The sequence below is a fragment of the Haemaphysalis longicornis genome, unplaced genomic scaffold, assembly GCF_048455015.1.
Source record: "Haemaphysalis longicornis isolate Haplotype H1 unplaced genomic scaffold, Haemaphysalis longicornis Haplotype H1 scaffold_1, whole genome shotgun sequence".
Lineage (NCBI taxonomy): Eukaryota > Metazoa > Arthropoda > Arachnida > Ixodida > Ixodidae > Haemaphysalis > Haemaphysalis longicornis.
This window is the reverse complement of record NW_027526203.1, coordinates 167,824,858-167,969,036: the sequence shown is the minus strand read 5'-3', so window position 1 is coordinate 167,969,036 and position 144,179 is coordinate 167,824,858. Positions and strand designations below refer to the sequence as shown.

At 49.1% G+C, this 144,179-nt stretch overlaps 3 protein-coding genes across 5 annotated transcripts; all 3 read left to right on the top strand.

Annotated features, from left to right (window-relative positions):
- Positions 1 to 35,719: 35,719 nt before the first annotated feature.
- Positions 35,720 to 57,971, top strand: LOC144139195 (E3 ubiquitin-protein ligase Siah1-like). 2 transcript variants are annotated; one of them, XM_077671627.1, is made up of 5 exons: positions 35,720 to 36,346; positions 42,786 to 43,042; positions 45,696 to 45,819; positions 47,195 to 47,259; positions 57,781 to 57,971. In XM_077671627.1, exons 2-5 carry the CDS (start codon positions 42,835 to 42,837, stop codon positions 57,831 to 57,833), a joined length of 450 nt encoding a protein of 149 aa, XP_077527753.1. In that variant the 5' UTR covers positions 35,720 to 36,346; positions 42,786 to 42,834; the 3' UTR covers positions 57,834 to 57,971. The 2 variants fall into 2 exon arrangements, with proteins under 2 accessions (XP_077527753.1, XP_077527755.1); XM_077671629.1 differs by lacking the exon at positions 35,720 to 36,346 and having other exon boundaries at positions 42,761 to 43,042.
- On the top strand, positions 48,575 to 53,818 carry LOC144139166 (uncharacterized). The gene has a single exon (XM_077671604.1). The coding sequence runs from the start codon at positions 48,993 to 48,995 to the stop codon at positions 50,262 to 50,264; it is 1,272 nt and encodes a 423-aa protein (XP_077527730.1). The 5' UTR covers positions 48,575 to 48,992; the 3' UTR covers positions 50,265 to 53,818.
- A 23,563-nt stretch (positions 57,972 to 81,534) lies between the features above and the next one.
- Positions 81,535 to 102,907, top strand: LOC144139176 (E3 ubiquitin-protein ligase Siah1-like). 2 transcript variants are annotated; one of them, XM_077671617.1, is made up of 5 exons: positions 81,535 to 81,799; positions 92,580 to 92,836; positions 94,832 to 94,967; positions 96,358 to 96,422; positions 99,768 to 99,963. In XM_077671617.1, the coding sequence occupies exons 2-5, from the start codon at positions 92,629 to 92,631 to the stop codon at positions 99,818 to 99,820; spliced, it is 462 nt and encodes a 153-aa protein (XP_077527743.1). In that variant the 5' UTR covers positions 81,535 to 81,799; positions 92,580 to 92,628; the 3' UTR covers positions 99,821 to 99,963. The 2 variants fall into 2 exon arrangements, with proteins under 2 accessions (XP_077527743.1, XP_077527738.1); XM_077671612.1 differs by lacking the exon at positions 81,535 to 81,799 and adding an exon at positions 102,758 to 102,907 and having other exon boundaries at positions 92,650 to 92,836; positions 99,768 to 100,024.
- Positions 102,908 to 144,179: the final 41,272 nt, after the last annotated feature.

Here is a 144,179-nt window from a genome sequence, read left to right as displayed (position 1 = left end):
CTTGAACTATTTAGCCCGTTCACACACATTTCGAAAACGTTGTTTTCTTGCTTAAAAAGGCCCCATCAAACGTTAAAGCGGCCCTGAAAGGCATTTTGAGCAAACTAAATGAACTAGCGCAACCGTTAGATTGGGTCGTCAACGTCCTCTGTGCCAAGTATTACTCTTTTACGCGCAGCGGAAAGCTCACACTTTTGTTGCAAAGTTTGTCGTTTTTTTCTCACCCTTCTCTTCGTGTTTTTGGACGCCGCCATCTTCACATGTCTACATCATCGATTCCCAGATGTTCGTCATGAGCTAGACATCCTGCTATTGGGCGGCTTTTTCACGCACTTCCGGAAAAGAGATGAGTCGTCTGCTCAGCGTCGGCTCGCCGGCTGATCTGCCAGCGGAGTGCCGGAGTGCTTGGGCATTTTACGGCAAACGAAACAAGTGTAAAACAAACGCTTAACCGTTTGTATTGAATGCAACACGGCCATAACACGACATGGATATTCTGTTACCTGAGTACGTTCCATAAAGAAAGCGTTGAAGCCCCGTGGCACTTCTTTCGTGCAATCGCAGAGAACGCCCTGAGCCGAATGCCCAGGTTTGACGCATACATTTTATTCACCTTCAAAACAATCCAGAGATGCGTTTCTAACGAACACAACGTCACAACATGCGTTGAAAGTCTGAACCACGATTGATAGAGGATGGGTTGCCTCCTGCCCGTCGTAAAATCGGTACTCAAGTCGCGCGCGCTTTGCGGGGACAAACAGCAAGTCACTTAACTCTGGCGCACAAGCCGATGGCTTTTAGCCACGCACACTGCACATACCCCATGCGAGGTTGAGTCGTACGTCGCTCGAGAAAGATAATCCAGACCATGGGAAGCACTATCCACCCGCCGAAGCACAACGTCGCATTTCATCGCGAAACAAAGGCGTCCACAACACACACACCATCGCCTCCTGTAATGCCAAACGCATCTCGCACTTCCCAATGGGAGTGAGTGGTACGCCTGCAGTGCCCACATGTCACGAAGTGGGGCCCCAAGCTGAACCGGGATCACGCAACCGTAACTGACTTCTGGAGCGGTTTGTGCCTTGTTGCCAAGGCAACCGATGTTTGAGATTGTCAAAGAAATGGCGCTCGCTCCAGCGCTAGAAAGCTCAGAGCCGCGGCGGAGCATGTTTTGCCAACGTTGCCGCTCTCCACCACGCGTCGCCCCAAGCTGAACTGGTCATATGATTGAAGCGTTTTGTGCACGGGTTCTGTATCGGTTTAATATGACTTTTTCACATGCCGCCGGCAGGAATTACCACCGCCGCAAAATAAGACCCGGCACCAGCGGGGCCACATCTGATACGGCGCTTTTTGGATAAACAGTGCGCGGTGCATCAAGGGAACGAGCGCACGACCCTCCCCGTGCGGCTGCGAGTTCGCCGCCGATAAAAAGTCATGTGCCGCCACCAACGTACACCGCGAAAGGGCAAAGCCAGGCCGCCGCATACATGCGGCCAGATTTTTCGTTCGCTTTTCCAGCCTTGAGCGGAGTGCGGGATTCATGGTGTCAACAAAGCTTGCGCGTAGCAGACGACAGTCTGATCAGCGCAATTGCGGAAGTACGTCACCGCTGCGGAGCGCAGCATCATGGGAGGCAAGGCTCGCGCGCCGTCAACAGCGGAGAGTAAGTCGAAAGGAGGAGGAAACGCGGAGCGACGGTAATGCGCGGTTTTTGATTTACGATTTCTCAGCTAATACTCATCACTTTAACAAAATTATTGCGGGAGGAGATTGCAAATACATTGCTTTATTTGGGTACATGTGCATCCATGCATCGGTGGAAGGTATTTCAGGACCCCTTTAAGCTACTCGCTTACACCTAAGTTATTAAATCGAGACAGGAATCCGCCTGCACTGTCTGGGATCCTCACACAAAAATTCATATCGACGCTATAGAAATCATCCACCCCAAATCCGTCCAAGTCATTTTTTTTCGAAATATCGTGCGGATCACTCGCCGACAAAAATTATGGAGGTGCATCGCATTCAGACACTTCAAGCCCACCATGAAATTCAAAAGTTGAAGTTTCTATCCCTGCGCAAAAGGCAACTTTTTCTTCGCCGTGGTGAATTCCTTTAAGCCACAAACTGCCCTACTAACACGACATAGACATCCGGAATCTCTAACTCTTACAGTTAATGCTCGAACCGTAACATTTTAAAATATTCATTCTTTCGGCGCACAATTACTAAATGAAACAAACTAACTGAATTGCCTGTAACTAATATTCACTCCCTTGAACATTTGGCTATTTGAATGGTATTTTAGTGTAACTTTGGTGCATACATCTGTAATGTTGGCTATTTTAATCATCGTGGCTGCTTGTATTTGTTTAAAGAAAACCACGTTCCTGATGCCCCTCCTGTTTGGCCTCTTCACAACTGACGTGCAGATGCAATAAATAAATAAAAATAAAATAAAGCAAATGAAACGTGAATTGGGCAGAGAGTTTGTGACCCGGTTAATAGGCGATGAGTTGTCATTTTTACGAGGTAGGTGATTGTTTACACTATGATCGATAGTTTTGCTTTCGAAGAGAACGACTCTCTCTGAATGCAGCATATTTGACTGGCATAACGTCATCTAAACGTCATAAGCATTCTGAAGTTATATTGCACAAGGCGGAATGGTATGACAATAATTCTGCCATTAACCGGTTGAAGGTTTTAATAGCCAGGGCTGAGTCCTAGCTACTGCGCATTTTGCAATAGGGGGTACGCAGGATGTGTCGGGTGTCAATTCTCGTTATACGCGAACCGCGTTTTCACGCTGCGGCCTTCAGAAATGATCGCGCCAAGCGCCAATCGCGACTTTATCAAAGGGGCCGTGAAGAGAAATTGCATCGTTGTGCACTTTGAAAGTACTAACCTTTGGTAACGCACTTGAACTCCATTTCAGCCACAAAAGACTTCTTAAAGCGAAAAAAAAAAAAAAAATCTCGGGCCATCTTCACTAACGTGAAACCAGGGGAGGCGCGAAGCATGCAGTGTATAAGTGTATTCTTGGCGCCTCGGCGTTTTTGCCAACGGAGATGAATGAAACCGTTGGGGAGTAGAGGTATACAGCTTTGCTGTAAAAATATCTTGTCTTTGAAGCAGTTAGCTCTGTATCGCGAGGCGTAAACGAGTGTCCCGGTGTTTTTTTAGTACGCGTTACGTTCTAGCGTGAGGCGTAAACGAAGTTCCTGGTGTTTTAGTACCGTGGCCACATGCGACGACGATTAGGACGACGACAGGAGACGCCAACAGCCCCAGCCCCTAAGGGGCTTCGCCCCTAAAAATGCAAGAAACACTGAAAAACCTTCGAATTTCGCCCTTCAGTGACGCAATAATGGCAGGAGTGACTCATTAGGTGCTAGCACTTAAACATAGTTATCGGTGTGTCAACTGCGCGTTAGCATTACATTGACGCAACGAAACTGAACTAGAAACTCTGCTACAATCGCCCATTCACGTTTCTTGGCGGTGCTTAGGTCGGCGGCAGGCAATCGCAGAAATTCCTGCGGCGTCATAGAGAAATCGCCGGGAAGTGGCTGCAGAGTCGTCACTGCTTCACCTGCGTTCCTTGATATCTGGATTATTTGTCTGAAGTTTGCGATAACATTGGCGTCATTATTGTCGGGGAAAAGCAGTCTTTCTATAATAAACCTAACTTGTATTGTTTTCATCGGCCCTATAAGAGTGAGATCGCTTGAGACTCCCTGCGGCTGAGCGCTTATTTTTTCCAGCTGCGCGGAACAAATATATGCCATTTTAATGAGGCGGCCCATGGACGTGCAAAATCCAAAACATTCTTACCTCTAGCGAAAAAAAAAAAATTACCATGAGAGAAGCGCGAGAGCTTTCTCGTATCGAAACTGCGTCAAAAGTGCGTCAAAGCCTGCTCTAAAAGTACGTCCAACCTTCGGTGAAAGTGCATCGTCAAAGCTTGAAAGACCCAAACTGCGAGCGAAGAAAGAGCGCATCCGACGATTTTTCGTGCACCAAGTAAACGCATCTACGAACGATCTACATGTATGCCGATACGTGGTTTATGAGATGAAAGTGTGCTATTGTACTCCTTTATTATGATCGATGCGTGTATTGTCTGATCTGGAACCATTTTTTTTCGTGATTTTCAAGTAACCGTTTTGATGCAATGGAAGCGCGGTTGCACGCACGCGCCGTGTTTCTTAAGAACTTTCCGTGTGTCCTAAGAGCATCAGAGCTTTTCGATCGACCAACCGGTCGATGGGGAAATGCAATAGTTCTTTTGATTGGACGCCACGGGTCCCAGTAAAAAAGCTATCGTTTTAAAAAATGAAATATTAGAATTCCTCGCTTCTTTGACGAAATATTGGGGCGAAGTCAATGATTACACGGTAGGGTGCATGGTGCGCAGCTGAGATTTGTATGCACTGTAAAAAATTTCTGTAAATTTACAGAGTTTTCACATACAATGTCTGTTGCCGTACAGAAGTTTTCTGTGATGGTTAGTAAACAGAAATCTGTTAACAGAAAAAACACAAATTTTCTGTTATTTCCTCATCGTGACCAATAACAGGCGTGAAATCGTGAAAATATTGTACCAATTATTTGCATAAAATAGAATAAAATATGAATAATTTTTTAATGTTTAACAAGAATTTTCTTAACCGTCAACGGCGCCCGGCCGACGTAATTTTGTTGCGCTCCTGCAATTTTGAAATGCGGCCCTTTGCAAATGGCCGCCCTGTAGGTACCAGAATAACGATACAGCGGCGGGCTTCTTTCTTCAATTTTTCATCTTCCCAGGGTGAGTACTACATTTTAACTATGTCGTGTGGAGGCGGCGCCTAGTTCCTATTTATGCCTCTCTTTTTCGTGCCTGCACTGTTATTTTTTTGGCTTGTTGGATGGAAATAGATTGTTATGAAGTGCTCACCCCATTCAGTAACGATAAGTCGCCTCGTGGGACAAGAGCGTTGTGCCGTGCCTATGTAGTGACGCTCGCCTTATTTCTTCTTGTTTTTTTTTTATTAATGTTGTACGCAGACGCGGCCGCCGTACTCTCCTTTTCCTCTCTATTTACCCGCTGATGACCGCGAATCAACACCACCTCGCGCGTTGTCTGTGGTTATACATAGGCATTGTCTAGCGTGGGTTGCTAAAAGTTCTGTACAGACGAAATGAGATTCGGCGGATCAGATGCCGTTTTCCGTCGTGCAGTTTAGTGTGAAGGTTACGTCTCTGCTTACGGATGTTATAATTACGGGTTCGAGTCCCCCCAAGCTTTCCTCTTTCTTTTTTTTTTTTTCTTTATGTGGCGGTGGCTTACAGCTGTAGATATACTTCACGCCCCGTATGAACAGATCGCTACTGGAAAAAGTTCCATTGGACCTTTTTTCCAGTGGCAATCTGCACATGCGCGGGCTACCGGTCCACCATTCTTGGCAGTTGCCGGCGCCCCTCAGCTTGCTGCTTGGAGAGCGGCTATGCTTCTTAGGGCTGCACGTTTTTATTTTCCCTTTCCGGGAAGTTCGCAGTGAGTTCGTACATGCACACAAAAAAGGCTTTCAAAGAAAGGGAAAAAATGTTTGAGGCTGACCACTCTGCGAACACTCGGCTACCTGTGAGGGAGCAAGGAAAATGAAAAAAATTAAAGGAAAGGGGGTGCTTCGGCCACTGCAGATTAGTCACGCGAGCGTGCGCCTGCTACCGTGGCATTAATGTGAGAGGCACGGGTGACAGCTGGGTGCAGGAGGGAGTGCAGGACCAGGATATTTCGCGCAGCGGTTCCCCGAAAGCCAAACATTTTTGGGGACGTGCCTTACAGCCAGTTTGATTCGCCGTGGCGGCCGCCTGGAGGGCCGGTACTGGACAAAGGTCCATTCACTCCGCGAGGGCAGTCGGTCTTAATTTTTATTCAGCCGGCCAAACCGCTGCCGCTTAGGCTGAAGCCAAGGCTGATGTAGCCATGGATTTGATAGAGCTACGTAGGATAATCTGCAAATATTAATAGTGTATAATAATTAACACTAACTAGCTACTCAGTGAGCTGGAGCAGTTTGGCCGTTTGAAAAAAAATCGAGGTTGACTGCTCCCGCTGTGTACTGTGAAGCGGGTAGTGAAGAAATACAGTGAACTATTTATTCACCCCCTTGCAATGCTGGTAGTCTGCTATATATATTTCTTGCCTTTGCTCAGGTGGTACGTTTGGATCGCCTTAGTAGCACAAGAAAACGGAATGCAGTTATCAAACACCTGAGTCTAGCTTAACACTTGATTTAAAAAAAAAAGCTGGCAGCTATTATTACAGCATGATACCATACATAAAACCCTGCAAACGATGTTGTTTTGTTGGTGCACATGTATTTTATATGCGGAACGTATGCTATTCTTGTTGCAGGGTTATTGCAGCCATCAACCCTGACATGGGAGCAAAGAAGAAGTCAAAGCAAAAGCAGCATTTCCTGTTTTCAAATGTCGCATCCCTGATCACTGTGGTGGAAGACCACGAAATCTACTAGGCTCTCCAATTTCCCTGGGCAGCAATGAAGATGTCTCTGATGGAAGCGCCTTGCACCAAACGTGTCGCATCCTTGGTTACTTTGCTATTGTATGAAATGACATTTATATGTTCTCTGCTTTTTTGTGATTTCATTAATGTGGAAAAGATGTTATGTTCCTAGTCTCACAACACTTCCTCCCTCATTTTACATTACCGTGGTATTTGCGTTATGTTGCATCTTTCTGCTTCCAGAAAGCGGGTAAAATGTCGAATTTTATTTTATTGATGTTCTTTTTTTTTGGAAGTAGAAGAAAATGTGTTCCTAGTCCTATCGGAGCTCTCACCGTAGTAGTATTGTACTGTAGTAATACGAGATGTGAGCATTTTGTAGCTTAATGTCACCGTAGAAAAAGTGTTGTCAGTTTAACGTCACTGATTAAGTTCTCTAAATAGTTCCTTTTGCCTCAGTGGCGTGTTTGTGGGCATTTCTGAAAGTTGAACAAAAGATGATCTTCCTAGTCTAACAACACCTCAGTCATGGAAAGTCTCCTTTTGTTCACTGTGCCACAATATCATGAATTGTGATTTTGTTTTCATACTCATAGATCCTTATATTTGAAATTGTTGATACGTTGTTCGTAACTGAGTTAATTCTTGGTAGCAACAGCTTTAAGTTTGGCAGAAAAATAAATAATGTCAATGATACTTTCACCCTGCTTTCTTGTGTGCCTGAGTGGTTACTTTATGCTGTGTACTGTACGCCAGTAATTGTGTTGGCAGTTTCAAACAATATGATACAGGGTGATATTTTATCTTCAAGGTATGATTATTTTCACTCATGAAGCATAAAGCCGCGAAATCAATTGCAGTACTTCCAAGATGTGAAAAAGTAACAGGAAATGTATTTTATGAAGGACCATGACCGAAATTGTGTCAAGGTGCTGAATACTTTTGCTTTGACTTATTTTGCCAGAGATTGATGTCAAAATAAGTCAGAACAAAACAATTTAACCTTACTTGTTAAATGAGCAAAACAATTTAACCAGAAACGTGAAACAGTACATTATTATAATTTTCGTAAGAAAAAACGATGTATGCACAACACAAATAGTCTATAAAAAAGGTTCCAGTGAAAAACAAAAGGTTCACAGATTTTCTGTGGAGGAAAACACAACCTTAAAAAACTGAAAAAGTTAATAAAAAATCAGAAAACTAAAAACGGAAAACAGGGAATTGACATAAATTTTATGTAGTGAAAAACAGAAAATGCTTGTAAAATAACAGAAACATGAAAAACCGAAAACAGGGAATTGACATAAATTCTCTGTAGTGAGAAACAGAAAATGCTTGTAAAATAACAGAAACATTAAAAACAGAAAACATAACTTTACAGAAAATTTCTGGCAGGACAGCTGCCAGAAAATTTCTGTTTTTTCGAGCAAAAATTTTTTACAGTGTGCTTAATATAGCGGACATCATCCAAGATTTGAAAAAAACCCTTTCAATGCCCAAATCTTACCCTCCTTCTCCCCAAACCCCTACCAGCGGGATTGCGCCCAATACCCGCCCGACACGTTAGCCAACTGAGGTATGGCTGAGTGACGGCAGCCAAGGTGAAGTGGCTGGTATAGGTGCTATGTATAGACGCTGTTATCTAGTTTTGGGTCAAGTAGCGCCCGATATAGTTTGTTTTCAGCATTCCTGGCAACGGAGACGGATAAACAGCAGGCATGCGCAGCAACCGGACGGGTCGCGCATTTTATTCCGTCCTTATACACTATCTGCCATAATTGATGTGGAAGCCTACCGGGAGGACATTTATTGAGGAATTCAGCAGTTTTACGTCCGGAGCATGTGCTGGAGAGAAATGCTAGCTGTTCAAGTTCTTTTCTGTCTAAGAAGGGTGGAACGCTGTGCAACACACCGCTTCTCAAATGTCAAAAAATGTTTGAAATCTCAGTCTTCATCGCCCAAAGTATTGATTGATTGATGATTATGGGTTTTAACGCGCGGGCGCTACACAGGTGATGAGGTACGGCGTAGTGGAGGGCTCCGGATTAATTTTGACCACCTGGGGATCTTTAACGAGCGCCGAAATCTCGCACACGCGGGAGTTTTCGCTTTTTGCCTCCATCAAAAAAGCGGCCGCCGCGGCCGGGAATCGAACCCACGTCCTTCATCACCGAAACTACCATTTCTACAGCTGGGGCCACTCAGCCGAACCATATTTAATGAGATACACAGCCTCTGTTGAATAGCTAATAAATATCATCCCAGCCAGAAAAAAACAAGCAAAAATGAGCGACTTTGGAACGACATGCAGATATGTTGCATTTACGCACCGGTCAGTAACATGTTCACTCAGCCGCTAGTGTGCACTTCGCGGCGCAACACCGTCAGGTGTGTTCCCCAAGTTTTTCCGGTGCCATTCGCCCATTGTTCCGGGGAAGGCGGAAGTTGCACAGAGGAAAGCGCGCATTCCCTACAGCCGCGCCAGTTGTGCAAAGACAACTTTCCCCCCGGTTGTGACGTCTTCGATGGCGGCGGCTGGCGGCGCCTTCGGCGGCGCCACGGTTGGCGCCAGGGTCCCGCCTGGCGGGGCCGCTTCCACGGTAGCCAGGCGGCGGCGCACGGCGCGGCCGAGAGATTCGCGGCGGACCCCTTTTTGATTACAGGGAGCACCACTTGACGCTTTTTGCCGCGATCCGCCCCCCTCCGTCGTCCGTCCGCCGTCAAGAAGAGCCGTGCTTCTTCGACGGGCTTCTTTCGCTGCACTGCTGCTGCGATAGCGATGGGCAGGTCCGCGTGATGAGAGGCCCCGAGCGCCGTTTGGCCCGACTCCGTACTCCCCACCCCCCGCTTTTTTTTTTCTTTCTTCTGCTTTTATTTCTTCTTCGGCGTTAGTTTTTTTTCAATACTTATTTTCCCTCTTTGCCGTTATTTAAGAGTTCGTCCGTGTCTTGTCCAGTGTGGCCTTCTAAGTCGTCGCCTGCAGTTCATGCGTGATTCTCTTGTTGCTGTTGCATGCCGAGTTGCTGGGCGCTGTAGCTCTGGGCCGGCTGTTTCTTTTTCTTTTTACAGCCCTCTCCTTCCATTGGTGCGCCATTATTATTATTAAAGGGTCCCCGCATGCGAATCGCACCGTTCCGTTGTGCGCCAGTCGCCTTCCCCATCTGTACTCCTTCGTGCCCTTATTTGAAGATCAAGGGGCGCGCGCGAGGAAGCAAGCGCCACGGCGAAGGCCTGTGCTGCAAGTGAGGCATTGTCGACGGCCGCGTACAACTGCGGTGATAGCTCCCGAACTGTTGTCAACCGCACCTCGTGGACGACGTGGTTTTGATGTTCCTCAATGCACCGCCAGCTTTGACCTTCTCCTAGCTCGCGGTCATCTTTCTCCCCCCCCCCCCCCCCTCCCCCCGGAGTAGGTGTCATCTTTCGCGGCACCCAGAGCGCGGCGATCATTTCCAAAAACGACTCTTCGTTTCATCTTCCTTCCGCGCATGAGAGGCGCGCAGTCTCCAGGCGAATGGCACTTAACGCCGCTCTGGGCCACGCTCGCACGTTCATGCAGTAAAGTGTCCACGGTGGCCCTACGCGACATTTATACTCGCCGACCGGTGGCGCACAATTTGTGACCGAGGAATGCGTACTCCTGGAAGTGTTTTCCTCGCTGCCTCGAACCATCGCTGATGCCTTTTGCGTGCTCCCGCGCGACGCTTCAGCCTTAAGAGAGCTTCGGCCTGCCGCTCCGTTTACGTTTTACTTGCTTCATTTTCTCGCCGTTTTTTTCCTGCCGAGTCGTTGATACGTCGCCCAGCGTGCGTACGCATCTCGCCTTGGCTGCTACCGTGATACTCTTCATGAATCGCCGGGGAGAATGAGTTCATCCGTACGCGGCTGCCGCGCGTATATTGTCGGCTCCCTTTGACGTTCCTCTCCGGCGATCAAGGGAAGCGTTTTTGGCGTAATGACTACTCAGGGTCAAGAGTGAACACGGTGCGTTTCAGGCTCGGAGGCGGGCTCGAAGCACCAGCAGTAGACGAACAGTATACGCCTGCCACCCTGGCGCCCATGCTCTGGTGGCTGGGGTCGTGGTGACGCGGGCGCCTTGGCCCTGGTTCCCCGACACTTCACATTTATTCTGCTGCCGAAACCAGGCGCTCTTAAAGGCGCCTCAGCGGATCTCAAATACGTACAATTAAAACGCAAATGACCTTGCGCGGATGGTGGTAGACCCACGGCGTTCTTTGCCGGCGTTACTTCCTGCAACTGAAGCGAATAGCTGAAAGTGCTGGTGGTCTAAAAGAAGCCGCATTCGGTCAGCCACTTGATTGATTGTGGGGTTTAACGCGCCGACGCAACGCAGGCGATGAGGCGCGCCGTAGTGGAGGGCTCCGGATTAATTTTGACCACCTGGGGATCTTTATCGTGCACCGAAATCTCGTACACACGGGCGTTTTTGCTTTTCGCCTCCATCAGAAAAGCGGCCGCCGCGGCCGGGAATCGAACCCGCGGCCTTGTGCTCAGCCGGTCAGCCACTTCTGATTCATGATGGCGGTTCTCAGATGGCGTCTTTTGGTCGCGTTTGTCCCCTTTTTTTCCAATAACACCAAAACGTTTCGATACGATGTAGTCGTCGACGAAGGCTGATTTCCTCTTTCTATGGGGAAAAATCTTGCTTCAACGTTATTCATGTGAAACGTTATTCATACTAAAAAAGTGCCCGCGAGTTTGCTCCTCACAATGCACAGAGGAGGCCAGTCACTGCGATTAAAGCGGCGATAGGCCCGCCGCCCCTCATCGCCCTGCCGCTTGGGATACAAATAAGTATTTTTCCCTATTCCCTTATATTGCTTCAGCCGAAAGCACAGAGCCTTGGCATTATAAGTTACTTTACATTGGGTCGCACCACGCTATTAAAAAAAAATCATGCACCCCTCCGTCTAACCACGACGATGGTTGAACTCGAAGCTTTCTCGTGAAGGATTCTTTGTTTGGCCAATCCCACACTGCGAGTATGTTCTACTCTGGAGGTACGCCCCGATTTTCCAGAATACCCACAGCAACTCTCGGGTATGCACTCCGTAGGCCTAACGTCCGGGTTTGGGGTGTACAGCGCGAATTGGTAGCTGCTGCTTTGCGTTCGCTTCGACCGTGTCGAAATTCAGCAACAGGGTAGACGGCGGCTTCATAACGCGAGGGACCCAGGTTCGAATCCGGCCACGGGAAGCGTTTTTTTTTTCTTTCCCTTCTGTTGAATTTTATTGTGTCGCACTTAGAAAAGTAGCCAAATTGAAAAAGAGCACATGACCCGAGGACGCCAGGCAAGAAAAAAGACGAGAAACAAGAGGATCAGTAGACGTCATCAGTAGACGTCAGCAGTTCTAATTCAGCCTAATGTAAAATACGCTAATCATTCCTTTTTTATGGTGTTAGACTCATTTATCGGACAACTTCACCAAGGATCCTTCATCATCATCGTCAGAGACAGTTGGTTTTCCTGCAGGGCGTATTGGTGTACAACGGCATCAATGAGGACAGTAAAGCTTTGCTTTAAACAGAAAGGGACGATGCGACCGGATTAATGCCCGCTAATAGTCGGCGGTTGCTGGGAGAATCGAGAGAGCTTGGTGGTCTCCTGTATAATAATTTGCTTGTATGTTTGAGAACGAAATAAATTTGAACTTGAATTTGAATTTGAATTCGACTGTGGTCGCCGCCGAGCACGTGCCCGAGAATGATCAATGAAGGCTGCGGATTCACGCCTTTGCGGCGACAAAAGTAAGGCGGCACTTCGCAAATTGCAGTGACTTTAAGTACCAGTGGTGCCACAATAGCAGCACAGAAGGCCCATATTGATCTAGCCACCATAATGTTGCAAATATAATGCGAACAAGAACTGTTAATGACGCTTGCACACCAACTGTGCGCTATTTCTTTTCCCTGTAAAAAAATTTCACGCTACTAATAACCTTCCATCAATAATTATGTGGCGGAGAACCAGGCTAAAGACACGAACACGCCCTCCGGTTTCTGTTGGCATCCTGCCTTGATGACGTAGGTAGTTTGGGAGTACCCCAAACCAAATTATTAATTTTCTTTCTGGCAAGCCCGGAAGGTGCTTGTTACCACCTGCAGATCATTTTCATAGCCACAGCAAATAGAAGCGGAAACCTTTATTAACCGTCAGCGACAAATGCTTCGTCCACATGTTCCTGCTTCTATTCCCCACTGACCTCAATGAAGATCATGTCATGACACGCCGTGAAAAGCACTGCTTAGTGTAGAGTGAGTGGCTTGCACCTACGCATTATCGCCAGTAGGTAATCGCACGAACGCGATTATTTCCGTCGTCTTCTGCAGCATGCTCTTCAGTCCTCAGGTTCCTTCCGCAAGAACAGATTAACCTAGTGGAGCGGTAAATAAAAACGAACTTTGCTTACACAAAATCAGCAGCTTTGTTTTTTTTTTTTTTCGTGCTGTCTGTAAAACTTCTTGCGAGGAGTACCGAAATGTGCACATATCGCCGCACTTCATAGTTTGGTTGCGATCCCTTTTCGTGACCCTACTCCCGAAGTGGATGGCATGAGCGACAACAAACCCACGCGGCCCGTTCTCAGACAGTGAATTCTTTATGATTATAAAGGGAAGGGCTACACAAGCCTTTCCTTCTTCATGGTCATCATGGCGAAGGGCACTTTTTTTTTCAAGCGGGCTAAGATCGCTGTCACTAAACTCGAAGCTGAGTTGCTGCTTCGCCGGAAGGAAAAAAAAAAAAAAAAAAAACCTCGATATTTTACCTAGATGTTTAAAATAACAGGAAGAACAAAACTGTTTGCGTGAAAACGGAATATTAATAAACTAGTAATGATTATTTTCATAATTATTTCTAGTGGTACTGCGATGGCATTTTAACGAATCTTCTTCATGCCTTATTCTGTGTTGAGTGCTTTTTCTTTGCCAGTTCCCTAGCCTCTAAGGTACCTCAGACTATAACGACCCCTCCCCCCCCCCCCCCCTTTTCATTGAGCCTAAATTTCCCCTAGATTGCCCCCCCCCCCTCCCCCAATTTATGCCAGCCGCTTTTGGCGTGTTCTGCATCTCTTTAAAAACTCCAATTGAATACTTTTGCCCCCAAAACGAAGAAGGCGCAGATAGGACATCCTTGTGCGCCTGCGTCGTTTCGGATGAAAAAGTATTTAATGGAAGTTCTTCCAATAAGATTTTGTGGCAAGTACAGTGGCTGTCCGTGTGCCTTTGTTGCCCCTCTTCGTGTAGCGTTTTGTTCATTGGTGTGTTTATTTATTATTCAAAACCAGGGGTTGATGCCTTATGCTACGTGGATGATAACGATAACGACCTCACATTCCTTCACTTCTTTCTAATGCCTTCTCTTCTATAGTATACAGACAACAGGAGCTGTGGTGTCAGACAGCGCATTTTTTTCTATAAAAGAAAGAGGGGACAGAAACTAGCTAAAAATTGAAAGGATCGTTCCACTACGGTGAATCCGAATAATTGCGCTCCAACGGGGAAAGCGCCGATTGGTTCTTCTTGCTTATCCTGTTTTTGTTTCACTTAAATAGTTTAGACGCCACAACTTGGTCAAAAAACTCCCGTTGAGCTCTGCGTCGTTTACTGTTCTTCGGCTCGACGAGAGCGACGCTGAACATCGGCCATGTTGGTCGAAGTACCTGGCCCATCCGTCCTCTTAAACTACTGCGAAATGATAAAGGCGGTAGAGGGGATACGAGGATATCATGCCCCGCAAGCCATTAACCCGGCTATATATATACGCTAACCTCGCCTCCATACTGTCGCTCTCCATTGGTGCATACTACGGCTGCTGTCCCTATAGCATGGTCGCCGATACAGTTCCATCAGGTAGTTCGTAATAATCGCAATGCCGGGTGGAGGGGCAGCGGCGCAGTGAAGCAGGCAGCAGACGATGCGCTTGGAACGCTCCCGCCCGCAGCGCGGCACACCGGCGCTCCTGAGAGTTGCCTACCGACGTTTCTTCATGCTCGCGCGGCATCCTCTTCATCTGTGACCTTGAAAGGCTTCACACTCTGACTGAACGACATTGCTTAGTAACGCTGTTTCTTGGCATCCCTCCGCTCTGTGACCTTGATTGATAAGCTTCACTCACAGCAGACGCGATTTCCCGGAATTGAAGTTCTCTTTCTCGTCGCTTTTAAAACATGCACCTACAGCCTTCTTGTACCCTCTACGTACGTACATCGATGCCTTCAATCATAAAGATCGCTATTTGCTGCTCAGTTGTCTTGTCATAGTTCTTAGCACGGTGCGGTCACAAGGTATCTTTCACTTCTGCCATAACCTTTGGGGTACATGCTAAAGTGCGGTGACTGTTCGGGGATACTTTCATTATCCATATGTTTCTGTTATTGGGGCGGTTAAATCAATTCCGTGAGACACCGCTGCACCTCTCTTAGCCAAATCCACACTACATTTATTCCGTTTCTTGCATCCCTCTGGTACATTCTTGTGGGGTATACAACAAGACGCAGGCGTTCACAAGGTTGACGTGCACAATTCTTTGGGCTTGATTTCTATCGCACATCCTATATTACACGCAAGTCCCCTTAGTCTTATTTTCTTTCAGATTCACGGCTTGTGTTCCTCGCTCACTTGTGGTTATACCTTGCTGGCGGGCGAGTCGATTATGGGAATACGGAGCTCGCTTCCTTAAAGGGACACTGAAGTGATTTGTAAACAATGCGGGATTACGAGCGCAAATTGTAGTCCGGAGTCCCTAGGCCCTGTTTCGACCACTCTGAGCGCGTTTACGCGAATTTATTTAGTAGAAAAATCAATTCGAAAATGCTGTCCTCCTCTCTTTACGCTCGCCCATTTTCTGTGGAGTTTTCGTGTGACGTCAGCAGGAGAGGAGCTGGCAATTGGCTGCGCTACTGCACGGCTCGCCGACCTTCCGCGACCGAGTCAGTCGGCCCAGCGTTTAGTCCGCCGGACGCCGACGGGTCGTCGCAATTCGCTCGATCAGTTGAAACTAAGCCACAACACGTTTGGGAATGGACGAATGTGCCTTTCTTTACTTCGTTAGTTTGTACACTGTATCTAGCTCCAAGTCAAGGTCGCTTCAAAGTTCACACAAGCGCTGCACAAGCGCACATGCGACGCTTCGCTGACTGGTACGCCAGTAGGAAAATATAAGGCCTCTTGAAGGGGGAGAAGAGTCAGCGAAGTCAATATAGGTACTAAGGAAATAAAATCAACAGATTTTTTATCGTACAGCGTAAAACTAGGGTGCGGGAAGCACTTTTTTGCGCTGGGCGAACAAGCACAGCGGTCAGCAGCACGACTACGCATCTGCGAACGCTTTTCCGTCTACGAAATGCAATTGCTAGACGTGAGCTATTGTGGAAACTCGGGGGACGCTTACTGCACGAGCGCAATACAACAAATAGTCACCTAAGCTGCTTGAAATACTAAAAATAAATAGAAGTGTAAACTGGTTATACATTATATTGCTTATATTTCCATCATCGACATCGCCCCTTCCGTAGTCCAGTGGTCTGGAGCGCTAGGTATGCCACTCCAGTTGTTTTGCCAGTCACAAGTTCAAATCCCCGCGGGTACATGCTTTTTTTTTTATAAGTTCACTTTTTCGTTTTTCGCCGATGTTTTCTATACTGGGTTCACCTTTTTTGGGGCCTCAACGTTCATTGCTCCACGAACTAGTCCACAGAACTCGCGCAGGCTGGCACTGGCGCGCTAGCGAGTTCTCGTTGGCGTGCTGCTGCCATATGCACCGACTGCATGCAGGCAGTGGGCCCAGGCCAGAATCAACAGACCCTTGGACTGGTGCGAACACGCTTTTTACGATACAGGCATGAGTGAGGCAAGCTCCAAATATGGGGGAAAAGCGCATGCATTTGAGCGTCTGCGGGGACGCGGAGGGCGTTCATGCACTGCGTAGGGCTCAGCCAATGAATGCGACGATTCCAAGCCGTCCTGGGAGGCTTATCTTATGCATTTTACAGTCGACAACATGGCAGAAGCGCGGTACTACGATTACTGTGATATTGAGAATGCCCATCCAACGATGCCATCGGATGTCAAACATGTTGTTTTACAGAACCGAAACCGAAACCGAAACTTGTTTGATTGCTAACCTTGGGCATCGTCCAATCACGGTTCCCCCTCCTCTCAACGTCACAGCTTAGTTGGTGCGGCCGCCGCAAACCGCGCATGGTAGTTTTTCTTCTTTCGCGCTTTGTAAAATAATTATCGATTAGTCAACCGGATAAACGATGAAAAGTAAGCAAATTTGAGCCAGTCTACGCAGTGCAAGCAAAAACGGGAGCTTGAAAAATTCACTTCAGTGTCCCTTTAAGCCACAGCCGCTTTCGGCGGAGTAATGCTTGCACACTCCTGTCAGCTTAGGGTCGGTGATGAGGGCTTGATGCGTCTCTGAAAGCGGGGCTATATGTATACGGCCCAGCACAGCCGAAATTAGCGTTGATGAGGAGACGCCAAAATATATGTTGAAGATGCCACTAGACATTTGGTGTGGCTCTGAAAGGCGCGTATTAGCCGATCCACTTTCCCTGCCACTTTCAGCTTTTTTGGATCCAACATTCGCTGCTCTATTACAGCCGCTTGTTCCCGTGTACTTATTCGTAGTGCGTCGTCTGGTAGCTCCACCAAAATCCATGTGGTGACACCTGAAAATATTTTTCCGTATTTTTTAGATGCGACTGCATCTCATTCACTCGCCTTGTCCCTCCATACGGCGTTGTTGTTGTCCGTCCACACCCCTCCCCCATTCTCCTCGCCGCGCGAGCTGCGCTCTCCGCCGCTCACCCCCTCTCCTCTCCGATAGCGAACACTCTCTCGCGAGGGGCATTGGATTGGATTGGATTCGATTGGCTTGGCTTGGCTTGGCTTGGCTTGGCTTGGCTTGGCTTGGATTGGATTGGATTGGATTGGATTTGGATTGGATTTGATTAAAGTGGATTGTGTTGGATTGTGTTGCGTCATAGCCGCGCCACGTTGCGTCATAGCCGCGGTCGTTCCAGCACCGGCGTTCCGATTTCCATCGATGCGTTGAATGGAGCCTAACAATTCTGCTATCGCCCGCGCAACCGCAACAAGCACCGATCACTGTAATAACAGGAATGCTAGCACCACTGAAGACAAGGCTGCGAAGCGGCGTGAACGTGATGCTGAACGCAAACGATTGAAGCGAGCAGCCGATTCCGAACTTCGTAAACGTGATACCGAACGCAAACGGTTGAAGCGAGCAGCCGATGCTGAACTTCGTCAACGTGTACACTTCAGCGACCACAAGGCCGTCATCGTTAACGTTACGCCACGTGTTAAATAAATAATACATCATACGCGTTCCTCACACGTTTCACGCAATTAGAGAATCAACCCAACGGAAACACCAAGTGAACCCCCAAGATGCGTCGCATCTCCACAGGGTTCCCCTCGCGGGAAGGTGGGGTAATTTTTTGCATTTTATAGCACCGGTTCCATGCATAGCACGCTCACAAAAGAAATTCTGGATTTATACTTCACGAACATGGTTTTTTTTGTTCGCCCCAAACGCTGGCTCTTTCGCTTTTCGTTATTTCGTGGTGCTTATAATAATGACTCTAGAAAGCGCACGTGCATTATTGAATGCTCGCTTGTCATCTAGATGCGCATGCAAATCGAACGCGCGTTCCTCAAGTGCCTTCCAGCAGTCGTGACGGGCTCAGAAGCGGAGGCGCGCGTCACATTTGAATATTTCCCAGAATGCCGTTCGAGATAGGAAACAAGTTGACAAGGAGGCACTTCTTAATCTTGCATTGTATGCTATGCGGGCGGTGCGACTCCGTTCCCCGCTGGAGAATGAAGCGTGCATACTTGATGGATGCGCGGAGCTTTGATTCGCTGAACACAGACCTGCTGCGCAAAGCACTCGCAATGGAACTGCAAGAGAGTGGCTGTCATTATTCTTCCTCGAACGCATTACGATCCTCTGCACAGTATCACTCAGCTTCACTGTTTCTGGGATGCTGGGCATCGCACCGGCTAGCCCATTAAGGTGAATTATTATGCTTTAGAGTTTGCGCAAGCACTGCTCCCACGGGGCCCCTCGCCTTTCGCGCTTACAGGGGAAGTATGCGTTTACAGGCTTCGCTACAAGATTTCCGCTCTAACTTTGGTACAGCGCTGCCTAACCCCGTAAAACTACTACGGGTGCACGGTTAATGAAATTTTCATATCGACAGGAATGACAGTATTGGGGAAAGAGAGGCCGCAACATCTCACCGCAAAGTAACGTGTGTGCGCAAGTCGTTTATCGTTTTTGTTTTCCTTGTGTGCCATCCGCCATAAAAAAAAAGAAAAGGCGGGGACCTGGCTGCTGAATTGGCAGACGCGTCTTGCGGAAGCTACGCGTATTATCCCTTGTGCGGGTTCAAAGGAGGCTGCCGGATGAAACGTTTTCTTATTTACTGCTCTGACACGAGTTTCGCTTGTAGCTCTTAAATCATGGATATAAGGAAGAGGTGCATATAGAGCGTCTAAAATGTTGTAGAGCTATGTTACTGCATTACGGTTGCCTTTGCCAGAAGGAAAAAAAAGGGCCAGATGTTTTAACGTGTAAGGTAAGCTGTAAAAGTAAAAATTGCTTTCATTTGAAAGGTATGCGCTCACTGGTAGTAATAAGCATTCAATGCTCAACAAATAATAACAATCGACACAAAGTTGGTATAGCAGAATAATGGCTTTCTGCAGTGCTTAAGGCGCAATGCGAGCATACAGTGCCATAACAAGCAAAAAATATTTAGGCGAGAAACGTAAGATTAAAATAGCGAATCAGAGTTTGCTATACCTCTAAAATCATCTAAAATTACCGGGTACAGGCCGAAAGCTGATGGCGCACCTTGCTAATGACTTGTTCTTGAACGCTGCTGATGAACTAATTAGATCTGTATAGTACATATGGTGGGCGTCTCTTTGCACCGTGGAACGGGGACAACTTTTTATAGACACGTGAGGGTTCACCATCGAATCTTCCTTCTCATCAACGGAAAAGGGTACCTCACGAAGCGTCATCTGCATGTAGTGATTTATTGATTGATTGTAGGGTTTTAACGCGCCGTCGCAACGCAGGCGATGAGGGGCGCCGTAGTGGAGGGCTACGGATAAATTTTTACCATCTGGGGATCTTAACGTGCGCTGAAACCTCGAACACACAGGCGTTTTTTGTGTATAATGATTTAGACTCAAACTATCTTCCTTTTTTTTTGCGAGCCTGGGTATCAAAGCGTGAAAAGGAAGCTTGAGACGTCCATCCGGCCCCCCGTATGAGCTGGGACGTAACCAATATCTCACTGAATAACTGAACGCCAGCGGTGACCAAGTGAAAACAGGCTTAACTAAAAAGAAATCAAGTGATGACTCAAACGTTTTGGCAAACATCGCCGTGAGACATTCACAGTCAGCAGCAATCAGCACAAGATAGTTTCAAATCCCTCCCCCCATCGGTGAGTGAGGCTATTGTAAATAATCATGCACCCCTCCGTGTAACGACGACGATGGTTGAGCGCCATTATTCTCGAGACGGATTCTTTGGTTGTCTGAGTTTTCCAAACCGCTTCGACCATGTCGTAATAGCGTGTATAGTTCGCTTGACCAACCACCTGACTGGTTCCCTCTTTTGAACGCTTGTGTGTGTTTGCCTGAATTTTGATGTGTATGTGCTTCTCATAACTTCAGTGTATTTTTTTGTTTGCTTGTATTCCTCCTACTGCAACGTCTGAGCGGAGCCCGGAGAGGAGCAGAAGAGTCTGAGGCCCTGGAAGGAGGGCACCACCCCTAAGACAACCGCGCCACCTCCTTTTTTCCTAATAATAAACGTTTCATCTCTCTCTCCCATGTAATAACGAAAAAAAAAAAAAGTAAGGGAGCAATGGGATTGACACCGGCTTCATAACGGGAGCGACCCAGGTTCGATCCCGGCCGCGGGAAGCGTTTATTTCTTTCACTTCACCCACAATCATCCATCATCATCATCGTTACAGAAAGTTAGCTTTCCTGCAGTGCGTTTTCAGGTTACAGACGCCAGCAGTGAGAACACTAAGGCTTCGCTCCTTAAACCGCTTTAAGCAGGATTAACTATTCCTTTTTTTTTAGAGCCGTTCAGTGATCTTGTAGGCTGCGCGGCAATATCTGCGAGTGGCAAAGCCGCAATCATGGCCCATCTCAGCCCGCTGAGTTGCCGCAACAAGGATTATTTTTCCGGCCCCAGACCCACGGCTTAATTGTGGCGCCTTTTAAAACTACCGTAAATTTCGTTTCGCGTAAATTTGTCTGGGCCGAAAATGAGTCGATGAAGCTCCAGGAAAACAGTGATGAAGGCAAAGCTCACCATTGCGATTTCTCGGCATCTGGGTTAAGACTGCAGAAATGTTTGCCCTTCTCCAAGGGGTGGCTGTTAAGCTTCTTTTATACTTTTCTACAGCGAGCGCATGTCAGCATGCTTTCCCCAGGTGTGCATAACTTGATTGAAACGCAAGTACCAAAACAGGTTGAATTTGGCCAAAGATATGGAGCGCTGTTTAGGGCGAACGTGCGACATTTGATGAGCTATATAAAAACCAGGTGATGTCGCGCTTTGCTCACCTAAACCAGTTTCACGCTACAGTTGTGTTAATTGACTTTCGCCTCCCCCCCCCCCCCCCCCCCCCCCCGACCCCCATCGCGAGGGGTCCCCGATTGCTCCACCGGTCTACAAAGGGTACCTGGCAGCCCCATAACTGAGTATCACTGTATGTTTAGTTGTTGAGAGACATTGGTAATACAATCATTCTGATTGAATGGATGAATCTATTGACAAGAAAAAAGGAAAGTCCACCAGCAGGCGCAATTTGTCACACCCAGGGGTGGACACCAGAACGAATGCTGGTGTGGGGAGGGGGGAAGGGGGTGTCAGAAAGATGAATAGGAGAGGTAAAGGAGAGATAGACTACAAGATTATAATAATGATAACTCACACACACACGCACACGCACGCACCCACACATGAAGAGAGTTAAAAAATAGGAAAGTCACTGGATGCCTGCACACCCACAGTCATTGGTGTGTAGCCACTGGGCCAGGAAGCGGCGTGCAGGGATGAGTTTTCCGAGGGGCATATAGAATTCAGTTGACACTGTAGCCGGAATGCTTCTCCCGAATACTTTTGGAGAAATCGCTTGCCAAAACGGCGGACAAACCTGCCCTTATGCGACTTGCGGCGCATCACGTGCTTCGCCACATCACGTGCTTCGCCACATCATGTGCTCCGCCGCATCAATTTCAGCCGCATGAAGTGTTTTGCGCAAACAGTAGGATGCTTTGACCAGAGTTTTTTCAGAAGAAAAGGACGACGTTTAGCGCTTTGTGCTAGAGTTATGATGATGTACAATTCTCCCTTTAAGGAAGTACTTCAGCACCATCAAGTCCATAGCAGTCTGCCTATGACTGCAGGACCCATGAAAGCTACATTTTTTTTCTTTACAACTCTTGTTTCAAAACCTTAAAAATAGTCGGTGTTCACTTAGAATAATCGATTTCCAGGGTTTTCAATGAGTAAATAAGCACCAAATGAATAAATAGATAGTAAGTAAATAAATCAACAATTGTTTCCCTCAACACACTTATACATTCCTGAATGTAAGCAAGTGCAACGAGTTCTAAATTAAGTCGTGGAGTTCGTGAGTTACATTGAAAGAACTGCATGTAAAAAATCCCACCCGTCCCAACAGAGCGTACATTGTAAGGTCACTGAAACATCCGACCTATACGAAAAACGAAGTTGAAAAGAACAGACGGGATACACATACATGGAATGGGAGGAAACGTGGTAACGGATACGTGAAGGTTTCGTTTTAAACCCAGGACGCGTGCTCGGTCAATGTGGTTCAAGCCTACACGCGCCTTTTTCGCATGATTTCATTCTTTTTTTCTAAGGTGCGCTTGGCGATAAGTACACGCACGGTTAAAACACACGATGTGAGAGCGGCTGCACGAAGAAGCGAGTCCGCCAATAACGTAGCCCAATTTCGGGGCCGGCTCGGTGAAAGGTTCTGAAGTTCGCAGACGACGCCCGCAGAACCGGAAGGCGACTGGCGTCGTCTCATCGCGTCCGTAACGGCTTCTTTGTAACCGATGAAGGACGGCGGGCCAGTGAGGCGAGAGGCATGTTTCAACACTTTCCGCTACTCTCGGCTGCTCTGGCCGAGAGCTCTTGTAGCTGCAGATGGCACTTGAAAGCAGCAACTACAAAAAAAAAAAAAGACGGGGGGGGGGCTTAAAAGAAGTTGCCGTTTCCCGACCAAACTTGCATGTTTCAGTAACAGCCCCCCTCCCACCCCCTCGCACTCCACACCACCCGCTCTTCTTTTCATAGTTAGCCACTATTGTATTTTGCGTTGTTTCATTGCCGAGGCTTTTATGACGACTGAAAAAAAGCAGTGAAAGCAAGCCTGCTCCTGGACTGCTTTTCACGCATAGACCGTCGTCGGACTAGGGCTCACTTTCGCATTTAACTTTTTGCTCTCTCTCTCTCTCTCTCTCTCGTTTACACATTTCGACTGTCGCAATTGTTTCTCCCGAAGGCCTCCGCTTCCTTTCTCTCGAACGCCTTTTCCCCCTTCGGCCTACTCCGCGCCTCGTCATTTGCGAACGACGTCGCTTCAAGCTCACCACAGTGCCCGCTCCCCTCTGGCGCTCGGGAAGAGCAGCCCAGGCGCAGGCACACACGCTAACGGACAGACGACGCCTCCCGCCTGCTCTTTCCGTCGAAGCGCTGCCTCCTCTAAATTGGCGTCCGTGGAGCCGCTGATTCACGTGAGGTGGAAACAGAGACGGACAGTTAGGGACCACCCGAAAGAAGACGCCGCGACTGAGGCCCAACGAGCGGTTGGTCCCTAGCATGCGCTCGCGTAACGAGCTGGCTCGTGGATACGCACGCTACTCTGTTAACCTAAAAGAACCACCACAAACGCGCCGACTGAATGGGCGCCGGAACAAGCCGTCGTACACCGCGTACTGGAAAACCCGAAGCCACCGCAGCGCCGCCGGTTCTCAAAGAAATAGGAGGGGCCCGCTGCAGCCTGGCCCGTAATGCGAGGTCTCGTCTTCACGGCGTTGTTTCTGCGCTCGGCAACAGGCTTGGTCGGTTAACTACACACACACACACACGCGGCTTGGTTCTGGTGAGAAGCTCGTGAGAAGCTTTGTGTGGCACAGTGGCAAGGGTTCTACACGTGCACTTTGGCGTCGCGCGCAAGCGTACCAGTGAAGCCGCTGGTGGGAGGAGTTTCTCGCGTCTTTTGGAGTTTCCGGTGTGTTTACGGTACTCTCGTCTCTTCGTTTCGGCGCTGCCGCCGCCGCCACCGGTGCCGACACATTCACCGCCGTCGCCACCGCCCTTCCGGTTTTGACAAGGAGGTCGACGAGCGAACGTTGCCGCGTGCGTGAGCCTTCGACTCCTTCCTCCGCGTTACGAAAATCCGCGCAACACCCGTTTCTTACAGCGCATTAGAGAGCGGAAAACCAGTCCCAGTAACGCACCCAGCACGCTGTCGGCACACCTGCGCATGCGCACAACCGGTTCAGCCGCCTCTGGGCACGCGCAGGGGTGCCGGCCGTTTAGCAAACCATATACCGGGGACAGTTCTTCACTCTGCTGTATGACTCTATTGACTGAAATAGTTTTCTGTAGATGGCCAAGTTAGTCGCCAAACGGAGCGTTGGTGTGTCTGAATCTCCCTGATTGATGCAGCGCCTAATGTCTTCTGTCTGTCTATTGACTTCAGAGGACGTACAAAATTTGTGGCCCGCGTGTAATAACTAATGAGGTTCGTGTATCATCATCATCATCATCATCATCATCATCATCATCATCATCATCATCATCATCAGCCTATCTACGCCCACTGCAGGGCAAAGGCCTCTCCCATTATTCTCCAGTTACATCGGTCCTGTGCCAACTGTGACCAATTTGTCCCCGCAAACTTCTTAATCTCATCTGCCCATCTAACTTTCTGCCGCCCCCTGCAACGCTTGCCTTCTCTAGGGATCCACCCTGTTACCCTTAATGACCAGCGGTTATCTTGCCTTCGCATTACATGCCCTGCCCACGACCATTTCTTTTTCTTAATCTCTACTAATATGTCCTTAACACGTGTTTGTTCCCTGACCCACTCCGCTCTCTTCTTGACCCTTAATGTTACACCTATCATTTTCCGCTCCATTGCCCGCTGAGTCGTTCTCAATTTAAGTTGAACCCTCTTAGTGAGCCTCCAGGTTTCTGCCCCGTAGGTGAGTACCGGTAAGATGCAGCTGTCATACACTTTCTTCTTCAGCGACAATGGTAGGCTGCTATTCATTATCTGAGAATGTCTGCCATACGCACTCCACCCCGTTCTTATCCTTCGAATTAAAAGTTCTTATCCTTCGAATTATCTCTGCCTCATGGTTGGGATCTGGGGTCACAACTTGGCCTAAGTAGATATATTCGCTTACCACTTCCACTGCCTCGCCACCTATCTCAAACCGCTGTGCTGTCCCGAGGTTATTGATCATTACTTTAGTTTTCTGCATATTAATTTTCAGGCCCACGGTTCTACTCTGTTCGTCCAGTGCGGAAAGCATGCTTTGCAATTCGTCCCCCGAGTTACTTAGCAAGGCAACGTCATCAGCAAATCTGAGGTTACTGAGGTATTCTCCATTAACCCTTACTCCCACCTGTTCCCAATCCAACGTTCTGAATACTTCTTGTAAACATGCTGTGGATAACATTGGAGAGATTGTGTCTCCTTGTCTGACGCCCTTCCTTATAGGTATTTTACTGCTCTCCTTATGGAGGATGATGGTAGCTGTGGACCCATTGTAGATATCCTCTAGTATTCTTACATAATGCTCATCTACCCCCTGGTTCCGTAATGCCTGAATAACTGCTACGGTATATCATAGCCTGATATCTCCACTGCCTACTCAAAAAAGTGACACAATGACCCTCTGTAGGCTACATCAGCCATGTTGCAAGCTTTCTCACTTACGATGTTTCATGGGGACAATACAATAAAAATACGGGCCAGCTTGTCGATGACCAGCACGCCGAACACAGACGCACCTGATTTTGCTATGAATATGGTAGGTTGTAAATATTGCACAGATGCAACCTAGCATCACAGCGAAACTTTTGCGGTAATGGAAAAAAAAAGGGGGGGGGGGATGTAGTTACATATCAAACTACTCTGGTTATCACCGAACTGTTGTGACCTTTTTAAAGGAACCATGAATTGTCAAAATAGTTCTATGGTTCATTGCAAAGACTGCCGCGTCAAAATAGCAATCATGCAAATAAATGTTAGCGCAAACAAAACAGACACAAGAGTAGGGACTCACTAGGGAGTATATCGCGCTCTCCCATCTTTCTATTTTACGGGTGTTTAAAGGAGACACTGAAGTGATTTGTAAACATTGCGGGATTACGAGCGCAAATTGTAGTCGGAGTCCCTAGGCCTTGTTTCGACCACTCTGAGCGCGTTTACACGAATTTATTTAGTAAAAAATCAATTCGAAAATGCTGTCCTCCTCTCTGCATCCTCGCCCATTCTCTGTGCCGTTTCGTGTGACGTCAGCAGGAGATGATCTGGCAATTGGCTGCGCTACTGCACGGCTCGCCGGCCTTCCGACAGAGTGAGTCGGCCCAGCGTTTCGTCCGCCGGCCGCCGAGGGGTCGTCGCAATTCGTTCACTCAGTTGAAACGAAGCCAGGACACGTTTGTGAATGGAAGAATGCGCCTTTCTTTACTTCGTTAGTTCGTACACTGTATCTAGCTCCAAGTCAAGGTCGCTTCACACAAGCGCACATGCGACGCTTCGCTGACTGGTAAGCCAGTAGGAAAATATAAGGCCACTTGAAGGCGGAAGAAAAGTCAGCGAAGTCAATATAGGTACGAAGGAAATAATATCAACTGAAAATTTTACCGTACAGCGTAAAACTAGGGTGCAGGAAGCACTTTTTTGCGCTCGGCGAACAAGCAGAGCGGTCAGCAGCACGACTACGCATCTGCGAACGCTTTTCCGTCTAAGAAATGCAATTGCTAGACGTGAGATATTGTGGAAACTTGGGGGACGCTTACTGCACGAGCGCAATACAACAAATAGTCACCTAAGCTGCTTGATATGCTAAAACTAAATAAAAGTGTAAAATGGTTATACATTATATGCCTTATATATCTAAGGCTAGCAGCGCTCGCCCGTGGCCGAGTGGTCTGGAGCGCTTGGTATGTTATTGCAACTGTTTTGCAAGTCACCAGTTCGAATCCCCGGGGGTACATTCCTTTTTTTCTTATAAGTTGACTCTTTCGTTTTCGGCCAATGTTTTCTATACTGAGTTCACCTTTTTTTGGGCCGTAACGTTCACTGCTCCACGAACCAGTTCACAGAACGCGCGCAGGCTGACACTGGCACGCTAGCGAGTTCTCGTTGGCGTGCTGTTGCCATAAGCACCGACTAATTGCGGGCAGTGGGCACAGGACAGAATCCACAGACCCTTGGCCTGGTGCGAACACGCTTTTTACGATTCAGGCATGAGTGAGGCAAGCTCCAAATATGGGGGGAAAGCGCGTGGCATTTGAGCGTCTGCGGGGACGCGGAGGCGTTCATCCACTGCGAGGCCTCGGCTAGTGATTGGTATACGATTCCAAACCGTCCTGGGAGGCTTATCTTATGCATTTTACAGCCGACAACATGGCAGAAGCGCGGTCCGACGATTGCTGAGATATCGAGAATGCCCATCCAACGATGCCGCCGGATGTCAAGCATGTTGTTTTTTGTTTTACAGAACCGAAACCGAAACTTGTTTGAATGCTAACCAATCACGGTGCGTCTCCTCCCGTCGTCACAGCTTTTAGTTGGTGCGGCCACCGCAAACCGCACATGGTAGTTTTTCTTCTTTCGCGCTTTGTAAAATAATTACCGACCTGTCAACCGGATAAACGATGAAAAGTGCGGTAATTTGAGACAGTCTACGCAGCGTAAGCAAAAACGGGAGCTTGAAAAATTCACTTCAGTGTCCCTTTAACGCCAATATAACTGCCTTGAGGTCACGTACCAAACGTAACTGTTTTGGTTTTAATGTAACGGTCAGTTACACTCCAATAAAAATCATTGCAAGGGTAATTTATTATTTTTGGAGAAAGTAATTGTAACAGTATGCTCTGTTCATTTATTCGGTAACGCGTACTCGTTTGTATTGACGACGTACTTGTCACCGCTACAAAGTTCAGACTGAGAGGAGAGCAGGACTAACGCTGTGGTGTTCTGTTAGTTCGACTTGACTGACTCACTAAAAACGAAGTTACCAAATCACAGTAGGGAGGAAGAATGGCTAGGCTGCGAAGGTAAACGTCACAACAGATGCTGAACACAAGCAGAGCAGGAGGCGGAGGAGTAAAGTATATTCCGGCGATCCTTGGGTGCTGGTGTCTGTGGAACCCCCTTGGTGTGGGTATAATCTAATCCGGGATACCGAGGCCTTTACTTGCCACCCCGGCCCTCTTAGGCTACGCTTGGGGCAGCTTAAAAAAATCACGCAGTAACTGTTCCGAGAGTGATCGAAATGATGCGTAGTCGCCTTCTGTTGTCGTCATATGCTGTTGTGCGCGTAATGGCGAGAAATACCGCGAAAGGATCACGAAAGCAGGAGCGTGGTTGCAACGTCGAAAGGGTCGACCAGCACTAGAAGAGACAAAGAATTGCTGAAAACTCCCTACCAAGTGGTAATTCTCAGGTAACTGCGTAAGCCGCGATGCTGTACAAAGCCCCTTTAAAGTCGGCCCACTGCTGTACAGATGTGCATTGCTGGTGACAGCGGTAGAGGCCTACCTACTTTCCCACCTTAAGAGGGGAAACAACAAGGCTTCAGTGAGGGAGAAAACTTGATTACATAATGCTACAGGACCGGAGAGAGACTCTCAGAGCACTGAGAACGTCCGCGTACTGTTGCGCGGGAGTGGGGCGCTTCTCCTGGCACACAGTTCGCGTACCACGCGAGAGAGTCGGAAATTTGAACGACCCACACTGTTACGAATAATTGTACATGGTACCTCGGGGCTTCGGGATGGCTCGGGGGCCGGAGGAGAGCAGTTGGCAGCTCTTTATGCCCCATAATCGTTTTTCGCGCTTGCTCCGGGAGCAGGTTCCTCGAGGTTGTCTTCTTCGCTGGCTAGCGATGTTTACTTTTTCCTTTTCGGTACAGTTGATGGGAAAGAGATTCCGAAATGCCTGAGAGTAGGGAGAATTTTTTTGAGGGCCAATATTAGCAGCCCCTGGGACATTCTATTAAATTCTTCCTTAAGACCATTTGTATCTCTCGAAACACTATACACGAAGTCTTCTTCAGGTCGGCTTCACAATTCTACTTTTATGCCTTGTTGAGAAGGCACTATTTCAGGGGCAATATAACCGGTCATACGAAAACATGAAGGCCGTACGCTATTTATTAATAGCATCTTCGCATGCGGCGAAAGTATGACACATGAAGTGCTACAGACGCACACTAAACACTTAAGAATTTAGAGTTCATGGCTGGAGGGGTTCTCCTTATGTTTCAAGCCGCAGATGGTATCTGTTGTGGTCAACATGTCATCTTCTTTGATGATCTCGTTTCGTTTTTGTTAAACAAATATAGTACTTCCTTTAACCCGCCGCGAAAGCGCCTATGCTTGACGAATTCGCCGCCCGTATTGGTACAGTAGCGGCCCCTGGATGTGCATGCACATATGGAAAGAATTTGGAGGCCCTAACACATGATCATCGTGGGTTAAATACCTCACCGACAATAAGGCACTCTGGATAGACATTGCATGCCACAATCTTTGACGACCCATCGTACCGTCCTAGCCCCGCTGGAAAATGCTCTCAGTACACGTGGGACCAGCGTTGTCTCATTTGGCAGTGATATATGAAACTAGCTTTTAATTGGCCATTCTTTTAAGCAACTCGTTACTTCGCTCATAGTTAAGAGACTCATAAATCGCAATATCGTGCAGATGTGACTAGTTCCCGCTTCTTCTAGCAAACACGCGTACAAAGAGTGTTTTCAAAGCTGGTAAAATTAGCGCCGCTTCGGCCTCTAGCAGTTCTCAGCTGCCCATGCGGTCCCTTGCGAGGCCCTCTATCGACTTCATTTGTTGTCCCCCAGAGGGAAGAAGCGGCGACGACGTGGTGGCCGTCCCGGAAGGCTCATCCGTGCGCCGTTCATCTCCGTCGACAGCGGTGCTGTACCCGAGCACAAACGTTTTCATTGTCCTCGATAAGTGGCAGCAACCACACACATTTGAGGGCCGCGGTTATTAATATAGGGGCCGCGGCAGAGACGGCTCCCTGGAAGCGCGAACAAAACAAGGGAGCGAGGAGCATGGAAAGCGGGCTGCAAACGACCAGCGCCATCGACAGAGTGGAATCGGACGCGCGCACCGTGCAATTTGCGGCCCTCCCGGCGGGCGGATAATGGCTTCCAATGCGCGGCGGCCTCATCCGCGAATTGCGGCGGCGGCGTCGGCTCTCTGTTTGCTTGCCCCTCTCCACACCTCACGGCTCGCTTCACTCTTCCCCGTCGCTTTCTTCCATCGTTTCACCGCCAGATAGAGCAAACAACGTTTAGCGATGGTGCCACGTTTACCGCCTGTTGCTGCCGCCTGCCGGAGGCTCCCTCATATGACCGGTGCGATGCGTACGCAGGTATCCACGCGAACTATTCGGAGCCCCTCTCTCTGAGCTCAGCGGCAGAAAACTGCGTAAACGCCCGGGTACTTCGTCACTCGCGCGCACACGCATCAGCTTCGCTCCGGGCGCGATGCCGTGGAGGGAAAGGGGTGCGCCCTTGATGTGCGCCAAAAGATTGCTTATATGAATATGTTTGAATTTCGCCTCCACCAGAAATGATACCCGTGGTCCTGAATTGAACCCGCCACCATAGAGCCAACACTGCATACACCACGGCGCCACTTGCAGTGTGTGACATACTTCAGTTATTTCGACGGACATGGGCAGCGACCATGTGTAACCACACACATTGACGGCTTTGGGCTTAATTTGGGCTTAAGCGCAAATGATACCCCTGTAGCGAGGTTAGGAAACTGGTCACGCTACAGCGCCCGGTACACGGTTCAATCACCTGTGCGCGCGTAGAAGGGTCGAACCCGGTAATGCGCACGCGCAGGTGGTTCGGCCTTTGATGGGGCGCGATAGCGTGCCAGGTTTTCTCCGTGCTAGAACTCTCTGTAGAAACGTTATACAACCGTAAGTTTTAGCTTCATTTTCATCCACTAAGCCCACAAAACCGGATAATCCGAAATGGATTGTCTTTAGGCGTCGTTAGGCAACCCCTGCTAACATCCGAGAAGAACAACGAACAGCTGCCGTGAGTTGAAGATAACTGATCCACTGAACCCGACTCATCCCTTCACGACTGAAAAAAAAAAAAAAAAAGAGGCCTATGGCTAAACAAGCGAATAAAAGAATTTATGGTTTTTTTTTCTTCTGCGCAGCAACCTTGCAGTTCGAATGCGCCAAACACAGGGTAATAACGAATTAATGAGCGAGTTTCATCGTGAAAACAGCTCAAGGAAAGACGACGACAGAAATAAAGTAAACACAAACACGGCGCGGTTTTCAGCGCCGTGTTTGTGTTTACCCTATCTCTGTCTTCGTCTTTCTTTGCGCTGTTTTCACCATGAACGTGCACCACCTTGTCCACTTCTCCGCACTCGTACATGAGCGAGTCGTTTGACTGGTGCATCATTCTGTTAATTTAGTTTCACGGCCGCTTGATTGAGTGGTGGGTTAGTTGGTTGCCGATCGGCTGACTCACTTGAAAAAAAAAAAAAAAAAAAACTGGTCTATAGGTTGTAAAACTGTTGGATGGGTTTAATAGACCAAAGTCATTAAATGACCTATCGGTGGCGTACAAGTAACTTGGAGGGCTGACAAGACGGAGATTATTATTTGATGCATTTATTATCTGTTAAGTACGCTTGTTTGGCTGAGTCTGCATATTGGTAAGCTGATCGACCGCACAAAATCTACACTTCTTAAATTGATTCATGTGTTCTCTGAACGACATAGCGATCAAATATTTGAGTAGTTAGATGTATATCTTTCGATGTCACAATACTGCCCCTGGATAGACAGACCGTCGCTCACCGTCGTTTTTCCCCGCGTAAAACAGTCAGCGCTCGAACGTTGCTGGGGGCTCCCCGTTTCTGCCGCGTGCCACGAACTGACACGCCCGTACGCGGAAAACCGAAGCCCGCCGGAAGAAGCGGACGGCGGAGGTGGTAATGGTTCGCTTTGCTCGTTCGCGCTGGCGCCGCTGCCTGCGGCGGTGGGAGCCGTGCGGCTTGGTTAGCATCGCCCCCAACCCCTGCCCCTTCTCCATCGTGGCTGCTCCAACTGTGGCCGGAAAATGACCGCACGCGGTGCCTGCAGGGCTGCCACTCCGGCGGCTGCGGTAACGAGCCTCGCGCTTATAAACGGGCCTACGCGGGGGCTGCGCCAATGTTCGCTGAACCGAACCTTCATTTGTCACGGGCCCAGATGAGGCGCTGAAAAACACAGCCGCGGGAGTGAAGGGGCGAGGGCGCGTTAGGTGCACAGTGGCTTGGCTGTACGGGTGCTGCGCATCAACACCTGGACGCTGCTCGTCTTCATGACGCTGCTGCGGGAACGAAATTATTCCCTTCTGTTTCTGCTGCGGCTGGTGGTCGCCGTTCAGGTTTGTACGGGCAAAGCAGCGCCTGATGCCCTACTGTGGCGCGAGATGTCACAGATGGTGCTAAACCTCTGTGTCCTCCGGCTGCGGCGAGGTGCTCAGAGAGACGCGTCTTCATATGGATTGGGCTTTCATGGAATGTGCCAGAAACGGAGTGAGCCGCCGCAGGCCCGACAGCATGCGACAGCTCCCGACGAGCAGAATGAAATTATGGTAAGCGTCGTCTGCTACAAGGGATGAGGAAAAGGAAGTCACAAGAGATGGGATGCCCGATCATATCTGGCTGGGTTCCTGGTTAGTGGCGAGCAGCGTTCGGTTGTAACTGCGTCGGATTTGCGTGTTCGCGCGTTCATTCTGTGTGTGAAGTGTAATTCCGTCACCGGGGGCATTTCTGACCTCACGCATGATGAATCGTACAGCGCAACAGTCGCACAAACTCCCAAAGTGTAGAAACCACGACTCTTTAAAGTCGGCTTCACAACTACACAAATGAATTGCTGGAAATAGATTTTTCAGGCACAATATAAATAGACTGTTAGCAAAGTCGATAAGGCCCTGGGATCTTTTATTAAATACCTCAATAGGACCCCGTGTATCTTTATAAAGCGATACCGATACCGTTTAAAGCCGGCTTCACTAATACAAACAAGTGCTTTGCTGGGAAGACATCCTTTATGGGCGATGTAAGAAGGTATGGTGGCCCAAAGGCTTTTTAATAAACACCCAAATGAGACTCCATGCATCCCTACGGAACACTATTATGCTGAGTCCCTTTAAAATCGGCTTCCCTCACGTACGCTAATGCATTGCTGGGAAAACATTCTTCGAGAGGCAATAGAAGGAGTTTGATACCAACGTATGGAGGCCTCTTCGGATGTGAAGCAGCCTGAGCTTGGACGAATACAAAAGACAAAACATACATGACACGCTGCTATTTCCTCTCTCGCGAGCGGCGTATTTTGCATCGTCTTTCGTGTCCGTCGAAGTTCAAGCTGCTTCTCATTCGACTATGTGTACCAACTCGCGACTATGTATACCAACTGTACCGGGCTCCATTTGGTTTAGTAGAGGGAACATCGTGAACGCCCCTTCGAAGTCCGCCTGGTTACAGCTGCGTTTCTCAAGCATTGCTGGACCCGGCCAACCATTCTGCATTCGCATAACTGGTCAGGGACCCTTCGCCGAATGCTTACATGCGGTATGCTGTCTAAAAAATTGGTTCTTGTGGCTTATGTAGCTTGCGCACGAGTTGTGTGCACCGAATTTGTGTGTCAGGCTTTCTTGCAGAGCTTTGGTGTGGCACAAAAGAGCCAGCTTAAAGGGACACTGAAGTGAATTTGTCAAGCTCCCGTTTTTGCTTGCACTGCGTAGACTGGCTCAAATTAGCACACTTTTCATCGTTTATCCGGTTGACAAATCGGTAATTATTTTACAAAGCGCGAAAGAAGAAAAACTACCATGCGCGGTTTGCGGCGGCCGCACCAACTAAGGCTGTGACGTTGAGAGGAGGGGCGCCATGATTGGATGATGCCCAAGGTTAGCAATCACACAAGTTTCGGTTTCGGTTTCGGTTCTGTAAAACATAACCAATGGCTTTGTTGGATGGGCATTCCCAATATCTCAGTAATCATCGTACCGCGCTTCTGGGGACTCCGTACTACAATTTGCGCTAGTAATCCCGCAATGTTTACATATCACTTCAGTGTCCCTTTAAAGCAGGCCCTATGTAAGCGTGCGCTATGGTTGAAAGCCAACTCTTCGCATCTCCCCGAAGATTCAGCCTAGTGGAAAGGAGCGGCTTCAAGGCTGGAGAAATAGCAGAGCTGGGGGTTGACCTAGCTTCTCCCCACACTAGCAGTGTATCTCAGGAGAGAGGGAGCAGAAAGGGCAAGCCTATGCACGTTCCTCGTACGGCGAGCGGCAACCCAACACTGTCACCCTCGACCTTAACGGCCGCCAAGACGTCGTCGCCGCCGACCCATCCAAGCTCGCTTACGTCGCCTCCGTCCGACCCACCCAGGGCTTCACTGTCTGAACAACCGCGTCCTGGAATTCACAAGCTCAACCGACCAAAAACGTCACGTGGGCAACACAACGACCTCCGGCTCTACTGGGGAGAGCCCTGTAGCCCTGGGGAGAGCCCTGAGGGGGTTTGAAGGGCCGTGGTGTACAGTGTTGCGCTGTAGACATGACTTCCTACCTTCAAATTGTCTTCTTTGCTTCCAAGCTGCCGTCCAACCCATTACCAGTGGCATCTGCAACCGCCTACCTGATGTCGATCCCTGTTGCACTGGCGAGTTTCATGATTCTTCTCTGCTATTGACATAAGTTTCGGATCGTGCCCCGCTTCTACTTATCGGGGACATTAAATCCCCCTCAATAACTTGGTCGAACTTACCAATAACTATTTCAGAACAGAATGTTGAGAATTATATTGTAGATACTTGCCTAGCTTTCAGCTCATCTCAAATAATTACGCTCCCTACACAAACTACTGACAAATAATCAAGCCACCTAGATTTATTCTTAACGTGCCAACCCAATAAAATATTTGTCAGCCTGTTACGTTTATCCCGCCTAAGTGATCACTCAGTCATTTATGCCACATCCAAATGACTTCCCCAGTAAAAAAATATTACCCCTTTCCTCCGGAAACACAGGAGCACGAGAATCTTGACCACAGTGAAAACGAAAACCACCAAAATCGAAACGCAATGACCGAAAAGCAAAAGCGAAAACATTTCTGGCAAAATTAAAAGGCAATGATTGCAATAAAAAAGCAAAACCATCGGTCAACCAAAACGAAACCCTTCCTATCGCTGAGCTTTACCCGAGCGCTGAGGTTTGACATACGTTATTGTAAATCATTCTTCTGCGATTATCGGGAACGTTTGCGTTCTTTAATGGCTGCCCGCTCTGGCGCGGAGCGACCCGCGCGCGGCCCACTCACGCCGCACTAGAAGGAGAACTGCCCGACGAGAGCGAGCGACCGCACCTGCGATGTGGCGCAATGCGAGCAACGACTCTGATTGGCTCCCAATGTGGCGTGATATAGCTCGAAACTTGTGCGCGCGCCCGGGCCGAATGCGATAGGCGAGCGCGAGCTGTGCCCAAGCTCCAACGGGGACACAGTCGACACCTTTTCCCTGGCCAATCCGCCCCAGTGGACACGTGTCAAGCACTTCAAGGGCATCGTCATGATCCTCATCGTCGTCATTAGAGCACGTGGATGAAGTTGACTTTGCCGTTTGGCGTTTCGGCACATACGCCACCACCTACTGACTGCGAGTCCGAGCGTCGCCTCCGGTCCGAGACTGCGTCGAAAAGCCTCGTAGCAAGCGCGTAGCAGCAGACAACAAAATAATCCCATTTACAGCGCGGTGACAACGATAAACTGTAACCCTTTCACACTCGTGTACAAGGATACATGGAAGCCACCACTGTCACAAATACCTGACCGTTTCCCGTAACTTCATCCGCGCATGGGTTGGCAGTCGGCGTCATTACTTTTGGTGGCTCGATCTTATCGCAATTGCCGCTTCTGACGGATGCCGTGTGCACGCTGGGATAAACTTCGAACAGATTCTGGTTAGCATTCGGTGGCTTCTGCCAAAGCGCTGAGTCATTGGGCGACCAATCAGTGGCAATGAGAAACGTGCTAAACTTTGTCAGCAGCGCACCCAAACAGCGAACTTTGCGCATGCAGTTAACAAAGAGGACCGCGGTGTGAATGCAAAGCAAGCCTCTCAGCTATCACCACGTGCGCGCCCCGCGATTAGCAGTATTAGACAGGAGCGTCAGCGGCAGTCATGGCCTAAAAAGTCACCAACTTTGATTTTCGTTTTCTCCGACAGCGCTGTTTTTCGATTGGAACACCTAGCGCGTTGCTTCCATAATCGCGTGGCCAGTGCCATTGACGGACGCATCCTGTGCAGCCCGTGGGCGTGACCGTGAAACAACTGACGACCAAGTGCAACGCGGTAGGCCCCTTCGCAGAACGCACGACCCCGGAAATTGGTAAATACTCGCGGTGCTGTTTGTAATGCTCGCATTTTTTCTGGTGTCGAAATATGTCGTTGTGTTACTAAGCCAACCTGTAAACAATACGAACCATGCACCAGCAGTTTCGCTTCGAAACACGTTTCCGGGCCGTTTCGACATTTTTTGTGCTGATGTTTCGTCTAGCGTAGCCCGCTTCGCGCCAATCGCCGTTGTTGCGGTAGTGTTTGTTCTGGTATCGTTTTGGCTGGGTTCAGTCTGGTACCAGACGGCGGTCGCTGTGTCTTTTTATAACCATCTTATATGGCAACGTCTGAAGAGTGAAACTGGAGAAGACGATGGGCAGACAATACTTCCAGCCGCGCGAGTGCCGCGGCACCCATCTCCATTGCGAGGTCTCGTGATGTGTTGCACATCCCGTCGACGGCCCGAAGAAAGTTGCACAAAGACTAGGAATATTTTCTTTTTTCAGCTTTGAGACGCGTGGTTGCTTCCGTTTTGAGAGGAATACACGTATCCAAGGGCGTATAAACTGCGTGAAATGCATCTGCGGGTACAGGGGGGATTAGAAGAAATACCAACAACTGAGTGCACAGCCTCCGACGCATGCTGCACTATACGGCTGTAAAGTCAGTAAACTGCGAGCATGCGCAGTTCTTCGAGAGTGCCTGAGAGTGTGGCCTTCATTTATGGAAAATGCTTGATCAAGAAGCGATGCCGGTAGTTTTTTAGGCGCCTTTTCACGCTGCGTCGCCACTGAGCAGATTGATCGTTGAAGGGCATCATGCTAGCTGGAATCAGCCTGCTGCGCGCTTGGCTCCCGAAAGTAGTAGACAATAGGGCGCTCAGTGGCGACAGAGCATAAGGATACGCCTCAATATAAATTAACGCCCCGCTTCTTTACCAAGCCATTCCCCTAACAGTAGGTCACACTCTCAAACCCTCCTAAAGAACTACGCATGCGCGCAGTTTCCTGACAGTGCAGCCAAACCGTGCGGCATGCGTCGGAGGCTGTGTAGTGCGTTGTTCGCATTTTTTTCTAGTCCCCCCTGTACGCATTCGTGTTAACAATTGGCAGCAGATTGGTACTTGGCAGACGATTGCGGGTGCTGGAGATTATGCCTTTTGCGTTCTTCGCTTCCTGCGGCTGCAGTGCTTCGATAAAGGGACGTATATGAAAGGGCCAGGAACACGGCTTTTTTTTTTTTTTTTTTTTCCTGTGGTCCTGCTTGAGCCTCGGCTTATGGGAAACTGTCTGGTACCCCGCGCTCGACACCGCAGATGAATCCCTGCCGTCCACCCTCTCCGACTCTGGGCCTTACTTCCTTTATAGCTTTAGTGTTTAGTGGGTGTTCTCGATGCCGCTTTCGCTTTCTCTTAGAGCGCAGGTCGTTTTTTTTTTTTTTCATCCGCTGTTTTACTTCTGGCGAGACTCAGCTATGCAAGTCGTGCAACTCACATGCTCGATCTACATGTAATCAGCTAATTACATTGACCTCAAATCGCGTTCGCCATGTGACTGCATACCGCATACTTTACCCCATGCATCGTTTTCTTTTCGCGCTATGGTTCAGCTGGGGCTCCGTATAAGCAGTAGGCCACGACTTGTGCTGTATCCGAAAGGGAAGACATCACGAATGTAGGAGGGTCTCATGCTTAAAGTGTCGTTGAAGCAGAAGGGTATTAGTTTATTACGGAAGACTGGGCGAGAATAAGAAGCTGCGTAAGTTCTGCACTCCCGGGTTTGCGAAAAAAAGCCCAAATATTTAGCTGGCGAGCGCGATCAGCCACTTTTCTGTGCGCTAGCCCCATATGACGGAGATAAGTTGCAAACAGGTTGAGGTTATGATATATAAGCGCACGCTCAGAAAGAGCGCTCAGGTTCCCTTTGTTCACAGGCGCTTTATCATCCATGATGCGGCTGCGATGCTTGTTTTGTGTGTTTTTTAAAACGAATACTGAGCTCTTTGCTGTATGCCTGATTGCAAAGAAAGATTTGCCGCTTGCGTTCAGTTGTTAGCCTGGATTTTTCGCTTACAACAACGACGCAAAATTTTCCGACCAACAAAAGGTTAACGGCTTCGCTGTAGAACCCGTGTTCATTAAATGTTCGAGCAATTTCGGGGTGCCCAGCTAGCGGTCCGCTGTATAAACACCCCAGAGAACTAAAAAGCTGTGTTGCAATAGCGCTCACTACTGCAGCAACATGCAACGCCACAGTAAATAGCTTTGTAACCCCAACTGGAGGTACATTATCAAATAATTTCGGCACGTCCAGTGACTTCAGGCTTTTTTTAACCACCGAACGGAATAATAAAAATTGGCCGCTACAGAGTGGGAAAATAAGCGTAAACTGATAATTCAATGAATATGACGTAACTAATCAGCTTCGGGCAGTCTGTAGATTAGGTGATGTGTCACAGCTCTGGCAGCGTTGCACTAAACTGCTGAACGTAGAAAATGTAGAAAGAACTCGTGCACCAGGAACCACTAACCAGTTCAAACTTGGGCGAATGTCTTCCAAAATCATTGCTCCTTTTCGTGGCCACTTTACTGCGTGCGCGGGAGGCACTATGAGGTATAGAACGTTTTTTTTTTTTTTTTTGCAGTTGAAATTTTTAACTGGGATGAAAAAGGTCTAGTGGGGTTCAAGCAAAACATTTGAAAACACCGTTGAACAGTCAGAGTATGAAATAGCTTCTAGGGTGCAACCGGAAGGTTCCGAAGAATTCTTTAGTGACCAGTGATGGCGACGCCGGCTAAGATACCGACGAGAGCGGGACCACTGGCCGCGAGGGGACGTCGGAACCGTACAAGCCTTTCCTACCTTCTTTTTCTTCATCCGCAAGCGCCAGTTTACTGGGCTGCTTGCAAGGTCTGTTAAGTAAAGGGTGTCCACCTGCAGGCACTGCCGCGGCCCTCAGTCTTTGCGTCTATACACAGTATATATACAGGTCTATATACATGTCTATGTTGTCAGCTTTCGCCGTCTAGCATGGGCACAATTAATCAAAGTAACAAATAGAAAACCCCGTTCAAACAGCGCAGAAGAGACCACGCACACACACACACATAAAAAAAAAATACTCGTCCCCTCACCCCTCTCCTCCCGCTCTCCACGTGGCCACCCGTTCACCATGTGAGCATGTGTCTTACTGTGCATAAAGACTTACTGGGCGTCTATATATGTGCTCCTACTTAAATGAAAATGCTGTAAATTAAAACCGAGTACATAAAATAGGTGGTATTCGGGGATTGAGCGAATGGAATAAAAACGCGGTGTCAACGCCGGGCAGTAACGTGACTGCGCTGCAATTCGACGGTGTAACGATGATATATAATCGCTCCAACCATTTTAAATGTTCTCTTTGCTTTCGGTGCATTACCTTAGGCTGACAGCGGGTCTTTTAGAAAACACTCATCTAGGCTCCTTACCAAATGATATCCACGGCAGCATAGGGGGGAATCACCGCGGCGAGAAAGAGCGAACGCGCTTGCTGCAGTGGGCTCAGGCGAATGCGGGGCCGCGGATACGGAAGTAGTCATGTGCAACCACCGCTTTGGCGCGCCGTAGGTGCCAGGAGCACCTTACCCGTCTAGAGCTTCTCTTTTGACGGATTCGCAAGAAGTCACTCACCATTTGCATCCCCAAGGTCCCATTAGCCGGAAAGAAACTTAATTAAGCGATGGGCTGCTTTCCTTGCACTGACGCTGTTTGAAAGGAGCTCTGACACGAAATTTTCGTGTTGCGTTTTATCCACTGCTATGGGTCCCTACAATTCCAGTAATCACAGAATGGCACATTAGATTGTCGACCACAGCGTAAATAATTATTACCGCCTCATTTAGTCGTGTCAGTGTCCGTTTCGACGAAACGAACACCTAGGCGGCCGCAAGACGGGACGGCACTCTTGACATCACTGTTCTCGTTCATCCATGGCCGGTCTGGACGCGCGCTCGCGCTAGAGCGAGCGAGCGTGTCCAGACAGGCGGTGGTCGCACGCGCCCAGACAGCATGAAGTCAGCCCCAAATCTGTGACGCGATACATAAGGCGGAGCAGCACGCGCCAACATTAGCCAACGCCTTGGCTGAGTCAAGGGAGCCCTGAGGTCTGCAGTTTGAAGCGAGGAGCATGGCGAGGCACTCAACGTGTCATGCTGATGCCGATGTCGACAGGGTATCCGTTCTGAGCTTTTTCCTGCTCGCAGTGATTAAAATTAATTTATACTGTTTTTTCTGAACGGTTACTGTCGAAACTTTGTGGGGGATATTGCCACAAGTGTTCTGCACGAACTCTTTCGCAGAGTAATTATCCCTGCCAGAGTATGCCCCGCCCCGAACAATTGGGGCACAGAAGACGAGGACGCTGAAGTGCTAGCTCGGCAGGTTTTTTTTATGCTTGGCTCTCACTGCCAGTCCAGGTGTCATCTGAACTCGCGCCTGGTTCAGTAAACACCCTTTTTTCTTTACTGTTCATTCGTGACATCATATCCATATACAAAGAAAGCTTTTTACGCAGTTATTCCACCTTTGAAATTTTCTCAGTACTCCTTTAAGGAGCCAGCTTGGGTAGAGGTCCCCGCGGAAGATCGTACAGCGCGTTAAAAATCAATACCATTCCATTCCTATTTCATTCCTGGAAAAATGCCCTATAATTCCATTGCCATTCCATTCCACCGAGTGTAGCCCCCTTTCCACTCCGTGATCTCGGAAAGGTGGAATGAATCCGGAGATACTCCAGTTATCGAGTGGCCAATCCGCACCACTGGATCCCACAGAACTCGCACGGGCACGGATATGAGTTCAGAATGCGATGCACATCACAGGTCAGGTAGACAGACTTGGCGACGCGTCGGAGTTCCCCAACTGCCTGAGTGGAGTCCGGGTATAGGTGAAGGCACCGCGGCGGGTTTATGCGGAGGCTAGGCTCTAACGCGGATTGCCCATCCCATGTCGCACGTTGCTTGTTTACTACGCTTTATTTGCTCCTTCCGCGCTTGATTTTAGGTGGCAAATGGTGGATGTGGTAATGCTTGAAGTTCCTCATGCCCAGGAAGTGCGCCTTTCAGCAGTCATGGTTTGGCAAGGACCCCGTACAAAGACAGGGTTTCGCCTGACCCAGCAAGCGCGAAGTGCCGACCGTGCAGAAAAACGTTTGACATATTGTCAATAGAAGAGTCTGCGCTAAGAAGTCATCAGCAGAGGGCGAAGCACGATGGCTACATGAAGAAAGCAGGTTGTAGCTCCTTACAGACACGTGCTGCCGTGCGCAATTGCCCGGCCCGTACATTCGGTCTCAGCCGAGTCATTGGACTTGAACTCCGCAATGCAATTGTGACGAGTTGGTGACGGGTGCAGATTTTGCGGCCGTAAAGGTGTTGCGCCTTCTTACCTTAGCCATGGCCAGACTACCGTCTAGAGAGAGTTCAATGTGAACTGTCAAGTCTCTGTGGATAACTTGAAAAACACGTCCTATATATCGCAGCGGATTCTATGCCACGCCGTTGACAAGTTGGGCGGTATCCTGAATGCTCCCTTAACAAAGGCGTTGAGGACCTCAGTGTCAGCTGCAAGGCACCGCTATCAAGCATATCTTGAATCTCAAAAGGAGCAGCAGCTTGAAAGGGCAAGGCAGTTGAACAGGTGCATTGTCGAGGAGGAGGTTAAGAAAACGAGAGAAAAAGAAGGGAAAGTTTGGATCGGTGGTTGCTTGCCTTGTCTACAGCTATACATTTGCTGACAAAGCGGATAATATAAGTGATATGGCCTACATTGCCAAGCCAAACGCCTCAGAAGAACAGCAAAAACGATGAAGTAAGAACTCCTAAACACCGGCCAAAAATAGGGAAAAGCACTCTAGAACCAGGTATTGGGTACCAAACAAGATTTACAGTATGTTGAAACGTTGTTCCATTAGACATATTTACAGCTAAAACATTATATTGGGTTTTTGGCAACGTATTTTGCGGTTCTTCGAAATTAAAGCCCTTGATTTTTGTCTTTGCTCCCTGTAAAGTGTGGAAAATTAAGGCGGGGCCCTCCTGTTTTATTGCCTCAGCAATTCCGTTGCGCTACCCCACTGTGTGTGTCCGTGGGGGCCGAAAAATCTGCTGGATGGTTTAAAACCATTAAATGATTCCTTTGAAGATGCCACATAACGCATGCGTGTTCCAGCCACTGTTTTTGGGAGTGTATAGAGATTGTTTTATTGCACACTGGTGTGGGAAAGGTGTACCGCTTAAGATTACTGCTGCGCAGTTTGAAAATGTGGAACCTTAGGTGTCGTGGTTTTCGTCATTCTTACACGGTGGAGTGTGCGATTACGGGGGTCCCGAGAAGGGTCACGACGAGAAAGGTGCAGGGCGCTTCCTTGCGGCGTGCATGTGCAGTCCCTCGGTGACTGGCCCCTTTGATCCTGGCTATGGTGTTCTGACTGCTCCCACCTCGTCTGTGCAGCGGCAGCAGTAGTGCTGCGGTTCCTGTGGTGTCTCATCCCCTGTGGGAAATGAGTCGCCAGGCGGCCGGAGGTTGCAGCGGGGGCAAGTCGGAGGCCCGTGCCTTCGTGTCGGCCTCTGCCCTGGCCAGCCTGTTTGTGTGCCCCGTGTGCCGGGACTACATGCAGCCCCCAATCGTGCAGTGCTTCAAGGGCCACATCGTGTGCTCCGCATGCTGCCGGAAACTCTTCCAATGCCCTAGCTGCTGGGGAACCTTAAGTGAGGGCTCTCTCAACGCCCTCGGGCATCCCCAGATGGGCATTTTAAAGCCCTCTTTTCTAATCTGTCAAAAGCACCGTGCTATGTAGTGATTTGGTTGATAGAGCATTGTGGCCCTCTTTGCTGCAGATAAGCCCTGTAACAACCGAGTAGTTAAACGGGCCATGAAGGGAAAACACAAGTCTGGTTCATTTTAAAGATTGCCTCATTAGAAAAACCCTCACCACACCTTTAACGCGAACTTTACTCAAATACGCTGAATAATGATGCAGGAAAATAAAGAAGAGCGATGTGGCTCCCCATCTACTTTCCCGCGCGAAACATGATGTATTATGGAGAGCCCGTTGCGATTGGCTGATGCCGACAAAATCCGATGCAATTTAAACACGGAATATAAACTTTCAGAACATATTTGCTCTGACATTGAGTGGATATTCTTTTTATTGCAGTAAGAATGGGGGCTAACAATGTAAGGTACGCACACGTCAACATGGAGGAAGTTAGTATGACTCTGAGCCCGCCGACGCTGCTGAACACAGCCTTCGGGCCTGTCTGACATAACTCTGGCCAACTGACATAAGCGACACTGCCAGTTATGTGAGCCTGTTTGTCGATTCATGCCCAACGTTTCACTGATGAATTATCGTAATAAAAATACCGCAGGCTTCCTTGTCCGGTCAGAAGCAAGAGTGCGAACAGTGGTAACCAAAGGGGCGGTTTGCTGACAGCAGCCGCCTCGCTAGACAGTCAATTTTCTTTTATGTACCTGTCCACATGACGTTACGAAACATACAATTGAGCAGGAGAATTGAAACATCGGCTTAAATTGGCTATTTTCTTTCGGAATACACCATTGTTTGCTGCCGGACAAGAGCTGATGGTATTATAAAATGCGGAATTTTTTCAATGACACAGAATTGTATTTTCTATTCATTGCCCCATTAAAATGGGCACTTTGCCTTATTGCATTGCCATTTTGTTGAAAGGAAACGTGAATGTGGCGTGCATAAACCTTACGGGCTTCGCAGCCACTCGGAAGCACTTAGTAGCTGTAGCTTTGACCCAGCCTCTGTACGTTTTTGCGTTCGATCTGTGTTTGAAATCATTGTAGCGTAGGTTTGTAGGAATGGGGCTCGCATTTTGTTTTGTAGCTTGTCGCACTTGCATGCTACCCATGTGCTACCCATGAATGCACGCATGGGCCGGCTATAAACTGGCGCATACGCTGTCACTCCCGCCTATTGCGTTCCCATTTTTCCAAGATTGGCCAAGCACCTAACTTGAAGACAGGGAAGACCGTATAAGGCAGACGATAGGCTGATGTGGAAAACCAAGATTTCTTATCAAAGGCAGCTATAACATTGTGGGGACATTGAAAAGTGACGGTTTAGGCCGCGTTCAGACTCCATACGCTACGTACGCATCGTTCGTACGGATCGTAAGCGTAAACGCAAAAAACGCGATGAGTTTGTTCAGACTATCGCTACATTGAGCGTTAAGTACGCAATGTTTGCTTCCAGCAGGGGGCTAAATGTTGGAGGGTCCAAAACTATCACAAGCAGAGATGCGACTGTCACGGCGGGGCCGATGGGCAGAGTAGTTTCGGTTTTCACTTTCACGTCCCGGGCCTTCCGGTCTCCCCAGAGGATTTTTCATCCGGTGACCGCCATCGCAGGCATCCGCCGATGCAAGTTCTAGAACAACGCAGTATCGCCAGTCCTCAGCTTCGCAAAAAGATTGTGCAAATCTCCTTCAACGGCTCTATAGAGGAAGGTTTGACAAACCCACATTGTTCTACGACGCCTGCGTCTGGATCGGTTAGCGCGTAGGCGATAAGCTCATTTTGGGCTTCAAGATCCTCGACCCCCGCTAACAGCTGTTTGCTGATCGGCTCCATGATGGAAAATGCGAAACGCAGTTGCCCCAGAGCAGTGATTGGCTGGTCGTAAAATACGTATCTTACCGAAGTGCTCAATGTGAACAAAGTCAGTTATCTGCGTATACGGAAGTTCCAGCAGTTGCGCAGATTGCAATAAATAAACCACTTACGGTGAATGCGAATGCAGCCTGAACGCGGCCCTACAGACGGGAAGAAACACGTAGGAAAGCAGTGAGTAGAGCGAGTCGCCAGCGACACCTCCGTGCATTGCGGCAAGACTGGCAGCGCTGCTACGGGAGGCTCAAGTCGCCAGCAGCAGTTGCACCTCCAACACTGCACTGGGACTGCCGATCTGCTGTCCTTCCTTTCAATAGAATTTGACATTGAAAGTACCAAACCAGTGCATCGGTTTGAATGAGCCTGGTAATTGTGGTACTTTGTTAGTGCATTCAGGATTCTGCGGCATTGAAGATGGCTGTATTTAGGTGTAACTCTCCCTGCTATGGGAGTGCATTTTTGAGGGGAATTTGATGCATGGCATGCCTGACCGTTGGTTGCAGGGGTCACCGCCCATCTTTGCTGGTGCTGCAGTGCTTGGCAGCCCAGTTTCAGCACAGGCAGGAAGGTGTTGTGCTTGAGGAAGCCTCGTCTTGTAATAGGGAAGGTGGGCAGTACATTGCGTTAGTATATCACGGCAGAGAGGCAACAATGACCTCAATTATACTGCACTGTGCCGGCATAGGGGAGACTGTGGTTCCCCCTCCTTGCCTGCAGACGGCACCATTCGCAACTTGGCCATGGAAAACGTGGCCAGCATGGTCTTCTTCCCGTGCAAGGGCGGCACTGCGCAGCTCCCCCATTCGGGCAAGTCCGAGCTCGAGAAGACCTGCGAGTTCAGGTCAGCCCTCCTTCCTTTGGGGCAAATGCGGGCTGCGCAGCTCCTGGTCGAGCAGCGTTTACCATTTGTGTGGCGGCACAGTAGCTCTTCAGCTGGTCGCGTGGAAGCAGCCCAGCAGATTATTGCATCATGAAGCTCGCCGCAGTCTCGCCACTCGAGTACCCAAACCCGCCCTGCGGTTTCTCTACTGTCGTACCCCTGACTTCTCTTAGTCAGGCTTCCTAAGCACCCCTCTGGGTAGGCAGTAAACAGTTTGAAGAGACGGTGACTCCTTGTTTGGCATCCTGTCAGATAGCGGTCCCGATCAGACGCTGGAATGAAGCGTGCCGACTATGTACCTAGTTGGGATAATTTCAATATGGCGGCTGGCCCTGTTACTTGAGATGTTTTTGTACAAGCGTCATTTTTTTCTCTATTCGAAAGCCCTCGACAACAAAATTACAAAAAAAAGGAAGGAAGCTCACACTAACTCGTAAAACTTGCAGGTAGCGAAGCTGTACACAACCTTCACAACCATCAAGAAGGTTTAAGTCCACGATTGCAGCCGATTTGCTTCTTCGCTGCCGCAACAACCTTTACTGCATCATTGTTACCATAAGAGTGAGCTTCTTTCATTTTTTCGGAAGTGATAACCAGTGGACATCATCTCGGAGTGGCGTACGCTATGACGTGTCTTTCTCGTTCCGAGCAAGTGTTCCCACGATTGCGGCGAACGCTGGAGTGTTTTTTTTTTTCTTTTTTTGCCAGTCTTGGCCAATTTCTCTAAGTGGGTATCCTTGGCTTGACAAACGTGTGCCTGCGATGCTGGGCGGTCACCGAGCGGCACGCACACACTAGTGCTGAGCATTTTCTTGTTTTTTTTAATTGCCGGGCGGTCGCCACAATCTTGGCCCATCTCCTAAGTTGGTGTGCTTGGCTTGCCGAACGTGCGCAGGGGACGCTAGATCACCGTTGCGAGGCATGCACACACGAGCACTCGCAATTTCTTGGTATCTTTAACTGCGGACGCGACAAAATTACAATTTGATACACGGCTTCACTGTTAAAAATCACGGGCCTTGCAAAAAGTTTTGCACTGCTGGGGCTCCACAACCGGTGATTGTACCCCTAAGCTACAGAGGTTTCAGTTGCTGAAAGCAAGAGGAGTGTTCGAAGGAAACCATTAGATAGCGCTGGCTGCGCACAGGAAGTTGCGGCCTCGTACCCACACTGGCTTGGGCAGTCATATTACAAGGAACGGTCCATAACTGCACACGCGAGCGTGTATATCTCAAACGCCTTTCCTCAGTATATCGCCAAATCAAAACGCTTTAACAAAATCACAGTACCGAAATTGTCGGTGAATTTCTTTCCCTTCTCTCTATGCGTATAACAGTCCGAAGGAAGAGGAGGAGGAGGAGGAGCCCTTCTTCGACTGGTTCTTGGACTGCATGAGGAACCGTAAGTACGATTTTGTATGGCTTCTTGCATTACTGCTCTAGCTCCAGGCGTCGGAATCCACCTGTTCGTGACTGTGTCGGGATACAATTGTGCACGAAATTGCTGTTAAAAGGGCAAGCAAATTATGCTCGAAATTCATTGGTGATCAACTTGTTCTATGTATGATTTATAAATAGAGCGCGATTTGGACAATGACAGTAAAGAAGGGCGACGGGACAAGCTCTAACTTGCAACTAACATTTATTGAAGGATTATTGAAACATTTATTGAAACATTTTGAAACATTTATTGAGCAGATTAGTATTCTCGTCAAGAGTGATAATACAGTGGCGAGGGGCCTCTTGGAAGCGTTTTATATAAGCAGAAAGGGGGCAAGTGCATCAGTGATACATCTGTGCTTTTGCGGCAAGCGAGTCTGAGTTTTTGAAAACGTCAATTTGATCGTGTCCATCTGTTTGATGCTTTCCATTTAGTGTACCATAGTGTGAATGCTCATAATGATACATGCATAAATATGAGACGATGCTTCAAAAAATGTTAGTTGCAAGTGAGCGCTTGTCCCGTCGTCCTTATTTACTTTCGCTGTCCAAGTCGCGTTCTATTTTTAAATCATAATGCACCAACTTGCCCGACAGCTTTGTTTAATGTTGTTCTATATAATATGACCTTCAGAAGGTTCTTCAATAGACCCTTAGGTGAAGTTGCAGGACCAAGCCGCTTTTCCTAAGGGAGGGCTGGAATCACTGCTCCGAAAGGTTGGAAGTTCCCATTGAAAAGTACGGCCAATTTCGAAGCTCAAGTTCAGAAATGAGCGGCCATGGTGAGGAATGAGGGACGGGATCCCCAGCCTTCTGAGTACGAGCAAGCCCAGCTCAGGAGGGGATACCGGACTAAGCAGCAGAGTAGACCAGCTGTTTAGTCTGCTGGTGGAGCTGTTTTAAACGCGCATGTTTGATCAATGGGCATTTCACGATTAGCTGTGCTAATCGTGGCCCTGCTGCCTTAGTGTTATGTAGGGGTAGGTTCAGCATAAATCGGCCAATGTGAAATTTTTCTGCAGTTGGCCTTTAAAAACGGAGATAGGAAATACAACTGTCTGTGGTTGTAGTTATGGAGGGGAAAATTACGGGACATTCTAGCTTCTCACGCAGATTTCGAATAGTACAGGTTTAAGTAAAAGTTAAGTTTAAGTTTGTCTGAGTGAGCAATTGAAAACGTAAGCAAAAAATACAATAAAATTCCTGCATGAACCCAGATTACTATGGTACGGGTGAATTGAGCAATACAACCAGCGTTATCCATGTGCAAAGACCCCGCAGGGGGCATCTGCTAAAGCAGATGTTTGCGTGTACTGTGCGACACCACGGACCCCGAGCACCCACGTCTAGCCGTACGTGGCAGCGCCGTGACCGGGGAAAAGAGGGTCCTGGTGGTTGAGCCGACGCCGAGTGCTTGGACCTTTAAGGCCCCTTGGCGAAGGCAACACACCACTTTGGCCTCCGCTTCTCGTAGACGGCACCTCCGGTCTGACCCGCCCGGGGGGAATCGGCAGTCGCCTTTTCCTGTCCTCCCCTTCAACCTTTCACTTTCCTATCTTCTCTCTAACAACTTTCCTGTCGTCTCGTTCTTTCTCAGTTTCCTTTTTTCCTGGCGGCTAGGGTTAACCTTGTGTGGCGGACAACCCTGTGTTCAGCCATATTTGGTTATAGTCGCGGTGTACAGCTGGCGTAGGCATGACTTGGTCACGAGTTCATGTCCCGTCCCCTTGTTGGGCTCCATGGTGGGTGGCTGGCACCATGGCCGAACAGTTTTTTCAATTTATGGCTTCCTTTTTTCGCCCATCTGATCCCTCTCGTAAAAGAGGAGGCACCGATGCAACCGCCCAGTTTTTCACGAAGAACGTTGCCAACTTTCCACGCTTCCACGTAATACACAGCAGTGACGAAGAGAAGACTGCCCGACTTGTGTCGCCATTTCTAGTCGCAAAGACCCTAACTGCCACCATTGGGGAAGGCTATAAGATCAAGAAGCTTGCAAATGGAGACCTTCTACTCGAAGTACTTTACAAACATCAGCTCGACAAGCTCTCAGCGTTAACTTCTTTCGGAGAAATTCCTGTAACTGTCAGTGAGCACCGATCACTAAATACAGTCCGCGGAGTCATCTCAGATGACGACCTAAAGTATGTGTCCGAGGAAGAGCTTCTAGAAGGTCTGAAGGAACAAAATGTGACAAATGTCTACCGTATCAAAATCAGAAGAGAAAACAAAGAAATTCAGACAAGGCATATCGTCCTCACCTTTGCATCAAGCATCCTCCCAGAATCTGTGGAGGTGGGCTATACCAAAATGAAACTTCGACCCTACATCCCCAACCCACGGCGATGCTACAAATGCCAACGCTATGGCCACGGCTCATTGAACTGCCGGGGCCAACAGACATGTGCGAAATGTGCCTCTCATGAACACCCTCCTGAAAACTGTCAAGCCCAAACATATCTTTGTGTAAACTGTGAGGGCAACCACGCAGCGTACTCACGTGTTTGCCCTGCATGGAAAAAAGAAAAAGAGATAATAACACTCAAAGTAACAGAGAACCTGACATTTCGCGAAGCACGGAGGCGACTCTCCTCGGCGCATACGCGACCCTACTCCGTTGTGGTGCAACAGGGCGCAGCATCACAGCGGTCTTCGGCGCTTGCTGAAGCCACACAGAGTGAGGTTCCAGCAAGGCACCCCGCGCCCCCGGTGGAAGCAGCTAGCGCTGCGCCACCACCTCCAAAGCGGGCTGCACGGACCTCTGGTTCGGCAGTCTCCAAGGCCTCACCCCACACGGTGAGGTCAAACAGTTCGACACACGTGCGTTCTGCACGAACCTCCAGCGTCTCCGAAGAGACGATGGACACATCTGAAGGAGGTTCTGCGCCCTCTACGTCGGATGGGCGGCGGAACTCCCTAGACAACATAAAGAGAAACAAGCCCCGAATCACAGGACCGAAAACCTAGTTTTCACCCCACCAAAAAAAGCAGCATGGCATTCATTGTCCACTGGAATTGCAGAGGACTTTTAAATAATTTAAATGACATCAAAGACATTTTCGCCACACACTCTCCTGTAGCCGTTTGTGTTCAGGAAACAAACTTAGGTCCTAAACACCATAATATACTCAAAGGTTACCAGGTCTTTCGCTGCGACCGAGAGCAGGCGAGTAGGCTCTCGGGCGGAGTGGCAATAATTGTCCAAAATGGCATAGCAACTCGAGAAGACAAACTTAAAACTAGGCTAGAAGCAGTGGCGGTCACCCTGCTTGCATTTAAAACAATTACAGTGTGCTGCGTGTACATTGAACCACACCTCACAGTAACACTGCAAGATTTTGAAGACTTGGTAAACCAACTACCGGAGCCTTTTTTAATAGTTGGCGATTTTAATGCCCACTCTTCTTTTTGGGGGAGCGAAAAAACTGACGCAAGGGGGCAGATTTTAGAGGATTTTATTTTATCCAATAATGTTTGTCTTTTAAACACCGGCAAACCTACATACTGCTCTCCAAGCTCAGGGAAAATGAGCTGCATAGATTTATCCTTTAGTTCACCGAGTGTTTTTAGCGATATTAAGTGGGATGTCATTGATAACCCATACGGGAGCGATCATCTACCTGTAATCATTAGCGTAACATCATCATCACCAACCATTATCCCGACAAAACCACGCAGGTGGAAACTTCAGTTTGCCGACTGGGGTCTTTTTACTTCCGAAGCTACTTTAGACCAAGTTTTTTCGGACACACTGAGCATCGACGAATTGAATGAAAGGTTTACATCTTGCATTCTTAAGGCTGCACGCTTAGCTATTCCACAGTCCTCGGGAATGGTGAGACAAAACAACAAAGTATGGTGGACACAAGAGTGTAAGGAAGCCAAAAAGCAGCAAAACAAAGCATGGGGAGTCTTTCGAAGATATCCAACGCAAGAAAATTTATTAGAGTTTAAAACGAAACGAGCTAAAGCCCGATACATTCGGCGGAATGCCGAGAAAGATTCATGGAAAAATTACGTCTCGTCTATAAACAGCTCAGTCACATCAAAAAAAATGTGGGAGCAAGTTCGGAAACTCAATGGCACGTACTCCCCTTTTACAGTTCCTCTTCTAACAGCACCTGGTGTACAAAGTAGCCTAGAAGAGCAGGCGGATATACTGGGAGAACATTTCTCCAGCGTCTCCAGTTCTGTGCATTATGCAGAAGCATTTTTAAAATACAAACACACTGTAGAGAAACAAAAACTTCCAACACACGGTGGTATAAACGAACCTTATAATAGTTTAATAACGCTCCAAGAATTGAAGAGAGCTCTATCGGCCGGTAAGCAGACTGCACCCGGCCCAGATGATATACATTATGAAATGCTCGCACATCTTTCGGGTCCTTCTGTAGAAGTACTTCTGAAGTTTTTTAATAAAGTTTGGGTATCGGGAAGGATGCCGGTAGCCTGGAAAAAAGCATTCATTGTAGCTTTACTCAAACCCGGAAAGCCGCCAACCTCCCCAAGTAGTTATAGACCAATAGCCCTCACGAGCTGTCTAGCCAAAACTTTTGAACTTGTCGTGAATACCAGGCTAAGTTTTGTACTACAATCAAACGAACTTCTTGACATTCACCAGTGCGGGTTTAAAAAGGCGTGCTCAACAACTGATCATCTTGTCCGCCTCGAAAATACCGTACGAGAAGCATTCATACACAAACAACACTGTCTTGCTGTCTTTTTTGATCTGGAGAAGGCTTATGACACTACGTGGAGGTTTGGAATAATGCGGGATTTAGTAGAGTTAGGCATCCGTGGAAGAATGTTGAATTGCCTGAATGACTTCATGGCAAACCGTTCATTTCAAGTACGCCTGGGCTCAACCCTTTCGAGAACATTTGTACAGGAGAACGGGGTCCCTCAAGGGTGTATTCTAAGCACAACACTGTTCGTTGTAAAAATGAACTCCATATGCAAAATAATTCCAAAGTCGATTATGTACTCTGTCTATGTTGATGATCTTCAAATTGCTTGTACATCTTCCAATGTAGCAACATGCGAGAGACAAGTACAGTTGACTATAAACAAACTGACAACATGGGCAGACAGAAATGGTTTCCAGTTTTCAGCACGCAAAACAGTGGCTATTCTCTTCTCTCTCAAAAGAGGCTTACAGACCAATCCGACCCTACACCTCAAGGAAACCGACTTACCCATACAAAACGAACACAAATTTCTAGGCATAATGTTCGACAAAAAACTCACTTTCCTGCCCCACATCAATATGCTTAAAAAGAAAGCTTCGCGAGCTCTAAATATACTTAAGGTTCTGTCACGGAAACACTGGGGTTCCGACAGATCATGCCTTCTACAAGTTTATCGCTCCGTTGTTCGCTCCTGCCTAGACTATGGTAGCATTGTTTATGGCTCCGCGAGACAGTCCTACTTGAAACGATTGGATCCCGTTCACAATTTAGGTTTACGTCTCTCGTCTGGGGCGTATAGGACATCCCCAATAAACAGCCTCTACGTAGAAACAAATGAACCACCACTCACATATAGAAGAACAATGCTCACATGCTCATACGTACTAAAGATCCGTTCACTGCCGAAACATCTGTGTTACCCCATAGTTACAAAATGCCCATCTAGAACACTGTTCAATAATAAACCCCAAGCTATCAGACCATTGCTTCTTCGGTTTGAAGAGAGATGCCAAGAATTCACTACGCTGCACACATTACCTCAAATTTCCCATAGACAGAACCAACTACCCCCTTGGTATAGTTTTCCTACAACATGTGACTTCACACTAACACGCCTTCAAAAAAAGCAGACACCGCAAGAACATATTTTGCAGGAATTTTTGGCACTAAACGAAAAATACAAAGACTACACCTCATTTTACACAGACGGTTCCAAAACATCATGCTATGTTGGGAGTGCAGTAGTGCAAGGGAAATGGGAAAAGGTGATCAGGCTACCCCAGTGCGCTTCGGTTTACACAGCTGAATGTTATGCCATTGCTGTGGCGGTAGAAAGGATAATGAGGAATAAAATTAAACGCAGTATTATATATACAGACTCTCTCAGCGCAGTCACAGCAGTGCAATACAAAAATGCAGCTCAACCTCTAGTAGGAGAAATAATACACAATTTGGTAACAATCACAACACAAGGACAGGAAATTAAGTTGTGCTGGGTCCCTAGCCATGTGGGAATCAAAGGAAATGAGAGAGCCGACGTATGTGCCGCACAGGCGGGTAACGGAACAATAGAGACAGTACAGATTCCTCACAGCGACTGCATGAAATTTATACAGAGCAAACTGAGGGAAACTTGGCAGTCCTCATGGGATAAGGAAATCGACAACAAACTCCACCTGGTTAAACCCACGATAGAAGAGTGGGAATCAAGCAGACATGAAGAACGCCTCAAAGAAGTGATTTTATGCCGTCTCCGCATTGGACACACACATCTTACACATAACTTTCTTCTTATGAAACAAGACAAACCGAGATGTGAAGATTGTGACCAGGAACTTACAGGAAATCACATCTTATTCTCATGTACGAAATTCGAGGCCTTGAGGAAAAAACATTTTAGGCTGTTCTACAGCGAGCAAATTCCATTTCACCCCAGCCTACTTCTAGGAGAGAATGCTGTTGTCAAACTTCCCTCTGTCTTTAGTTTTTTAAAAGAAGCTACACTTCTAAACAAGCTATAACAAGATAAAGCAATCGGTTATCATCCACAAAAAACACAAAACCTTTTGTTTGGCGCATGATAGCCTTAGTTGCTTATGCGCCATAAAACACAACACAACACACCCATGTGCAAAGAAGCGACCACTCTGAGTTTGCAAAAAAAAAAAAAAAAAGCCAATGAAAACAGGCACTATGGAAGATGGAGACGCTCGACTAAAATTTAAAATAGGACCCCGGCTTGCTCTGGGCAATCAGTGACGAGCACTTTAAACTCGCAAAAAAGTAAGCGCAATGGGAAACCTCAGTGTCAGCAAAAAGGCACGGCTGTTAATCATATTTTGAAACCCGCCGCGGTGGCTCAGCGGCTCAGAGCACGGGGACGCGGGTTCGATTACCGGCCGTGGCGGCCGCTTTTCTAATGGAGGCGAAAAGCAAAAACGCCCGTGTGTACGAGATTTCGGCGCAAGTTAAACATCCCCAGGTGGTCGAAATTAATCCGGAGCCCTCCATTACTGCGCGCCTCATCACCTGCGTTGTGTTGGCGCGTTAAACCCTACAATCAATCAATCATATTTTGAATCTCAGAAAGAGCAGCAGCTTGAAGGAGCAAGGCAGTTGAAAAAGCGCACTGTCGAGGAGGAGGTTGAGAACACGAGACAAAAAGAAGGCAAAGTTTGAATCGACGGTAGGTGGTCTTGTCTTCAGCTAATACACTTGCTGACAAAGCGGGAAAGATAGGTGATATGGCCTACATTGCCAAGTCAAACAGCCTCAGAAGAACAGCAAAAACGACGAAGGAAGAACTAAACACCAGCGAATAGGGGACAAGCTGATAGAGCTCTTTAGAACCAGGTGTTGCGTAACAAACAAGTGTTACAGTGTGTTGAAACATTTTTCTATTAGACATATTTACAGCTAAAACATTCTATGGGGTCCTAGGCAATGTATTTTCCGGTCCTTTTAGAATCCTTGAAAGCCCTTGATTTTTGTCTTTGCTCCCTGTAATATGTGGAACATTAAGGCAGGAAGGCAGGGTATGCGTCTTTCATTGCCTCATAATACCGTAGTGCTACCCCGCTGTGTGCGCGCGAGCGGGTGGAACAATCTACTGGATGGTTTCGAACTCCTTCCCGGCTTTTAGATGGTTGCTGTGACGATGCCACCTAATGTATGTGTGTTCCAGACAGTATTTTTAGTACTTTGGAAGGATGATTTGATTGCGCGCTGTACGGAAAAGGTGCACCCAAAGCGCTGTACGCGTAATGAGCAAAGGAACCGTAGTTTTTGGCATTCTTCCGTGGTGGAGTGTGCGATGAAGGGGGTTCCTGAGAAGGGGTCACGGCGAGAAACGTGCACGGCCCTTCACACAGAACACAAATAAGCCGGAATGGGAGTAAATGGCTTGTGTCATAACTCAGTACCAATTCGGAGTTTTCAAAACTCCTTCCAATGGGAGTTTCGCCTTACTCCCATTATTTCGGCAGTTTTTTCAGTAGCATATGGGAGTTTCATTTTACTGCCACTGCAATGGGAGTTTCCAGGGGTACCATTGGGAGTGTATTGTTTCCTCCAACTGGGAGTTTTCAGGGGGCGCGTTGGGAGCAGTGTAGACCTGCATTCGAGGTTTTTTTTTGTGTGTGTGTTTTTATGCGCTTCATATATATGCGCTGCAGTGGAATTTATTACTGTATTTGGGAGTTCTTAATAAGGGCACAGGCCGCATTTTTATTTTTCGTTGGGGATCACATTATTTCTAGTCTTTTTCCGCTTCAAACGTTGAATGGCGAAACGTGAAAAGTTTGTTTTCTGCACAGTCAATTTATTTCATAAAAATTACATGAATGCGATATACGTGTGAACACGTTAATAAGACAATAAAAACACTGAATCAACAAAACACCTACATCGAGAACACAAGGTATCTTGGTAAGAACTTTATCTACTACAACACTCCTCAACAAAAAAAATTTAAGCCATTTGCAAACAATGAGGTCAGCATGTCGTCGGTGCGCTGTTTGCTTGCACCTGCCTCCCAAACGCTGACGTTGCCGCACCCCCTGGCACGTTCCCCTGGAAGCCAAAGCAGCACATTCATTAGAGGGATAGCAAAACGCTTTAAATCTGCGGTAACAAATACAGAGCATATTGGGCATCTGACCTGAAAAAAAAAAAAGAAACGGCAATGTAAAGACGCTGAACTTGTCACTCTTGTGTCCAACTTTCCGTAATGTCTGAATGTTTATTTAAAGCTACGCAAAATTGCACTTCTGTCCGAGACACCTGCGCTCACCAGTTCGTCAAAACGAAGTGCTCTGCTGTTCAAAAGGGTGCGCGACCCTTGTGACGACCAGCTTTTCAAAATGCTTCCTTTCCCTCTTTTCCTTGCGTGTAGTGTTCTGGGAACGAGCTTCAGGTTTTACCACCCGCATTGCACCTCTCTCCCCTCACCGAAAGTTAAGGAAAAATTTCGGTCGGTGGGACGCCTGCGCCTGCCCCCCTTCAAAAAAAAAAAACAAAATAAGCAGTCGTCTGTCGACTCTACACAATGCTCCCTCGAATGGCGTTTGCTGGTTATAGTTACACGCGCCTAGCGTACGGAGAGCTCCCACGGGGCCCCGACCTTCTCCCTTTCCAGTGAAAGCAATTAATCGCCCGCGGCACGCGGCAGTCACCCTCCTCGTAGCAGGCGCGGCTGGCACCACACCTACTTCTCAAGAAAAGCGGCCACCCTGCGACATTTGACCGGCCAACTTCACCCTCGCCTGCCAGTAAGCCACAGACACAGCCTAACGAAAACACCTAACAGCCGTTCAGAGTTCGGACAGTTTTCATTCTGCTCGCGAGTGTGAATGAGTGAGTGTTCTGCTCGAGACCCGCGCAAATACGCATTGATTTCACACCGTTCGGCCTCCCCAATGACGTTTCGGGCATGGCGCCGTCTTTCACGCACAACGCTCACCTCCAGTGGCGGAGAATCGCCCGCGCAGTGGCGCGGGAAACATGTTGCGTTTATTTGACGCTAGAAGGGGCACAAGTCTCCAAAAATGTTGCGTACAATGAAAAACGTGAAAATCTTACCTTCAACCACTTCGCAGAGGCACAACCGCGTTGTTTTTAACGAGCCACTCTCAGCGATCACTGCATTTAGGCCTCGCGTCGGCTCGCTGGCGCATTCCATCGGCTCGAAGTTCGGTGACACGGAGGCGACGTTGCAGTCCGTCGCACGTCAGTCCAGGCTGGTTCCACAATGTTCGCAACGAGCTTCGGTTGTTGGGAAGCACTTCACATCCGTTCGTGCGGCCGCAAGTTCACACCGGCAATAAATTTTAGGGGACGCTGGAGCTCACACGACACACGACACCAACTGGCAGCCATTTTGTAAGGAGGCGTAGAGGATGAAGGGGTGAAGGAGGAGGAGAAGAAAATGTAGGGGGCGTGGGAGTTTTTAATACTCCCATTAGGATAAACGCAGTAATCACTGCTAGATACTGCGTTTTGTGAAGAGGTACAATCGTGGTAAATGCGCTTATTTACTACGGCTTGTGGCCCCCGGTGTAAAGTGGCAGTTTTTCCACCATCATACTACCACACGTGGGAGCAGGCCGCCTGCCGTGAGGAGTTTAAAAGACGTATTCCAGCCAAGAAACTCCCATTCAGGCTAACTTGTGTTTTGTGTGTTCCTTGCCGCGTGCATGGGCAGTTCCTTGGCGACTGGCCCCTTTGCTCCTCGCTATGGCGCGCTGACCATTCTAGTAACGTTGGTACTGACTGCTCCCTCCTCCTCTGTGCAGCGGCAGTAGTAATGGTGGAGTTCCTGTGGTGGCTGGTCCCCTGGGGGAGATGAGTCGCCAGGCGGCCGGCGGCGTTGGGGGCAAGTCGGAGGCCGGCGGCTTGGTGTCGGCTTCGGCCCCGGCCAGCCTGTTTCTGTGCCCCGTGTGCCGGGACTACGTGCGGCCCACGATCCTGCAGTGCCACAACGGCCCCTTCATATGCTGCTCATGCCGCCAGAAGATCACCCGCTGCCCCACCGGACGGCCACCCATAAGTGAGGGCACTCTCCAAGCCCTCGGGCATCCGCAGGCGGCCATTTTCAGTCGGGCATCCGCAGGCGGTTGAACTTGCAGCCCGTTGCGATTGGCTGATGCCGACAAAATCAGACGCAATTAAAACAGTGATCATAAGCTTGCAGAAAGTGATATTTGAGTTAAAATTTACTACATCAAGAATTCTGGTCTAAACAATGTAAGTTTCGAACCTCAGCATGTAGGGAGTTAGTGTGACTTTATGCCAGCCGACACTGCTGAACACAGCCGTCGGGCCTGTCTGACATAACCCTGCCCGACTGACATAAGCGACACTGCCAATTATGTGAGTCTGTGTGTCGATTAATGCGTAAGGTTTCACGAAGGAATTATCGCAATAAAAGTACCGTAGGTTTACGAGTTCGGACAGAAGCAAGAGTGCAAACAGTCGTCCTTGAGTGGTATTGCTGTGTCATCTAGGCAGGCGGATGGTAACCAAAGGGGCGGTTTGCAGGGAACGCCCGCCTCAGTCAACGTTTAACCAGAGTCCTTCAATGCCTTTCTGGTCATGAAACTTCGCCGTCACGCTATGGGAGAGCTTCGTACGCTGCCCAGGGAAGCCGCGCCGCAGCGCTGGTGTTGATCGGAGGACAGCCGGTGGCGTGGTCAGAGCGCGTTTGGCAGGGAACGGACCACGGAGTAAGATAAAACAGACGCTCGCCGCCTCATCAGCAGTGCGCTTTCGCTTTACGTGTCGTGGGCCGCTCAAACGGACTTATTTTGTGAGTGGCGAAAAAATTTGGTGCGAACGGACATGCTGCTACTGCGTTACTGCCTGCCGGTCTGGCTACAGAGCAGCGGCGGCCGCCCGATGCCCTCCGATCTGTGGTGACGCCCCTCGCGGCAGCCTTTGTCCCCGTACGAAACTTGGCCGGGAGTTTCATAACCAGAGAAGCATTGAAGGACTCTGGTTTAACTTTCGTTTTAAGTGCGAATGCACTTTATAAGCGACCCCAAACCATCCACCGCCGGCGTCGGCGGCGGCGGCGGCGTCCGCAGTGCTCCTCTATATTTAAAAATGAAACAGCATCCGGCGCCAGGTTTCGATCCGAGGACTTTGCGGGCCGCAGCCCGACGCTCTACCGAATAAGCCACGGACGCGACGCTGATATCGGTGTCAGTAACGCGTCTTATATCTTTAACGCCGCTGCGCGCGTCCCCCTGCCCCTTCGCTCGCTCTTCCGCTCTCTTCGCTGGCTGCAGCTGCGCGCGCACCCCTCTCTCTCGCGCGCCCGCCTTCTCTCTCAGTCTCCCGTCGAGAGCGGGTCGTGCGATGGATAAATACCCCTCATAGCATTACCCCGTGCATTCGCACTTAACCATGTTCACCCTCGGGGAAATGCTTGGGAGTTTTTTATGCACTGTCATCGCCTACTGCATTTTCTCCAGCAAAACGCATCAGCCCCTAGCGGCCAACCAATCCCTTTCCTTCTACTGCGGCCACTCTCCCCAATTGGCAGCCTTCCCAGTGCTTTAGTCACGTAACCGGTTATCTTGGGGCGACGTGTGATGTGAAGTGGCAACGAAGAAAAAAGCGTTCTCGGCCGTGGCGCCGAGGTTCTTACTGCTGGCCAGAGCGCCGCTACTACGACGGCCTAAACATCGGTTGCCTTGGAAATCGGGCACAAGCCACTCTCGAATTCAGTTGCGCTTTTGGACATGACCGAGGATCCCACTTAATCTCGGGGCGCCACCTTACGACATGTGGCGAATTAGGCGTCCCACTCCCTCCCATTGTAAAGCGGGCGATGCGTTTTTCATCCAAAAAATACAGGAGGAGCTGGTACAGTACTTGTCAATTTTGTAGGCCATGCTAAATGTTTTCTGCCTGAAAGAATTCATAGCAAAAGAATAAGGTTTTACTTGCGGCCAGAGTATTTCATTACAGCAAGAAAGAAGCTTGCTCACTCCAGCTTCCTGGCCTAAAAGCTGTCACCCTTGCTCGGGACGTAAGCTCGTACTTGGAATTTTTTTTTTTTGCCTATGCATTTTTGGCTTGGCCTAGAAAATTTCGACTTTATTCCTGCCCCAATTACGTTACGAAACATACAATGCGGCAGGAGAATTGAAATGTAGGCTTGAATTTTTTTTTCCATGTGAGTAAAGCATTGTCTGCTGCCGTGCAAGAGGTGAGGGTACTATAAAACACCCAAGTTTTGAATGAGACAGAATTGTGTTTTCTCTTCATTGCCCCATTAAAATGGGCACTTTGCCTTATTGCATTGCCATTTTGTTCAAAGGAAACGTGAATGTGGCGTGCATAAACCTTACGGGCTTCGCAGCCACTCGGAGGGACTTAGTAGCTATAGCTTTGACCCAGCCTCTGTACGTTTTCGCGTTCGATCTGTGTTTGAAATCATTGTCGCATAGGTTTGTAGGAATGGGGCTTAATTTTATTTTGTAGCTTGTCACACTTGCATGCTACCCATGTGCTACCCATTAATGCACTCATGGGCCGGCTATAAAGCAGACGATAGGATTGATGTGGATAACCAGAATTCCTTGTCAAAGGCAGCTATAACAATGTGGGGACATGGAAAAGTGAAGGCTTACAGACAGGGAGAAACACATAGAAAAGCAGTGAGCAGAGGTAGTGGCCGGCGACGCCTAGGTGCATTGCGGCGAGACTGGCAGCACTGATACGGGAGGCCCAAGTCGCCAGCAGCAGTTGCACCTCCAACACTCCTCTCCACCTCTAAACTGTTGTCCTTCCCTTCAGGTTAATTTGATATTGAATGTACAAAAAGATAAGAGCATCGGGTTGACTGAGCGTGGTAAGTGTGTTACTTTGTTAGAGTATTCTGAATTTTGCAGCATTGAAGATGGCGGTATTAAGGTTTTACTCTCCATGCAATGCGAGTGCGGTTTTGAGCCAACAGACAACATGGGCGAAGAAAGGAGTAACGAAACAGCAGTGCGCTGCTTACAGTGATGTGACGGCGAGGTGTTCTTGGTACATTGGTAGTTGCTGCCAAAGAGGCATTCTCTCAGTGCGCGGCCTTCCCTTTTCAGGAGAGCGCGCGGCTGCGACCAGACAGGCATTCGAGGCGGCTCTCCCGTGCTGTCGTACCATCCGTGCCAGGATGACGCACAAGCACACCTATCACCGTCCCTTTACAATTCAGACTATGTATTTTTAAGTGTTTATCAATAAAGAATTGCTAATTGAAATACTGGTATATTTATCTTCAAAAACTGGCCTTGCTCAGCCGGCGGTGGCTGTTTAATGTGTCATGGCGGTGGCTGTTTGATGCGCCATAGCGCGGCTAAATAGGGCGCTACATATGCTCTGGACAAGGCTTAAGAGGCTGCATTGCACTTTTTACTAGCACTTATAGGCACTGGTAGTAATGCATTGAACTCAACGCTTTTATGCGTGTTTTACCTAAGACACTTCGAAGAAAAAAATTCCGTGGAACGTTTTCATTGTTGTTGCTAGAACACTCCTGTATAAGTATAGCTGACAGTTTCAAACATAATTGGCAAAGTTTCTTACAATTAAATAGCAGGGGGATTTTTTTTTCTCGAAAGCAGCTTCATTGTCCTCCATTACAGTGGCTGTACCAGTTTTTAGTCATGACCTGGTGACTGGAACGCTAAGGTTCCACCGGTGGCATCGAACTGTTGTTGGATTGCACGGCAGATGGTAGAGAGTTTTAGCATAGCATGTAGCGTGCGTTACGCCAGCGGCGGCGGGTGCCCGGACCCGACTGTGCATACGCGCCCAGACAGCGCGGAGGGGATGGGGGCAGCCCGTCCCGGGAATGAATGCACGCATGCGCAGCTTCGTCCCGGTGCCCGCCGCCACTAGCTTAGCCCACCCTACCTGCTAGGCTAAAACTCTCCAGTATTATGTGGTCAACAGGCTACGTTCTCGTGTCATGCGCATTATAATACCGAGGTAAAGACGCGCTGAGACTAGTACCCAAATCTCGTGGCTGCCCAAGTGTGAAAACGTGTTGTTCTAGAGACGATATTACCCGGCATCCTTCAGGTGCCGTCACAACGGCATGTTCTGAAGACTGAGATACGTTTAGAACACGATACCATTGTACGGCCAGCCCCAATATTTTTAAGGCGAAGCTTTCTATGTCTCACTCTGGGTGTTCGATGTCGCAGCTAAACGCAACGCAGTAAAGCCAACTTTATCCAATCGGTTTTCACAAAACGGTGATGATGTTGATAATCATAAATGGAGGCACATCAAACGCCGAAAGAAAATAAGAAAGCGGTTCCCGTAGACGGAATCGAACCTGGGTGTCTATCGTTATGTAGCCGACGTCTATCCGATTACGGTAGAAGCAGGTCAGATTTGGTCTATGACTTTGTCTCAGGACGCATGGGGGAAAGCTTGTCGTTTTTAGCATCTTTGTGCTAAGAAAGGGGCTTTGATTTTAACTGCGGAGCTGTTGTTACTGTCCGTGAGGTCGGTGTTGCAGAAAACAATACCAAGAAAATGCCGAGCGCTTGTGAGCGCATGGCTCGCGTCGCCCGGAGGCTTTAGCAAAAAAAAAAAAAAAAAAAAAAAAAACTCCAGCATTTCTACGTATTGGTGGAAACACTTGCTCGAACGACAGAGACGCGTCATAGTGTACGCCCCTCGTAGGTTCGTCCTCGTGTCGTCGTGGGCACGCGCTCGGTGCCGTAGATAAGCCCTCGCGCGGCAGCGTCTAAACGACACCCTGCTTGGGAGAGGTCACTGCGGGCGCCGCATTCTCTAGATGCCCATATGGATAATTGGAGACATGGCTACGAGTGTGCCACTCCTTCTTGATACGACTTGCAGATCCCGCCACCGCTGCCTCTGGTCGATGACGAAGTGCTGGTGGAAGTCTACAATGCTGACGATGACTCTGCATCAAACACTCACCGCGAGGAAGATGGCGACCTCTTCTATGCATATTACGACTATTACTGGCACCGCAAATATGCAAATAAACAATGATACTGAAACTTAACTATGTGTCCGGCAATGCTCGTGCACCTGCAACAGCTTCGCCATTCCATTCTTATGCATGAGGGCAAGCTTTCCTGAATTTTTTTTTTCGCCCACCTATGTGAACGCTTTCGGTCCGTTCGCGATGCAGTGTCCACCTTTACATTTTTTTTTGTGTGTCCCCAGATAGTGCAAAGCAGCACTGAGGGGTGGAGGAGGAGAGTGAAATATGAGGATTCACTTTGCTTTCGGGTTCATTCCGTATATCCACCCACCCCGATACACAAACACACACACGTACTGCCTTCTGCTTCGACCGTCCTTCGCAACTTCGCAAATACTCTCGCGTACAGTGTTCACAGCCATGAACGCTCTATATATATATATATATATATATATATATATATATATATATATATATATATATATATATATATATATATATATATATATATATATATCAGGGTGTCGAACCGGAACCGAACCGAAAACCGGAACTGAACCGGTATTTTTGCCGGAACTGAACCCGAACCCGAACCGTTATTTTTTGATCACGCTGAACCCGAACCGGAACTGAACCGAAAAAAGAAATAACGGTTACCGGTTCATGCCGAAACGGTTCGACCCTCTGTTGTTGACATTGCACAGTCAATGCAATTCAGGCTTTTTTTTTCTTTCACGTACCATCAACTTCGTACCTGCTCGCTCACTTCCCCCTCCAGACAATTGAACACTATCACGCTCTATGTAACAACAAGGGAAATGAATGAGCACCAATGTAGCAATGGTCTGTTGCTGCTGGAAGCGCGAGCGTAGTGGAAGCTGACCAAAGGAAATGTCATTCTCCGCAGCTTGCAGGGGATATAAAACGATTTTGCCCTTCCCTAGCTGCAACTTTAATGGCTGCAGGAGTGCTCCAGTGTGCAGCAGCGAAAGCCCGATGTGTGCAAACCTTTTCCATTTCATAATTTCTTTAAAAGGTCCGACACCTGCAAATTGTAATATTTGACAAATTTGACCGCAGGAGCTGCTCAGTGGCTAAACCGCTTGATGCTGACCAAAAGTGGCTTCGATGTCCCTTACCCACGACCATTTTTGAGGACAGTACCGTGGACAAGCTCCGTTTTTTACAAGTACAAATAACAACAGATATGTCAGGGAAAACTGTTAAGGTGCGCACTTAATCTCTTGGCAAGAAACTGCAGTCCTCAACCTTGTCTTGGAAGCAGCAACAGTAATAAAGCAGATGACACGTGCAGAAAGGACGGCCGGTACCTCACACTGTCCCATTCGCCGAGCGATCATCTTTTCTGCTTGTTCTGCAGTTTTTTCTCTTTCAGATCTGGTTTTTTTTCGAAGGTGCACTTGTACTGACTGCCCAACTCGCTACATTACTTCTACTGCTACTCGATCCGGAGGGGAGTACTGATTTGATTTGATTGTGGGGTTTAACGCGCCGACCCAGCACAGGCGATGAGGCGCGCCGTAGTGGAGGGCTTCGAATTAATTTTGACCACCTGGGGATCTTTAACATGCGCCGAAATTTTGTACACACGGGCGTTTTTGCTTTTCGCCTCCATCAGAAAAGCGGCCGCTTCGGCCGGGAATCGAACCCGCGACCTCGCGCTCAGCAGTGCCTTAGCCACTGAGCCACCGAGGCAGGTCAGAGGGGAGTACTGCTGTGGACGAATTAAAGAGCGCCTACCCAAAAAAGTTCTTCTCATGCTCCGCGCGTAAAATTTCCCTTTCATTTTGTAACAGCATAATCTGTTATAAGATTACGCAATATAGCACACGGAATGATGGCCGGGGGTCAGGCGGTACGATGACATACTGATTGTAATGCACACATCCAGTATAGCTTTCGCAAAAGGAATTGCAGTGGTCAGAGCAATAATGCAGTGACTGAGCGTTAACTAAAGCTTACTTTTAACAAAAGTGTGGCTAACACATTCGATAGGGTGACAGCTAAGAAATTATTCAGGGTGACCAAATGATCTAATTCATTGGTAGTATTTATGTGCCTGTAGTAGGGTTTTTCTGTTTTGTTACAAATATAAAAAAAATGTGCGCCATTGGTATTAAGCGCTGATATTTCAACACGCCAGTACGCAGACCTAAATTTAAGGCTTCAAGGTAAGCGTGATAGGCGATTCCATAGCGACGATTGCGATTTCACCAAAAAATGAAAGGGCAGAATATATATCCCACCGTCATATCTCTTGGCGGTGGCTTTATGAATAGTCGCTAGGACAACATAAAGTCTGGACGAGAAAGTAGGTAGTAAATCGTCACCACTCCATCTGTTTTTCTAATATCTCGTGATTTTTTAAAGTTTGCTTTGCAATTGCGCCACTGCCCTTGGGGAACAGCAGCATTTTGAATTTTTGTTTGTGTTTTGACTTTACTGTCGCTTTAAACTACTAAATGTTTTTTTTTTCTAATTTCAGTGACAATTCAAATCATCGAACCGGTTCGCGAACCGGTTCAAGCTCCCGAACCGGTTCGCGAACCGGTTCGGCACGTGATTTTGTCGAACCGGAACTGAACCGGAACGAAATTATTTCACCCGAACCCGAACCGTAACCGAACCGGTATTTTTTTCGGTTCGACACCCTGATATATATATATATATATATATGTATATATATATATATATATATATATATATATATATATATATATATATATATATATATATATATATATATATACAGCAACAAAGTTTTCCTGGACGCCGTTAGAATATACACAAAAATGGTTTCGACCACGGTAAAAAAAGAGAACAGATTTAATAACGTTTCGGCCGAGGGACCGGCCTTCGTCAGATACAGTGATGGCATTGTCGTACTGCTTATATATGTTTCAAAACTACAAATCAGCTACAGCAGTCGAATGAGGAAAGGGAAGAAAAGGAAAGAGGCAAACACGAGATACAGGCGCTTGTCTAAAGCATTACATATACGCTATGGTGCCCAGAATTATCAATAAAGGTTTTCTGCACGATGTGTGTGCTTATACAAAAGCAAGGCTATCTTTACAGGGTTGTCTCTATAAACACCAAGAACAGAGCAACGACCCTGTACAGAGAGACAACAAGAACAGAGAGACAACCCTGTAAAGATAGCCTTGCTTTTGTATAAGCACACACATCGTGCAGAAAACCTTTATTGATAATTCTGGGCACCATAGCGTCTATGTAATGCTTTAGACAAGCGCCTGTATCTCGTGTTTGCCTCTTTCCTTTTCTTCCCTTTCCTCATTCGACTGCTGTAGCTGATTTGTAGTTTTGAAACATATATAAGCTGTACGACAATGCCATCACTGTATTTGACGAAGGCCGGTCCCTCGGCCGAAACGTTATTAAATCTGTTCTCTTTTTTTACCGTGGTCGAAACCATTTTTGTATATATATATATATATATATATATATATATATATATATATATATATATATATATATATATATATATATATATATATATATATATATATATATATATATATATATATATATATATATATATATATATATATATATATAAGTATATCAGGGTGTCGAACCGGAAGCGAACCGAACCGTTATTTTTTGAGCACGCTGAACCCGACCCGGAACTGAAACGAAAAAAGAAATAACGGTTACCGGTTCATGCAGAAACGGTTCGACCCCCCGTTGTTATTGCACAGTCAATGCAATTCAGGCCTTTTTTTCTTTCGCGTACCATCAACTTCGTACCCGCTCGCGCACTTACCCCTCCAAACACTTGAACACTATCACGCTCTATGTAACAACAGGGGAAATGAATGAGCACCATTTTAGCAATGGTCTGTTGCTACTGGAAACGCGAGCATAGTGCAAGCTGGCAAAATGAAATGCCATTCTCGGCAGCTTGCAGGGGATATAAAACGACTTTGCCCTTCCATAGCTGCGTCTTTATTGGAGCAATCAGGTTGCAGAATTTCTCCACTGATCAACAGCGAAAGCCCACACCCGATGTGTGCAAACTTTTTGCATTTCATAATTTGTTTAAAAGGTCCGACACCTGCATTTTTTAATAATTGACAAGTGTGTCCGCAGGAGCTGCTCAGTGGCTAAGCCGTTTGCTGCTGACCACAAGTGGCCTCGATCTGCCTTCCCCACGACCGTTTTTCTGAAGTAGATGGATATGGAGAACGTCCGTGCACCAAGATGTTGATCCACGTTTAATATCACCAGCTGGTTAAAATAAGTCTACCGGCCTGCAACATAATCTGCGCCTTGGAGCAGTGATATACCACGGGGCATCAAATGCGCCAGTTTAAAAAAAAAAATACACAGAAAACAACAAAAAAGAAAAGGCGAATCACGTTGTTTTAAAATATTGCGCAAAAAGTAAGTAAAACGGAATAAGTAAAAAAAGCACCAAAACGTGGATATTGCTCTATACTTTTCTTTGCCCTGCCTTTCACAACCAAACGTGTCATCAATGCGAAGGAAGTAAGTTCCGTGTTCAATTTTTCAGGACAGTACAGTGGACAAGTTCCGTTTTTTTACAGATACAAATAAAACATATGTCAGGGGAGACTGTTAAGGTGCGCACTTATACCTTGGCAAAAAACTGCAGCCCTCGACCTTGTCTTGGAAGCAGAAACAGTAATAAAGCAGATGACACCCGCAGAAAGGCAGGCCGGTACCTCACACTGTCCCGTTCGCCCAGCGATCATCTTTTCTGCTTGTTCTGCAGTTTTGTATCTTTCACATCTGCTTTTTTTTTTTCTAATGTGCACTTGTACTGACTGCCCAACTAACTACATTACTTCTTCTACTGCTACTCGTTCCGGAGGGGAGTACTGCTGTGGATGAATTAAAGAGCGTCTACCCAAAAAAGTTACATCTCATGCTCCGCGCGTCAAATTTCCCTTTCATTTTGTAACAGCATAATCTGTTATAAGATTCCGCAATGTAGCACACGGAAAGATGGCCGGGGATCAGGCGGTACGATGACATACTGATTGTAATGCACACATCCGGTATAGCTATCGCAAAAGGAATTGCAGTGGTCAGAGCAATAATGCAGTGACTGAGCGTTAACTAAAGCTTAGTTTTAACAAAAGTGTGGCTAACACATTCGATAAGGTGACAGCTAACAAATTATTCAGGGTGACCAAATAATCTAATTCCTTGGTAGTATTTATGTGCCTGTTGTAGGATTTTTGTGTTTTGTTACAAATATAAAAAATGTGCGCCATTGGTATTAAAGGAGCACTGACACGAAAATTTTATGTTACACTTTTATTGCTTTTATCGATGCTTAATGGTCTGGCGAACCTGAAACAGCACTTCAAATACTTCAGCGCGCGATAGTTAATTACATTGAACGGCCTGAAAATCGTTTGTTTCAAATTCCCGCGCTTTCATCCCGAACGGCGCATATGACAGCCTCCCGGTTTGACCTCACCGCTTTGTGCGGACGTCACCGGCGCCCGCTTGAGAGGGTGTTGCGCCCGCTCGCCGCTCGTGGGGCCGCGCGCTTGAAGTGACGTCACGAGTTTTTGACGAGCACTGGCGCGTCACTTCTTTTTCCTCTCCTGGAGTGATGTCACGCTGATGTCCATTTCCTGAGTGCCGCTCCGCGCGCTGCTCCGTCGGCGCGATAAATGCGATCCAATTGAACTATGTTCTTGGCGTCGCAGGCCACTCATATTTCAGCCAGGGTATTCTGTTGAGTGAAGGAAGGGAACTGTGCAATAATATTAACGCCGAAAATTGGTGTCAGTGCTCCTTTAAGCGCTGGTATTTGAACACGCCAGTACGCAGACCTAAATTTAAGGCTTCAAGGTTAGCGTGATGGGCGATTCCATAGCGACGATTGTGATTTCAACAAAAAAAGGAAAGGGCAGAAAATATATCCAACCGTCTTATCTGTTGGCAGTGGCTTTATGAATAGTCGCTAGGACAACATAAAGTCTAGGCGAGAAAGTAGGTGGTAAATCGTCGCCACTTCATCTGTTTTTCTAATATCTCGTAATTGTTTAAAGTTTGGTTCGCAATTGCGCCACTGCCCTAGGGGAACAGAAGCATTTTGAATTTTTGTTTGTATTTTGATTTGACTGTCATTTTAAAATACTAAATGTTTTTTTTCCAATTTCAGTGATAATTCAACTCATCGAATCGGTTCGCGAACCGGTTCAAGCTCCCTAACCAGTTCGCGAACCGGTTCGGTGCGTGATTTTGTCGAAGCGGAATTGAACCGGAAAGAAATGATTTCGCCTGAACCAGAACCGTGACCGAACCACTTCTTCACGGAGCGAATATGCGAAAACAGCCATGCGTACAAGATTCACCCTCACGGTAACCCAAATTACCGTTCCTCTCCACCATTAGGCGCGCCTAACACGCCAGGTTATTCGAGGGCGCGTGAAAGCGCGCATTTGGTATTTTAACCGAATGTGGTATGTGCGTTGAGTAAACGAAATTCTGTTCGTACGTCCTGATATCACTCCACCGCATCTCAGCCCCACTCTTTCTCGTCGAACACCGTGGTCAGGCGATCGCTAAAGCATTTGTGCTTACAGCGTCTGGAGGCAAAAAAGTTCACTGATAGTGCAGTTGTTTGAGGCGGAAAAGACAAAAACACCCGTAAACACTGGCGCATGCAGAGGGAGGCGGGAGTGAGGGGGCTGCGGGCTCATCGGAAGTTTTTGTGGTCAGACGGGATATGTAATGGACGAAGCCACTAGCTGTGCTTATTATTAAATAACGAATACCGATAACCCTTTTCACTTAGAACCTGCGCTCTCACCGTACGCAGCTTCGTTGAGGGGTCTCACCCCTACGATCAGCTAATTCCAAGGTTAACACACACACATACAAAAACTGAAACGAAGAAAATTACAGGAAGGTCATGCGAAAAACTTCCGTGGAGCCCCAAAACTAGTGAATGATTTATTATTTTTTATGTTGAATTCATTCTTTGCTTGCACGTTCTATCATTTGCAGTTCTTTTCACCCTTTCTCCTTCGCCGTCCTCTATCCTTTATAGGTGCCCCCCCCCCCTTCCAGCTTCTGCCGAAATGAAAGGCTGTTTTCGCCATGCTTGTAACTGCGAGGTTTTGTCTTATGCTGAATGATGATACTAGGAGGTTTTAATAATTCCTTAGACCTCTGCTATAGATGTATCAACTTTCACTTAGGGTTGTTTATTTTCATGTAGCACATGATATTGCCATATTTATACCCTCTCCGCTTCTGGGAGACCTGCATAAAAATTGTGTTGAAACGGACTCAGCGGGGAAAAAAAATGCAAATTAACAAAAATATTTGGAATCCCAAAATAGGGTGCAGCCTCTCCAAACTCCGAAAGACTAGGGCGTGGGCTTCATCACCACACCAACCGTTTAAATGATGAAGCATTTACGGTAAACCAAGCGAAGCGGGTTGTTCTCGAAAAAATTCAGTTTATGGTGTGACATTACGCAATGCAAATGGGGCGTTTGGCATTGCGCAGTGTCGAAGCCACTAGTTTTACTCCTTTCTATGCACGCACTACACATGTGCGTAGTGGCAAAGTAGAACCTAAAGTAGAACCCAAGGAAAACACGCGGCGTAAAAGTCACCTCTAATCAAGAGCATGCGAATTTTCTTAACTGCTTCAACACAAAGTAATAATTGGGATGTCTCGTTACCGGAAAGCTGTCATACAGGTGGTCTTTGTCTTCGATCATTGTTAAAAGGCTAGGCAAACACACCGTTTCTTAATTTTTAGGATGATGGTCTTGTTATTAACGCAAAAGTTATGTCATCAAGCACTTTAAATTGATCAATGAAAGCATTGTAAGCAACATAGACTGAACAATAGTTGCGATTTTATGTCCATGATGTCTCACTGATCCCTCGCCTGAAGGGCTGAAGTTTAGTATTAATAATCACACGAAAGGCTACCAATCCACTTTGAACTAGTGTGGGAGGACGCTTCTATGTCGTAATAAAAATCGAACAATGCTCGCTTAGATAACAAGACATTTCACCCGAAGAATGTATCACAATGTACTATAATGAGCAATATGAACCTCCCGTTTTTGTGGTAGCCGTGTTCAGTGAAACAGCAGGCAATGCGTGATCGCACCTGACGTTGCTCATGCCGGAGTCGAAGGACGTATGACTGAGCGGGTAATACGCCGCCGCGAAATTTGTAGCCGACGAAAAGAAGAAACAAAACGTCCTTCGACGAAGACAAGATACGGCACATACGGGAGCTTTTATGCGTCCTATCTTGTCATCGTCCACGACTGTTTAACGCCACGTTTTCTTTTTTCTTGTTAAACTAGCTGGCGGTCGCGGTGCACCGGTTCACAAGGAAGGCAACGTTTTCATAGGCACGCTCAAAAAGCTTTCGAAGCTCTTCAAGCAACTTATTATTTCAGATAATGGTAAAATTAATAAAATCACAGCCTCTAATGAGTTACCCCCCAAATATTAACATTGTTCGTAACTACAACCTTGGCCTGCGAAATAGCAGGCACAACCGTTCCGGCAAAAATACGCTTTACTTCTTTTTTCCTTAGTTTTAAAACAGCCTGTTTTTATTTTCCACTTACAAAATTGCACACTATTCTTCGCGCTTTTGTGGCACTTTGTTTAAATTTGCGGTCACTAAAACGTTTCAATCCAAGCCAATGATGAAACTAAGGCGGGCGCGATGTATAATGGCGGTCCATGACGACACAGACGACCTTGATGTGAGCCGCATAGACGCTAGCGCCAGATTCCTCTCTAGTGTATACTGTAAGAAACTCTATGTTCGCAACCTTGTCTTCAGTGGTGCTAGCATTCCTGTTATCACAGTGATCGGTGCTTGTTACGGTTGCGCGGGCGATAGCAGAATTGTTAGGCTCCATTCAACGCATCGATGGAAATCGGAACGCCGGTGCTGGCGGGTATGACGCAACGGGCGCGGCTATGACGCAACACAATCCAACACAATCCACTTTAATCCAATCCAATCCAATCCAAGCCAAACCAAGCCAAGCCAATCGAATCCAATCCAATGCCCCTCGGGACTCGCGAGAGAGTGTTCGCTATCGGAGAGGAGAGGGGGTGAGCGGCGGAGAGCGCAGCTCGCGCGGAGAGGAGAATGGGGGAGGGGTGTGGACGGACAACAACGCCGTATGGAGGGACAAGGCGAGTGAATGAGATGCAGTCGCATCTAAATATTTCTTCTTGCGGCTAGTGTATCCTGCGCACGAGTTGTGTGCGCGGAATTTGTGTGTCAGACTTTCTTTCAGAGCTTTGGTGTCGCGCAAAATAGCCAACTTAAAGTGGTACCATGAACGCGTGCGCTATGGTCGAAAGCCAACACTTCGCATCTCCCCGAAGATTCGGCCTAGAGGAAAGCAGCGGCTTTCGCAGAGAGCTTTGCGGGACCCTTTGGACCAGCAGACGCCATACAGGAGTCATTGAATTGGAATGAATTAGAAAGAGAGTAAAAAAATTGGCGCAGCTTGCACTAGTGGTACAAGCCAGGAGAAACAGCAGTGCTTGGGGTCGACCTAGCTTCTTGCCACGCTGACAGCGGATCTCAGGAGAGAGGGAGCAGAAAGAGCAAGCCTATGCACGTTCCTCGTACGGCGAGCGGCGACCCAACACTGTCACCCTCGACATTAACGGCCGCCAAGACGTCGTCGCCGCCGACCGAGTCAAGCCCGCTTACGTCGCCACCGTCCGAGCCAACCAGGGCTTCCCCGACTCAACAGCCGCGCCTCGGAATTCCCAAGCTAAACCGACCAAAAACGTCACGTGGGCAACACAACGGCTTCCGGCTCTACTGGAGAGAGCCCTGTAGCGACTGGCGCGCCAATGATCCGCCGCGCCGAAGACGACGACGGCGAATGCGGCAGCTTCTCACTTCGCGCAAGCCTCAACGGCGCGGGGTGCTCCTCACGAGACGTATGCTGAAGGGCGCTCGGTATTTTTTTTTTTTTTTGCAAAAGCCACTGCGCGAAGGTCATGCCGGACGCCTCGCGCCGGGGGAGTATTTTCTTCTCTGTATTTTTTGGCTAATGCCAACGGACCTGCTGTTAAAAGATCGCTTAAGTCCCTGTCCGCGCCTCAGTCTATTTAACAGATGTGTGTAACCATGCTCGGATCAGGTTTCGGCAAGCCCTCAATTAATACTTCTGTCTTCTTCATGTTCGACTATGATCAGTGGTGAGTGATAGCATTCCAGTTAAATCACAGCAGTGTGGTCTACGTCGTCGTCATAAGGCGGTCCGATCAGCGCCTAGCCATCCTAGTCACGGTAGAATTTTGTTGATGACACCGAGTCGCGGATCCTGGGGACGGGAGCGATATCTAATGGTTGGATAGAACTGGTATCTTTTAATGATATAAATGATATTAAGAAAGAGCTGCCAGAAGTCAGCTCCTCCCAGTTTTTAATATTTTCAACAATATCCATCTTCGACCCTGAATTGCTTTCTGCATTCACTGACGGGATATTTTTTTCGTTGTGATCAGAAAAGAAAAGGGGTGAGGGGATGGAGGGGGGAAGAGGGGCAGGGATGGAGGGCCGTGGTCTACAATGTTGCGCTGTCGACATGTCTTCCACCTTGAAATTGTCTTCTTTTGCTTCGAAGCTGCCGTCCAACCCAATACCACTGGCGTCTGCTACCACCGCCTGATGTCGATCCCTCTTTCGCTGGAGAGTTTCATGATTCTCGTCTGCTATTAACATAAGTTTCGGATCGTGCCCCGCTTCTACTTATCGGGGACATTAAATTCCCCGCAATAACTTGGTCGAACTTAGCAATAACTATTTCAGAACAGAATGTTGAGAATTATATTGTAGATACTTGCCTAACTTTCAACTCATCTCAAATAATTACGCTTCCTACATGAACTACTGACAATTAATCAAGCCTGCTAGATTTATTGTTAACGTTCCGACCTGAAAAATCCTTGTCAGTCTGTAATACCTATCCAGCCTAAGTGATCACTCAGTCATTTATGCCACAACCAAATGACTTCCCCAGTAAAAAATTATTGCCCTTTCCTCCGGAAACCGAGGTGCACTCGAGTCTTGCCCACAGTGATAACGAAAACGACCAAAATCGAAACGCAATAACTGCAAAGCGAAAACGAAAACGCTTCTGGCAAAATAGAAACACCAAGATCGAAACGACCACACAAAACAACCGATCGACCAGAACGAAGCCCTTTCCTTTCGCTGAGGTTTACCCGAGCGCTGAGGTTTGACATACGTTATTGTGAAGCATCCTTCTGAAATTATCGGGAACGTTTACGTTCTTCAATGGCTGCCCGCTCTTCCTCGGAGCAACCCGTGCGCGGCCCACTCATGCCGCGCTAGAAGGTGAACTGCGGGACGAGAGCCAGCGACGGCACCCTCGATGTGGCGTAATGCGAGCAACGACTCTGATTAGCTCCCAATGTGGCATGATATAGCGCGAAACTTGTGCGCGCTTCCAGGCCACCTGCGATAGGCGAGCGCGAGCTGCGCCCAAGCTCCAACAGGGACACAGTCGACACCTTTTCCCTGGCCAATCCTCCCGAGTGGATACGTGTGAAACACTTCAATGGCAACGTCATGATCATTATCATCGTCGTTAGAGCACGTAGATGAAGTTGGCTTTGCCGTTGGGCGTTTCGGAGTATACGCCACCACCGACCGACCGTGAGTCCGAGAGGTTGCCCGCTAGGGGGCGTCGCTTGAAATACGGCGCAACGTCGAGCTCTGAAATCTATGCTCATCGCTCCAAGCCAGCGACCCTGTGACATGAACCAACCGGTCTCTCTATTCGGCAAGTCTCCAGGATCATTTTGAACCATCATTTGTGGCATTTGACCGCATACACGTTGGGAACTACGGCTCCGAAGGCGTAGTCATGCCCGGGACTCTCCAAGTCTAACCAAGGAGTTCGAATTCGGTGCCATGGCAACGGCGGGATCGCCGCTGTCGCCACGTGCTGCCGAAGAAACCCCGCGTGCAACCGAAGAAGCTCATCTTCGCTGCACCGGCATGCCCACGCAAGGTGCAAGCCTGCCCAGCCAAAGCCTGCCTGAAGGCAGCCTGCCGATAACAACGACATTCGTGCCAGCTGAGCTACGCCGCCAAGTGGCGCGCCACCGCCGAACCAGCAGCATCGGCGGTGCACGCAGCCTAGAACTCTTTTTGTCCGAGTGCAGTGTGATATCGTGGCCAGCCATGCTCGCGCCATTGAGCTGCTTCAAGCTCGGGGCAGGAGACCTATCCTTTTTGTGGCTGTATCGTCGACCGCCATGCCTTTCCTGGTTACGTCTGGCGACCACTGTAAAGGCGTCGAAACGCAGCACAGCCCTCCCTATGCCGATGCAGACGACCCGGTGGTCAGCTGGACTCTGCGCCGTCAAAAAAAGCGGCCGAGACCCAGCCGATAGTTCGGGAGGCAAGCGAGAGTAGGCCAAGGATAGACCTGGTGACATTTCGACGGTGTACCCAGAGACGGCGGGCAATGCGCGCGCCCCACCCACAAGCTCCGCAACCAGACCATAGATGCTGTGAAAGGGGGAACAACGTCCCAGGCTGCGCAGATCGGCAAGACACGAAGGGCCAAGTCATGCTCCCCCGTGAGCTCCCCTGCGCATTACCGGCCCCTTGCTACCTCCACTGGACAGGTAGCAATGGCAGCTGCCGTGACGAAGTTTTCTCAGCGCCCTCCCTCCTCGTCAGATGGTGCCCCCGCTACCTCGCCGAGTGGCGCTGTGCTCGCCAACGAGCTTGTGCGCTTTGCGAAGCGCGCCGCTGAGCTGCGTGACAGAGCGGCGGCCGCGTCCGCTCTTCTGGCCGAGGAAGAAGATGGTGATACTGCGGAATGCTAGTCACACCAATGGATTTTGCGGCCACCGGGGTCCCCACAGAAGGGCGATCCAACGCCGGACCTTCTTCGGACGACTTGGAGGGGCAGTGGACGCAAAAAATTGCAAAGCGCAGAATCTTGTTGCCAGGCGACCGATACACCAGCCTGCTGTCGGCACCTGCCTGTTCCGCCCCACTGATCGCTCTGCCTCCTTCCTTGCAGTATCAAGGGAGGCAGACGCCCGTGAATTAGCCGCTGTCGTCGGTCTCCCAAGCGGGGATGAACACTCGCTTAAACGTTGTTGCTGCCGATGCCGAGACTACTGAGTGCCTCTCGTGTCTGCTGGCAACAGAGGAAATATGCGGTATTCCTATACGAGCCTACCGACCCGTCGAACGTGGCACAAGTCGTGGCCTGATCTTTGGCGCGGACCCGCAACTCACGTCGGACGAGATATTGGCCAACATTAACTCTGATGTGCCTGTAAGTGAGGTGTCCCGGCAGCGCGGTGGTGCAGTGGTGGTGCACTTTACGGGACCGGTCCCACCCCCCTTCGTCGCTGTCTACAAGCTGCTGCTCCCCGTGAGAGCATGCCACCCCAGACCTATCCAGTGCGGTCGATGTGGGAGACTCGACCATGTGACGGCCGGCTGCAAGGGTACCGCGAGGTGTGCGCGTTGTGGGGGAGGACACAGCTCACAACAGTGCACCGCAGCTGTTGCCCGCTTCTCCAACTGTAGTGGCCGCAACAGTGTGACGGACCCCCGTTGCCCACGCTGACATCACGAGCGCCGTGTGGCCACAGCCATGGCCCAGGCACGGCAGCGAGTGCCACGTGGGGAGGTCGAGGCGTCGATTCGACCGGCGCAGCCCAGCTACGCCGAAATGGTCAGGTGGTGAAGCACCCAGCGGCAGTCAGGGCTTAGCCCACAGACGCAGCAGCCTGCCCCCCAGGGACGATAGCAGCTACGGTATGCAGCACAGCGGGAAGCAGCCAGGCGCCCCACTGCCCAGCAGCCCACCCCGCCCGCAGCCCCAGTCGTTCCGCTTGCAGCCCCCGGCCCAGAGCAGCTGATGCCCGTCCTCCTGGCCCTGGCGCACAGCTTGGTGGGCCGACTGACCTCCGATGACCCTGCATGGATGGCGGCCGCACACGCCCCGGCCATTCTGAAGCCCCCCCGCTTGTCCTTGTCCCGTTCGTCCCCTGCTTGAATGTTTGCGCTTTAAATTCGTAAACCTCCACCATGGCTAGCAGAACCTGTGGGAAAGGCCAGCGGCCAAGCATCCTGCAGTGGAACTGCAACAGCCTGGCCCGCCGCATCGCAGAGCTAATTGAGCACCTGCTGCGGGAGTCCTTCGACGTGCTGACACTGCAGGAGGTGTACATCTACGGCGACACCCCGCGCCTGCCAGGCTACGTGTGTCATCTCAGCGACACCAGCTGCCGCCTGAGATCTTGCAGCAGAACACCGTGCCGTGACGCCACCCACCCACCGTGAAAGTCGCGGGTAGCGGCCTATGTGCGGGCCACCCTTTCAACAGCGCTCCTGTTGACCTGGCCCCAGATGCTGAGGGCCCGATGCAGTGTACCGCCATTACGGTGCGCATGGGGACAACGGACACCAGCGTGGCCAGCGTCTACATCCGGCCGCAGAAACCATGGAATGCCGTGGCGCTGTGCCGTATGCGCGGAAACCTGTGCTCAGACGCTGTAGTGTGCGGTGACTTCAACGCACATTACCCGACCTGAGGGAGTCAGCGAGCCACCCGAAGGGGACGGGAGTTGTTGAACGCCGCCACCTCCTGTGGACTGCACGTGGCCAAAGCCCTACTTTCATCCACCCTTGTCGTCGTTGTGGCACGGTCCAGCAGTCATGCATCGACCTAACCCTGGTGACGCAGCGTTGCGCCTATTCCTGGGAGACCGCCGTCAGCACGTGGGGTTCTGAGCACTACCCCATACTGGTCACCCCCGGGAACCACCGCCAGCGAGCCGACACAAGGGCTTACGCAGTCACTAGCTGGGTCGACTTCCGCAAGGAAATGACCAAATCTACTGAGGACCTGGAAGTCGACTTCCTCGCAGCAGTCGTGCGGAGCGCCGACAAGGCAACGGTACGGGGAGAGGTACCTTTCTGCACGCCACTCCCGGACATGGAGCTGCTTCGGCTTCGGGCCCGCCACAACCAGCTACATAGGAAGGCTATGCGAAGCAATCGCCCAGAGGACTGGACGGAGTACCGGCGGGCAGACGCCCAATGCCGCTGACGGGCACGGCAGCGTCGCAGGCAGGGCTGGGAGTCACTGTGTTCGTCCATGGACTCTCGCAGGGACCCGGGCAGAGCCTGGCGTATTTCTAAGGCTCTGCTGGGGCCTAACACCACCAGCCGGCGTCCCCTGCTCACGGTCGCCATGTCCCTGGGCATGACCGAAGAGGCCCTGGTGGCGCTATTCGCAGAACAGTTTGCTAGGGCCGCTCAAACTCCGCCTTCAGTTCCTGCGGCCTCACCGGACGCGGCGCCAGCCGCCCCACACGACCAAAGAGTGGTGTCCCTCTGCTCCACGGACATCACACTTCGTGAGCTGCAAGCCGCCCTGAATCGCTGCCTCAAGCGGCGGAGTGCTCTTGGTATCGACGGAATGGCGTACCAGATGCTGCGAAACCTGGACGTGACTCAGGTGGAGCCGCTTCTGCGACTGTTTAATAGGGTCTGGCGACTGGTGTCCTCCCGCCACCCTGGCTCGTGGGGCTCATTTCGCCAATTCTCAAGGTAGGCAGGCCCCCGACGGAGGCAGAGTCCTACCGACCCGTGTCCCTGACGTCGGCTGCTGGGAAGGTCATGGAGAGTGCTGCCCTGACCCGTCTTCAGTGGATCGCGGACCACAGCGGCGTCTTCCGGGAGCAGCAAAGCGGCTTCAGGCGGCACCGCTGCACGGCTGACTCCCAGGGGACGTCATCTCCATGCTGGAACAGGCCCGCCGCACAAGAACGTGGCCTTCCTGCTCGTGCTGGATATGCGGTCGGCATTCGACACGGTCGCCCACGGGGCCATCCTTGAGGCGTTGGACGGCATAAGCGTTGTGGGGCGCCTCGGAGGCTACATCCGGGCATTCCTACGTGACTGGACACTGCGGGTGAAGGTCGGCCGGGCGACCGCCATTCCTTGAGACGTCCGCTCCGGGGTGCCCCAGGGGAGCGTGCTGAGCCCGTTTCTGTTCAACTTGGTGCTGGTTCCTCTCCCCGACTGCATCCCTCCAGGCTTGCGATACCCGGTGGAGGTGGTGGTGTACGCTGACTACGTGGCAGTCTGGACCCATGGCCCCACCAAAGACTGCTACACAGTCAAGGTGTGCCTCCAGGAGGCTCTGGGAGCACTTGCAGTCTTCCTCCAGAGCCGCGGCCTGCAGCTGTCGGAGGCCAAAATGCAGGCCCTTAGCTACACCCGGGAGGATGCAGGGCTCGACGGGCAACACCACCCATCACACTCAACGGACGGCCTCTTCCCTGGCGGCTGACCGTGAAGTACCTGGGGCTGCTCATCGACTGCCGGCTCACACGGCTGCCGGCCGTCAAGGCCCTCCGGGCACGCAGGCCACGGGTGCTCCAAGGGGTGCGGCAGCTTCTGGCTCGAGGCAGTGGCTGCTCACACCAAGTGGCGCAGCGCGTGTTCCACGGCATGGCCTCCGCAGCTGTGCTGTACGCGCTTCCACTCGCCTACCTGGGACCTCTACGTTGGCAGGAGCTGGAGATCGACCAGCGCCGCGCCATCCGCCTCTGCCTGAGGCCTTCCCTCCACGTCCCCCGTGGCGGGCACTTACACCGAGGCGGGCACCTGGAAAATCGAGATGCGGGCCTTGCAGACGGGGCTGCGGCACATCCAGCGCCTGATGACCACACGCGACGGGGCTGCGCTCCTGCAGAGGTTCTGTAGCCAGCCCAACTCCCGCATAGGAGCGCTGCTCACTATCTTCGAGGAGGGCATCGAGATGCCGATCCGACCCCACCTGGAGCCGCCACCACTAGACACCGGGGAGGCCCTGTAGATCACCACGACCCTCCGCGGGGTCCGCAACAAGCGGACCACACCGCCCGAGGCCATCGGCCACGAGGCGGCCGCCCTGCTGCAGGACGAGCTGAGCAGCTACCTGCATCTCTTCACGGACGGCTCCGTCAAGCACAGCACGTGCGAGGGGGCGGCTGCGTGCGTGGTGCCTGAGCTGGGAGTCAGCCGGAGCTGCCTTTCCCCACTTTTTCCACACGGGCGGAGCTGGCAGCGCTGCACCTGGCCACCGACCTCCTCCTCGAGAAGGGGCCCCAGAGCCACACCGGGGCGGTCATCCTCATGGACTCCAGTACTGCCCTGCTGCGGCTGCACGCGACCGACCAGGCCACCAACAGAAGCGGCTACCCAGAGCGCTCCCTTGCAGCCAAGCTGTATACTGTGGCCTCCCGAGGCTGGGACCTGAGGCTCCACTGGCTGCCGAGCCACAGTGGCTTCCGGGGCAGCGAGGACGCGACGCCCGAGCCAGGGAGGCCCACCAGGAGGGCACCCCAGTTTCCTAAGGCGTCATCGCCTTCGACGAGGCACGCACCGTCCTGGCCCGCATGGTGCAGACGATGCACCCAGGCCTTCGCGTTGTGTGTGGCCTGGCGCCACAGCCGCTGCCTGCACGCATCAGCAGGGATGCCCGCTGCCTGCTTCTCCGCACGCGGCTCGACTGCTGCAATGTGGCGGAGCGCCTGCACCGACACGGGCGCGAGGACTCCCCTACATGTGTCGACTGCCCGGAACCAGACACGCTGGAGCACCTACTCTGCTTCTGCCCCCACCACGCGGGCCCGGAGCAGAGCTCCACCGAGCGCTCCAGCGTCAAGGCCTTCCCAGCGCCGGCGTGGTAGACCTTCTGTTCCAGAAGGGCCCTGCGGCAACCCAACGGGAAGTCTTCGCCCATCTGCTCCATTACCTGGAGACGACCGGCCTCGCGCAGCGGCTGTAGCCCGGAGTGCAGTGCCCGGACTGATATGCCCGGACTGACAGCTTTCTAGGACTGAGAGCTCTCATTATACCTTTTCTTCTCACTCTCCCTCTGTCTCTCTCCACTTTGTCCTGTCACTCCCCCTCTACTCCCCTTTCCTTGCACTGGGTTGTATGCAGGTGAGCTCCCTGCCGAGCTCAAAATATCCCCAGTGTCTTTACTTTTTCTCACCCGCCAACCACAACCCACCGTGAGTCCGAGCGTCGCCTCCGGTCTGAGACTGCGTCGAAAAGCCCCGTAGCAAGCGCGTAGCAGCAGACAACAAAACAACCCATTCACAGAGCGGTGACAACGATAAACTGTAACACTTTCACACTCGTGTACAAGAATAGATGGAAGCCACCGCTATCACAAATACCTGACTGTTTCCAGTAACTTCATCCGCGCATGGGCTTGCAGGCGGCGCCATTACTTTTGGTGGCTCGATCTTATTGCAATTGCCGCTTCTAACGGATGCCGTGTTTGCACGCTGGGACAAACTTCAAACAGATTCTGGTTAGCATTCGGTGGCTTCTGCCAAAGCGGTGAGTCATTGGGCGACCAATCAGTGGCAATGAGAAACGTGCTAAACTTTGTCAGCAGCGCACCCAAAGAGCGAACTTTGCGCATGCAGTTAACAGAGAGGACCGCGGTGTGAATGCAAAGCAAGCCTCTCAGCTATCACCACGTGCGCGCCCCGCGATTAGCAGTATTAGACAGGAGCGTTGCCGGCAATCATGGTCTAAAAAGTCAGCATTTTTGATTTTCGTTTTCTCCGACAGCGCTGTTCTTGGATTGGAACACCTAGCGCGTTGCTTCCATAATCGCGTGGCCAGTGCCATTGACGGACGCATCCTGTGCAGCTGGTGGGCGCGACCGTGAAACAACTGACGACCAAGTGCAACGCGGTAGGCCCCTTCGCAGAACGCACGACCCGGGAAATTGGTAAATACTCGCGGTGCTGTTTGTAATGCTCGCATTTTTTCTGTTGTCGAAATATGTCGTTGTGTTATTAAGCCAACCTGTAAACAATATGAACCATGCACCAGCAGTTTCGCTTCGAAACACGTTTCCGTGCCGTTTCGACATTTTTTGTGCTGATGTTTTGTCTAGCGTAGCCCGCTTCGCGCCAATCGCCATTGTTGCGGTAGTGTCTGTTCTGGTATCGTTTTGGCTGGGTTCAGTCTGCTACCAGACGGCGGTCGCTGTGTTTTTTTTATAACCATCTTGTATGGCAACGTCTGAAGAGTGAAACTGGAGAAGACGATGGGCATACAATACTTCCAGCCGCGCGAGTACCGCGGCACCCATCTCCATTGCGAGGTCTCGTGATGTGTTGCACATCCCGTCGACGGCCCCAAGAAAGTTGCGCAAAGACTAGGAATATTTTCTTTTGTCAGTTTTGAGACGCGTGGTTGCTTCCGTTTTGAGAGGAATACACGTAACGAAGGGCGTACGAACTGCGTGGAACCCGCCGCGGTGGCTCAGTGGCTAAGGCGTTGCGCTGCTGAGCACGAGGTCAAGCGGGTTCGATTCCCGGCTGCGGCGGCCGCTTTTCCGATGGAGGCGAAAAGCAAAAACGCCCGGTTGTACGAGATTTCTGCGCACGTTAAAGATCTCCAGCTGGTCAAAATTAATCCGGAGCCGTCCACTTCGACGCGCCTCATTGCCTGCCTTGCGTCGGCGCGTTAAACCCTACAATCAATCAATGAACTGCGTGGAAACGCGTCTGCGGGTACAGGGGGGATTAAAAGAAATACCAACTACTGAGTGCACAGCCTCCGACGCATGCTGCACTATACGGCTGCAAAGTCAGCAAACTGTGAGCATGCGCACTTCTTCGAGAGTGCCTGAGAGTGTGGCCTACATTTATGGAAAATCCTTGATCAAGAAGCGATGCCGGTAGCTTTTTAGGCGCGTTTTCACGCTGCGTCGCCCCTGAGCAGGTTGATCGTTGAAGGGCATCATGCAATCAGCCTGCTGCCCGCTTGGCTCCCGAAAGTAGTAGATAACAGGATTCTCAGTGGCGACAGAGCATAAGAATACGCCTCAAAATAAATTAACGCCCCGCTTCTTTACCAAGCCATTCCCCTAACAGTAGGCCACACTCTCAAACCCTCCTAAAGAACTACGCATGCGCGCAGTTTACTGACAGTGCAGCCCATAGAGTTTCATACTAATTATACTAGAGGGGAATGTGACGCTGTAGTCGCGGGCCGCCGTGGGCGGCGCCATTGCCGCTAGCGACGTTCCTCGCCTACTTGGCTTAGCTAGCCATATGGCTTCTTTTTTGTCTCGAAGCCAAAAGCAACAAAAAACTCAACATTTTTTTTTCTTTGTCATCGTACATGAATCTTGTACATAATCACTGACAAATTAGTATTTTTGGAGATTCAATTTTACAATAACAAATCCAATTTTATGAACCTTCTGCAGCAATATTGTTGCTTTTTTGCTGCCATAGCCAACTTTTCAGCCTGTTCATGAGCCATGCCAAGGACAAGTGGAACGTGCCTGCCCGGTACATAACGGAACCCTCGCCGAAGCGCGGCTCTCCTAGACAGTGGCGCCAGATTTCCCTATAGTATATATTAGTATGAAACTATATGGTGCAGCCAGACGCTGCGGCATGCGTCGAAGGCTGTGTACTCCATTGTTCGTAATTCTTTTAATCCCCCCTGTACGCATTCGCGTTAACACTTGGAGGCAGATTGGTACTTGGCAGACGATTTCGGGTGCAGGAAATTAGGCCTTTTGCGTACTTCGCTTCCTGTGGCTGCACTATACGGCTGCCGCGCTTCGATAATGGGGCGTATATGCAATGGCCAGGAACACTGCTTTTTCCCCTGTAGTCCTGCTTGATCCTCGGCTTATGGAACGCTGTCTGGCACCCCACGCTCGACACCGCAAATGGATCCTGCCGCCCACAGACGGATCCCTGCCGTCCACGCTCTCCGACTGTGGGCCTTGCTTCTTTTATAGCTTTAACTCTTTCGTTACCACGCCTATTCAAATCGATCACCGGTGATCGATGATTCATATTGCCTATTTCGACATGTTGTAGTCGTTTCTCGTACACCTAATGCGGCCAGTAGTTAGTCTAGGCACTGCCCTTTTAGAATCAGTTTAAATTTTCCCGCTCCGGCGACATTGAGATTTTTGGCGGCGTTTTTTACGAGCTGAGGTGCGCGTGTTTTTGACGAAGGGGGCGTGGCTGCTGCACTTGAGAAAAAAGGATGCCGGTCGTGGTTAGGCTGCATTACCATAATATTTTTTTGTCAAAAGGCTCCTTGCAAGTCAAATACCAAATAATAAGGTCAGCTTTGTAATCCGACAGCGTTGAGAGGTGATAATTACTTGAAAATGGCCCCAGCTATTCACTAATGATCTTTGGTTCGGACAAAGGGCAGCTTTATTCTCCCAAAGCTTATTTCTGATGGTCCCCCGCATGTCTAGCAAGTGTGCCTGACATTTTCAACCAGTTTACAACAGTTTCGGTTTCGTTTTCGCATTGCGAAATTCATATTTGGCGCTACTACGCAGTTACCCAACTACAAGCTCATTTGCCATGGCGCCTCCGTTGCCCGCTACTGCTCCTAAAAACAAGCGTGCCGCTCGCGCTTCCACTTTATCTACGCCTTGCTTCTGCGATAAGAGCTTCCGCTGAAAGTCAAACGATAACACCAAGTCGTCGGGTATCAGTTCAGACGAGGAGAACGCTTCCAATTGGCCTTGAACACCGCCAGCTGTTCACCGGCCAGTGTCGGTTTCATACGAGGGTATTTCCGGAGGTCTAATATCGCTTCTTAGTAGTACTGTTTATTCTGACAAAGTCTCTAACAGCCTTGTATTTGTTTCTTTTCAAAATTGCTAGGTGGCGCTGCAATGTAGTAGGCTCGTAGTGCTGAACTCGCTTCACAGCCCGACGGCGGCTTGGTGAAAGCTTGCTGGGCATGATTCTAGCGCATCGTACCTTATTCCTGCAAGCAGGGCTACCATAGTGAGTCAGAACATGACAATAAGCCGCAAATGAAAGTTCTGACTGATGAGCGATCATCAGAACGTCAACAAGCATCCACCAAAGAGTTTGGTTCTCAACTCCAAGCGGATTTTTTCACATCGCTTGCTTGCCTTCAATATTGTGCCAGTCATAATCATTGACAAGGTGTTTTTACATCACGTGGAGGCTAATTTGGGCCTTTAATAATGTCAAACAACCAGATTTCTTCTAGAGATATCCAAAATAGCAAAACTTGAAATAGCGGTTGGGCTTCACCACATGGCATGGGCACCACGTGGGCTAACAATTTCTTTTATATGACAAATTGTACTGCGCAACTCAATTTTTTTTCTAGGACGGGTTTTTGAAATGTCTACCTACAAAATGTATATTCTAAATTTTTTCTACTGCAGGTGGTTTATTATACACAACTTACTTTTTTCTTTTCTTCGACGCGTGGACAAAAATTTCGAATTCGATAATTTTTTTCGGGATCATTATTTAGGAAAACATTATTAAAACTGGTGTCGTTGGAAAGCGCGTGGAATAATCTGTATTGTATGTCACTGCAATGTGTGCCTAACCAATATGTATAGCACAAAAAAATGTTTTGTTAGACCCTTCAAAATTGGTCAACTTCCCGCGGTAACAAAAGAGTTAAAGTGTTAAGTGTGTGTTCTCGATGCTGCTTTCACTTTCTCATACAGCGCAAGTCGGTCTTTTTTTTTTCATCCTCTTTTTTACTTCTACGAAGCCACAGCTATGCAAGTCGCGCTTCTTAATTACACGCTCGTTCCACACGTAATCAGCTAATACATTGACCTCAAATCGCGTTCGCCATGTGACTGCATACCGCATACTTTACCCCATGCATCGTTTTCTTTTCGCGCTATGGTTCAGCTGGGGCTCCGTATAAGCAGGAGGCCGCGACATGAGCTGTATACGATAGGGAAGACAACACGAATGTAGGAGGGTCTCATGCTTAAAGTGTCGTTGAAGCAGAAGGGTATTAATTTAATAAATTAATACCCTTCCGTAATACGGAAGACTGGGCGAGAATAAGAAGCTGCGTAAGTTCTGCACTCCCGGGTTTGCGAAAAGGAGCCCAAATATTTAGCTGGCGAGCGCGATCGGCCACTTTTCTGTGCGCTAGCGCCATATGACGGAGACAAGTTGCAAGCAGGTTCAGGTTATAACATAAAAGCGCACGCTCAGACAGAGCGCTCAGGTTCCCTTTGTTCACGGGGGCCTTATCATCCTTGATGCGGCTTCGATGCTTGCTTTATGGTTTTTTAAAACGAATACTGAGCTCTTTGCTGTGTGCCTGATTGCAAAGAAAGATTTGCCGTTTGCGTTCAATTCTTAGCCTGGGCTGAGTGGCTAAGGCGTTGCGCTGCTGAGCACGAGGTCGCGGGTTCGATTCCTGGCCGCGGCGGACGCTTTTCTGATGGAGGCGAAAAGCAAGAACGCCCGTGTGTACGAGATTTCGGCGCAGGTTAAAGATCCCCAGGGGGTCAAAATTAATTCAGAGCCCTCCATTACCGCGCGCTTTATCGCCTGTGTTGCGTCGGCGCGTTAAACCCTAAAATCAATCAATTGATAGCCTGGGTCTTTTTTGTTTACAACAAAGAAGCGAAATTTTCCGACCAACGGAAGGTTAACGGCTTCGCTGTAGAACCCGTGTTCTTTAAATGTTCGAGCACTTTCGTGGTGCACAGCTAGCGGCCCGCTGCATGAACACCCCAGTGAACTAAAAAGCTGTGTTGCAATAGCACTCACTACGGCAGCAACATGCAACGGTACAGTAAATTGCTTGGTAACCGCAAATGGAGATAAATTTGCCCACAAGGCATGAAATAATTTCGGCACATTACTTGGCTTCACGCTTTTTAAACCACCGAACGGAACAATAAAAATTGGCCGCTACACAGTAAGAGGTCGGAAAATAAGCGAGAACTTATAATTAAGTGAATATGACGTAACTAGTCAGTTTCGAGCAGTCTGTTGATTAAGTGATGTGTCACGGCTCTGGCAGTGTTGCACTAATCTGCTAAAGGTAGGAAAATAAAGCAAGCATATCAAAGAAATCATGCACGAGGAACCACTAGCTTGGAAGTTATTTTTTTTCTCTGGTGAAACTTGGGCGAATGTCTCCCAAAATCATTGTTCCTTTTCGTGCCCACTTTGCTGTCTGCGGGAGGCACTATGAGCTATAAAACCTTTTTTTCTGCAGTTGAAATATTAGCTGGGATGAAAAAAAAAGTAGGGGGGAGGTGGTTAAGCAAGACATCTCAAAACAATGTTTAGTATTCAGAGTAACAAAGAGCTCTTAAGGTGCAACCGCAAGCTTCCAAAGAAGCCTCTATTGACCAGTGATGGCGACGCCGGCTAAGATACCGACGCGAGCGGCAGTGGGCTCAGGCGAAGGCGCGGCGCGGATACGACGGCAGTCATGTGCAACAACCGCTTTGGCGCGCCGTAGATTTCAGGAACACCTTACCTAGAACCACTAGATAAGCTAAGCTGAAGAGAAATGACACTGACGCATGGCGGCAGCGATTTTGGTGCCTGACGTCAGGGTGGCCAGTTTTATGCGTCCAATTGCGGCTGACATTGACGGGCGGAATTGGTCAGGGCGCGGCTTGGCAACCATGACAGCTGTGTTTACTTTCGAAGATCAGCAAAAAGCGCTTCGATATGTGAATGGGTAACCGAGAAAATCACGAATTCGCGAAACCACAATTTCGCCCTTTTCTTTGGTTAGGAGGGCAATTTCTGAAAAACCCGCCTTAGTGAGCACCTACTCAATGACGCAAATAAACCCACATATCACATGGCTTTCTGAAATTGGGAACCACTGCCACTACGCCGGCTCAATTAAAACTTTTTCATTCACTGACTCATTCGCTCAAACTCGCCATCTTGGTGCAATTTGTTTAGCGAGAGTAGGAGTAAAACACGAGTACCAGTCGTTTCACATTACCACGACGCGCCTGCAGTAGGAGCCTATGTACTGACAGCAGGCAGGCGCACCCGAGTGTGTACGTCTTCCCAATGAAGTAGCCTAATATGGCGACTAACAAATACCAATTGCTGTCCTTAATATAATGGCCCACCCGGGCACCGCCGGGTACTACCGCTAGAGACCACGCGCCGGGGCAACGAGCCTGACTAAATTAGCTACACTAGCGTAGCTTATTTAGTGGCTCTAGGTTGCGGTATAGCCACTAATTAAGCTACGCTTTCTAAGTGGCGATAGGTTACGCTAAGCCACTGTCGTGCTTTCCCAGCGGGAAGCGATGCAGGCGTTTTCCACCTTCCCGCCGGTTGAAACAGCCCAGTACAGGGCAGCACGGCATCGGTATACTCTGTCTGGGGGCTTAAAAACTCACTCTCGACGTGTCATACAGCCGCGCTGCGCTCTGAAAATCACGACTTATCGAAGAGCACGCAAGCGGAAACGCAGAGGCACCAAAATGTCTGCGCCCAAGGGTATTCCGGGGTAAACCAATGTCACCTGATGCGGTTCGAGCAATGGCGGCTGTTGGCGGCATACAACAATGACAGAAGAGAGCGCCGATAGTCTGAAACCTGATCTAGTGGCTCTAAGCTTCTTTGACGGGTTCGCACTCACCATTTGCATCCCCAAGGTCCCATTAGCCGCTAAGAAACTTAAAGCAGCGATGGGCTGCTTTCCTTGCACTGACGCTGTTTTAAAGGAGCTCTGGCACGAAATTTTCGTGTTGTGTTTTATTCACTGCTATGGGTGCCTACCATTCCAGTAATCACAGAATGGCACATTAGATTGTCAACCACAGCGTAAATAATTATTACCGCCTCATTTAGTCGTATGAGTTTCGGTTTCGACGAAAATTACACCTAGGCGTCCGCGAGACGGGACGGCACTCTTGACATGGCTGTTTTTGTTGATCCATGGCCGTTATGAACGCGCGCGCGCGTATGCTAGAGCATAGCCTCCTATATAGACTGTGCCTGCTCTATCGCCCCGAAACCCATTGGAGCAGCCCGCTCACTGTGGGGGCGCCAAGTTCCCAGGTTTTTCGATGACCATGCCGATGCTAATTGCTGTTTCAAGCGGAAGTGAACTGAAACGTACCTCGGCGTCGTCTGCTATGCGAAGGCGTCTTCCAGTTACAAAAGTTTGAACTTGATGAGCCAATATTAAAGACCTAAGCTTTATGCGTGTCGTCGCAGAACTACTAACAACGTTCAGTGCGCTGTTCCCACCGGCACCCTCGCCCTTTTAGGTTCGCTGCGGCAGTGTCCCAACAATGTATACATGTCCTCAAGGTTGTCACTGCGATAAGAGCCAGTTAACTTTTCTCTTGCTCCATAGGAGTTGATAAGTGACAAATAATGATGCTTGATTCGGTGTTTAGTGATAATTTTGTCATACGAATTAAATTTTGCTTAAAGAAGTCCAAACCGTTGAGATCCCCTTTTTTACTTAGGAGTCCATTCAGTCTCGTTCTGCTGCTAATATTTTTTACGGTCCCCGAAAGGGTACGCGCCCACAATCCTCCTCACTTTATTTCTCCGTCCCAGCTGCTCCACGAAATGGTGCCATCGCGCATGTAGTAGATATACTGACGACGCGGTAATCGGCAATTCCGGGCTGCTGCGCAAAGAATGACGACTTCAAGCTTTAGCTCAAGGCGATACTCAGTATTTGAGGGCGCCTGTATAAACTTAGGATAAGCATTCAGCATGCACTTCGTTCGTTTCTCTCTGTACTTCTCCCGCAACACTCATTCTTCCCCCAGCAATCACATACCGAATAACCGATCAATTCCCAGTGGGTCACCCGTAATATTTATGGCTGAATCGAAACGCAGAAAAAAAAAGCCTTTGCGTGAAATTAACAACGAACGAACAAGGTAGCCCAAGAAAGGCCCTCTCTTTTGTAATTACCACTGTCGAGTTCTAGCGTCACTCCGGCCACTTACGAGATCGTTTTAGTTGAGGCCTCGCGAATTTTTATACCTTTTATGTACAAACATAAGTTGTCCGTCAGTGCTAGAGCGAGAATGCCTTAATACAACGCGTATTTGTTGTTTGCAAAGGGACTTGACACCTTTATTTAAGCACCCATTGTTGCCAGGTGTGAAGACAAATGTTGACCGTGCCCTCGCCAACACAGGAGTCCTGGAATTAGGGCGCCATTAGAGAGAACGGCGGAATTTCTAGCACTGAGCAGGCACAAAGCGTTATACAGGAGGATATATGGCTAGAACAAGAGAGCGTGTCCGGACCGGTGGTGGTCGCACGTGCCAGACAGCATGACGTCAGTCCCAAATCTGTGACGTGATACATTGGGTGAAGCAGCGCGCGCTATTATTAGCCAGCGCCTTGGCTGCGTCACGGGAGCCCGAGTTCTACAGTTTGGGGCGAAGAGCATGGCGAGGCACTCAACGTGTCATGCTGATGCCGATGTCGACAGGGTATCCGTTATAAGCTTTTTCGTGAGTGCAATGATGAAAATTGATTTGAACTATGTTTTACTGAACGGTTACTGCCGGAACTTCCTGGGAGATATTGCCACAAGTGTTCTGCACGAAATCTTACGCAGGTCATTATCCTTGCCATAATATGCCCCACTACCCGAAAAATTGGGGCAGAGAAGACGAGGACGCTGAAGTGCTAGCTCGGCAGGTTTTTTTTATGCTTGGCTCTCACTGCCAGTCAAGGTGTCATCTGGACGCGCGCCTGGTTCAGTAAACACCCTTTTTTCTCTACTGTTCATTGGTGACATCATATCCATATACAAAGGGAGCTTTTTACGCAGTTATTCCAGCTTTGAAATTTTGTCACTACTCCTTTAAGGAGCCAGCTTGGGTAGAGGTCCCCGCGGAAGATCGTACAGCGCTTTAAAAATCAATACCATTCCATTGCTATTTCATTCCTGGAAAAATGCCCTATAATTCCATTCCCATTCCATTCCACCGAGCGTTGCCCCCCTTTTACTCCAGGATCTCGAAAAGGTGGAATGATTCCGGAGATACTCCAGTTCCGGAGTGGTCAATCCCTAGCACTAGATCCCACAGAACTCGTGAGGGCACGGGAATGAGTTCAGAATGCGATGCACATCACAAGTCAGGTAGACCGACTTGGCGATGCGTTGGAGTTCCCCAACTGCCTGAGTGGAGTCCTGGTATAGGTGAAGGCACGGCGGTGGGTTTAGGCGGAGGCTAGGCTCTAACGCGGATTACCCATCCCAGTCGCACGTTGCTTGTTTACTACGCCTAATTTGCTCCTTCTAAGCTTGATTTTAGGCGGCAAATGGTGGACGTGGTAATGCTTGATGTTCCTCATGCCCAGGAAGTGCGCCTTTCAGCGGTCATGGTTGAGCAAGGACCCCTACACAGACAGGGTTTCGCCAGACCCAGCAAGCGCGAAGTGCCGACCGTGCAGAAAAACGTTTGACATATTGTCAATAGAAGAGTCTGCGCTAAGAAGTCATCAGCAGAGGGCGAAGCACGATGGGTACATGAAGAAAGCAGGTTGTAGCTCCTTACAGACACGTGTTGCCGTGCGCAATTGCCCGGCCCGTCCATTCGGTCTCAGCACAGTCATTGGACTTGAACTCCGCATGCAGGACGAGTTGGTGACGAATGCAGATTTTGCGGCCGTAAAGGTGTTGCGCCTTCTTACCTTTAGCCATGGCCAGACTACCGTCTAGAGAGAGAGAGTTCAATGTGAACTGTCAAGTCTCCGTGTATAACTTGAAAAACACGTCCTATATCTCCCAGCGGATTCTATGCCAGGCCGTTGACAAATTAAGCGGTATCCTGAATGCTCCCTTAACAAAGGCGTTGAGGACCCCAGTGTCAGCTGCAAGGCACCGCTATCAAGCATATCTTGCATCTCAGAAGTAGCAGCAGCTTGAAGGAGCAAAGCAGTTGAACAGGTGCATTGTCGAGGAGGAGGTTAAGAACACGAGAGAAAAAGAAGGGAAAGTTTGAATCGACGGCTGCTGGCCTTGTCTACAGCTATACATTTGCTGACAAAGCGGATAATATAGGTGATATGGCCTACATTGCCAAGTCAGACAGCCTCAGAACAGCAAAAACGATAAAGTAAGAACTCCTAAACACCAGCCAAAAAATAGGGGAAAAGCTCTCTAGAACCAGGTATTGTGTAACAAACAAGATTTACAGCGTGTTGAAACGTTGTTCCATTAGACATATTTAAAGCTAAAACATTATATTGGGTCCTTGGCAAAGTATTTTCCGGTTCAATTCTTGAAAGCCCTTGATTTTTGTCTTTGCTCCCTGTAAAATGTGGAACATTAAGGCAGGGCACGGCTGTTTTATTGCCTCAGCAATTCCGTTGTGCTACCCCGCTGTGTGTGTGCGCGGGCAGAACAATCAACTGGATGAACTCCTTCCTGAGAGGATGCCACATAACGCATGTGTGCTCCAGCCACTATTTTTGGGAGTGTATAGAGATTTTTTTATTGCACACTGGTGTGGGAAAGGTGTACCGCTTAAGATTACTGCTGCACAGTTTGAAAATGTGGAGCCTTAGGTGCCGCGGTTTTCGGCATTCTTCCACGGTGGAGTGTGCGATTAAGGGGGTCCCGAGAAGGGTCACGACGAGAACGGTGCAGGGCGCTTCCTTGCGGCGTGCATGTGCAGTCGCTTGGCGACTGACCCCTTTGCTCCTCGCTATGGTGTGCTGACTGCTCCCCACTCGTCTGTGCAGCGGCAGCAGTAGTGGTGGAGTTCGTGTGGTTGCTCATCCCCTGTGGGAAATGAGTCGCCAGCCAGCCGGCGGTGGCAGCGGGGGCAAGTCGGAGGACCGTGACTTGGTGTCGGCCTCTGCCCTGGCCAGCCTGTTTGTGTGCCCCGTGTGCCGGGACTACGTGCAGCCCCCGATCCTGCAGTGCTTCCAGGGCCACATCGTGTGCTCCGCATGCTGTCGGAAACTCTTCACCTGCCCCATCTGCCGGACACCCTTAAGTGAGGGCGCTCTCAACGCCCTCGGGCATCCCCAGGCGGGCATTCTAAAGCACTCTTTTCTAACCTGTCAAAAGCGCCGTGTTATGTAGTCCTTTGGTTGGTAGAGCAGTGTGGGGCTCTTTGCAGCAGATAAGCCCTGGAACAACCGAGTAGTTAAACTGGCCATGAAGAGAAAATGCAAGTTTGGGTTCTTTCGAAAGATTGCTTTGTTAGAAAAACTCTGACCCCACCTTTAACGTGAACTTCACTCAAATTAGCTGAATAAAGAGAGGGGGTGCAGAGAATAGCCATGCGACTCTCCATCTACTTTTCCGCGCGAAACATGATGTATTATGGAGAGCCCGTTGCGATTGGCTGATGCCAACAAAATCCGATGCAATTTAAACGCGGAATATAAGCTTTCAGAACATGTTTGCTCTGACCTTGAGTGCATATTCTTTTTATTGCCGAAAGAATGGGGAGCTAAACAATGTAAGGTACGAACACGTCTACATAGAGGGAGTTAGTGTGACTATATGCCGGCCGACGCGACTGAACGCCGGCGTCAGGCCTGTCTGACATAACCCTGGCCAACTGACATAGGCGACACTGTCAATTATGTGAACCTGTTTGTCGTATCAAGCCCAACGTTTTGCTGATGAATTAGCGTAATAAATGTACCGCAGGTTTACGAGTCCGGTCAGAAGCAAGAGTGGTCCTTGAGCAGTGTTGCTGCGTCATCTAGGGAGACGGATGGTAACCAAAGAGGCGGTTTGCAGACAGCGGCAGCCACGCTCGACATTCAATTTTCTTTTATGTACCTGCCCGTATGACGTCCCGAAACATACAACGCAGCAGGATAATTGTAACATCGGCCTAAATTAGCTGTTTTCTCTAGAATAAAGCATTGTTTGCTGCCAGACAAGAGCTGAGGGTACTGTAAAACACGGATTTTTTTTTAATGGGACAGAATTGTATTTTTTGTTCATTGCCCCTTTGAAATGGGCACTTTACCTTGTTACATTGGCTTTATGTTGAATTTTAAATGTGCATATGGCGTGGACAAACCATACGGTTTTAACAGCCGCTCAGAAGCACTTATTAGCTATAGCTTCTACCCAGCCTCTACTCTTTTCTGCGTTCGATTTGTTTGTGAAATCATCGTCACATAGGTTTGAATGGAGTGGGGCTTGTATTTTGTTTTGTAGCTTGTCGCACTTGCGTGCTACCCACGAATGCAGGCATGTGCCGGCTATAAACTTGCGCGTACGCTGTCACTCCCGTCGATTTTGTTTGCATTTTTTAAAGATTGACCAAACACCTAACTGGAAGACAGGGAAGACCGTATAAGACAGACGATAGGCTGATGAGGAAAACCAGGATTCCTTGCCAGAGGCAGCTATAACAATGTGGGGACATGGAACAGTAACGTCTTACAGACGGGGAGAAACACGTAGGAAAGCAGTGAGTAGAGCGAGTGGCAGACGACACCTACGTGCATTGCGGCAAGACTGCCAGGCAGCGCTGCTACGGGAGGCTCAAGTCGCCAGCAGCAGTTGCACTTCCAACACTGCACTGGGACTGCCGATCTGCTGTCCTTCCTTTCAAGAGAATTTGACATTGAAAGTACCAAACCAGTGCATCGGTTTGAATGAGCCTGGTAATTGTGGTACTTTGTTAGTGCATTCAGGATTTTGCGGCATTGAAGATGGCTGTATTTAGGTGTAACTCTCCCTGCTATGGGAGTGCATTTTTGAGGGGAATTTGATGCATGGCATGCCTGACCGTTGGTTGCAGGGGTCATCGCCCATCTTTGCTGGTGCTGCAGTGGTGGCTGCTTGGCAGCCCAGTTTCAGCACAGGCAGGAAGGTGTTGTGCTTGAGGAAGCCTCGTCTTGTAATAGGGAAGGTGGACTGTACATTACGTTAGTTTATCACGGCAGAGCGGTAACAATGACCTCAATTATACTGCACTGGGCCGACCTAGGGGAGACTGGTTCCTTCTCCTTCCCCGCAGGCGGCACCATTCGCAACTTGGCCATGGAAAACGTGGCCAGGATGGTCTTCTTTCCGTGCAAGTACTCGCGCATGGGCTGCACTGCGCAGCTCCCCCATTCGGACCAGCACGAGCACGAGGAGGTCTGCGAGTTCAGGTCAGCCCTCCTTCATTTGGGGCAAATGCGGGCTGCGCAGCTCCTGGTCGAGCAGCGGTTACCACTTGTGTGGCGGCACAGTAGCTCTTCAGCTGGTCGCGTGGAAGCAGCCCAGCAGATTATTGCATCATGAAGCTCGCCGCAGTCTCGCCACTCGAGTACCCAAACCCGCCCTGCGGTTTCTCTACTGTCGTACCCCTGACTTCTCTTAGTCAGGCTTCCTAAGCACCCCTCTGGGTAGGCAGTAAACAGTTTGAAGAGACGGTGACTCCTTGTTTGGCATCCTGTCAGATAGCGGTCCCGATCAGACGCTGGAATGAAGCGTGCCGACTATGTACCTAGTTGGGATAATTTCAATATGGCGGCTGGCCCTGTTACTTGAGATGTTTTTGTGCAAGCGTCATTTTTTTCTCTATTCGAAAGCCCTCGGCAATAGAATTACAAAAAAAGGAAGGAAGCTCACACTAACTCGTAAAACTTGCAGGTAGCGAAGCTGTACACAACCTTCACAACCATCAAGAAGGTTTAATTCCGCGATTGCAGCCGATTTGCTTCTTCGCTGCCGCAACAACCTTTACTGCATCATTGTTACCATAAGTGTGAGCTTCTTTCATTTTTTCGGAAGTGATAACCAGTGGACATCATCTCGGAGTGGCGTACGCTATGACGTTTCTTTCTCGTCCCGAGCAAGTGTTTCCCCGAATACGGCTAACGCTGGAGTTTTTTTTTTTTTTTTTGCCAGTCTTGTCCAATCTCCCTAAGTGGGTATGCTTGGCTTCAAAAACGTGCACATGGAATGCTACTAGGGCACCACGATACTCACTCGTGATCCCGGCCTTTTCTTGTTTTTTTTTTAACTGTTGGGCGGTCGCCGTAATCTTGGCCACTCTCCTAAGTTGGTGGGCTTGCCTTGGCGAACGTGCGGAGGATGCGCTAGACGGCCGTCGCGAGGCACGCATGCACAGGCTCTCGGCAATTTCTTGGTATTTTAAACTGCGGACGCGACAAAATTACAATTTGCTACACGGCTTCACTGTTAAAAATCACGAACCTTGCAAAAAGTTTTGCACTGCTAGGCCTCCAGAACCGGTGATTGTACCCCTAAGCTACAGAGGTTTCAGTTCATGAAAGCAAGAGGAGTGTTCGAAGGAAACCAGTAGATAGCGCTGGGTGCGCACAGGAATTTGCCGCCTCGTACCCACACTGGCCTGGGCAGTCATATTACAACGAACGGTCCATAACTGTACACGCGAGCGTGTATCTCTCAAATGCCTTTCCTCAGTATATCGCCAAATCAAAACGCTTTAACAAATGTGCTTCTGCTTTACATCACGGTACCGTAATTGTCGGTGAATCTCTTTCCTTTCCATTCTCTCTATGCTTATAACAGTCCGGAGGCGGAGGCGCACGAGGCGGAGCCCTTCTTCGACTGGTTCATGGACTGCATGAGGAACCGTAAGGATGATTTTGTGTGGCTTCTTGCATTACTGCTGTAGCTACCGGCGTCGGCATCCACTTGTTCGTGATTGTGTCGGGATGTATACAATTGTACACGAAATTGGGGCAAACAATTTGTGCTCGAAATTCATTTGTGATCAACTTGTGATATGCAATATGAGCTTCAGAGGGTTCTTCAATAGACCCTTAGGTGAAGTTCAAGGACCAAGCCGCATAGTCTAAGGGAGGGCTGGGATTGTGTCACCGAAAGTTTGGAAGTTCCAAAGTTCCAATTGAAAAGTACGGCCCATTTCGAAGCTGAAGTTCAGAAATAAGCGGCCATGGTGAGGAATGAGGGACGGGATCCCCAACCTTCTGAGTACGAGCAAGCCCGGCTCAGGAGGGGTTACCGGACTAAGCAGCAGAGTAGACCAGCTGTTTAGTCTGCTGGTGGAGCTGTTTTAAACGCGCATGTTTGATCAATGGATATTTCACGATTATCTGTGCTAATCGTGGCCCTGCTGCCTTAGTGATATGTAGGGGTAGGTTCAGCATAAATCGGCCAATGTGAAATTTTTCTGCAGTTGGCCTTTAAAAACGGAGACAGGAAATACAACTGTTTGTTGTAATAGCCATGGAGGGGAAAATTACGGTATATACTAGCTTCTCACGCAGATTTCGAATAGTACAGGCTTAAAGGAGCCATGAAGAGAAAACACGAGTTTGGTTCATTCGAAAGATTGCCTCGTTAGAACCATAACGACACCACTTATAACGCAAACTTCGCTCAAATAAGCTACATAATTAGGAAAAAAGGAAATGACCATGCGACCCACCAGCTCATTTTCCGCAACAGAACCTGTGATGTCACTTGGGAATGCTCTGCGATTGGCGGAGGCCGGCAAAAGCAAACGCATGTTAGGCAGGGCTTACAGCTTGCATAGCGAGCTAAATGCCCGTGAAACATACTGCACATTCTTTTTATGACAAAGAACGGTGGAGTAAACGGTTGAAGGTCCGAACGAACTCGCAAGCGTGTGCGCCAATGCGTGCGAAACTAGCGCCGGCCGAGCTCGACATCTCGCCGTCGCGCAGACGAATTTTCGGGTTCGAGGCTCTTCGGGGCCAACGAACCGTTCGAGCACGCACAGCCGCGACCTTGCTTCGTATCGTAATCCCTTCACAGGAGGTTGGCCGTCATATCGCCAACCAGCAAAGGTAAAAATAGAAACGAGGGGAGTAAGGAACAGCAAGAAGCGACGAGTAAGTTTCGAATGGTGTTGGCTTGCTGCTGTCGTTACGAGCTCGTTTCCAGTTTACAACCACTGAAAACTTCAGTTTGTTCAGTTACGGCAGGGACCCTTACGTTAGCTCACTCCTGGGACATGCTGGCGCTCGTCGCCGACTTCGTCAAATCGCTCTGACCTTGGGGAAAAAAATGCCGTAAACACCGCGCATTGACGCTCGTATCTTTCTGGTCGAAGCAGAGAGCTCGCGCGAACGGCTTTCCATACACGACACCGGCCAACTGGCATAAGTGATACTGCTACTGAAATTGAACTATTATTAACCGTAATCAAAATACGGCACATACGTACCAGTCTATATTCGTCCGTCGCGACGGGGCTGACGAGGCAGCGGTGCCGACGGCTGGGCGTTCGTCTGTTGTGGCTATCGCGGAATGGTCGCTTTCCCGTCCACCGCGTATCCCACAACTCTTGCCGCTCGTGCACTTAGAAGCATTGAGCGTTCAAGTGGTGCGAGGTTGTTAAATGCAAGCCCGAGCTCCTCGGCGAGAGTTTTGTTCTCCGGATCAGGCGATTCCATGACTAGGGCTGCGGGTGCACTAGGTTTTACTAGTATTTTTAAAATGGCCGCCGTCTCGATCGACTCCCGCGTGTGGGTGCTATATGGAGTCGACATACTAAGTATCTGTTTCATGGACCGGCTTATGACGCCATTGTACACGTCACGGAATGTTCAATTTTAGCGGGAGATTTAAAATTTTGGCTTAAATTGCCTTATTTCTCAGTGAATAAAGCATCATTTGCTTCCGGGAAAGCGCTTGGGGTACTATGAAACACCTAATCTTTCGAATAAAACAAACTTTTGTTTTCTCTTCATGGCTCCTTTAAGTAAAAGTTAAGTTCAAGTTTCTCTGAGTGTGCCATTGAAAACGTAAGCAAAACATACAATAAAATTCTTGCATGAACCCAGATTTCTATGGTACAGGTGAAATGAGCAATACAACCAGCGTTATCCATATACAAGGAAGTGACTATTTTGAGTTAGCAACAGGAAAGCCCATGAAAACAGGCACTATGGAAGATGGCGGTGATCGCCTAAAATTTAAAATAGGGCTCCGGCTTGCTCTGGGCTATCAGCGACGAGCTTTTTGAGGACGCAAAAAAGGAAGCGAAATGGGAGACCGCAGTGTCAGTTGCAAGGCACCGCTATCAAGCATGTCTTGAATCCCAGTAGTAGCAGCAGCTTGAAGGAGCAAGGCAGTTGAACAGGTGCACTGTCCAGGAGGAGGTTTAGAAAACGAGAGAAAAGTAGGGAAAGTTTGAATCGACGTTTGCTGGCCTTGTCTTCAGCTAATACATTTTCCGACAAAGCGGATAAGATAGGTGATATGGCCTACATGGCCAAGTCGAACAGCCTCAGAAGAACAGCAAAAACGACGAAGGAAGAACTCCTAAACACCAGCGAGGAAATAGGGAAAAAAGCTGCTAGAGATTTCTAGAACCAGTTATTGTGCAATAAACAAGTTTTACAGTGTGTTGGTACTGTTGTATGAGAAATGGTTACAGCTACATTATATGGGGTCCTTGGCAATGTATTATCCGGTTCTTTTAAACTCCTTGAAAGCCCTTGATTTTTGCTGATTTTTGCCTTTGCTCCCTGTAATATGTGGAACATTAAGGCAGGGTATGCGCCTTTCATTGCCTCATCATTTCCGTAGTGCTACCCCGTGGTGTGTATGCGCACGTGCGAAACAAAGGTACTGGGTGGTTACGAACTCCTTCCCGGCTTTTAGATGATTCCTGTGATGATGCAACATGACATATGCCGGTTCCAGCCCGTATTTGGTAATGTAAAGAGATTGTTTCATTGCGCGCTGTACGGAAAAGGTGCACCCAGGGCGCTGTACGGGTAATGAGCAAAGGAGCAATAATTTTTGGCATTCTTCCGTGGTGGAGTGTGCGATAAATGGGGTCCCGAGAACGTATCACGGCGAGAACAGGTCCCGGCGAGAAAGGTGCACGGCCCTTCCTTGCCGCGTTCATGTGCCGTCCCTTGGCGACTGGGCCCTTTGCTCCTCGCTACGGTGTGCTGACTGCTCCCCCCTCGTCTGTGCAGCGGCAGCAGTAGTGCTGGAGTTCCTGTGGTGGCTTTTCCCCTGGGGGAGATGAGTCGCCAGGCGGCCGGAGGTGGCAACGGGGGCCAGTCGCAGGCCCGTGGCTGGGTGTCGGCCTCAGCCCTGGCCAACCTGTTTGTGTGCCACGTGTGCCGGGACTACGTGCGGCCCCCGATTTTGCAGTGCCACAACGGCCCCTTCATATGCTGCTCATGCCGCCAGAAGATCACCCGCTGCCCCACCGGCCGGGCACCCATAAGTGAGGGCACTCGCAAACCCCCCGGGCAGTCCCAGGCGGCCATTTTAAAGCACTCTGCTCTCACGCTCAAAAGCACCGTTCTATGTATAGTCCTTTGGTTGGTAAAGTAGCGCTGGGCCTCTTTGCTGCAAATAAGTCCTGGAACAACCGAGTAATTGAACGGGCTATGGAGACGAGAAAAGTTTGGTTCATTCGAAAGATTGCCTCGTTAGAATAACCCTGACCCCACCTTTAACGCGAACGTCACTCAAATACGCTGAATAATGAGCACTAAAACAGAATAGCCATGCGACTGTCCAGCTACTTTTCCGCGCTGAACTTGACGTATTATGGACAGCCCTTGGCGATTGGCTGATGCTGATAAAATTTGCCGCAACTAAAACAGGGATCATAAGCTTGCACAGCGGGATATGAGCTGAAATTTAGTGCATATTCTTTTTTATTACAGTAAGAATGGTGGTCTAAACAATGGAAGATTCGAACTACGTCAGCATGGAGGGAGTTAGCGACTATGCCGGCCGGCGCTGCTGAACACAGCCATCGGGCCTGTCTGACATAAGCGACACTGCCAATTATGTGAACCTGTTTGTCGATTCACGCCCAACGCTTCACGAATGAATTATCGCCATAAAACTACGGTAGATTTACGAGTGCGGTCAGAAGGAGAGTGCGAACAGCGGTTCTTGAGGAGTATCGCTGCGTCATCTAGGCAGGCGGATGGTAACCCAAGGGGCGGTTTGCAGACAGAGGCAGCAGCCTCAGTCAACGTTTAACTTTCGATTTATGTTCAGTCATCGCCTCCTGTATTTTTTCCTAGCTAAACGCATCACCCGCGAGTTGCCAACCAAGCCCTTTCCTTCTACTGCAGCCACTCTCCCCCTGTTGCTAGCCTTCCCTTCCCAGCTTGGATCACATGACCGGTTAACCTTCGGGCACGATGTAAGAATATTTTCGGGTGACGTGCGATGGGACCTGGCAACGTAGGAAAGGCGTGCTCGGCCGCGGCCCCGAGGTTCTTATTGCTGGCCAGAGCGCCAGAACATGGGTTGCTTTGGCCACCAGGCACAAGGAACTCTCGAATTCAATTACTCTGAGGCACGATGGAGGATCCCGGATTATCTCGGGGCGCCACTTTAAGACTTGTGGCGAATTAAGCGTCCCACTCACTCACATTGTAAAGCGGGCGATGTGTTTGGCATTGAAATAATATAGGAGACGATGGTACAGTATTTGTCAATTTTCTAGGCCAGTCTTACCCTTTTCGGCCCCAAAGAATTCATAGCAAAAGATCAAGGTCTAAGTGGGGCCAAAATATTTCGTTGCAGTAAGAATGAAACGTGTTCACTCCAGCTTCCTGGCCTAAAAGCGGTCATCCTTGCTTGGGATGCAAGCTTGTACTTTGATTTTTTTTCTGCCTATGCATTCTTGGCTTGGCCGAGAAAATTTCGACTCCGTTCCTGCGCGAATGACGTCACGAAACATACAATGCAGCAGGAGTATTGAAATGTCGGCTTAAATTGTTTTTCTCTGAATAAAGCATTGCTTGCGACCGGGAAAGTGCTGAGGGTACTATAAAACAAGGAATTTTCTGAATGCAACAAAATTGTATTTCGTCTTCACGGCACCTTTAAAATGGGAACTTTACCTTGTTGCATTGGCGTTATGTTGAACTGGAAATGTGCATGTGGCGCGGACAAACCATACGGGCTTAACAGCTACTCGGAGGCACTTATTAGCTATAGCTTCGACCCAGCCTCTGCTCTTTTTTGCGTTCGATTTGTTCACTTTACCCGCCGCGGTGGCTCAGTGGCTAAGGCGTTGCGCTGCTGAGCACGAGGTCCCGGGTTCGATTCCCGGCCGCGGCGGCCGCTTTTCTGATGGAGGCGAAAAGCAAAAACGCCCGTGTGTACGAGATTTCGGCGCACGTTAAAGATCCCCAGGTGGTCAAAATTAATCCGGAGCCCTCCACTACGGCGCGCCTCATCGTCTGCGTTGCGTCGGCGCGTTAAACCCCACAATCAATCAATCAATCAATTTGTTCACTTAAGTGAGCAAATCGAATGTCGCATACGTTTTTAGGAATTGGGCTTGCATTTTGTTTTGTAGCTTGTCGCACTTGCATGCTATCCATGTGCAAGCCTTGAATGCACGCATGTCCCGTCTATAAACTGGGGCATACGGTGTAATTCTGTTTGCATTTTTCAAGATTTGGCCAAACACCTTGCTTGAAGACAGGAAAGGCCGTATAAGGCAGACGAGGGGCTGAAGTGACTGCTTACAGCCAGGGATAAACACGTAAGAAAGCAGAGAGCAGAGCGAGTGGCCGGCGACGCCTACGTGCATTGCGGCAAGTCTGGCAGCACTGCTACGGGAGGCCAAAATCGCCAGCAGCAGTTGCACCTCCAACACTGCACTGAGAGTGTCACTGTTGTCCTTTTTTCAGGTTAATTTGATAGTTAAAGTACAAAAAGAAGTGCATAGGGTTGAATGATCGTGGTAATTGTTCCTTTGTTAGAGTATAAAGGCTTTTGCTGCATTGAAGATGGCTGTATTAAGGTTTAACTGTCCCTGCCATTGGAGTGCATTTTTGAGCCAACAGACAACATGGGTAAGAAAGGAGTAACGAAACAGCAGTGCGCTACTTGCAGTGATATGACGGCGAGTTGTTCTTGGTACATTGGTCGTTTCTGCCAAAGTGGCGTTCTCTCAGAGCGCGCGCCCTTCCTTTTTCAGGTCAGCGCGCGGCTGCGTCCAGACAAGGCATCAGAGGCGCACCGCCTCCCGGGCTCTCATGCCACTCGGGCCAGGATGCCGCACAATCACACCTAGCACTGTCCCTCTGCAATTTTTAAGTGTTCATCAATAAAAAATTGCTCATTGAAATACTGGTATATTTATCTTCAAAAACAGGCCTTGCTCTGCCCTTTAGCCCCACTGTGTGCCCTCTGAATGTCCGGCTCCCTTTTGCGAGTGAGCCACGACATCAGTTAGGGGCTTTAGCAACTCGCGAGTTCGCATTTGTTTTTACCAATACGGAGTGAGAGAGAGAGAGAGAGAGAGAGAGAGAGAGAGAGAGAGAGAGAGAGAGAGAGACCCCTATATTCATAATATAGGGTCTTGTTGGGGTGGGTGGTCAGCAGCTGCTAAGCGGCCCTAGCTGCTTTGTCCGTCAGGGTTTTCTGCGTCGTCAGGTCAGAGCTACCCCTAGGTGGTCACTGTGGGTAGGCGATCGTTGAGGCAGGCTCACATAGGTTGTGGTATGGTTGTCTTGGTGATGTGCAGTTGGAAGAACAGAATAGGGAGCAGTACGTATTTTGGCGCGTGGAACCCGCCCCTGCATATAACCCGCAACCCCAGTTTTAGTCTACGAATAAAACAAAAATTATCCCCGCGAATTGCCTGCCCATTTTATACAGGAAAAGCTGCACCAAAGCTACTACCTTTTCTGGTCATGAAACTTCGCCGTCGCGTTATGGAGAGCTTCGTGCGCTGCCGAAGGAGGCCGCGCCGCGGCGCTGGCGTTGATCGTATAGGGCAACAGCTCAGATATGGGCTTCGAAGAATCCACTGAACTGGGTTTAGAGTTCAGGACAGCAAAGTCGGTTGTTCTGGTGTGCAATGACGACGCTCGTAACGAATCGGCATTCGTTCAACAAACAAAACTACCGTGGGGAACGGAATACCAATATCTGGGCATATAGATAAACGAATGCCAGACCTCTCTAAAAATGCTAGAGGAGCATTTAAGAATGAAAGGAAAAAGAAACGCCTTTATCTGACTTTCTATTTCGCCTTCGCACTGACTTCATAGTAACGCACACAGTTTGAAGAAGTTGTACATGTAATCTCGATCCGTCTTATCGCCTTCCTCGAGGCTATATCTGTTTCGTGCTGTCGTAGTCTACACGCTACCACTGAATTCGCCTCAGTGGTTGGTGACACCACTAGGCACGTTAAACCACCCCAAGTGGTACCATTGATTCCTAGCCATATACTAGGACGCCTATCAGAACAGGTGCAGCTCCGGTGCGTAAAACCATAGTTTTTAAAGCGGAGCTTATTACCTGCACCCCCCAGGGTTCTGTCGTGACCATTGGTATCAACAGAAAACTCCCGCGAACAAATAAAAGAAGTTACTGGCACCGCCAGGAATCCAGCCTGATACGAATAGAGAAACGGAGCGGCAGCCCGTTGGCTTACCAATTGAGCTACGATTGCACGCTGCGGCGGGGAGACAGACGGTGTACTCACCGAGCACAGCTGCTGTTTTCCCTTTCTCCGTTCTCCGTTATTCTCCGCACCTAAAACGACCTAAAAGATACTAAACCACCCTTACAAAAAGAATGCGTCGAACTGATGTAAGGGAGCATTTTTTAATAAGAAAATCCCGTAAATAAAAAAAATTATAGAGGTTGCATTCCACGTAGCTGTGAAAGCTACGACGACAAGCCGGACCTCTAAAGTGCTCCGCACTTAAAAAAACAGGCCCAATTCCACGGGCTCATATCCAGGAGGTAAGCTTTACAAGCCGCAACGTTACCTGTTGGGTCACAGAAGCCGAACAGAAATCATGTTTCAGCCACTGATCAAGAAGACTGCGGCAGTGAGCAAAGGAAGTTCTTAGACTGCCCTGACTTGGAAACGAAATGTCGCTGCCTTGCAGCCAACCGGCCAATACGTATCTGGTTGATCGTCCGCGTAGGTATGTGTCCTCCCTGCGTGGGTATGTGCATACGCAGCTTTCTTGACACCAAGCGGGTGAACCTCAACCTGTGTTGCAACGACGTGTATTTTTAATGCGAGAGCAGGGGATAACTCGAAAGGTGGAAAATCCGGCCTCCTGTCTCGTCGTAACAGAGGTATGTGAGACAAAGTGGCCTATGGGGCGCAAGGAAAATAAAAGTAAAGTAATTGAGTTAAAATAAAATTCTGTAAGTTTGGTTCTGAGGGAAGGAAGGGTGTAGAAGGAAGGCAGGAAAGTTAACCTGGATAGAGCCTAGTTTGCTATCCTGCACGTGGGAAAGGGGAAAAAAGAAAGAATGAAAAAAAAAAAAACTCCCACCTCCCCTCACGGGAACCCCTGTGTAGAAGCGACGCATAGGCGGAGCGGCGAAGGGACCGCGTTTTATAGCGCGCATAACGTTGAGGGGACTGCGTAAGCCGGTGCCAGTCGATGACGACGTTGGCGTACTTGTAGAGCGGCGTGGACTCTAGGTGTTTGAGCCAAGCGTGGATGTTGCTTCGCCGGAGAACGGCACACCGGTTATATGCGCAGCGCGCCCGAAGGCGAGGAAACCGCGGAAGAGAGAGTACTGCACATGCGCCGGCCCCAGCGCGTCTGCCGCGGCTATGACGCAACACAATCCAACACAATCCACTTTAATCCAATCCAATCCAAATCCAATCCAATCCAAGCCAAGCCAAGCCAAGCCAAGCCAAGCCAAGCCAATCCAATCGAATCCAATCCAATGCCCCTCGCGAGGGAGTGTTCGCTATCGGAGAGGAGAGGGGGTGAGCGGCGGAGAGCGCAGCTTGTGCGGCGAGGAGAATGGGGGAGGGGCGGACAACGCCGACGACGACGACGACGACGACGCCGGAGGGACAAGGCGAGTGAATCAGATGCTCTGCATCTAAAAGAAATTGGAGCAGACACGTATGCCCAGCGCTGAAGCACTGACACTGATAGACACTGGGGGCGTTCAGTCTATAGTCTGGTGTTTAAGTTCGTCGCCCGTAGAAAGAGTAAAAGTTCCTTAGTCCCCTTCTGAGCGGATGACAGAGAGGTTCTGAATGAGAATTGAACCTATGACCTTTGGAATGCGTGGCGAACACGCATTCCCAGCGTCAGCACATCGCGATTGCGGTGGTAAAGTGCATTTATTTTGGGACTAGCTGACTGAAGGCAAACCTAGTGATGCACGTGGCCCTCGGCTAGAAACGCGGTATCGAGACATGTGCAGGTCCGCGCAGAAGTAAACGGAGCACGGGAGAGGTGGCCGAACTGCATCGCGGCGCCGCGTAAGGGCGCCGACGGGAACCAAGGAGCGCCGGTCTAATAAGAGTGTGCTCGCCCTGCCCTCGCCGCCCTATCTGATATGTTTAATGGCCTCTCTGCTGGCGTGTCATGCTGGGCGTGACAGTCTTCCAGAGGCAGCGCTGGGCTATATCGGGGCGCTGGTTCCATTGCGCTCGCAGGCATCAGCGGCGACCAAATCCTTCGCTTTTGAGCTCGAGAAAGCTACGCGCGCTCGGAAACTTGCGTTGTTGCGCGCTGTAAAGGGTGCCATAAAATTGTGAACTGCTGCGGTTTGGCATAGCACGTATTTGCGATATAATTCATTGTAAGCCGGCAACAAAATTGCCCTGGACAATACAGAAAGCACATTTACAGAAATTTTCGTTGTTCGGAAAAATAATCTCGCTTCCAACATTTTTTTTTTAAATTTTGGGTTTCTCCCAAGTTATTCCTGCCACTCAGTCCAGGTCTGTTCTGAAGAAAGGGAAATAAAAAATGTCTATCCGGTGGATATTTTGTATTAGTGAACGCCGCAAAGAACAGATACAATGGTTGTCTTCTATTACAGCGGGCCTCATAGGGTCCATAATTTATTGTCCCATTAACCCTTTCGCTCCCATTGACCTGTGTAGCCGTCATAAGATGTTGTACCGAAATGACTGATGACGACTATGGGCGTCATCGGTCATTTTGGAGCCCTGGCGGTGCTTTTTTGCAAGCATTGATGTCATTCGGTGAAGCCATCTTTTAATTCAATGCGGGGTTTTATTTAGAGCTCCAACATTTTCTTAATAATAGAACGTGCTCGTTAAAAATAACAATGTCAGTTAAAATGCATAAGAAAATGTTCGCCCTATGAGGGCCGCTGTAATAGAAGACAACGATCGTATCTATTCTTTAAGGCGTTCATCAACACACAATTTCCACCGCATGGGCATTTTGTATTTTCCTTTCTTCAGAGCAGACCTGAACTAAGTGGCAGCAGTAACTCGGGAGAAACTCAAAATTAAAAAGGAACAATGTTGAAAGCGAAATTTTTTTCAGAGTAACAAGAATTTCTCTGAATATGCTTTCTGTATTATCCAAGGTAATTTTGCTGTCGGCTTGCAATAAATTACACCGCAACGACATGCTGTGGGAAACCACAGCGGCCTACTGCGGGTTTCAAGCCCTCGACTACTAAACTGATGGACGCGGGTGGTCGCTCTCGCGGTGTGTGAACTCTGCTCAAATTGAAAGCGAACATTTCTCCAGTGCGTTTTACCACTTCTTTTATTTGTTCCACGAACTACTTAACTCTGTCCCCAGACCTCATGTCGGTGTCCTTTTCTGCCTCTGCCGTGTTTCATTTTTTTTTAAATTATTCACGTGACGTAGAATGTCAGACTGTCTGCTGGACAGACATCGTCAGCATCATTAAACTGCTTCTCTCTCTCTCAACTGCTCCCCCCCCCTCTCTCTCTCTCTCTCTCTCTCTCTCTCTCTCTCTCTCTCTCTCTCTCTCTCTCTCTCTCTCTCTCTCTCTCTCTCTCTCTCTCTCTCTCTCTCTCTCTCTCTCTCTCTCTCAGCAGTTTACAATTTTATGGCACCCTTACAGCGCGCAAGAACGCAAGTTTCCGAGCGTGCGTAGCTTCGTCCAGCTCAACAGCGACGGATTCGGTCACCGCTGATGCCTGCGAGCGCAATGCAACCAGCGCCCCTATATAGCCCAGCGCTGCCTCTGGAAGACCGTCACGCCCAGCATGACACGCCAGCAGAGAGGCCATTAAACATATCAGATAGGGTGGCGGGGGCAGGGCGATCACACTCTCAGGCCGGCGCTCCTTGGTTCCCGTCGGCGCCCATACGCGGCGCCGCGATGCAGTTCGGCCACCGCTCCCGTGCTCCGTTTACTTCTGCGCGCACCTGTGCATCAGCAGTATAAGCATGCTAATGCGAATTACAGAGGTAGCCATTACGCTAGTAGTAAAGCCCGTTTTTATTGACTGTACTTTTCGTTGGCGACGCGAACGCGGGTATGTTCCAGCCTGAAGTTTATTCTGTCGGTACGCTTTGACGTCTAACATCGTAAGCTGGTACCCGCAGTCTTACGCACAACGAGTTTGACATTGCTGGGCACGTCATAAGGCTCGACGTGACGCATGCCTAATGGTAAGCCCACGTATAGGCAAAGCAGGGGCGATTGGCCAATAATCTCAGTCAAGGTAACGGAGAGACGAAAGAGACATAAAAGTGAAATAATGGATTTGTTATAAGTTCAAGGGCACTGCGATTATTGGATGAGAACGAATTTTACATTGCTGGTTCCAACTGAGGCAAATTTTATAAACCAGCATGAATTATTCCTCCACTTTCTGAAGCTTCAAATGGTTCCTAAAACTTGAGCATGAACTTCGCAATTTTCGTCATGTAAACCTTCCGTACACTGTGAGTAATATTTTTGTTTCGTGAACGTTTTCTTCGCAGCCTTTTATTGCGAGAGCACTAGATGCGCCATTGCTGAAACATCCAGACAATAGATACACAGATGGATAGAAACTTTATTATTCATGGCATGATGTAGGGCAACCAATGCCTAAATAAAGAATGGCGAGCCGGCAAGACAAAGGAGAGCTCGCCTACGCAGGCAACGCCAAGGTGCATTGATTTGGTAGCGTCCTGAGCGAAAGAAGGCTCTACGAAAGAATGCCGAGCCAGCATGACCGGAGAGGGCGTGTCTCCATTGCTAGGCAAATATTTTTACAGCGAAGCTGTACATGGCTAAGATTCAGCAGACCGTTACCGGCGACAGACCGAGCGTAGACGAACACTTTTCAGCGTATGAAAAAAATTCAGAAAGAATCGGAAAAAATACATTCATACCGTGAGGCACCGTCAAGCAGTACGCAACTGCTTTTCTCCTGATGTAACCCAACCTTGTGTTGAAAATAAACATTGATTGATTGATTGATTGATTGATTGATTGATTGATTGATTGATTGATTGATTGATTGATTGATTGATTGATATTTCGATATAAGATGTTTTATTTTGTTTGTTAAAAATGTCTTCCCATCAAGGCAGTTGTGTTTAGAGGTTAAGCCGACTTTGACGGGATCGCTGCAAGCTTGGTTTTTGTAAGCTGGCTTTCCCACAGTACTTGTTGGGCAGTGAAGCATGGCCATCTACGGTGGGAGTATGGTTACAGCCTCACTTTATACTCCTCTCCACCGCTGTCACCATATTTCCCGAGTCGTGTATACTCCTCGCCACGAGTGGCGTCTCTGTCCGCCCTCACATTGCACATTGCCGCGTGCTCTTCGGCGGCCACCTGTGCGGCGCAGGGATTGGTGTAGCCGCGCTACGATAAAATGTCGTTGTCTCTACCCACCAATCGTGTGTGTCCTTAGTCTGTGCCAAAGAGATCACGCCAGTGTCCTTATAATTCAACATAGCGAACCTCCCATATATGCGAAACTCGAACTTATAAATCCCACCACAGCGGCAGTTTCGCTGGACTTCCCTCTTCACGGGGTGGAAGGTCTCTGCACTTTACCCGCAAGATGTATTTATCTTGTATCGGGCGTGCCTTTACAAGGATTCGCTACCATTGCTGTTGCCAGCACCCATTTATACGCCAGTCAAATTTATAGGTATGTTTGACACGGCCAGCCCACACACTAAACTTTCTTATACCCTAATCGCCTAAAAAAAGGTGTAGTATAAGGAGGATAAGGGTGTTGGGAAGTCATTTCGCCCTTTTTCTTAAGGTCCAACACCCTAATTTATATCTTTACACCCTTTTTGTGAGGCAAAAAGGGTGTTGACGGAATTCAACACCCTCGGTTTTCTGTAAGGTGTTGAAATGGTATGAAATAGGCGTTCAGTTGCCAAAAAGAAACAAAACAAAACAAAACAGGGGTGCTGGGGGTCGACCTGGCTTCTTCCGGTGTTGCTAAGCTTTGCTAGGTTCTGATACGTTTTGAGAGGCTTTGCCAAGTTTCCTTTGGTTTTGCGATGTTCTTGCTGGGCTACGCTAAGTGCAGAGGGGTGAGGCCAAGTTAAGCTGGATTTTAGAAGGCTGTTCCAGTCTTTATTTTCAGTATAATGTTCCCGTCATTAGTTTGGTTTTCGCGTGGAAAAAGGTTTTGCGTATGCGTACGTACGTGTTTGTGTGCGCATCTCAAGGCCGGCTTGTACGTCTACAGCGATGATGACAAAAAAAGCTTGGTCCAATATTCCTCTATTGTTGCACACTGCGCTGCCTGCTCCGTTGCGGCTCGCATGCTTGCATATTTCGCGTACTGCCCATTCGCTCTCAAACCCGCCGGCAGGCTCTCCCGTTCCGAAGACACATTTCGACCATTCGACGGCTTCGTCGGGGAAACGTCACAAAATTTTATTTTTGCACTTGTTTCATAACGTACAAAAAATAAGATTTTCATAAAGGCAACATCACAGAGGTGAATTGCGACATCTTGCCCCGGTATTTGTGCAGAGAGCGCGAGAGAGTGTGCACAGGACGTGAGGCAAATAGGTGGGCAGAGCTACGTTTCATTTCGGGAGAGCTTTTAAACGTGTGTTCGGATGTCACTGTGTGAGCAGTAGATGGCCCATGTCGGTAAAAATTTGCGCCGTCGATCCGCGGACACAGAGCGACCGAAGAACAGAGAACGACAGGGCGCGTGCGGAAAGGGAGACGTCAAGCAGAGTCCCGTACCGGAGGCGGAATTGGCTGTGGTGGCGCTGTGATTGCGCCGCTGCTAAGGTTAGCCGCTGCATGTGCCCGACACGCCTGCCGTCGGGCTTCTTGGCACGTCCCTTCACCGCTTGTATGCGTTGTAAAATGGAGCGTGATGTGAGGGCAGGGCCGACTAGGCGGCAATGCGCAAGGCAATGGGGATGACGGTGACGATATGCCGATATTGATGGGCACCAAAGAAGCGACTGGCAGCCAGTGCCGCTACTAAAACGAGCAAACATGACCACTGAGACGGTCAGGTACACGGTTGGCATTGTTGGCACAGTTGGCACGGTGTGCGAGGGGCGCGCGAAAAACGCCGTGTTGCCGGCTTCTAAAGCGTGACAACGGTGTGCGGATTGTTTTAAATCCCCCAATGAATTTTCTATTATTTTTTCTCTTTATCGTGGCGCGCATAAATGGGAAGAATTACATAAATTCGCTAAGTAAATACGCAGTAAACTTAGTTTGCAAATTTGCGGGAAGACACGTAATTATTCATTCTAAGGGAACCGAAAGCTGCAGCCAGTTATGAGCAACTTTTCAATTTGTAACTGGTGACGCTATAGCCTCATTGCGGCCTTTTTGTCCAGTAAGGACACTTTTCCAGCTCCCGTGAAGCGGTGGTCTCACGCGCCGTGGGTGGCATTGAGCTCTCGGCAAACAGGCACAAATGTTTCCGGCGAGCATCGAGTTAAAAGAGAGGGCGAGTTTTGCTCCGTTCGCCAGAAATTGTCCGTGACTCGGCACGCTTCGACCGCACTGCGCAGAGCAATAGCGCGCTGGCAGAGTGATTCGTGCGGGAAAGGGAGAAGAAAGGAGAAAGGCTTCGCGTAATTCCGGGCTAATCAAAGAAAGCCGGCGCGGGGGGGTTTTTCGGCGTGGGTTCGCTGCTACTCCTCCGCGCTCAGTTCCAGAGCAAGCTTTGCACGTCCGGTGGCCGCCGCGAGAGCCGTAAACGCGAGCCACACTCCGGAAGGCGATCCGTCAGCCAGCCAAATAAAAACGAGCGGCGAACGGCCGCAGGAGGGGGAGGAGGAACAACAACGAACAGAGGCACAAGATAAACGCCGGAGAACGAAACTCGGAACGAGCAGAGAATACTCTTGACATCAACTCAAGCGCGACGAGCTGTATAGGTCTCCGCCGCTCCGCGTGGGAATCGCAAAAACAGGCGCCGCCGTAGAAGCGACCGCGCTGCGCGGTCACTCAAAAATGCCCCGAGATTCACACAGCGAGGGAGAGGGGCCGCCCAGAAGACAAGGGCGATCGCGTGGAGTCGGTAGCGCAAAGAAAACAAAAGCTGCTGCTTTCGGTCGGGAGCCGATCGGAAAGAACTCCTTTGCCCTCGATGTGCGTGCGGAATCCTGACGAGCGCTGGCAGCCATTCAGGAGGAAGGGAAAGGAGGGATGCGGGCAGTAAAAGCTCGACTACAATGGAATCGGACCATACAAAACGTGCACTTTTCTCGAGAGATTGAAAGTTTTGCAAGCTACACTCGTCCCCTCGGCAGGCCGGCAGCGAACGCTGCGCGCATTTCCACGTCGACGCAAAAATACGGACGATTCAGGAGAAAGGGCAGGAATAAGAAGGGTGGCACAGGGGGAGCCACGGAACGAGAAAGATGCGTTTCCGCGCGGTCCTTGGCTTCTCTGCCCGTCAGCCGAAGGACACTTGTCTTTAATAGCAGCGCGTGCATACAATATGCGTGCACCCACGTACCTGCATATTTGGCGCTCTCCGCGAGCTGCATGCGTGTTGCGCCAATCCCCGGGCCGCCGCTGTCGGCTGGCGTGAGTCAATGAGGGGCCGCATGAATGAAAATGGCACATCGAGCGCGGGGCTACCGGAGCCGGGTGGACGGATCGCCGAGACCCACGGCGGGAAGAAAAGAAGCGAGACCTGAAATGCGTATTTCCTTTCGGTCTCCACGTGATTGGAGTGGATACGATGCCGCCGCCGCCGCCGCCTCTGAGCGGAGGCGGCACGGACGCTTCGACAAAGGGAAACGCGAGGCAGCCGCAGCAGCGGCGCGCGAGCAAGCGAGACCGCCGCGCGAAAGGCGTGAGAACTCCACACTTCGGCCTGCCACCGCCTGATTTTTATTTGGCGGTGCCAGGGACAACGCAAATGGTAGCAGCAGCATTGCGTCGTTTCCACTTTGCGTCGCCCCCGCCTCCCTTATCCGCCTCCCGCCTTCCCCTCCGCTGAGCGCCCGCGTTCTCTCGATGTTTAGCTCTGGAGCGGCCGTAGTAGCGTCTTCCTTACTCTCGCTTCACTCGGTATTTTTTTCCCTTTGTTATCAATACCTCTCCATACGTGTGTGCGCCTTACGGCGACATCCACCCGTTCGACGCCGCTTTTCGTTCACACGGCATCATCATACACGGCGATTGCTCCTCTGTGCGTCGTACAGACAGCGTTCAACTCGGTGGTACGACTCAAAAGCTGGGTTTCCCTTCCGGAACGCATCGTCGAGTCAGCTAGCTCCCGTAGCTGACAGATGCGATGGCCGCTCCACATTTTCGACGCGTCACACTGTTCGTAGCTTTTCAGTGAACCCCCCTTTACAATGATCAGGGAAAGAATGCGTGTCTTACATATATGCAGACCAGATCCATTTCCCCCAGTGAACCTGCCAACCGTACTTCAGTAGCTTACAGTAGCATCCCACTTATTGTAACTGCATCGACTCTATAGCGTTTTACACCTTATCTGTTTAATTATTTATTATAAGCTTGGTACTTTGCCGTTTTGCACGTTTGACTGCGAATGTTTTGCGTCGGGAACGACATCAGGAGTGGCCAGGCAGCGAAAAAGGAATGCAGTTACGCGTTCCTGTACACTCTTGAGAACCCCAGTTTGTTCTGCCGCATCACACAGGAAGCATCAAGCATCAATCAATTGCAGGAACAGCGCACATTTTGACGAAGGACGGACAGAAGTGCACACAAGCGCTGACAACTGATCGCTTTATTGCAAGTTGCGAAGAATAAATAGCCCTTTTACATGGAAAGACCCAACTAGCGCGTACAAAGGAGAAGATTGCCTAACCCGCCAAACCGTTATGGCGTTGCTGAAGTTATCGCACATCCGCTTTTCGCTGGCCTCCAAGAATGCGAACTCCTTCTGCGTGATCCTTATTAAAGGTTCACTGATACAGTTAGCACCGGCTTTTTCTATCATTGCAGCTTCAACAAGTTCGCTAGTGATTTGGTTTCTGCTCTTGAAGATTACGGCTGTTTTATCAAACTCGGGAGTAGAACCCCTACAACGCAGACAGTCTCGTACGCGCTGCCCCACGTGGCCTTGTCATAGCCGACGGACGTTATGGTCATGTTCTTTCAACCGTTCCTCCTTTAAGCATCGGCCTGTCTATCCTATATATTCCTTACCACAGGTCAAAGGAATCGGGTACACTACACCGTTTTCACATTCAACGAATTTTTTCTTATGCTTTGTGGTGCACTTGGTTCTTTCACTGTGAACATGGTTGCTTTTTTTTTCTTTTTTTTTTTTTGCTTAGCTGGGGCAATCTGTTTGGTGCTGAAAATGCGACGTTAACGTCAACACGCCGACAAATCTTCTTAAGGTTGCGGGAGAGCAGGGGAAAGTATGGAATCACCGCTACCTTTTTCCTGGGTTGAGTTGTGCCTGCAAGCTCGTCGTGGGGGTCTGGTCCGTGCGGCGTTTTTTCATTTTACTAATCAGGCCTTCAGCCACTGACACAAGCAGCGGCCGGTAGTACCCACAGTTGCTGAGCTGGTGAATTTGCGAACGGAAACTTTCCTGGGTCATGTATTTACATGATTTTGTAAGTGCACTTGTGAGGCATGACTGGGCTATGCTCCTTTTTACAATTTTTGAGGGGGATGAATCAAATGGTAGCCAAGGCTTTCTTGTACGAGTCTCATACAACCTGCAAACGTGATGTGAAAATGTAAGCGCAAGCCTCATCAACGGATGCTGTCATTCTCGGGTTCTTCGTGGGTTAAGGTCAAACGCTTAAAGCAAAAATTAAAAGTCGCTAAAATAGGTTCAGCATAGGTGGTCTTGTTCAGTACCTTCACGCCGAATTAAAAATCATCAACGAATCTAAAAATCTTCAGAATAATTGAGCCTTCCAAGAGATATACCAGAACCTTGCTACTCGAGCTGCAAGAAATAAGTCGCTAAGAATAGGGCTTGTGTATTAACTGTCAGGCAGGCTGCATCGCACCCCCAGCTCTCATCCTACTCGAGATAACCCGCCCTCTGGGCAACATAAAAGTGATATCGATTTCGAGTCATTCCTTTTTGGGGGGAGGGCGAGGCTGCTTCCCCGGCTGCTCACACTCCGCGGGCGTACCCACAAGGGGAGGAAGGCTCGGCCGCCCCCTACCCTATTTACTCTTCCATCGCGCTCCGCTCCGCTCCACTGAAATCCTCTACCCACTGCCCGCGAACTCGCCCGCAGCAGCCTCCTTTATACCCGTCCCTCAGGCTCCGCAGACGCGCATAGGACAGTTCCCAACTCATATCTGAGGAGGCGCTTCCCACTGGGACAGGAGTCGGTGCATATACGCAAGTAAGACGAAGTCCGCGTGCTGTGGGGAGATCGAGCGAGGAAGAGGAGCGAAGAAGCAGAAGCGAGGAGCAAGGCGGACGTGCCGAGTGCTCGAGGCAGGTGGAAACGGTGTGTTCGGGGAGCTACCGGCTCGGCGAGAACGTTCAGGGAACACCGCGGACAGTTAGGAACTTACCAGGGGGGTCGTTCGGGCTATTAACAACTGCCAGGGCAAAAGCGTCGAGGTGGCGATCTTCTGCCGCATCTACATATAACATTTCGCCTCCTCTGCCCGGCAGCGGCAGAGCAGGCGGCAATAGCGCTCGTGCTAACGAGTCGGCCGTCACCCACAATTAAAGGGGTCCTGAAATGCCTTCCGCCGATGCATGGATGTACATGTAACCAAATAAAGCAATGTATTAGCAATCTCCTCCTGCAAGAATTTTGTTAAAGCGATGAGTATTAGCTGAGAAATCGTAAATCAAAAACCGCGAATTATCGTCGCGCCGTATTTCCTCCTCCTTTCAACTGTTTCTTCGCTGTTGGCCTCCCCTCCCATGATGCTCCGCTCCTCAGCGGTGACGTACTTCCGCTATTGCGCTCCCACAGACTGCCGTCTGCTACGGGCCAGCTCTTTCGGCTTTTTCATCTCTGTAGACACCATGGACACAGGCTGGAAAAGCGAACGAATGACCTGGCCGCATGTGTGCGGCCTGGCCTCGCCCTTTCGCGGTGTACGTAGCTGTAGTTGGTATCGGCGGCGAACTCGCAGCCGCGTGGGGAGAATCGTGCGCTCGTTCCCTTTGTGCACCGCGCACTGTTTATCCAAAAAGCGCGGTCTCAGATGTGGTCCCGCTGGTGCCGGGTGTTATTTTGCGGTGGCTGTAATTCCTACTACCGGCGGCATGTGAAAAAAGACATTTTCAACCGACACAGAACCCGTGCACAAAACGCGCCGGATCGGATCGCTTTATCAGCGGCGATGAACGTGAAGGCGAAGAGCAAACCAACGCTGCACTCGATCAGCGAGAACCCGTGTTCTGACAAGCTGCACCCATGTGTTCCATTCAACACTGACGGGAAAGCGTTTGTTTGCACTTGTTTGGATAGTCGTAAAATGTCCAAACACTCCGGCACTCCGCTAGCAGTTCAGCCGGCGAGACATTTCGGAAAACATTTGACAGATGGCGCCGTATGCATTAGTGTGTCGCTACGCCAAACTGATGAGACGCTCTACTAAAACTAAATCGCGGTGTCACGTAGCGGGACGCAAAAATTTAGCGTTTAGCGTATGCAAAGGCCACAAACGCTGTACTAAAACTCTATTAGCAGCAAAATAGCGTGCGTATGTGAAACCGCTTGCGTTTACAAAGCTGCACGCCGAGCGCGTACGTTTCAAACCTAGTGACATCGTTTAAATACACTGGCAAGCACAGTGTAACGTAGTCAGATATCAACCGTATGCTCAGGCGACAAGCAAGAGCTTGTTTTATGTGGGGCGGAGATTGTGCATAAAGGCCCGTTCGCACTTGCGACGAAAGAGAGTGAGAGCGGCAGGAATTCCGTCGCTTTGTCGCGCGACGATCGTTTTTGTTGAATGGTCGGGACAAATTTTGGTTGCGCGACAGAATTCCCGTCGCTTTCGCTCGCTTTCGTCGCAAGCGGGAATGGAAAGTTCTGCCGCTGCCGTCTGCTACGCAGCTCGGAGGTAACCGCGCGATCTGCTCGGGCCGGATGAACGCGCACACTCCCGCACGGCAGCGCCCCAAGCGGCAGACGGCCGCGTACATCGCTCCGGGCGCCCGCCTGGAGCCCGCCCTCGGCACACTAGCCAGTATATTTCAGGCACTATAATGGAGGAAAGATTTTTTGCTTCCGATGAACCTAGTTCTTTGCCCCTGTGTTTTTAAATACGTGAAGTGGTTAGCACGTCGTCCTCACGCAGCTCTGTATCGTCGTAGCATCGCTGATTGTCCGAACGAAGCTTGCAGCTAAGCCAATGCAGCGACCGAAGCTGTGTGTGTGTGTGTGCATCGCCTCCTGTGTGTTGTGGACGCGTTCGTTTCGCGATGAAATGCGACGTTGTACTTCTGCGGGTGGATAGTGCTTCCCATGGTCTGGATTATCTTTCTCGAACGACGTACCACTCAACCTCGCATGGGGTATGTGCAGTGTGCCTGGCTAAAAGCCTTCTCGCTTGCGCGCCAGAGTTGTGACTTGCTGCTCGTCCCCGCAAACCGGGTGTGAGGTGAGTGCCGAATTTACGACGGGCAGGAGGAGGCAACTCATCGTCTGTCAATCGCGGTTCAGACTTGCAACGCATGTTGTGACGTTGCGTTCGTTTGAAACGCATCTCTGGATTGTTTTGAAGTTGAATAAAATGTACGCGTCAAACCCGGGCATTCGGCTCAGGGCGTTCTCTGCGATTGCACCAAAGAAGTGCCACGGGACTTTCTTTATGGTACGTACTCACGTAAGATAAAATCCACGTCGTGTTATGGCCGTGTTGCATTCAATACAAACGTTTAAGCGTTTGTTTACTCTTGTTTCGTTTGTCGTAAAATGTCAAAGCACTCCGGCACTCCGCTGGCAGATCAGCCGGCGAGCCGACGCTGAGCAGACGACTCATCTCTTTGCCGGAAGTGCGTGAAAAAGCCGCCCAATAGCAGGATGTCTAGCTCATGACGAACATCTGGGAATCGATGATGTAGACATGTGAAGATGGCGGCGTCCAAAAACACGAAGGAAAGGGTGAGAAAAAAGCGACAAACTTTGCAACAAAAGTGTGAGCTTTCCGCTGCGCGTAAAAGAGTAATACTTGTCACAGGTGACGTTGGCGACCCAATCTAGCGATTGCGCTAGTTCATTTAGTGTGCTCAAAATGCCTTTCAGGGCCCCTTTAAAATCACGGATTCCAAAGCGGCCTTCCAAAACTTCACCCGCGGATACATATCACCCATGGCGTCCAAAATTCTCCTTCAATATCGCCCGACCTCCCTGGTAGACATCGTCTGGACACCGGTGCACACCAGTTTGGGGGGAAATGAGGCAGCGCACAACGCAGCACGAGGTCTTATATTATCCGTGCCGGTGCCAGCCTCATTCCCTACCAAGGTGCCAGGTCAGCCAGGGATCACTTCATCACGTACCATGATACCACTGCCCATTACTGCCTCACTCGCCGTCAATACCCTCCTTCCCGGCCTGAGCTAACCACGATCAGGAGCGCTTATGGCGACTTCCTGCAGACGAACTCCTTGGCCTGCCAAGCACTTCTGCACCAAATTGACCCCTCGCAAGTCCCCTCGCCAAATTGTCCACTCTGCGGGGACCTAGCCACGCTGGTCCACTCTATGTGGACCTATCCTCAAGATCCCTTTCCACCCATAGTTAATGAAGAGCAGTGGGAGGGAGCGCTGGGCAGCTCGGACCCAGAGGTCAGGATACTTCTCGTCACTCGTGCTGCACATCACTGCCGGACTCAAACCGGCGGCCACACCGCTTCTGTAAACCAGCCTAAGGCTCAATAAAGTGATTTTCCTTCTCCTCCTCCTCCTCCTCCTCCTCCTCCTCCAGGGAACTGCGCTACCGAGCAGCACCTTCCTTCTGAAAGCTCTCGGCTGGGCGTGAACGCTAAGGAGATCTTCGCGCCGAACTACTTCGCGTTTTTTCGAGCCACTTGGAATAGCAACGTGCGTCGGCAGCGGCTGACGTTTCTCAAGGAACGAGCGCATCCAGTCGCCCGACAGCAGCGCTACCGACTAGCGCAACGCGCCAGCGCACCACTGCGGCCAAGAACATCGAACTTGCATGCACGTGAGCGCGAACATTTGTGCCTGGGACTTTTTTTAATATGACTGTTCTTATTAAAGTAGCTTGATTTTTGCTTGCGTTTGTTCAAGCTTCGTCTCGTCATTATACTGTGGTCCTTTTCTGACGTCACCCGTCTCGCTTCTTCTCCCCCTGGTAAACTTAACCCTCCCCATCCATAAAAACAACCGGCATTGCACCATACTCTCTACAATCTCTACAATACCCGCATTTTCCTCCCATATCTCTTCCAACATACCCCTACAACTTCCCTACCTGCGGCGTGCGGAGATCTATGTATCACTAATATCGTATTGCCCCCACCAGGGACGTTGCCAGGGGGGGGGGGGAGGGGGGGTTTGAACCCCCCTTCGACACTTCTTCCTCCGAAGATGGAGTGTTGAACGATGCGCAGGTGACCAGCTTGTCCAGCCCGGTGACCGCGACCGTTGCCCTTGTGGGGTGCTTGGGTAGATACGCGTCTGTGTATAGGACAATGTCGTCCCCTTCCAGGGTCCTGGAGATGACTCTTGCCCGTGCGTCGCATCGTCCGGCGTGCCTTGTGAGGTTCATGATGAGTGGTAATGGCTTGTATTCAAGCTTTTCAGTCCACTCTTCGGGCAATTGGCATTGGCGTAACCGATCAGGCTGTCAAGTAACCGGACGAATTTTGAATAGAATGAGAAGGAAGGAGGTTGCCAACGCCATCCCCTAGCAGGAGCGGATAGACCGCCAGGCAGTTGTGTCTCTTCGTTCGCCGCTGGCGCAGAACGCGCAGCCGCTGCCGTTGCCGCCTCAAGTTCCATCTCGTCGAGGAGCTGTGAATCCCTTCTGGATGAAGAGCAACTTGCCCGCTACGAACCCCTACATGTTCAGCTTGAAGGTCTTTCGGAGCGACATCTTCGCCGGTGTCTTTCCCGTCTAAGCACGCGTAGATCGCCGGTTGGCGGCTTACGCGTGCATGGGGGCGGGAAAGAATTGGAGGGAGGGGTGGGTGTATGCGCAGCATGCCCTCACTGATGACATGCCCGTAATGCTGGTGGGAGATCTAAACGTAGACGTCTCACGGCCCAATGAGACCTGACTGCTGTCCTCCGTGGTCGAGCGTTTGGGGTTGGTGTTTTACACAGATACTAATATTCTTACTACGAGGGAGGGAAACGAAGAGCCACATGTTTAACCGCTAGCCAGAATAAAGCTCTAGTCCAAGTTTCATTCAGGTAATTGCCTCGGCGCAAATGACAAACAAACATGTTTTGTTTCGTGCACTCCTTGGACTGCGCTCAGCTTCGCTGGCCATCCTTCTTCACAGAGTGGAAAGGCCCTAATCCCTCGTAAAGGTACACTAAAGAGTGAAAACAAGTTGGCCTGTCTCGTGTATTACGGTACTGAGAATCTAAATACACTATTATCGCAACTAGCAGTTATTTAATAAAGCAGAAAACATCAGAAACATGAAAACAGGCGACGACGCCCCGTACGCTCTTTCGTACTATGGTTTGTGACGTCACGAAAGCTATGAATAGGGAGAACTTATTGGAGAAGCATCTATAAATACTTTCATCAAATGAATAGTTCCTAAGTGGTTGAGCGCGTGAAATAATTGTAAACGAAAGCTTTCCGTGAGCTGATATTATTTAAAAAACACAGACTACAGCTTTTATATATTGCTGGACAGGATGCTTCCCCCTAGAGTGCGCCCCCGAAAAGCCGCCCTCCTTACACTCTGTGCCGGCACTTACAAAAAACGAAGATCGAATTTACGATCCGGAGGTAACAATCAATAACCAAGCAGTACCCACAGTCTCCCGCCTCCGCATACTAAGTCTCAGCATCTCCAAAAACTGAAGAGGATATCAAACTTTACCTGTTTACAATGCACACTCACACAACTCACGCACCTCGTGCGACGCATTGCCACCGACACTACAGCCTTCAAGAGAAAGACGCTCTCAGAATAACGCGAGCAATACTAATCAGTCGTCTAAACCACGGAACGCCGTATACCTGGCTCTCAAATCCTCTGAAAAAGAAAAAATTACACCATCTTTCCGTAGGGGAACCCTGAGTAGTATGCGAAGCAGGCATGGAGTCGATTCATGTGCCCATTAGTTTTCAGTTCGTCGTTTCCGTGAGGTTGAGGTACGTAGCTACCGTTATATTTACTGTTTGGTTTCCATGGTAACTACCACACTTTTCACTTACCGGAACTACGAAATGGGAAATTCGTTGACGCCATGGCTGTTTCGCATACTACTCAGGGTTCCCCTACGGGAAGATGGTGTAATTTTATTGGAGGGGGAAGAGGAGGAAAAACTTTATTGTGAGCCTGGTGATGTGGGAGTGGCTCCTCAGTCCAGGAGACCATGGGACGACCTTGCTGTCTCAGCCCTGGACACCAGGAGTTGCTGTGCATCCAAGCCGGCGCTGGTCGTCAGGTTCTCCCACAGCTCAGGGAGGGGAAGGGAAGTTGATAAAGGTGGGAGGGCTGGGTTGTGTGCGCACCCCAAGATCATGTGTATGAGGGTACATGGGTTAGGGCAGAATTTACATGTGGCAGGGTATTGGGTGGGGTACATCCGATGTAGCCAAGTTGGGTGAGGAAAGGTGTTTGTTTGAAGCCTCCGGAGTATTACTTCTTCTGTTTTAGTAAGCTGCGGGTGAGGAGGGGGAAAATGTTGTCTTGATGTGCGGTAATGTTGGGTGATGTCTTGAAATGTGAGCAGGGGAACGAGACTTGGTGTTTCCTCAGAGGCCTGGGAGGAGAGTTCGCAGGCTTGTCTATGGGCAAAATTATTGCCCGTTAGTGAGGAGTGTCCCGGGGTCCACACAATGTCAATCTTCCTGTTGGGGGCGTGTTGAGCCAGGAGGTTCCACGTAGTTGAGGCCACATAACCTGATAAAAAGCTGCGACAGACGGCTTGACAGTCTGTAATTAGAATTGTTGCAGGTGTTTGAGTGATGGCGAGGGCCACAGAAAATTCTTCCGCGGCCCAGATAGATGGGGTCTTGATTGAGGCGCAGGTGATGATCTTGTCCTTAGTGGTTGCTATTGCTAAGTGATGGGACGGATTGGAGTAAGGGCTGGCATCTGTGTGCAAAACATTAGGATTGCTTCCGTAGATTTGTTCTTGGGCTTGGCTACGGGCGTGTCGACGACCGGAGTGCAAAGTGGGGTGCATATTTTTGGGAAGAGGGCGGACACGAATGGATTGACGCCAATTATGGGGAAGAGGTTTTCTGTCCGTGGTCTGCGGAGTTGACATTTTGAGGTCCTGTAAAAGTGCCAGTCCTGTTGATGTTTGAGTTAGGCGGAGACGTTGACTGGAAAGATGCCCTTCAATGAGTTCCGTGACAGAGTTGTGAATTCCTAATTGGAGCAGTTTAGTTGTCGAGGTGGACATAGGAAGATTAAGAGCTTTCTTAATAGCTTTGCGGATGAGGCGATCAATGGCTTCCGTGTCAGTTTTGCTGAGAGTTAGGTAGGGGGCGATGTAGATGACCCGTGATATGAGGAAGGCGCGGATAAGGCGGAGAAGGTCTTCCTCCTTCATGCCGCGATGTCGATTGGAGATTCGGCGAAGCATGTGGGTAACTTGAGTAAATACTGTGGTGAGCTTGAATAATGTCTGATCGTTCCGTGTATTGGCCTGGATTGTAACACCAAGTATCTTGAGTGAAGGTCTGGGATGTATAAGCTGACCATCGAGGGTAATTTGAACTGATTCTTTATTGAATGCAGGGGGGCTTTTCCGTACAATGATGAGGTCAGATTTTTGAGGGGAACACCGAAGGCCAATTGATGAGGCATATTGTTTTACAGTGTCAGTGGCTTTTTGAAGGGTATCTTGAATTTCACCTAAAGAACCCGTGTCCGTCCAAATGGTAATGTCATCCGCATACAATGCGTGATGAACACGGGAAATGGCTTTAAGCTGACGAGGGAGGTCTAGGAGAGCGATATTAAAAAGCAAAGGTGAAAGAACAGAACCTTGAGGAGTGCCTCGATCTCCTAGGGTGATTGGGTAAGATTTCACATCGCCTGCTTTTAGGATCGCCTGTCTTTGCGTGAGAAAATCGGCAATGTAGGAGTAAGTACGCAACACTCTAAACTTTTTTTCCTCCCATATACTCCCTAGAGGTTCTTTTTCGCCTGTCCTCTAGTCCTCCTCCTCGTTGTAGGAGTTTTATTTACTACATGGAACAGGGAGGTTTTGTTTACCTCCACAAAACAGGGCGTTTTTAGGTGATAGAAAGGAGGTAGTTAGGGAGTGTTAAGAAATGTTTGGGAGAATTTAAAGAGATCAAAATGGAGTATTCTTTACTTCCTGAAGGCGTTTTTAAGTGAGGTTTATGGACTTTTTAGGCGGTTGAATAGGAGCCTATTATGTCTCCCTTGGGAAGTACTTATGTTATTTTAGGGGCGTTTTTAGGAGGTTCGAGGGAATCATTTACTTCTTTTTCATGGAGTTTTACGTTTTGTGGGCCTCGCGAGGGGAGTTTTTAGGAGGTTCAAGGGAAGCATATATTTCTTTTGAATGGAGTTTTGCGAAAGTTGGGGTGGTTCTGTAGGCCTTCCGAAAGGAGTTTTTTCAAGCCCACAAGGGAGCGTTTCTAGTTCCCTGCGGGAGTACTGATTTCACACGGTTTTTCTCGGTTTCAGGTTGATTTCAAACGAACTTTCGCATACAAGTTTACATGGTACATGGTGTACATAAGGAGGTTCCGAAATAAAAACTTAAGGCGACCTCCTATAAGAAAGCACAAATGGTACATTGCTAAATAACACGCCAGTTAGAATGGAAGACAGCAATACAATGCTAGTTACACAAACCGTAGAATTAATATTACTACAAGAACTGGAAATACGCGGAAAACAAAGATAGGCGCAAACACAACCGCATGGTAAGTGAAATCATTATATAATCCTAGTGGATCGATAACGCGTCAGTACTTATCAGAACTTATCAGTACGCATCAGTACTCAGTACACAAAGTGAAAAGAATAATTGCAGTGGTTTACAACAACACCAAAAAAATTTCAGTTGGTGGTGAAATGAGCGAGCTGTGTGCTAGTTGAACAAACTGTAGAAACAATATTACTACAAGAACTGGAAATATGCGAAAAACATATAGGCACAAACACAACGGCATGGTAAGTGACATCATTATATAATACTAGAGGATTGAGAACGCGTGAGTACTTATCAGTACGCATCAGTACTCAGTACACAAAGTGAAAAAAAATGGTTTCAGTGGTTTACAACAACAAAAGTTTTCAATTGGTGGTGAAATGAGCGAGAGCTGTGTAACGATTTGATATTGAAAGGTAACGAGCATTTTGTAGATGGTAAAGGCACAAGAGATAAATGATGTAGGAGACAGACAGCAATAAGATGGCTATGGATAAATGAGTAATATAAAGAACGAGAAATATGCTGTGGAAAATACCAGTGCGTTTTGATAAAGACACAAATGCGCCAAGAAAAGTGACCGAGTCTGAGGGGTTAATTGCAAGGATATAGAACAGAATGGGTGGTATCGCGACAGCTTCTTCAGAGTGAGAAGAAAAAGCCATGTAATTCGTGTTTTTCGGATAATTTTTAGTTGATTCATTTGGAACCTGTTGCCAAGATTATTTAGATAATTGTTTCAAGTTAAATTAGTTTGTTAATATTATTGCTTCACTAAAAGATAGCTGTATTATCAGCATACAGAAGGGCCCATCAAATATCCCCTGTTCAGTAAAAAAAGAAAAAAGAAAAAGTCAGAAACATAATACGCAATTCTTTTAGACTACTATCCAATGATTACAGGATTGAAAACAAATAAAATATTAGTGAGGGATATTGATGCGATAAAAGTTAATTAGTTCTAAATCCTTCACACGTGGTTTGGTGCTGGCAAGGTCCAAAAAGGCATGTTCCACAAACGTTAGAGCTCTGTGTGCCTTCTTGGGATACTAAATGTTGAAAACCCAGAATGATGCAAACAGACTACACAGTCCTCCCAGTAAAGATGATGCAGTCAAGTCACTCTGGCCATCGATGCGGAGGCTAACTTCCCCGTTCACGGAATACAGGCAGGGAGTCAAAGGAATCTCTGCCTGAAAAAGCAAAAAAGAAAAAAAAATGCCCCACATGTAAAATTCAAAACAGACACTATGGTTAAATGAACTTAATAATTCGGTACAGTAATAAAATTGTTAGGCCAGGTTCCCTGCGAATTTCAGTACTTAAATTAGGAATGCAAAGGCTTCATAAAACCAAGTGCCAGTACATTAACCATCGTGGCTTTTGCAGCAATAAAAAAGATATTACTTCCGCACAATATACTCGAGCACAACTTTAAACGACAGTGAAGTTAAGATGCAAGTCTCTCTAGGTTGATAGATTAGCTCACGGAGAACACTATTATACCCCTCTTACACCTGGCTTTTTTTTTAAAATGAGGTTGAAACTAGCAAAAACACGGTTTCACCGGAAGGGCTTAAATGGCCTGATGCGCGCAACTTCTTTCTTGGCTGCCGCTGGATGATGCTACTCGTCCATACTTGGGGTGGCAGTACCGCTTTCCAAGGGAGCATGCGAGCTACGCACGAGAAAATCGTTCGACGCCAACAATTGCGGGGCCTCAAAAGGCCAATGTTTTTCTTCAGTGAAGCGTAAATACTGATCACGGGTCCAATGGAGAAACATTTTGCTTAGTGATCTCGAACGGCAAATGACAGGGCAGATTGGGGAAGCATGAGCGATTTGACCGAAACTGAACAAACTGCTTGGTACGTGGTAATGTCATATTCAGTTGCCTGTATACTGCTATTAATCACCGCTGCTTCGCTTGCTTCCGGTTTATCCTGATGCAAACAGCGACTGCAGTCGTGTTTGCGTCACGTTTGATGAGCATTTGAACAGCGATTTCTCAGCACTTATGGCATCTTGGCACTAAATCAATGCTGAAATGGCTATGCGGAGGTCCGACTTCCGTTTGAAACCAACTTGCTGGTTGCCTTCAATGACCCTTTAACAACAAGTTACCCTTATGCCTCATCACTGCAACCGATTGTTCCTCCGTGTGGTGCAAAGTGTGTTACTGTGAGTATTTTCAACGTGAAACGAACCGTTTCTGTGATTTGTAGGACTGATTCTGCTATTAATTACTGCAGTGACAACAAGCTATGAAAGAAAATCCCGCCATCTCCACGAAGTGAATGATGATGAGAGGGGCGAAGCTAAAATGCTTATCAGCAGACAATGTGACGCATTAAGTGCAAGCTGCTTTCATAGTGTGTGCATTGACATTAGGATATGGCCCCCTTGCAGAATGATGCGCTGCGCGAGATTTTGCCGTACCTAAAAGGACAGGCAACTCATTTTTACGGAGTATAGGATCTGTAAAAGGGTTGAGAGTTGGGCGAGTTGGTAATTATGCACTGCGAAAACTAAACTGCGCGCAAATTAACGAGGACAAGAACACATGAAGACGGCACAAGCGCAGACTCGCAACTAGTTATTATTGCACAATTCAAAGCTTTAAATGCCCAAGCGCCCAATTGCCGCGCCCCCAAAGCGTCACAATTCTCGGCGCACTCAGCTCAAAATACTAAAAAACCGTAACAACAAAACCACAAAATGAACTTTTAGGCGCACGAAAGGCGAAAAATCAGCAAAGATAACCGCATCATACATAGATTAAGACCCCCCTCCCACCCCCAACACGCCTGCCCAGAAGCGGCACCGAAATAGCGCTCAATGTGCGCCTAATTATGTGACATCTCGATTAAGCAGGGCGATAGAGGGATGACATACATTCGGAACCACCTTTTCTGATGTGGCTGGCTTCTACAATTTCTCGCGTTTGCTGGTTCTTATGTCGGAAAAGGATGGCTGTGCGCTCAAACACAGGGACACAATCAGGTCTGCATGCGCGGCAATGAAAAGAAAAGTGGCTCAGGTCACGTTGAAAAATGAAAAAAAAAAAAAAAATACGGTACTTTTAGACGTCGTACGCTCGACTTTGTGACAACGTACCCGTGTGCGGCTCTGTCCTGAAGTTCGGAGAAACGCAGGCGGGTTGCGTTCCATTTCTCGTCTTGCATTACGCTTTCTTTTATATATTAGCGCCCTCTTTCCCGATCTCTCTACCTTCCTTCCCGCTTGCGTCTGACTGCGCTGATTTTCACCAGCACGAAGTAACCGTCACGTTGCTTTGAAACGACGCCGCACGCGACAAACGATTTCATCTTGAATGCCCTGTTACAAACCGGCCTACAAAAGAATGCCAATGCATACCCCAAAACCCACAAACAAGTAAAATAATACGAGTGTGCGCTTTTTTCTTTGCCCGTGCGTGTACGTGCTGTGAGCGGCACGGGTACCCGGGTACTTTGCTGTTAACCCTATCCAAACGTTTGACAAACGCATCGACTGATGACAGACCACTTACCAGCGAGCTGTCCACACTGCAGCTGTCGCCGTATCCAAATGCTGTTTGCGGCCGTTCCTCGTGTGACAGGGGCACATGAAAATCTTTCCACCAAATGGCACTACTAGTCCTTCACAAATAAGAAAAAAATTGGCCGCGTATCTGCTCCTTTCGTTGCAAATGCCGTCAAAAGACGGTAGTCTTTATCGGCTTTTGCGAAGTAAATGCCTCCCTTCGCTTTCCCGCTCACCTCTCATGTTGTTCCTCTTGAGTCGCGCTCCTCCCAAGGTAAATACGCCGAAGATTTCTTTAAATCATTTTAAATTTCCCGCGTTCCACTGCTCCAAACCGGGTGTCTCGATGCGAACGCTGCCGTACGGCGAAGGCGCGCGTTAATTGAGGCGCCCTACTTCAACGTTTATAGAACCGCGTTTCCCTACTTCACGTGCGTTGCAAGCAGAACGTGGAGCCTATCTAGTGGAACCTTGCGTAACTGTTGCCGGTTGATTTCTTAAAATGGCGCCAGAAGCTATAGTGGCGCGGGCGACAGCAGGCGACGGCGGAGTGAATTCTTTTTCTGCAGTTTATGAAGTAGTTAATTTCGCAAAAGTCAAGCATGTTTGATTTATTATAAAGGAACACTGTGAATATCACTTCTGTATTGACCTGTTTTCTCATATTTGCGTAATGTCTTGTTCTTCTTCAACAATGTTGACAAGTATGAACATTACACCGGACATAGACGGGTAGATTTAGCTGTGACTATATAAGACTATTGCGCAGGCATTGTTTTGCTTTGGCCGGGTGGCTGAATCGAGTCACAGACAGACAGACGGACAGACAGACATACAGACAGACCAAAATTTCTGTGCTTAAGTAGCCCAAGAAAGAAACGACGGCCCAAGGCGAGGCTTGAAGTTCCGGCTGCACCGAGTCACCGGCCGCGCCGCGTTGATAGCACAGAGGTTGTTTACATCCGGGCAGCCAGTCGTGCCGCCAGGGCAAGTTGAGTCGCTTCAGTCGGGTGCGTTGGCGCGCTGGTACGAGAATTTAAATCGTCTATGTATGCGCAAGCATGCGAAGCAGATGAACATTGCAATTGTTTGCAACGGCGAGAACTGTCTCTTCGTTAGCAGCAGAGTTTGACAACACCTATCGCCAAAATAAACAGATTGAAACAACACGGCCGCGCTGTCTGCCTGTGATCGCGCCGGTTGAAGCATCTATAAGGGTATACGTACGGTATCGGTTTTGTAGCTGCATGCGACCATCGCGTCCTGCTTACTCGTTCTAATTAGCATTAGGCCACGGTTGAAGTGCTGATACACCGAAACAACACAAGACTAACATGGTGACCGCCCGCTTGAGATGATTACCTCAGATGGGGAGTTTATTGTGGACGTGGTAGTTTACAAGGAACCGAACTCCATCTCACAAATAGTGTTAAGTCGTTCTAAATCATCTCTTTTGCTACACGGATGGGCAACGGTACTACCATGGAGGTTCGTCCACTTTTTTAGATCATGCCTAGGGAGTACATTTTTTTGCTATAGGTACTTTTCAGGGCACATTACTTGATTAAAACTCAATTTCCGGCTAGTTTGCGTTTACAGTGAAGCCGCAGCCTGTTTCGTTGAGACGGAAGAGGATGGCAGAATGAGAGACGTTATCGAAGGCTCCCTTTAAGTCCAATGCAAGAATTGCACGAGCTGAATTTCGGGAGGCTGGCATGAGAATTTCTTCCTTTATGCGAAGAAGGATGTCTTGCATGCACAGATGTTTTCTGAAGCCGTACATTGTACTTGGGATGAGATCCTTAGTTTCTAGGTAGGGTTGTAGACGTCGGAGTAACATGCGCTCCACCAATTTACCCACACAAGATGTTAAAGAAATAGGACGAAGGTTGTCCAGGTGGGGGGACTTGTTAGGCTTCGGGATAAAGCGGATCTCTGCTGTTTTCCATTGGGGGGGGGGGATTTTTCCGGATTTCCAATGGGTGTTAATATGCTGCAGAAGTTGCTCCATTGAGGCGTCATCCAAGTTGGCCAAGAGACGATAGGTCACATGATCTGGGCCCGGGGTGCTGTTTTTGTTGCATTCGGAAAGAGATGTGCGGAGTTCGTAAAGTTGCAAATCTCGATCAAGGTCCGGATTTGGCTGGCCTGTGTAGGGAGGGGGAGTGAAATTTCTGGCTGTGTGGAGGTATCTATTTTCTAAGGCACGCATGAGGGCTTCAGAAGAGCCATCGAAAGAATGGAGAGTTTGGGTCAATGCTCGATGAGAAGCGCTCCTATTGGTTTGGGGGTCGATGAGATGCCGGAGCAGGTGCCAAGTTCTTTTGGTTGTCAGGGTACCTTGGAGGCTGTCACACAGCTGTAGCCAATTTTCTTTTGAAAGGTGGTTGGCGTACTCTGTTGCCTGTTGATTTAGAAGTGCGATTCGGAGAGAGAGAGAGAGAGAGAGAGAGACGTTGTACGTGGTATGAGTTTGTCTTTATTTAAGCATTATCATCACCATGTTCAACATATGTGACTTCGAGCTGTGGTTGGCGTTCCGCTTTGATTATGACCGCCTTATGGTCTATGAAATGTAAAGTCAAGGGCTGTTGTAGTGGATGAACCCTAAAGTTGCTGAAGATGAGGTCAATGCACGTTCCCCGGATGGTTGTGGGCTGTTGTAATCACGGCCCGCCGAGACTCGCCGACGCACGCCGCTGCCGACGACGATGAAACGTCGAAGGCGTGTGAAGCGTGCTCGTCTCGTGCCGGCCCAGGAAGACACCGGCAACACTGTCGCTCCAGGAGCCCTTAAAGGGGAAGCGTGCTCGTCTCGTGCCGGCCTAGGAAGACACCGGCAACACTGTCGCTCCAGGAGCCATAGAAGGGACCGGGCGTTCAGCAAGCCGAGCTTGCGCCGTGGGGGTGTGGACGGCGCAACAACAACGACAACGACAAGGGAGGGACATAGGCCCGACCATGAGATGCTTCGCATCTAAAACTCAATACTTTCATTCGCCAAGCCTACAAACTCGCCATAGGCCTACCCCCCTCAACATCCACGCGCAAATTGCTTCTACTAGGAGTAAGCAACACCTTGTAAGAACTGCACGAAGCCCATCGTTACTCCCAAACCACCCGTCTCAAGCTCACACCTACCGGACGAGATACCCTTACATGCTTCGGATATCCAGTACTACCCGAAGAAGACCAGCTGCAACGTGTCCTCCTCCATATCCGCCAAAACATTCGTGTAGCTGCCGTGCCACGGCGTATGCACCCCCATTGCAACAAAGCACGCCGCAAAGCACAGGTCGATGCGGTTACGAAGAAGCACGCAGGGAATCCTACGACACGCTACACGGACGCCGCGTGCTACACCCGCAAATCCGCCCACGCAGTCACGGTGATGGACCACCAGATCACCCAACTCACAGCCGCCACGATATACACCACCTCTACAAACGCCGCTGAGGCAGTCGCCATCGCCCTAGCAGCCTCAACAAACATCGAATACATCGCAGTCATTACGGACTCGAAAGTAGCATGCCGCAGTTACCAGCTCGGCCGCATATTACCATTCGCCCTGAAGATCCTTAAAGGGGTCCTGAAATACCTTCCGTCGATGCATGGATGTACATGTAACCAAATAAAGCAATGTATTAGCAATATCCTCCTGCAAGAATTTTGTTAAAGCAATTGAGTATTAGCTGAGAAATCGTAAATCAAAAGCCGCGCATTATCGTCGCGCCGTATTTCCTCCTCCTTTCAACTTTTTCTTCGCTGTTGACGGCGCGGAAGCCTTCCCTCCCATTATGCTGCGCGCCTCAGCGGTGACGTACTTCCGCTATTGCGCTCCTCAGACTGCCGTCTGCTACGGGCAAGCTCTTTCGGCTTTTTAATCTTTGTTGACACCATGGACATGGATCCCGCACTCTGCTCAAGGCTGGAAAAGTGAACGAAAGACCTGGCCGCATGTGTGCGGCCTTGCCTTGCCCTTTCGCGGTGTACGTTGCTGCAGTTGCTATCGACGGCACGTGACATTTTATCGGCGGCGAACTCGCAGCCGTGCGCTCGTTCCCTTTGATGCACTGCGCACTGCTTATCGAAAAAGCCGTCTCAGATGTGGCCCCGCTGGTGCCGGGTTTTATTTTGCGGCGGTGGTAATTGCTACCGGCGGCATGTGAAAAGACATTTTAAACCGACACAGAACCCGTGCACAAAACGCGCCAGATCGGATCGCTTTATCAGTGGCGATGAACGGGAAGGCGCAGAGCAAACCAGCGCCGAACTCGAGCAGCCAGCACCCGTGTTCTGACAAGCTGCACCCATGTGTTGCATTCAACACTGACGGTAAGACGTTTGTTAGCTCTTGTTTGGATAGTCGTAAAATGTCCAAGCACTCCGGCACTCCGCTAGCAGATCAGCCGGCAAGTCATTTCGCAAAACATTCGACAGATGGCGCCGTATGCATTAGCGTGTCGCTACGCAAAACTGATGAGACGCTCTACTAAAACTCCCCTCGCGGTGTTTACGTAGCGGGACGCAAAAATTTAGCGTTTAGCGTATGCAAAGCCAACAAACGCTGTACTAAAACACTCTATTAGCAGCAAAATAGCGTGCGTACGTGAGGCCGCAACATGGCGGCAAGTAAGATTTTTTGCTTTCGATGAACCAAGTTCTTTGCCCCTGTGTTTTTAAATACGTCAAGTGGTTAGCACGTCGCCCTCACACAGCTCTGTATCGTCGTAACATCGCTGACTGTCCGAACGAAGCTTGCAGCTAAGCCAAGGCAGCGACCGAAGCTGTGTGTGTGTGTGATTGTGTGCATCGCCTCCTGTGCTGTGGACGCGTTCGTTTCGCGATTAAATGCGACGTTGTACTTCTGCGGGTGGATAGTGCTTCCCATGGTCTGGATAATCTTTCTCAAGCGCCATACGACTCAACCTCGCATGGTGTATGTGCAGTGTGCCTGCCTAAAAGCCTTCTCGGCTTGCGCGCCAGAGTTAAGTGACTTGCTGTTCGTCCCCGCAAACCGGGCGCGAGGTGAGTGCCGAATTTACGACGGGCAGGAGGAAGAAACCGATTGTCTGTCAATCGCGGTTCAGACTTGCAACGCCTGTTGTGATGTTGTGTTCGTTCGAAACGCATCTCTGGATTGTTTTGAAGTTGAATAAAATGTACGCGTCAAACCCGGGCATTCAGCTCAGGGCGTTCTCTGCGATTGCACAAAGAAGTGCCACGGGGCTTTGACGTTTTCTTTATGGTACGCACTCACGTATGATAATATCCATGTCGTGTTATGGCCGTGTTGCATTCAATACAAACGGTTAAGCGTTTGTTTACACTTGTTTCGTTTGTCGTAAAATGTCCAAACACTCCGGCACTCCGCTGGGAGATCAGCCGGCGAGCCGACGCTGAGCAGACGACACATCTTTTTGCCGGAAGTGCGTGAAAAAGCCGCCTATTAGCAGGATGTCTACCTCATGACGAACATCTGGGAATCGATGACGTAGACATGGGAAGATGGCGGCGTCCAAAAACACGCAGGGAAGGGTGAGAAAAGGGCGGCAAACTGCAACAAAAGTGTGAGCTTTCCGCTGCACGTAAAAGAGTAATACTTGGCACAGCTGACCTTGACGACCAAATCTAACGATTGCGCTAGAGGCCTTTCAGGGCCCCTTTAATGCCATCCCGCAGCTCCCCGACATCTACATCTATTGGGCCCCTGTACACGAGTCCCTCGACGTAAATGAGGCGGCACACGCCACTGCCCCAGTGCACACCCTCCATGCCATTTCCGAAGAGCCAAGACACGGAGAAGATCCCCCACACACTCAATCGTTACGCGGAAATCCTCTCGCACTTGAGACACTAGTGTCAACGGTTCCCTTCACCCAACTCCCATCTTTCCCGATCCGAAGCAACCACACTCCGCCGTCTCCAGACCAACTCCTACCCCCACTCCACCATCCTCCACAATGTTCACCCCACCAAATATTACAGAACCGGCAACTTTTGCCCCCAGCCAGGCACCCTGTACCATCTTGTATGGGAATGCCAACAATCCCCATCCCTCACACGCAATCCCCGTCCCACATACGAGCAGTGGGTGGACCGGCTGTCCAGCTCGGACCTCTCGACTCAGCCCATGCTGATAGAAGAGAGTTATAGCAGATCGGAAAAACGGTTCCGGTACGGTAAGGTCTACCGTCTGGACACCACCGCGCATGCGCAGAACCCTACCATAAACCGGAGCGACTTGTCTGGATGGTACTGAGACGTACCCTGTCCCTCGTTACAAAGCGGACGGCCGCATTCGAAGAGTTTAGTAGACGTACGCTTGGCTCACGCCTAGTCGAGCTCAAAAACGGATTGAAAATCTGAGATCGTTAAAAAAAAAGAGGTTGCAACAAGTAAAACCTGCGCGATTCTGATAGCTCAAGCAGCAACGAAACACGGTCCCGACCCAACTGCCGTGGCTTGTGTCATCGAGCGATGCATGTACGATAGCTTCTTTTAGGTTAAATAAAGGCGATCCGGCTACAAACTGGTATTAACAGCAACATGGGGCCCGTATACGAACCGGCGAGTGAGAAACTGGCGGTGTCAGTGCGAGGGACTCTCAAATACAACGAAAAACTAGAAGCAGCCAGCTGTGTATACGTACTGAGAGCCCTGCTTGACCTGCTAGCGCCGTCTGTTGAGATGGAGTAGAGGTAAAATTACCACTTCATGTTCACGCAGTCGCTAGTTCGAATCTCCGTAGGGGCGTTATATATATATATATATATATATATATATATATATATATATATATATATATATATATATATATATATATATATATATATATATATATATATATATAGAAAATAAGGGTTGGCAGTCAAGAAAACCTCGGAAAGCAAAGGGGAGGTTGTGGTGAGTCATAGAAAGAGATGAAGAATTTTTTGAGTCGAAAAGAAAGTGGTGAAAAAATGCCCGCCGGGTGGGATCCGAACCCACGACCTCCAGAATACCGGTCTGGTGCGATAACCACTACGCTACCGGCGGGGCTGTTTCCCCAGCACTTTCTCGGGTATTTATGTTAAGGTATTTTTGTTTCCTGCACTTGGGGGTGGTAGCCAGCGCCACTCGGACTATTCGGGGTGAAGGGGACCTTCTTTTTAACCCCCGGGAAGTGACTCGAGTGTCTACGACATGTCGAGAGTGGTCGACCAGCGTTGAACCCTCTTAAGCTCCCTTTGGCACCAAGACTGCCAGAACAGAGGCCCTCGCTAAGCATATAGCAAATCAGAAAATGGGAAATGAGGGGCTCCGTGAAATAAGATAGAAAATAAGGGTTGGCAGTCAAGAAAACCTCGGAAAGCAAAGGGGAGGTTGTGGTGAGTCATAGAAAGAGATGAAGAATTTTTTGAGTCGAAAAGAAAGTGGTGAAAAAATGCCCGCCGGGTGGGATCCGAACCCACGACCTCCAGAATACCGGTCTGGTGCGATAACCACTACGCTACCGGCGGGGCTGTTTCCCCAGCACTTTCTCGGGTATTTATGTTAAGGTATTTTTGTTTCCTGCACTTGGGGGTGGTAGCCAGCGCCACTCGGACTATTCGGGGTGAAGGGGACCTTCTTTTTAACCCCCGGGAAGTGACTCGAGTGTCTACGACATGTCGAGAGTGGTCGACCAGCGTTGAACCCTCTTAAGCTCCCTTTGGCACCAAGACTGCCAGAACAGAGGCCCTCGCTAAGCATATAGCAAATCAGAAAATGGGAAATGAGGGGCTCCGTGAAATAAGATAGAAAATAAGGGTTGGCAGTCAAGAAAACCTCGGAAAGCAAAGGGGAGGTTGTGGTGAGTCATAGAAAGAGATGAAGAATTTTTTGAGTCGAAAAGAAAGTGGTGAAAAAATGCCCGCCGGGTGGGATCCGAACCCACGACCTCCAGAATACCGGTCTGGTGCGATAACCACTACGCTACCGGCGGGGCTGTTTCCCCAGCACTTTCTCGGGTATTTATGTTAAGGTATTTTTGTTTCCTGCACTTGGGGGTGGTAGCCAGCGCCACTCGGACTATTCGGGGTGAAGGGGACCTTCTTTTTAACCCCCGGGAAGTGAGTCGAGTGTCTACGACATGTCGAGAGTGGTCGACCAGCGTTGAACCCTCTTAAGCTCCCTTTGGCACCAAGACTGCCAGAACAGAGGCCCTCGCTAAGCATATAGCAAATCAGAAAATGGGAAATGAGGGGCTCCGTGAAATAAGATAGAAAATAAGGGTTGGCAGTCAAGAAAACCTCGGAAAGCAAAGGGGAGGTTGTGGTGAGTCATAGAAAGAGATGAAGAATTTTTTGAGTCGAAAAGAAAGTGGTGAAAAAATGCCCGCCGGGTGGGATCCGAACCCACGACCTCCAGAATACCGGTCTGGTGCGATAACCACTACGCTACCGGCGGGGCTGTTTCCCCAGCACTTTCTCGGGTATTTATGTTAAGGTATTTTTGTTTCCTGCACTTGGGGGTGGTAGCCAGCGCCACTCGGACTATTCGGGGTGAAGGGGACCTTCTTTTTAACCCCCGGGAAGTGACTCGAGTGTCTACGACATGTCGAGAGTGGTCGACCAGCGTTGAACCCTCTTAAGCTCCCTTTGGCACCAAGACTGCCAGAACAGAGGCCCTCGCTAAGCATATAGCAAATCAGAAAATGGGAAATGAGGGGCTCCGTGAAATAAGATAGAAAATAAGGGTTGGCAGTCAAGAAAACCTCGGAAAGCAAAGGGGAGGTTGTGGTGAGTCATAGAAAGAGATGAAGAATTTTTTGAGTCGAAAAGAAAGTGGTGAAAAAATGCCCGCCGGGTGGGATCCGAACCCAAATTCTTCATCTCTTTCTATGACTCACCACAACCTCCCCTTTGCTTTCCGAGGTTTTCTTGACTGCCAACCCTTATTTTCTATCTTATTTCACGGAGCCCCTCATTTCCCATTTTCTGATTTGCTATATGCTTAGCGAGGGCCTCTGTTCTGGCAGTCTTGGTGCCAAAGGGAGCTTAAGAGGGTTCAACGCTGGTCGACCACTCTCGACATGTCGTAGACACTCGAGTCACTTCCCGGGGGTTAAAAAGAAGGTCCCCTTCACCCCGAATAGTCCGAGTGGCGCTGGCTACCACCCCCAAGTGCAGGAAACAAAAATACCTTAACATAAATACCCGAGAAAGTGCTGGGGAAACAGCCCCGCCGGTAGCGTAGTGGTTATCGCACCAGACCGGTATTCTGGAGGTCGTGGGTTCGGATCCCACCCGGCGGGCATTTTTTCACCACTTTCTTTTCGACTCAAAAAATTCTTCATCTCTTTCTATGACTCACCACAACCTCCCCTTTGCTTTCCGAGGTTTTCTTGACTGCCAACCCTTATTTTCTATCTTATTTCACGGAGCCCCTCATTTCCCATTTTCTGATTTGCTATATGCTTAGCGAGGGCCTCTGTTCTGGCAGTCTTGGTGCCAAAGGGAGCTTAAGAGGGTTCAACGCTGGTCGACCACTCTCGACATGTCGTAGACACTCGAGTCACTTCCCGGGGGTTAAAAAGAAGGTCCCCTTCACCCCGAATAGTCCGAGTGGCGCTGGCTACCACCCCCAAGTGCAGGAAACAAAAATACCTTAACATAAATACCCGACAAAGTGCTGGGGAAACAGCCCCGCCGGTAGCGTAGTGGTTATCGCACCAGACCGGTATTCTGGAGGTCGTGGGTTCGGATCCCACCCGGCGGGCATTTTTTCACCACTTTCTTTTCGACTCAAAAAATTCTTCATCTCTTTCTATGACTCACCACAACCTCCCCTTTGCTTTCCGAGGTTTTCTTGACTGCCAACCCTTATTTTCTATCTTATTTCACGGAGCCCCTCATTTCCCATTTTCTGATTTGCTATATATATATATATATATATATATATATATATATATATATATAGGGTTTGGAAATGAGGGGCTCGTTAGGAAATACAGAAAGAAATGCCGGCAGTATATATATATATATATATATATATATATATATATATATATATATATATATATATATATATATATATATATATATATATATATATATATTAATACTACGTTTAGTGCTTTGAGAACTGAAAACTAATATTTCAGCACAGGAAACGTCACAAACTCGCGAAGAATTGCCGAACGACGTACAACGGTACTACAAAACGCTCCCAGTCACGGTAGCATGACCGGTAGTTACGGTCTGCTATAACTCTTAAAACGAGCCTACCCGGTACGGTCCGGTAACGGGTACCGCGTACCGTACCGGAACCGTTTTTCCGATTTGCTATAACTCTCTAGAGAGGGCATGAGCAGACAGCATGGACCAGGGCATCCCCGACTAGCGGACGCCCCCCACCGGGCCGGGGCCCTCACCATCCTGCACCACTGAACTCGAAATTAAACATGTTTATTCTCCTTTCCTCACGCTTCAGTCAGCCATCATGCTTTCAGATTCGTTTTTTTTTAATTTGTGCGCAATTAGGGAAGTCAACAACCTACGATGGCGAATGGTGGAGCTTCTGCAAGCAACAACCCCGCCTGGAAACAACAAAACGAACAAGATATGGTTAAGGGGCCCGCCTGAGCTAATCTCCCGTTCTCCGCGTGCAGATGTTGCAATCGGTAAAGCGTGCCCGCGCCCTGCTTGAACCTTATTGCACGTAGGTACAGTGTACTTACTGCAGGTAGCTTCCGATACGACATTTGGCCCTTCCGTTCGCCCTGAGCTGCTGTTGATAAACAATCCGTGGTGCGCCTCGCGTAGCTCCACTTTCGTTATTGCCCGGTGACCCCGGCCCTCGCACGAGGATTACTCGACACGGTTGCCGCAAAGACTTTATTTCACGCTAGCTTCGAGGGAGAGAATTGGCCGCGAGGCCCACCACTGGAGAGGCCGGCGCTGCGATCGTTTTGACGTCACTTGTAGGATCACCGTTCCTATCTTGCTGCACAGTTGGCTTGCAGCGCGTGACACTTCGCTTAGGAGGCGCGTTCTAAAAGTATTTTCGTGTTAATTTCCGTCGTTCTAAGTTCATTTTTAGTGCGTCAAGTGCAGTTTGACCTCATGGGGACTTTACAACCGTATCAACTGTGGTACATTCTCCGCAAACTTGAGCGTGGTCGTCTATGACGTACGCGACAGAAGCGTAAGCTGCGGCTCATTTCCCCGATCAACAATGTAGGCCACGACGATTGCCGAGCTATATTTTTAGAGTTAACTTGTTTGCAACAAATGCATAAAGCAAGAAATCATGATGCGCTCGCAGAAACGCTCCGCACACACACCCGCCGTGCCTGCCCGCACGGCCGACGGAACAGCTCGAACTGACGCAGGTCGCGGCAGCATAAACTTGTCGCGCTTTTTAAAATCGCACTAGTCGTGGAAAAGTAATTCCGCATTGATGAAAGTGGCTGTTAGAGTGGTAAAAAATTGTGCTATGTGTGTCATCAGCTGTGGTTTTCAAAGCGATGCTCAAATATCTGCCGCGATCTACGCCGAACGCCGCGGACGTCGGTCCCGGCTCGACCGGCCCGTTCACGCGTGGTGCGGCGAGCGGCAGAAGGATGGCGATGCCTGCGCGCAAGCATCGGTCGAGGCCGTGGCAGGTATCTTGATCATCGATCGCTTAAACGGCAGTCACCACGGATTCAAAGTTACAAATACAAGAAAGGGGGTGACAGTGAGGTGACAAGTTGTATTAGGGACTGTCAATCGCAACTGTAACGATAGCGGCGATGAAATATCTGCCGCGACGCTAAGCCTACAGTTCCCAACATTCGATTACGTGCATCCATACCTCGGCAAAGTTGGCGCGGCTCACTCAAACTCACTCACAATTTTTTTTTTCGGATCACCACTCACTCAAACTCAGACTCAATGCTGAGCAGCACATCTGCGCTCACTCAAACTCAAACTCACACTGAGCGCAAAACTCAGAACTTACTCTGACTCAAAACTCAAAATGTACTCAGAACTCAAACTGTACTCAAACTCAAAATGTACTCAAAGTCAAAATGCAAGCTTCTGAGTTTGAGTACTCAAATGAGTTCTCAAAATGTACTCAGTACTCAAAATGTACTCAAAACTCAAAATGTACTCAAACTCATAATGTACTCAAACTCAAAATGTACTCAGAACTCAAAATTTACTCAAACTCAAATGTACTCAGTACTCAAAATGTACTCAAACTCAAAATATACTCAAAACTCAAAATGGACTCTCACTCGGTCACAGGCGTACTCAAACTCAGTCGGGCTCAAACTCACTCAAGCTCAAACTCACCATGCTATACTAGCCTCGCGCTCACTCAAACTCAAACTCACGTGTGAGTTTGAGTCCAAATGAGTCTGAGTGAGCTGACTCATGAGTGAGTCCGCCGACCTCATCCGAAGCCGGCGGCGAGCTGTTGGAGAAGACCCTATCCTCGCGCGCGCACTTGTTGCGTTCGGATTCCCCTAACTTCTTGGGGGCCCCCAACGCTCGGTTCTCCTATTATAAAACTCCCAATTACCCCAAATCATTAGAGAGTTTTAGCAGTCCGTATGCTTCGGCCGTTCCGTTCGTTACGTTGCTACCGGGTTTACCGGGACCCGACTGCGCATGCGCGCGCACGTACCGGGTTCCTTCCGTGTAGTGAGACGGAAAACGTGTTTTAGCACTCCGTAACGTCGTACCGTTCGTTCCGTGTGACGGCTGATTAGCCGAGTTGTTGCAAAAATCCACACGCTAAAAATACGTAAATAAACAACGCAGTTTCCCCTAAAGCATTGCAAATCTAAAATAAATCGCGCTCGACCGGACGAATTGTGAGGCAGGGACTGCGGCGGCGGCGACGGCACCAGAGCGAGCGCAGGTGACGACATGGTCGCGCGCCGTTCACGTGGAGGAATGGCCTTGGCCTTGCCCGATTGAAGCGCTAGACACATGTACGATTGGTACACGCGATTCGTATGCGACTGATCGTTACGACTGTCACCACGACTAGTCGTACGCGTGAATTTGAGACACATGGCCCGATGCGGGTGTGCGATGCCTCGTCGGCGCCGCTCCGCCCACTGTTTTTGCTCCATGGTCAACTACGACGATCGCTGAGCTGAATTTGTAGATTCCGCGCGTTTGTACGCAAGAAATGGATAAAGCAGGCAATCGTGAAGCGTTTTCTGCATCGGAAACAGTCCGCGCACACGCCGGTCGCGCCTGCCAGCTCGGCACACTCAGCGGCTCGAACCGGTGCAGACCACGGTAGCAACTGCTTGTCGCTGCTCTTCCGAATCAATCTAATCGCTAAAACGAAGTTCCACCTGCGAGAAAGTAGGTGTTAGTGTGGTGAAAAATTGTGCTAGGGATTGTTCTCAGGGCTTATTTTAAAAGCGGCGATCAGATATCTGCCGCGATGCAAGCCTATGCTGACCGGCCGTGGATGCCGCGGCGCGCGGTGCGCCGAGCGGCCGAGAGATGGCGATACCTGCGCGGAAGCATTGAAACAGGCTACGCAGATGTCTCGGTCACCGATCGCTCAAACGGCAGTTGTAGCTCAAATAAAGTTTCACATGCGAGAAAGGGGATGATAGTGTGGTAAAAAGTTGTGTTACGGATTGTCATTCGCAGTTGCACAGATAGCGGTGATCAAATATTCGGCGGGACGCTAAGCCTAAAGTTCCCAACACCCGAGCCGACCAGAGCAACGCAAGCCGGTTGCGGGCTCCGGATACGGTAACACGGAAGCAGAGCGCCGGGAGAGACGCCGGCCGCGTACGGAACAAATGGCGCATGCGCAGTCGGGTCCCGGTAAACCCGGTAGCAACGTAACGAACGGAACGACCGGAGCATACGGACTGCTAAAACTCTCTAATAACGACGTGTTTCGCCTCGTACACAGCCTCGCTCGAATTGTGAGTTTCGAAATTGATGCTAGAGAAAGGCAGGCTCACTGCAAGCAGACAAGAGCCCACGTTGCAATTATACATTTCCACGCCGAGGTCCTAATGATAACGTATCACGAGATAACACACCACTATAAGTTGGGGCGTATCACCTACCCAGCACCGCATAAACACCTCACGAAAGAGGAGGAATGGCAGCTCCGTGCACTCCAGACAAATACTTTTCTGCATCCCCCTAAATGCCATATATTGCACCCCATGCCCCTTTTGCGAAGCCCCCGGGACGCTCTTTCATATGGTAGGTGGCTGCACGCACGCCCCACTACATTCGCGAAATCCCCCTATTTCTTGTCACGAGCTTTGGAAGAGAGCTCGGACCAGCTCCGACCTCAATGACCAGCGCCTGCTTGTGTTGAGGGCTATTGAGGCTGGGAAAGCTAAAGGGGTCTTGGACGGAGGACTCCTCCACATTGCTTTTCGCGGCGATAAACACGTTTACTCTCTCTCTCTCTCTCTCTCTCTCTCTCTCTCTCTCTCTAATATGTATATATATATATATATATATATATATATATATATATATATATATATATATATATATATATATATATATATATATATATATATATATATACATATATATATATATATATATATATATATATATATATATATATATATATATATATATATATATATATATATATATATATATATATATATTAATACTACGTTTAGTGCTTTGAGAACTGAAAACTAATATTTCAGCACAGGAAACGTCACAAACTCGCGAAGAATTGCCGAACGACGTACAACGGTACTACAAAACGCTCCCAGTCACGGTAGCATGACCGGTAGTTACGGTCTGCTATAACTCTTAAAACGAGCCTACCCGGTACGGTCCGGTAACGGGTACCGCGTACCGTACCGGAACCGTTTTTCCGATTTGCTATAACTCTCTAGAGAGGGCATGAGCAGACAGCATGGACCAGGGCATCCCCGACTAGCGGACGCCCCCCACCAGGCCGGGGCCCTCACCATCCTGCACCACTGAACTCGAAATTAAACATGTTTATTCTCCTTTCCTCACGCTTCAGTCAGCCATCATGCTTTCAGATTCGTTTTTTTTTAATTTGTGCGCAATTAGGGAAGTCAACAACCTACGATGGCGAATGGTGTAGCTTCTGCAAGCAACAACCCCGCCTGGAAACAACAAAACGAACAAGATATGGTTAAGGGGCCCGCCTGAGCTAATCTCCCGTTCTCCGCGTGCAGATGTTGCAATCGGTAAAGCGTGCCCGCGCCCTGCTTGAACCTTATTGCACGTAGGTACAGTGTACTTACATATATATATATATATATATATATATATATATATATATATATATATATATATATATAAGACAGAAATAAGAGTTGGTTCGGATCCCACCTGGCGGGCATTTTTTCTCCACTTTCTTTCTTTCCAAATTCTTTATCTGTTGCAATGACCTACCACATCCTCCCCCTTGATTTCCGAGGTTTTCTTGACTGCCAACTCTTATTTCTGTCTTATTTTCAACGAGCCCCTCATTTCCCATTCTGATTCGCTATATATATATATATATATATATATATATATATATATATATATATATATATATATATATATATATATATATATATATATATCCTAATGAAAACTAAATACAGCCATGTCCAAACCCGCTCGAAGGCGTTGAAAACTCGCGTTCATACCATTAATACATTGCGGACAAGTTGTCGCGAAAAGTAAACATATCAGCCGTGCAGAGTACAGGCTACGGCAGTGATCGTTAACAAATGCGGGAATAACTATGAAAAACATTGTAGGGGATGTAGGCACTGCTTAAGCCAAACTGCACATCATAGCAGCCCTATTACGCATGTGCGGTGAAGCAATCCGATCACCGTTCTCACGTAGGCATTCATTTACCAGGCAAGGCGAGCAGTACGCGCGGTGAGATCACGTGACGCGCTTCCGTCGCTGTTACAAGGTGTTTCCTTGCGCACACAGTCTCGTACATGTCACGTCACAAGTATTTCATAATTAATTTACAGCGTACTTTTCTCGGCATCAGTTGCATCGTCCTTGGTGTTAGCTCGCGATACTACCTATAAACGCGGTGGTGACGCCGGGAAAAAGCGAGTCACTGATTGCTCCCCCGGATTATTCGGTCTGCAGACCACTTTTTTGGGTAACTTGCATTAAATCCACAAGGAGGGGGAGACGGTAGCCACAAAAAACAAACAAACAAACAAACAAACAAACAAAAAAAACACGCGGGCGCATACGCACAGGAAATGGGTTGTAGGAGACGACAACCCGACCCGGCGTACAACAAATGACGTCATTCGTAGGTGGCGCCACATATGTCCTCGAGCACAATAGAATATAAGTTGGCAGCGACCGCAGTCGAGTTGAGGTAAAGGGGCCCGGCTGACAGTCGCGAGAACGCGCTGTGCGGCCGCGCTTGCACGATATTCGATACGGCGCTTGTGGCTTCAGGCGGGGCTTCATTTTCGGCTGTCTTGATGGGGTATGGGTGGCCGGCAACAGCCGCTCGAGCATTCAAAAGCATTTCTCGTTCCCTCGCTCACAAATCATGAAAGTCCAAGCCAGCCTCCTCGGCCAGATGAACGTTGACGGGGTCGGCCATGGCTTCTTGACGTAAAAGCAACCGTTGCCACAGCGTGAAA

Bases quoted from the DNA above. Each gene is read 5' to 3' on its own strand.
- LOC144139166 (XM_077671604.1), top strand. From the start codon at position 48,993: ATGACTTGGTCACGAGTTCATGTCCCGTCCCCTTGTTGGGCTCCATGG.
- LOC144139176 (XM_077671612.1), top strand. From the start codon at position 92,790: ATGCTGTCGGAAACTCTTCACCTGCCCCATCTGCCGGACACCCTTAA. The intron at 92,837-94,831 runs GTGAGGGCGCTC...CCTTCCCCGCAG, and splicing joins CATCTGCCGGACACCCTTAA to GCGGCACCATTCGCAACTTG. The intron at 96,423-99,767 runs GTAAGGATGATT...TCGTCTGTGCAG, and splicing joins CATGGACTGCATGAGGAACC to CGGCAGCAGTAGTGCTGGAG.
- LOC144139195 (XM_077671627.1), top strand. From the start codon at position 42,835: ATGAGTCGCCAGGCGGCCGGAGGTTGCAGCGGGGGCAAGTCGGAGGCC. The intron at 45,820-47,194 runs GTCAGCCCTCCT...TGCGTATAACAG, and splicing joins GAGAAGACCTGCGAGTTCAG to TCCGAAGGAAGAGGAGGAGG. The intron at 47,260-57,780 runs GTAAGTACGATT...TCCTCTGTGCAG, and splicing joins CTTGGACTGCATGAGGAACC to CGGCAGTAGTAATGGTGGAG.